The 144,179-nt window shown below is 39.1% G+C and overlaps 4 protein-coding genes and 1 pseudogene across 14 annotated transcripts; 2 read left to right on the plus strand and 3 right to left on the minus strand.

Moving 5' to 3' along the window:
- Positions 1-439: 439 nt before the first annotated feature.
- Positions 440-15,756, plus strand: ZNF233 (zinc finger protein 233). Its single transcript, XM_063658105.1, is given in 7 exon segments — positions 440-747; positions 4,873-4,934; positions 6,738-6,864; positions 7,403-7,498; positions 13,367-14,852; positions 14,854-15,083; positions 15,086-15,756. Coding segments are annotated over 7 exon segments (2,154 nt in total). The 5' UTR covers positions 440-623; the 3' UTR covers positions 15,115-15,756.
- Positions 15,757-26,762: 11,006 nt separating this feature from the next.
- Positions 26,763-65,273, minus strand: ZNF235 (zinc finger protein 235). Of its 5 annotated transcripts, none has more exons than XM_063658095.1 (6): positions 46,768-65,273; positions 45,429-45,926; positions 43,849-43,911; positions 40,140-40,266; positions 39,352-39,435; positions 26,763-29,610 (listed from the first exon to the last, which is right to left on the minus strand). In XM_063658095.1, the coding sequence occupies exons 3-6, from the start codon at positions 43,861-43,863 to the stop codon at positions 27,632-27,634; spliced, it is 2,205 nt and encodes a 734-aa protein (XP_063514165.1). In that variant the 5' UTR covers positions 43,864-43,911; positions 45,429-45,926; positions 46,768-65,273; the 3' UTR covers positions 26,763-27,631. The 5 variants fall into 5 exon arrangements, with proteins under 5 accessions (XP_063514165.1, XP_063514164.1, XP_063514162.1 ...); XM_063658094.1 differs by having other exon boundaries at positions 39,340-39,435; XM_063658092.1 differs by having other exon boundaries at positions 45,159-45,926.
- Positions 37,633-37,941, plus strand: LOC129020283 (NADH dehydrogenase [ubiquinone] 1 alpha subcomplex subunit 3-like; annotated as a pseudogene).
- A 1,456-nt stretch (positions 65,274-66,729) lies between the features above and the next one.
- ZNF112 (zinc finger protein 112) lies at positions 66,730-96,534 on the minus strand. Of its 3 annotated transcripts, none has more exons than XM_063658091.1 (5): positions 96,462-96,534; positions 83,105-83,153; positions 80,302-80,425; positions 76,743-76,838; positions 66,730-70,111 (listed from the first exon to the last, which is right to left on the minus strand). In XM_063658091.1, the coding sequence occupies exons 2-5, from the start codon at positions 83,117-83,119 to the stop codon at positions 67,608-67,610; spliced, it is 2,739 nt and encodes a 912-aa protein (XP_063514161.1). In that variant the 5' UTR covers positions 83,120-83,153; positions 96,462-96,534; the 3' UTR covers positions 66,730-67,607. The 3 variants fall into 3 exon arrangements, with proteins under 3 accessions (XP_063514161.1, XP_054319566.2, XP_054319567.2); XM_054463591.2 differs by having other exon boundaries at positions 80,302-80,428; XM_054463592.2 differs by lacking the exon at positions 83,105-83,153 and having other exon boundaries at positions 80,302-80,428; positions 96,462-96,523.
- Positions 96,535-125,498: 28,964 nt separating this feature from the next.
- Positions 125,499-141,516, minus strand: ZNF285 (zinc finger protein 285). 5 transcript variants are annotated; one of them, XM_054463595.2, is made up of 4 exons: positions 141,466-141,516; positions 137,106-137,163; positions 132,189-132,315; positions 125,499-127,956 (listed from the first exon to the last, which is right to left on the minus strand). In XM_054463595.2, exons 2-4 carry the CDS (start codon positions 137,118-137,120, stop codon positions 126,326-126,328), a joined length of 1,773 nt encoding a protein of 590 aa, XP_054319570.2. In that variant the 5' UTR covers positions 137,121-137,163; positions 141,466-141,516; the 3' UTR covers positions 125,499-126,325. The 5 variants fall into 5 exon arrangements, with proteins under 5 accessions (XP_054319570.2, XP_054319572.2, XP_063514181.1 ...); XM_054463597.2 differs by having other exon boundaries at positions 141,375-141,468; XM_063658111.1 differs by lacking the exon at positions 141,466-141,516 and adding an exon at positions 141,167-141,436.
- Positions 141,517-144,179: the final 2,663 nt, after the last annotated feature.

Here is a 144,179-nt window from a genome sequence, read left to right on the forward strand (position 1 = left end):
AGTACAGAACTGTAAATATTTCTCTTCCTCTTGATTTTTTCTTTTTTTTGAGATGGAGTCTCACTCTGTCGCCTTGGCTGGAGTGCAGTGGCACAATATTGGCTCACTGCAACCTCTGCCTCCCGGGTTCAAGCAATTCTCCTGCCTCAGCCTCTGCAGTAGCTAGGATTACAGGCATGTACCACCACGCCCAGCTAATTTTTGTATTTTTAGTAGAGACGGGGTTTCACCATATTGGCCAGGTTGGTCTCGAACTGCTGACCTAGTGATCTGCCCCCCCCCCCCCCCGGCCTCCCAAAGTGCTGGGATTACAGGCGTGAGCTACTGCACCTGGCCCCTCTTGGCCCCTCTTGGCGGGGCGGGACGGTAGCCTATTTCCGCTCGGGCATTCTGGGAAGTGTAGTGCAGGAGCCCTTGCAACCTTGTGCACTTCCGCTGCAGGAGGGCGAGGCAGCCGTCATCAATCCCCTCTGGGAGGTGAGTCAGCGCGGAACCTCTGCATCTACAGCGAGCTTTCCTGGCCTGGGCGTTGGACTCGCAGGTGCCTGCCTTCGCCCCCAGTGAAGAGAAGTCGCAGAGGGCGGGGACGACGGTTTGCTTGCCCTCTGCTTTTAGGGCGGTGCATGGGTCTCCAAGTTGGGAATGGCTCCTGGTCGCACGTTTGGTTTGAGGGTCTCCCGGGCGCTCAAGTTCCCTCGCCTTCCCCACCTTCCACACGCTCTGCTGCCTTCTGGCGATATAATCATGGTAGTTTCTGAATTTCTCCGTTTCTCCTCTGTAAAGTGAGTTTCATAGTAGTACCTATCTGGTAGCGGTTTCGTGAGATTTACGTAAGATAAATAGATGTAAAAATGCTTAGGACCGATCCTGGCACACACTGAAAAGGTGGCTGGTTGTTGCCAATCTGTTATTTCTTCCTGGAGAGGAGAGGCGTTCAGTCTCTGAAAGCTTCTGTGAGCCCGCAGTGGGTTCTGAGCTCCAGGTGCAGTGCTACTCGCCCTTCTCTGATCCCTGCACCCCACGGGGCTGTTCCTGGGTTCCTAACCTGGGGGAGGGGGGTGTCAATTTTCTCTCCATCTTTTTTATTTTTCCTTCTCTTTTAAGGCATGAGTGTGTCTCACCTCCATGTGGTGCCTGGGGATGTCCACTGTCATTCATCCTGGACCAGAAACACAGTTTAGGTATCTTCCAACCTCCTTTCCTTCCTCAGCCTTGACTAACCGGAGGGCTGCAGAGAGGAGGGTGTTGACCCCCTGGCTCTTGGTAACATTGTCCCAAAGTGAGAGGACTTAATATATGCTATTGCTATTTCTGCTCAGTTGGAGAACAGAGTTCCCTCACTCATTAGCAATATTATTTTTCCTGCTGGGCAAATGCTCAAATATTTATGGAATAAACGGGAGGTTGGATTCGGCATGTGTTCAGGAATGAGTAATAATAATTTGTTAATACGTTGAGTGCCAGGGTCTCTTCTATAGGCTTTATATGCATTAATTAGCTTAATCTTCATAACAACGATAATATTATAATTCCTATTTTACAGATGACAACACTGATAGGTAAAACATTTATCTTCCCAAAGTAAAACAACAGGAAAGAGCCTGAACTGGGAGTTTGAGCTCAGGCTGAGCTCAGGCAGTGTGGGTTCTTGACCTTTGTGCCACTCTCCTTCAGCCCTGAGAAATGTCAGTCCCATGGGGCCGCAGTGACTCACACCTGTAATCCCAACACTTTGGAAGGCTGAGGCAGGAGGGTGGCTTGAGCCCAGGAGTTCAACACCAGCCTGGGCAACATGGTGAGACACTGTCTGTACAAAAAAATTAAAAAATTAGCTGGATGTGGTGGCACACACCTGTGGTCCCAGCTACTTGGGAGGCTGAGGCAGGAGGATCGCTTGAGTCCAGGAGGCAGAGGTTACAGTGAGCTGAGATCATGCCACTGCACTCCAGCCTGGGCAAGAGAGTGAGAGTCTGTCTCAAAAAAATTAAAAATAAAAATAAAAAGAGGAAAAGAAATGGTTTCACAGCATAGGCAATGACTGGGGGATGCTCGAGTCATAATCAAAAAACTTTTTAAAAAAGGATTTGCAGGGAAGAACTCTGAGGAGATGACATTTGAGTAAATACCTGACACTGCTATTAAAATAAATAAATAGATAGGGTTTACATTATCCAGTCTGTGATTGACCCTTTTATGAATGATTTCACTTTTTTTTTTTGAGACTGAGTCTCCCTCTGTCGCCCAGGCTGGACTGCAGTGGCGCGATCTCAACTCACTGCAACCTCCCACTCCCAGGTTCAAGCAATTCTCATGCCTCAGCCTTCCAAGTAGCTGGGATTACAGGTGCCCGCCACCATGCCTGGCTAATTTTTGTATTTTTAGGAGAGATGGGGTTTCACCATGTTGGCCAGGCTGGTCTCGAACTCCTGACCTCAAGTGATCCGCCTGCCTCGACCTCCTAAAGTGCTGGGATTACAGGCGTGAGCCACTGCGCCCGGCCTTATGATTTCACTTTTAAGGATGACCTTGATGTTGTTTGAGCAAAGCAAATGAAATTAAAAACCCAGAAGAAATTGACAGATAAAGTTCATCCTCTCCTCCTCCCAATTAGGAATAGCCTCAGAATTTTGTAGCTCAAAGGAATCTTGGAGATCAATTAGTACAGTCCTTGTCTGACTGCGTGCCATTCTTTGATTCCGTGTGCATCAAATACTCACTATATTCTAGGTGCTTGGGATAAAAAGATGAGTAATTGTTCATTATCTCACAGGCAAAACAGATGCTTGATTTACTAATTATACCCCAAATGCCCCAGCTACTCTGAAGGCTTTCAAGAGGAGGGATTACAAGAGAAGGACAGGGAAGCTGGTCCTCTCTGGAGGCAGAGTGGCAGGAGCAAAGGCACGAGAGGACTTGACAACCTAGGAATGAACAAAGTCTGGAAATTCAGGCCTAGAAAAGTGGCCCTGGTACATATAGTGAGCAGAGCTGAGCCAGGCACCCCAAACCCCATTTGTTTTTTTCTGCTAAATGTTGTGAAATGTCAAGTCTTGCAAAATCCTGTTACTGAGCAGAACAGGAGGGTGCAGGTAAATATAGGACCAGAACAAAGGGAATTGGATGTTAAGAATTGATATCTCTCCCTAGCTTTGAGAAGAGAATACATTGCTCTCGTCCCTACTAGAGTGTTTCTGCCTGAAGTAGGAGGACCCATGAACAGGAGTAGCTATCTGTATTGAATGTTATCTTGTATATACTCACTGAAACCTCTTAATAACCCTACGAGGTAGATACTGTTATTGTCCTCACTTTATGGGTGAGGAAATAGGCACAAAGAGCTAGTAAGTCAGAGGAGTCAATTAGGATATTAGGTTCCTCATCATCTGGCTCCAGTATCTCTCAGCAGATCATTTTCAGCAGTTCATACCCTCCAACTTCCCTTTCTCTGATCTCTAAGACATGATTCCTTCCATGTCTTCATATTTCTGGTTAGAGAAAGAGACACGATTAAGAGACAGGCTCTGGACTCAGCTGGGTTCAGATGCAGTCTCACCTCACCAGCTCTGGGACCTTGGGCAACTTAATCTCAGTAATCCTCAGCTTCCTCATCCATTAAATGGGAACAACAGTCATCATATCATCACTTATTGAGAGCTTATATAATGTGCCGGAGACGGAACCAAGGCTTTTCCCCCCTATTTTAGAAATTGAGTCATAATTCATATACCATATAATTCACCCTTTTAAAGTGTACAATTCGGTGGTATTTAGTGTATCCACAATGTTATGTTGTACAACCATCACCATTTTCTAATTGAAGAACATTTGTATCACCCCCAAAGAAACCTCATATTCCCTAGCCATCACTCTTTACTATCTCCTCTCTCAGCCCCTGGCAACTATTAATTTACTTTTTGTCTCTATGGATTAGCCTAGCCAAGCCTATTTGATTTGCCCATTAATCCCAAAAGCAACTGTAAATTAGGATCTATTATTAGTACTACAGTATTTTTCATTTAAGTGAGACAGATACTGTCAAACTTTTGTTTAAAAAAAAAAAACTAGCAGAGACACATTTTAAATTAGTATTTCCTTACGACAGTGAGCATGGGAAAGGGAGATACACCATTGAGACTCTCCTGGCTACATGAAGAAAATTCTTAAGTATTTATACCTTTTACAAAACTGAATGCTGATATCAATTAAATATTACAGGACAACAAAGTAGTAAGTAATATAGCCAATCAGAATTATAGACTTTTCAGAGGTAAAGGTGAATTTCATAAGATAAAGCATTGTACAGTCTTTGAAATCTGGATGTTATAAAAGACTTTCTTATTGGAAATGATGGCAAAAGACATTTGCAACAACAATTTTATGATGCCTAATATCATCTGCTTTTCTGCAGCTTACAGGGAAATCAGTTATATGAGTTTCCATCTGTTCACACATTTGACCCTTATAATAATCTTGCAAGAAAGCACTATTTTTCTCATTTGCAGGTGACAGATTTGAGGAATGGGGAGGTTAATTAGCTTAAACAGAGTTAGTAGCCATGCCAGGATTTGACCCCAGACCTTGTGACCCCAGAATCCACTTTTGTAGCCAGTACATTCTGCTGCGAGTAGCTGGGATTACAGGTGTGTGCCACCACACCCGGCTAATTTTTGTATTTTTTTGTAGAGATGGGGTTTTGTCATGTTGCTCAGGCTAGTCTTGAACTCCTGAGCTCAAGCAATCTGCCTGCCTCGGCCTCCCAAAGTGCTGGGATTACAGGCATGAGCCACCATGCCCGGCCACCTTTTAAAAATTCACCCAGAACAGCCACGTGGGCTAGGGCCTGTTTCTCATGGCTTCTTTCTCTTTTCCCAGTTCTGCCTTCCCAGGACCCTGCCCTTCCCCAGAAGGAGCAGGAGAAAATGACCAAGTTTCAGGTGAGTTGAGTTTTGCTTTTTATCTCTTAAAATGACATCTCTTTTCCTCAAAGATTAGACGCGTTTTTTTCTCTTCCTTGGGAAAGATAAAGGAGGAAAACAGGTATTTGGGATCTGCTAGTTACTTGATTTTCGATTGGTTCAATTTTTTGTTTATGTCTTTAGCTTTTGTTTTGGTAGTTTTATCATCTTTATTTCACAAGTAGTAGTGCAAACATTCGTAGATATCAAAAAATGGGAGAAAACCTCCACGTTACTACATTGCATACAAATAATCTATTTCCCCCATACTATTTTATATGTATTCACATATTGTATGTCTTATATCTATACTTGTCAGTGTATTTTAAAGAACTACAATCACATTCTATATACAATTTTCTTTTTTCAGTTAATGTTATTAGTAGAGTTTTGTATGATTTAGTGTTCCTTTATGTATTTGTCTTAGAAGGGTTTTCATTTTTTGTCTAATTTTTCAGAGGCTACAAACAAACATACACAATGCTGTGTCTCTAAATAGTATTTCAATTTGCAATACTTTTTCATGGGGCTTTAAAAATGCAATATTTACTTACAAAAATTACATATATCTTAAGTGGTCAGGTCAATAACAGTTTTATATCCCACTTTGACAGTTGTATAATTGCATTAGCCCACCATTCAGAACAAGATATAGAACATTTATATTACCCCAAAAAGGTCCCTCCTGTCTCTTTCAAGTCAGTTCCTTACTCCCCAGAGGCATCCTCTGTTATCCCTTACCCCCTTCTCACCCTTTCCCCCTGAGGCCCTAAAGTCCATTGTGTCATTCTTAGACCTTTGGATCCTCATAGCTTAGCTTCTACTTATGAGAGAGAACATATGATGTTTGGTTTTCCATTCCTGAGTTACTTCACATAGAATAATAGTCTCCAATATCATCCAGCTTGCTGCAAATGCCATTAATTTGTTCCCTTTTACAGCTGAGTAGTATTCCATCATATATATATATATATATACACACCACGGTTTCTTTTGTTTCTTTTTTTTTTTTTTTTTTTTTTGAGACCAAGTCTTGCACTGTTGCCCGGGCTGGAGTGCAATGGCGCAATCCTGGCTCACTGCAACCTCCGCCTCCTGGGTTCAAGCAATTCTCCTGCCTCAGCCTCCCGAGTAGCTGGGATTACAGGCACCTGCCACCATACCCAGCTAATTTTTTGTATTTTTAGTAGAGACGACGTTTCATCATGTTGGCCAGGCTGGTCTTGAACTCCTGACCTCGTGGTTCACCCACCTCGGCCTCCCAAAGTGCTGGAATTACAGGCGTGAGCCACTGCAGCTGACCACACAGTTTCTTTATCTACTCATTGACTGATGGGCATTTGGGTTGGTTCCACATTTTTGCAATTGCAAATTGTGCTACTATAAACGTGCATGTACAAACACCTTTTTCAGTGCTGGGACTAAATTGACCCAACATTTCTAGGACAATTTGGTAGTAATCAGTCAAGTTATAAAATACATATTCCATGTGATTCAAGGTTTACAGTGCTGGGGCATTTACTGTTGGAATACTTACAAATGTCACCAAATTAAATACACAGTGGTTATTTTTTAGTAGCACACACTTTTGATGTGACTGTGGAAAAGTAGTCTATGAGATTGGCATGTGGGATGGAGAAAACGAGGAAGCTACTTAAAGTTGATTCGAGGCCCTCACAATCCAGAACATCTTCCTGCCTGTTCTTTCTACCTGCTCAGTGCTGCCTCTCTCCCAGCAGTTATTGGCCATAAGATTGAGATTACATCTGCTTGATGTTGTAGGAGATGGTGACATTCAAGGATGTGGCTGTGGTCTTCACCAGGGAGGAGGTGGGGTTGCTGGACGTTGCCCAGAGAAAGCTGTACCAAGATGTGATGCTGGAGAACTTCAGGAACCTGCTGTCAGTGGGTGAGCACAGGCACCTTCTGTAACTGAATATCAGTCCTCTGGACTGTCCTGCTTTCAATTATTTAAGACTTAGGATGTTTAAAATGCTTCCCTGAACTTGGGGATGTGAATTTCCTAATTCCCCAGGACATCTTGTCTATACCTTGTCTATTTTTCTCAAATTGCAGTTGTGAAATCTTGGTGGGTTTTGAAATCAGTTGGTGAGTTACATTACTATTGTGTTTAATGAAATGAAGTAGAAATATTATAGCTCCTTGTCAGGAACTGCATTCAGTGTAACAAAAATTGTAAGTAAAAACAGGAAAGATGATGTGATAAAAGTAGATAATGGTTAGGATCAGATTATCTGATCACTTGATTCAGTGATTTACATTTATGTATTTGTGTACCGGATCACAAATTAAAAGGTATTCAGACAATAGCTCATGATCACAATTTTGAAAAATACTACTTAGAGTGCATGAAAATGGTGGTGTTGGAATTAAAGTTTTTGACTATAATGCATTCACTTTATATATATGCCATTTCTTTTTCACAGGCTATCAACCCTTCAAACTAGATGTGGTATTACAGTTGGGAAAAGAAGACAAGCTTTGGATGATGGAGACAGAAATCCAAGGAGATGGGTGTTCAGGTGAGAACCATGCAGCTGTGAGTCTTTGCGGGGTACAGCCTAGTCCTCTCCTCCTCACCACCTCCTCAGCCACCAGCCTGGCCCAAGACCCCAGCATTCATCACCCCAGTTTACTGCAGCAGCTTGTGCATGACCTTCCTCCTTCTACCTCCCTCCAGTCCATTCTCCACATAGCAGCCAGATCATGTAAGTCAGAGCATGTCGCTCCTTGGCTCAAAAGCCTGCTGTGACTTCCCATCTCACTCATTAATTCCAAAATCTGTTTGAGCCTTCAGGGTCCTATGTGACCTGGTCACCCACTCCCTGTGAATTGATTTCCTATCCTTTGCTTTTCACTCAGTTCTTTCCAGCCACACAAGACTGCTGTGTGTTTCTTATACATGCCAAGTGTGCTTTTTTTTTTTTTTTTTTTTTTAAGACGGGTCTCACTCTGTGGCCCAGGCTGAAGTGCAGTGGTGCAATCGTGGTATACTGCAGCCTCAACCTCCTAGGCTCAATCGATCTTCTCACCTCAGCCTCCTGAGTAGCTGGGATGGGACTACAAGGCACATGCCACTATGCTGTACTAATTTTAAAACTATGTATATATACATTTTTTTTTTTTTTTTTGGTAGAGATGAGGTCTCACCATATTACCCAGGTTGGTCTCAAACTCCTGAGCTCAAGCAATCCTCCCACTTCAGCCTCCCAAAGTGTTAGGATTACAGGCATGAGCCACTGTGCCCAGCATACATGTATTTCTTTCTACCTGAAGCCTTTTGCTCTTCTGTCTGCCTGGGATGTTCTTACCTCATACATCCTCTTGGCTCCCAGCCTACTTCCTTTGTGTCTGGTCAGATGTCATCTCATCACAGAAACCTGCTTTTTTTTTTTTTTTTTTTAAATAGACAGGGTCTTGCTCTGTTGCCAGGCTGGAGTGCTGTGGCATGATCTTGGCTCACTGCAGCCTCCGACTTCCTGGAAACCTGCTTTGACTGCCCTGTTTAAAATACCTATCCTTGGCTGGGTGTGATGGCTCATCCCTGTAATCTCAGCACTTTGAGAGGCCAAGGTGGCAGGATCACTTGAGGCCAGGAGTTTAAGACCAGCCTGGACAACATAGTGAGACCCCACCTCTACAAAAAAATTAAAAAAATTAGCTCACAGGGAGCTATAATTGTGCCACTGCACTCTAGCCTGGGCGACAGAGCAAGACCCTGTCTCAAAAATACATACATACATACATACATTTAATTAAATTAAATACCCATCTCTTTATTCTGCCTGACTTTGTGATTAATCATCAATCATCAGCTGACATATTCATGTATTATATTTTGTTTATTTTTTATGGTCTCTTTCCCCATTAGAGTATAACTTCATGAGCGTAAGAATTTTACCTGTTTTCTTTTCATTTTTCTTTTTCTTTTCTTAGAGATGGGGGTCTGGCTTTTTCACCTAGGCTGGAGTGCAGTGATACAATCATAGCTTGCTGCAGCTCAAACTCCTGGGCTAGGACTACAGGAGTGCACTACTGTGCCCAACACTAATTTTACCTGTTTTTAAATTGCTGATCCTTATTGCCTTTAATAGGCTTGGCACATAATACCTGTTCATTTAATATTTGTTGAATGAGTGACTGAATGAGTGAATGAATGGGTTAATGGACCAATGTCGGTAACATCAGTTAATAGACTAATGGATAGGTGTTTCCATTTGAATAGTAGTGAAATGGCTCCCTCACAGATCTCCCTAACCTGTGGTATCTGCGTGACTTTTGGTGAGAGTTGCCTCATCCATACACCCAGTGACAACCTCCCTGTTCTGCTTTCACCGCTCTCCTTCTATTCTTTCTCTTCCTTATTTCATTCCCCCTTTTCTTCACTCTTTCCTTCATTTATCTTTAATTTGAATATACATCATAAATACCTAAAGTATACTAATTAAAGTCATTCCTACTTGATAGAAGCACCAAAACGCAAACCTAAATTAAAAAACAAAAAAGCAAACCAAAAGCCCAGGAGAATCTCTGTGCTTATCTGAGAGAGACAGGCCCTGGATTTTGTAAGTAGCTGGGGTAGTAAAATCTTTCCAATCTTCTTAGCTTTTATTTTCTTGTATCTCCATGCTGCATGAAGGTTTACTGCATTGCAATCAGGAATGTTGGATTTTGACTTCTTTGACTGACTGCCTCATTTTTAAAAATTTTCTTTTTTTGTTTTTGACTGCCTCATTTTTGTGTATAAACCTAAACTTGGGAATTATGATCCCAGTTATTGCCATTGTCCTTTTTTTTTTTTTTCTTAACAGGTAGCTTCCCAACTTCTTCTCTGCCTCCTTGAGCAAATCTTGACTGTTTTTTTTTTTTTTTTTTCTTTTTTTGAGATGGAGTCTCACTCTATCACCAGGCTAGAGTGCAGTGGCACAATCTTGGCTGGCTGCAACCTCTGCCTCTCAGGTTCAAGTGATTCTCCTGCCTCAGCCTCCCGAGTAGCAGGGACTATAGGCGCATGCCACCATACCCAGCTAATTTTTGTATTTTTAGTAGAGATGGGGTTTCACCATGTTGGCCAGGATGGTCTCTATCTCTTGATCTTGTGATCTGCCCACGTTGGCCTCCCAAAGTGCTGGGATTACAGGCATGAGCCACTGCGCCCGGCCACAAATCTTTACTTTTTAAATTTTTGGCCAATTTTTTATTGAAATATATACAGAAAACTGTACAAATTGTAAATGTATAGCTCCCTAAATTTTCAGAAAGTAAAATGGCTTGTTTTACAGTTCTTTTTTATTGAGGTAAAATTTACATGTGCACACCTTAAGTGTGCAGTGTGATGAGTTTTGACAAAAGGATATAACTATGTAACTCACAGCCCTTGGAAAACTGAACAAATCTGACAGCGTATTCTGCCCTCACCTCTCTATATTTTTTGGCAAACATCAGAAATTTTTAGGGTTTCACATTCTGCCTGTCCATCTAGGTACCCAGCTCCGCCTATACAAAATATTCCTGAGGTCTATTTTCACTGGACAGAAGTAGAAATTAAAGGGCATCTTCTCCCTCAAGGATCAATAAAACAAAACCTCACAGAGTATGGTGCTAAGTGGATCTCACTGTCTTCACTTCTCATGGAGAGAGTTCACAGGCAGAGAATAAAGAGGTGTCATTAAAGGACTATTTCAGAACATAGTTACTCTTCTGATGTATGTTCAGCCTAGTTATAATTTTTATGACACCTGTGTTAGTTATCAATTATTTTATAACAAATTACTGTGAAACTTAGCACCTTGGCCAGTTGTGGTGGCTCACGCCTGTAATCCCAGCATTTTGGGAGGCTGAGGCAGGCAGATCACCTGAGGTCAGGAGTTCGAGACCAGCCTGGCCAACATGGTGAAACCCCATCTCTACTAAAAATCAAAAAAAAAAAAAAAAAAAAAAATTAGCTAGGTGTGGTGGCAGGCACCTGTAATCCCAACTACTGGGGAGGCTGAGGCTGGAGAATCACTTGAACCCTGGAGGCAGAGGTTGCATTGAGCTGCTATCATACCATTGCACTCCAGCCTGGGGAACAAGAGCAGAACTTCGTCTCAAAACAAAACAAAAACCTTAGCACCTTAAAACGACGAACATTGGTTTATAGTTTCTATGGGTTAGGCATATGGGAGCAGCTTAGCTTAACCCTGAGTGAGGGTACTCACTCAGGATCTCAAAAAGCTGTTAAAGAGTGACGGAGCTGCCGTCCCTGGAAGGCTTGACTGGGACTGAAGGACCTGCTTCCAAGGTGGGCTCGTTCACATGGCTGTGGCAGAAGGCCTCACTTCCTTGCTAAGTGAACCATTCCCTAGGGCTGCTGAAGTGTCCTCAAAACATGGCAGCTAGTTTCTCCCAGACCCAGTGATTCAGGAGTGTGGAAGATAGAAGCCACAGTGTTTTTATCACCTAGCATCAGAAGTGACAGAGATCAATAGGGACCATCTTGTATTAGCCATCTAGGTTTATCAGAAAATTCAGTCAAACTAAGTGGCAACAATTATCAATGCCTTTACTCCTATAGGGTGTGTCAGCTGTGGGAATAAGTTTTCTAATTCTTTTTCATTTATCATGTTCACTAATTGAATATTATATACTTAGAACCTCATTGAAAAGAAGGAGAATTCTCCCAAATCTAGCTCATCAAATGTATGTTTAAGGACTAAATTAAGGAAATAATGGTACTATCTTATAGGTTTATTCTCAAGACAGAGAAGATATTTTTCTATATTCTCTTCACTTTTGCCAAAGATGTCCCCTCTTTCTCTCTTTGAGAATTCTTGGCATCACTTAATAATCCACTTGTAAATGCTGAAAGGGAAATTCAGGCTTTTCTAACTATTTTTGGGCTTTTTTTTTTTTATCATATACAGATGCAGGTTGTACAATGTAACCATGATTCTGAGGCTCACACATAGCCAGGATTTTGTAGATTTTATACATCTGCCATAGAAAAGAGGAGAGGGTTTTTTTTTTTTTTTTTTTTTTTTTTAAGACGGAGTTTCACTCTGTAGCCCAGGCTTGAGTGCAGTGGCACGATCTCTGCTCATTGCAAGCTCTGCCTCCCGGGTTCACACCATTCTCCTGCCTCAGCCTCCCGAGTAGCTGGGACTACAGGCGCCTGCCACCACGCCTGGCTAATTTTTCGGTATTTTTAGTAGAGATGGGGTTTCACCATGTTAGCCAGGATGGTCTCGATCTCCTGACCTCATGATCTGCCCGCCTTGGCCTCCCAAAGTGCTGGGATTACACAGTGAGCCACTGTGCCCAGCCAAAGAGGAGAGGATTTTTAAGTGATTATTCTTATGGACAAGGAGGTAAAGTTTCTCCTCTATAATGTCTTTCTAGGACATCTTTTTGTTGCTCTGTAGTCTGTGTATTTGACCACATATATAAGTCTTGGTATTGGCCAGGCATGGTGGCTCACATCTGTAATCCCAGCACTTTGGGAGGCCAAGGCAGGCAGATGACTTGAGGTCAGGAGTTCAAGACCAGCCTGGCCAACATGGTGAAACCCTGTCTCTACTAAAAATACAAAAAAATTAATGGGGTGTGGTGGCATGCACTTGTAGTCCCAGCTCCTCCAGAGGCTGAGGCAGGAGAATCACTTGAACCCCACAGGCAGAGATTTCAGTAAGCCGAGATCATGCCACCACACTCCAGCCTGGGCGACAGAGTGAGACTGTCTCAAAAAAAAAAAAAAAAAAAAAAATCCTCTCCTCTTTTCCATGGCAGATGTATAAAATATAGAAAATCCTGGCTATATGTGAGCCTCAGAATCATAGTTACATTGTACAATCTGCAGCCTCAAAAAAAAAAAAAAGTCTTGGTATAGCTCTAAATGAGTCTCAACATTTTGTATATAGAAGCCACCCTTTTTTGTTCCCATAGGCATGAAGAAAAACAATGATAGTCCAGGTGCGGTGGCTCACGCCTGTAATCCCAGCACTTTGGGAGGCCAAGGCGGGCAGATCACGAGGTCAGGAGATTGAGAACATCCTGGCTAACATGGTGAAACCCCGTCTCTACTAAAAATACAAAAAAATGAGCTGGGCATGGTGGCGGGCGCTTGTAGTCCCAGCTACTCAGGAGGCCGAGGCAGGAGAATGGTGTGAACCTGGGAGGTGGAGCTTGCAGTGAGCCGAGATCACACCACTGCGCTCCAGCCTGGGCGACAGAGTGAGACTCCGTCTCAAAAAAAAAAAAAGAGAAAAAAACCAGTAATAAAGTCAAGCTGAACTCTCCACTGGTTTATTAAGGTTTCCCAATGTGGTCAACCTGTGAAATGTTTTTTTTAATTTCTGAACAAATATTCACTTGTCTTCATTTTCATTTCTGAGTTCCCTTTATCATTCCAGGACACAGGAATCAAAATGAGATAAATACCCTTCAAGAAGTAAGATTAAGATTCCTTTCATATGAAGACCTTATATGCTGGCAAATATGGGAACAATTTACAAGTAAATTAACCAGTAATCAAGACTTCATAATAAATCTTCAAGGCAAGAGGTCCAAGTTGCTAAAACAAGGTGATTCCCCCTGTCAGGTGTGGACAGGAGAATCTATTCAGGTGTCTGAAGATGAGAACTATATAATAAAGCTGCAAGGGGAGAGTTTAAATGGCATCAAAAATCAAGAGCTTCCAATGAGGACCACCTGGGATTTCTGGAGGAAAATGTATCTGAGAGAACCACAGAATTATCAGAGTAGGTGTCAGCAAATTGATGTAAAAAATAAGCTCTGTAAATGTGATCATTGTGTTAGGCAAAGAATTGCTCATCAACATGATGATCATGGACTACACAAAAGAGAGAAAGCTTTTAGCCACAATAATTGTGGAAAAGATTGTGTGAAGGAATCATCCCAGCATAGCATAATCCATTCAGGAGAGCAAACCTCTGATGAGAATGGAAAAGGCTTCAGTGTTGGCTGTAATCTTGAACTTCACCAGCAACTACACTTAGGAGACAAGCCTCATGTAAGTGGTGAGTATGGGAAGGGCATAAATTACAGCTCAGGGCTTCCCAGGCATCAATGTGTCCACATAGGAGAGAAATGCTATAGGAATGGTGACAGTGGTGAGGGCTTCAGTCAGGGCTCACATCTGCAACCTCATCAGAGAGTGAGCACAGGAGAGAACCTCTACAGATGTCAGGTATGTGCCCAGAGCTTCAACCAGAACTCCTGTCTTCCCTCTCATGAGCTTACTCACCCAGGAGAGAAGTTGTGTACGTGTGGCAGGTGTGGGAAGGGCTTCCATCATAGCTTAGATTTTGACATTCACTGTGTAGACAGTGCTGGAGAGAGAGCCTGTAAATGTGATGTATATGATAAAGGCTTCAGTCAGACATCACAACTTCAAGCCCATCAGAGAGGTCACTCTAGAGACAAGACATACAAATGGGAAGGAAGTGACAGGATATTTAATAGGAATTCTGGTCTTCACCAGAGAGTTCACACTGGAGAGAAACCATATAAATGTGAGGTATGTGATAAGGGCTTCAGTAAGGCCTCAAATCTTCAAGCCCATCAGAGAATCCACACTGGAGAGAAACCCTACAAATGTGATGTGTGTGATAAGAACTTCAGCCGTAATTCCCACCTTCAGGCCCATCAGAGAGTCCATACAGGAGAGAAACCCTACAAATGTGACACATGTGGGAAGGACTTCAGTCAGATCTCTCATCTTCAGGCCCATCAGAGAGTTCACACAGGAGAGAAGCCATACAAATGTGAGACATGTGGGAAGGGCTTTAGTCAGAGTTCGCATCTCCAAGACCATCAGCGAGTCCATACTGGAGAGAAACCCTACAAATGTGATGTGTGCGGGAAAGGCTTCAGTTGGAGTTCACACAGGAGAGAAACCATACAAATGTGAAGAATGTGGGAAAGGCTTCATCTGGAACTCATATCTTCATGTTCATCAGAGGATCCACACGGGAGAGAAACCCTATAAATGTGGCATGTGTGGTAAGAGCTTCAGTCAGACTTCACATCTTCAAGCCCATCAGAGAGTCCATACTGGAGAGAAACCATACAGATGTTTTGTGTGTGGTAAGGGCTTTAGTAAGAGTTCATGTCTTCAGATTCATCAGAGAGTCCATGATGGTGATCAATCTATTAATGATGAGTGTGATAGAGGTGCTTTTCAAGACCTAGACTTCCCATTTTCCTCAGAAAATCCACACAGCAGAGAATATTTATAAAATGTCATGTTTTAAGAATTCATGAGCTGAGTTTTTATAGTCATCTGAATTCCATTGAAGAAAACCTATTTTTGTATGAATATGACCAGTTTCAAGCAGAGCTCAAAATGTCACAGTTGTCAAGAGAACACACAACAGAGAAACCCTAAAAAGAATGATACAATACATTTCAATCAGAACCTTCACATTCAATAAGCAATATGCAGGAGTGAAGCCTTCAAACTGATAAGTAAGGTCAGAACTTTAGCAAAAGTATAATGAGGGACATGACAAAAATCTGTGTCCACTAGAATCTAAGCTCCATGCAGGAACATTGTTTACTGCTGTATGATCATGACCTTGAACCAGTACCTAACAAATAGTGGCTTCCGTGGAACTGTTTAACTTGATAGGAAAATTCTATCATATATAGGACATATATTTGAATATTTTAGTGAGCTCAGCCCCAATTCGTCGTTGTAATTGTACTGGGAAAAGGATTCTTGCAAGAAGCCTTAAAATGAATTCAAGGAAATGACATTTAATTAAAACACATAAAACCATGCAGTCTACAATTTGAGTAATATTTTTGCAATTGGCTTGTCCTCAGTTCAGCTTCATTTTCCAAGCAGTAATAGGCCAAAGTTTCTATCTGATCATTTAAGACTTTTTCCATATGGTGTACAGTTGTGCTATGTTTCTTTGGTGGGGGCTTGTGCTATCTTTCTTTTTGGGAGCATGTGTGATAGAAACAGACTGAATGAAGAAAAAAATCCCAACTGGTTTTTAGTTCCGTAAAGCTTCATGAGAAAGGTTTTGCAAAAAAGGGGAACATCATATGGCATGCATTTTAGATGTTAAACTAAGCTGTTAAGGACACAGCATTTTGGACAACACCCCATACTTCTCAGACATCATTACACGTTATGCAGTGTGTAATGATCAAATCATAGTAATTGGATGAAGGGTTTACTCAGGTGTATATTTAGTGGAGGTGGGAGAAATTTTCCCACTGTTTTTTTTTTGTCCTGGACCTTACCTTCCAGGACAATGAGTACTTAAGTTCCATGATAGCTCATTTCATGCTACCATCAGAAATACAGGGCCAATAAATGAAAAAATAAATAAAAAAGATAAAAACAAAAAAAGAAATACAGGGCCAATAATGCTCCACCTCGTCACCACCAGATTACTAGGGTGGGTTGCTGGAGCTCATGGTTGTTTAAATCAAGATGTTTTCAATTGTGAGAAATGGAAAATCACACTCCAACTAGCTGGAACAAAATTTATTGGTATGCATAATTAAAAAGAAGAGGCTGGGCATGGTGGCTCACGCCTGTAATCCCAGCACTTTGGGAGGCCGAGGTGGGCAGATCACGAGGTCAGAAGTTTGAGACCAGCCTGGCCAATAGGGTGAAACCCAGTCTCTACTAAAAATACAAAAATTAGTTGGGCGTGGTGGTGGGTGCCTGTAATCCCAGCTACTCAAGAGTCTGAAGCAGGAGAATCGCTTGAACCCGGGAGGTGGAGGTTGCCATGAGCCGAGATGGTGCCATTGCCCTCCAGCCCAGGGGGCCGGTATGAGACTCCATCTCAAACAAAACAAAACAAAAAACAAAAAGAATACAGGTAGGGCAGGACTAGGTCTGGTTGAAACAGGGCTCTGGGTCAATTCTTCTGTGATTCCCTCACCTCTACCCTTCTGGTTGAGTTGATTCCCATATTTGTTCATTCCAACCTACTGAGGAAACTTACTTAAAGAACAGATGCTCAGTTAACATTCTCATATCACACTCCCTTTTCTTTGTACTTCTAAAGCACCTATTTCCTGAACCTCTTTTTGCTCTTAGTCATGTAGAGACTTTTCATTTTCCTAAATATATCATATCTAAACAAATATTCATAGAAGTACTGTGGGTTATGGTTTGCCATTTGAACCATACATCAACCTTCTGGAGAATCTTTTAAAGTATATACATTTTTCCAGAGTAAAATTAATTTTTTTCTAAAAATAAACACTTGAAATAGTTTTTATTAATATATTAATAGTTGTATATATTTATGGGATGCATGTGATATTTTGATTTGTGCACATACAATGTGTAATGATCAAATAATGGTAACTGGGATATCCATCACCTCAAACATTTATCATTTCTTTGTGTTGGGAACATTCTAAATCTTCTAGTTATTTTGAAATATACAATAAATTCTTATTACCTGTAGTTGCCCTACTGTGTTATTGATTAGATAGAATAAATAAGTTCTAGTGTTACTGACACTGTTCTAATCATATTTTTGTACCCATTAACCAGCCTCTCTTCATCCTTCCCTCACCCCTATCCATCCCAACCTCTGATAACCACCATTCTAAATCACTTCCTCCTTGAGATATTTTTAGTTCCCATATAGGAATGAGAATATGCAAAATGTCTTCCTATGCCTGGATGATTCCACTTAACATAATATCCTCTGGTTCCATCCATGTTGCTGCAAATGACAGGAGAAAGAAAATGTGGTATATACACACAACGGAATATTATCCAGCCATTAAAATAATAAAATCCTGTCATTTGCAGCAAGAGATTGTCTGTTTTTTGTTTTTTATTTTTATTTATTTATTTTTTTTGAGAGAGGTCTCAGTCGACCAGGCTGGAGTGCAGTGGCGCAATCCTAGTTCACTGTAGTCCCAACCTGCTGGACTCAAGCAATCCTCCCACCTCAAGCTTCCCGAATACCAGGGACTACAGGCATGCACCAACATGCCCAGCCAATTTTTTGTAAAGACGGTCTCACCATGTTGCCCAGATTCATCTCAAACTCCTGAGCTCAAGCTGTTTTCCTGCCTCGACATCCCAAATTGCTGGGATTACAGGCATGAGCCATTGCGCCTGGCCTGAATAAAGAATTTTATCTATATATACTTGGTCTAAAGAGAAAAAGACCTGCAAACAAATCATGAACACTAGCAAAGTTTGTTATGTGCATTCATGTTATTTGGCAACTCCAAAACTACTTGCCATGTATTGGAGGACTGAACAGATGCATAAACTTACTGATGATGCTGGGGGCCAATTTCTGACTCTTAGAGAAAGAAGTAAATATGGAATGGGAAAATCCCTTAGGAAGAATCCTGCAATACTTATTTAAAATGAGAGGGATCAGTGTTTTACAGATACACACACACACGACTATTATCCCAATAATGATTAGGATGCACAGCACCCAGATCTTGGTTTCTAAGTATCATTCCCCACTAAAAGCAATCACAGCTCTACAGAATCTGTGGCTGAGGCAGGGAATATACAAGATAAACCTAATATCTTATTGTACCAGAAAACAAAGGTTCATATGGATGACAGACAGGTAGAGAGACATGGGGGTAGGGGAAGGAAAAGCTCTTCTAACAAAAAGTAGGATGCCAATTACTAAAAATAGAAGGAATGACAGAGTCAGAAAGTCATTATTTTGCAGTCATCACAGTAATAACTGATTCAGACAAGAATCATCAATGAACACTAAAACTAGTGGGTGAAAGACGAGGTGATAACATAGTCTCAAAGATCTTCCCACAAATTGCTTATTAATTTCAAAGCCAAAATAGCAATTTTTTAGTGGAAAAACCTGGGAGACACCAGTTCATACAAGTTATCAACGCTAACGCCAACAAAACACATCATGTGTTTCCTATTGTGATGCACTGAGAAGTATGCATTAGTCATGCAATACTCAATCTACAAACATTTAACTTGAATCTAATCATGAGGACTCAAACTCAAATTTAGCGTTGTTCTACAAAATAGCTTGTTGTCTTCAAAATGCTCATTTCATGAAAGACAAAAAATGGCTATGGAACTGATCCAGGTTGAAGACTAAAGAAACATGACAATGAAATGCAGGGCATGATACATTTTAGATTGGACCCTGAAATAGAAAATGCTATAAACATTATAGGACAGCTGTGGAATTTAAATAAACTCTGCGGATTAGGAAACATTACTGTTTCTTTTTCTTTTTTTTTTTTTTTTTTGAGATGGAGTCTTGCTCTCTCGCCCAGGCTGGAGTGCAGTGGCATGATCTTGGCTCACTGCAAGCTCTGCCTCCCGGGTTCACGCCACTCTCCTGCCTCAGCCTTCCGAGTAGCTGGGACTACAGGTACCGCCACAGCGCCCGGCTAATTTTTTGTATTTTTAGTAGAGATGGGGTTTCACCGTGGTCTCGATCTCCTGAACTTGTGATCTGCCCACCTCGGCCTCCCAAAGTGCTGGGATTACAGGCGTGAGCCACCACGCCCGGCCAACGTTACTGTTTCAACCTACAATGGTCTTAAAATATGTTTACAGATTATTTTACTACCCCCTTGATTGTAGATAGACTTTTGACTGTCTCAACGAACCGAGGCAGAAGTGATGTTGGAACTTTCAAGGCTAGATTAGAAAAGGCCACAGTATTTGTGCTGGCTTTTATCTGGATACTAGCTTTGAGCCACCACGTAATGTCCAGTTTCTGTGAAGTTGCCATGCTGAAGAGGTCACAGAGAGATAGAAAGACATGCCTGAGAAACCGAAGCTGTGTCATTCTCTCAGTCCAGGCAGTAGATGTGGAAATGAACAGGTCTAACTGCAATCACATTAGAGATCCCAAGAATATGTGGGACTCTTTTGTACTATTCTTGCATCTTTTCTTAATGTTTAGAATTAATTCAAAATAAAAATTTTGGAACTTTAAAAAACATTACAAAAATGTTAAAAATTACTACACTAGCCCCCTTAAAGTAACAAGATCATATGTGTACATACATATATACACACATCACATACACATATATACACACTCATACAAAATTCTGTCTCTGCCCACTTTCCTAAACATATTCTCAGTAACTACCAACGTCAATAATTATAAATTTACCTCTTCTCATTTCACTCTGTATTCCACTGAATGGATAAGTCATCAAATATTTTGTCAATCCAACTGATAAATGCAAAGTTTGCTATTATCAACAATGCAACTGTGAACATCCATTTACATACATCTGTAACTGAGTGTCTCAGCCTTCAAATGCATCTTAAAAGTTTTTTCCCTTTCCTTCCTGATATGGTTTGGCTGTGTCCCCACCCAGATCTTATCTTGAATTCCGATGTGTTGTGGGAGGGACCGGGTGGGAGGTAACTGAATCAAGGGGGCAGGTCTTTCCCATGCTGTTCTCATGATAGTGAATACATCTCACGAGATCTGATGGTTTTAGAAAGGGGAGTTTGGCCAGGTGTGGTGGCTCATGCCTGTAATCCCAGCACTTTGGGAGGCTGTGGCAGGTGGATCATGAGGTCAGGAGCTCAAGACAAGCCTGACTAACATGGTGAAACCCTGTCTCTATTAAAAATACAAAAATTAGCTGGGAGTGGTGGCTCACGCCTGTAATGCTGACTATTTCAGGAGGCTGAGGCAGGAGAATTGCTTGAACTTGGTAGGGGGAGGTTGCAGTGAGTCAAGATCGCACCACTGCATTCCAGCCTGGGTGACAGAGCGAGACTCTGTCTCAAAAAAAAAAAAAAAGAAAAAAAGAAAAGAAAAGAAAAGGCAGGGCGGTGGGGAGTCTTTCTGCACAAGCTCTCTCTTTGCCTGCTGCAATCCGGAGATTCCATCTCAAAAAAAAAAAAAAGAAAAAAAGGGGGGGAGATGGGACTTTTCCTGCATAAGCTCTCTCTTTGCCTGTCATCCATGAAGATGTGACTTGCTCCTCCTTGCCTTCCACCATGATTGTGAGGCCTCCCAGCCATGTCAAACTGTTAGCCCATTAAACCCTTTTTCCTGTATAAATTACCCAATCTGGGGTATGTCTTTATCAGCAGCATGAAAAGAAAGAGACACAGAGACAAAGTATAGAGAAAGAAAAGTGGGCCCAGGGGACCGGCGCTCAGCATACGGAGGACCTGCGCCAGCCCTGGTCTCTTGAGTTCCGTCAGTATTTATTGATCATTATCTCTACCATCTCAGAGAGGGGGATGTGGCAGGACAACAGGGTAATTGTGGGGAGAGGGTCAGCAGGAAAACATGTAAACAAAGGTCTCTGTGTCATAAACAAGGTTAAGAAAAGGTGCTGTGCTTTGATGTGCACGTAAACAAACATCTCGGTACATTAGAGAGCAGTATTGCCGCTAGCATGTCTCACCTCCAGCCTTAAGGCGGTTTTCTCCTATCTCAGTAAATAGAACATACAATCGAGTTTTACACCAAGACATTCTATTGTCCAGGGACGAGCAGGAGACTCTTATCGCAGCTTATCACAGCTGCAAAGAGGCCTTCCTCTTTTACTAATCCTCCTCAGCACAGATCCTTTACGGGTGTCGGGTGTTGGGCTGGGGGATGGTCAGATCTTTCCCTTCCCACAAGGCCATATCTCAGGCTATCACATGGGGAGAAACCTTGGACAACACCTGGTTTTCCTAGGCAGAGGTCCCTGTGGCCTTCTGCAGTGTATTGTGTCCCTGGGTACTTGAGATTAGAGAATGGTGACGACTTTTAACAAGCATACTGCCTTCAAGCACTTTTTTAACAAAGCACATTCTGCATAGCCCTAAATCCATTAAACCTTGAGTCAACACAGCACATGTCTCTGTGAGCACAGGGTTGGGGCTAGGGTTACAGATTAACAGCATCTCAAGGCAGAAGAATTTTTCTTAGTACAGAACAAAATGGAGTCTCTTATGTCTACTTTCTACATAGACACAGTAACAATCTGATCTCTCTTTTCCCCACAGTAAAAGCTATTGGATATTTGTTTGTATATGTGTGTACATATTTAGATATGTTTATGTGATTATATTGTTACATGTATGTAACATGTATTATGTTATGTGTTGGTCTAGCATGATACCAAATGGCCTTGTAAGTAGATAATTATAAATTAAGTACAAATGCTTTTCAAGTTCACACAGATCTTCAGTAAATAAAACTGGTTTTAAAATCATTAGTAAGATAAAAATGTCTTCAGAATTGTCAGCATACATTTTTGTCCAGGCAAATAAGTTTTATAGTTTTATAGTTGCCTTGGCTAAATGTTTTAAGGTGTCACAGTTCGGCACAAAGGTTCTGAGACTATAAACCCAAATGAAAACAGAGTAATCTTTGTGTATTTTTTTTTGAAAAATAAAACTAATTTAAAATTTTTAGTTTAATGAAAACAGCTAAATCTTCTGAGTTATTGGCAAAATGCCCAGTGTTTAAGGTTCTTACTTAGATGTATACCTGATATTCAGACTTTAAAAACGGTTAACAGGGAAATAACTTTAAATAATCACCAGCTTTATGTAGTATCTCAGTTTTCAGTAGTAATCTAGATAAGCTGTTAAAAATGAGAAAATATTGAGTACCTATAAATGAGATAAATGCTTATAGACTTTTTGTGTAATTTAAAACCCTAAAAACTTTAAATTAAATAATACTCATTCACCCTTTCTACTTGCTCATATATTGTGGCATAGAATGGTTGATGGCAGTGTAAATCCACGTAATAGGTCAAGACCTTTATGAATTGAAAATAAAGTGCTACTAAAATTCTACAGAAACCAAGGGCCAGACCAACAGCTAGCCAAAAAGTAGACAGTAACTGATGACGTGCTGCTAACCATCCATTCCATCTGTCAGACTGGCTGGAATCAACCATAGATACATCACACTCGGGTGAAGGGAACTCCTCCTCAACCTGATACCTCAGACAATCAGACTGCTTGGTCATGTAAACCACGAGAGGACCTAAAGCTATTTATTAAAGAAAAATCATACAAATAAGTAACACCCTTCTGTTAACATGAATTGTTAATGAATTGTACAGTCATAACTACATTCTTTATCTTTGCTAAAACTAACCTTTTTGCTGAATGGGCATAGATGGTGACTTACCTCCAAAATAAAAGGCTGTTGGGTCTGCAGGGAGCTACCCCTTTCTTTAATCACAGGCTTGCCATGGTGCATACAAACTACTAACCTGAGCACTTGAGTATTTTTATACTTGGAGTAAAAATATTTACCTGTTTCCCTTCTATGATTAGAGTACCACTTACCATGAGTTCCCTGCCTCTGAGAAAACACAGAAACATATTTTCCTTCTGGTTCATAAACAGGTTAATCCCACCCCCACTACAGGATATGCCATACATGATGGCATATGATGGTTGATGGCAGTGTAAATCCAGGTAATGGGTCAAGACTTCTATGCATTGAAAAACACAGTAACAGTACACCCCACACTATCTCCCACAATATGGGATGATTACCTCTTCAACAATGTGGCCAAACTCTTGGACTGACTAATAACATGTGACTAGGATGGCACAATCAAAATAGCATCCACCTCCGTAACATAGCCTTATCCTTCCCCCTGGGGTTTGCTATGGGTCTGCGGCACTCATGGTTGGCCTTACTGTTGGGGATCAGCCTTAACACCACTTGTAGGGTACCCGAAGTCCAGTGGTGACAAAGGAATGAGAAGAGACAGGTTAAGAGTTCATAAAGGTGGGAGCCAGGGGGCCAGAGCAAATCGGAGGCTGCAAAGGCCCAGAGTTTTGGTCTCTACGCTACTTACTGAATATAATCACTTAGATCTAAGAAGCAGATGTTCAGGGTGAAACAGTGAAAGGGAGGCAGTGCATTATATGCGTGATCTATAGTAGTGGCGGTTTAAGTGCATCTCCTTTGTGCTCAGTGTATCTTTAACTTATCAGAGAGTAGCTGGTGGGAGCAGGCTTAACTAGGAGCTTGCGTATCTGTCTACATTTCAATGCTTTAAAGGAGTGCCTTTTCTCTTGAACACAGTGTTTACAGATAAGAGAGCAGGTCTCGCTCTGAGCATGGGAACATGATGGCAATTAGGAGGCTTTCCTCCTCAGAGGCCTCTTGTGGCTTTCCACAACTTATTGTCTGATATTTTTATGGCCAATTTATGCAGGCACTCCACAAGCCCTTTTCCCAACACTTACAACTGGAATGGCAGATGCACCTGGGGGTGCCCTTCCCTACCAGGATGTATCCTTTCCCATTTAGACTCTCTCCATGCCAACTAGGAAAGTGTAAAGGTGAGACAATCCCATCAAAAATAGGCATCAAGGTGATTGTACCCACTAGTCCTTTTTTTTTTTTTTTTTCCCCAGGCAGTGGCCATAGATGTAAAATTACAAATAAAAGACCTGGTTAAACATATGGCTGCTACTTTTAATAATATCCATCATGTCATTCCCTTTCTCACTGAAAAACCCTCACAAGATTAGACAAGTGGCCCTGCAGAACCATATGGCCTTAGATATCCCAACTGCAGCACAAGGCAGCCCTTGTGCACTGATTAAGACTGAATGTTCTGTCCGGGAGCAGTGGACTACAGTGCCTGCAATCCCAGCACTTTGGGAGGCTGAAAAGGGTAGATCACTTGAGGTCAGGAGTTCGAAACTGGCCTGGCCAACATAGTGAAACCCTCTCTACTAAAAATACAAAACTTAGCTGGGCATGGTGGTGTACACCCGTAATCCCAGCTACTGGGGAGGCTAAGGCATGAGACTTGAACTTGAGAGGCAGAGGTTGCAGTGAGCCAAGATTGTGCCACTGTGCTCCAGCCTGGGTGACACAGCACGATTGTCTCAGGAAAAAAAAAAAAAAAAAGACTAAGTATTGTGAATATATACCACATTATTCTCACAATATGACCTAAGCTATGCATACATTGGACATCCATATTTCTGATACAGATATAGGATCCTCTCCCAGGACCCTTTAACAGTGTGGTCCAGCTGACTTCCTTATAAAAGACTTTCATATACAGTATGGTTGGTATTCTTCTCATTGTCCTCATCAGCTGCTATGGATTTTACTACTGTTATATACTGAGGACAGACTTTCTCAAAAGTTCCTAGGTCCTTGGTCCTCACACTGTAAGGCTCCAGCAAGTTCCTGCTATAGATCTGGGAATGTGGATATATTTCCAACTCCAAGTGAATAGATTCCATTCTGGTACTTCTCAACTATGCCCCCTTTCAGCAGGAAGCAGCCTGATTAACTGCGTTGCCCACTTTCCATAAAAATAGAATTAAGTTTGACAGTGGGGAATTCTTACAGAGTATTCCAGCTTTGAAATGCATTTTAAAACTTTTCTCCCTTTCCTCCCCAATCTCAGAATGTGGCCTTATATGTTAAAACTCTTCATCTCTCCTTTTCACCACGAGGTACTTCATGCACAGTGCTCACTTGGTATAATTGTGCTTGCTTAGAAATTCCAGGGACTAATTTTAAAGCAAAACAGACACAGAGACTAAACAAATCAGCTGCACAATCCTCCCACTTAAGGGCAGTTATGAACAGTTCATCCACCACTCCTGGGCCAAAGTCAAGAAGATGCAAACTGGACCTCCAAATGGGCGACTGCTCAAGATAAACCATCAGAAGAAGACATGCAAGACCTGCACCCAACTGCACCGCTCCCACGTTATTTCCCACACCAAGTTTTCCCTCTTAAACTCCCTCACTCAGCCCAAAAAGTTGGAATGGTCTTTTAAGGTATGAGTCTGGCCATTTCCCAATTGCTAATATTTGATTAGTAAAACTGCTTTCCTTTCACTACATTTTACTTTCCATGTTTTCAGCCTTTGAGTAGCGAGCAGCTGGACTTAAGCTGGTTACACATCCGTAACACAGGATTACATGCCATATAATGAGATAAAGCAAACAAGATTTAGCTATAAGGGATTTTCATTTATGCGTAACTTTGTTTCACTTTTACTTTGGTAAAACTGATGTCACTGTAATTTTTTGAAAAGTTAAAATATCATCCCAACCTTCTATGCCACAGTAAACAATTGTTAGCATATTAATATCCTTCTACTATTTCTATGCATATAATCACACCGTTAGGTGGACATACTTCTATTAATTGGATAATCCCAGGAAGGATCTAACCTAGTTTTCTCATGAATAATATTTTCTCTAGTCATTACAGACCTCTGATCATCTTAATGGCTGTATATTATAAGTATATATCAAGACTTACTCAAATATTTTACCTTTTCCTTTTTGAATTCAGGATAAATATCCTGTGTACAATCTTTCTCGCTTTTGTCACAATCTCCTAAGTGAAATTTCTAGTGCTAGGACTGCCAGGTCAAAGAGTATTTATTGTCCACTAATACCAAGAGCTGTTAAGCATAGAATGCTGTGTAAGTGGTAATCCATCTAAATCATTACATTGAATACAATTTCAAGGTTGGGCACAGAGGTTCACATCTGTAATCTCAACACTTCGGGAAGCCAAAGTGGGAGGAATACTTGAGGCCAGGAGTTTGAGACCAACCTGGGCAACACTGCAAGGCTCTATTAAACAAAATAAATAAACAATAAGATACAATTTCAATAAAGACTCAACAGGTTTCTTGCCCTGCCACTTCCTTTTAAGGGGATAAATGTGACAAATTAATATGCCTGAAATCTGCCAAAGCTCCTTCTAAAGCGGTCTAGATGGAGGAAAGACTACACATAGAAAAGCAACTTGACCTGAACCTGAATGAAAATAATGAAAGGAAACCAGTTATTAACAATTCAAGTTTACTAAGAAACTTTTTGTCATCATTAACTACTTTTAACACTTTCAGAGTTACAGTAAAGCTTAGTGTCCAAAAATTCTAATCATGTAAATTGCAGGGTCACATTAGATAAAAACAGTATTGTTCAGTCTATAAACTAATGACATTAAAAATCATACTGTACACAACTGATGATACGCTGTACAATGAACTAAGGCTGAAGGATGGGAGCCATTCATGTCCTTTTTCCAAATTTGTGTTAGTATGGATGGCAGTATTATATACTTTTCAGTACTTACTGAAACTAACATTATTAAGGCTACTTGCAGGATTCCTTTTGAATATAAATTAATATAAATTTAGAGTAGAAAACAGACTAGAATTTTCAAGTATTTGTCCTAATTATAGGTATTTTCTTCACTTTCTTCAGTAATTGCTGGGCTCTACTATGGGCCAAGCACAATTCTACATGGTAGAGATACAGTGGTGAAAAACACCTCCTTACATAGAGGTTACATTTTAGTTGACATCAATTTTTTCTGTCAATCATACTTTTGTTAAAGGAAGGCCTCTCTCCTGGGCAGACTCTGACAAGACTTTTCTGCTGTGTTACATCTTGAGAACTGGGACACTTGGTACTCTGATACAAACACTGATCATATTTACAGAACAAAGTTTTCTCACATCTGTGAAATATGACGTTTGTAAAGAATTCATGTCCTAACCAAGTCTAAAACAGCATTTGAAAGACTTCTTTCCTGTCAAGATTCTTTGAAGCTTCTAGTTTTAAAGGAACTTTTCACAATCATCAGCATGGACTTCCCAACGGAGACAAAGATGTGAGCTCTAACTGAAGGCTGAACCACACCTCTCATTTCTACAGATTCCCTCCAGTGTGGACTCTCTGATGGTAGACGAGATGTGACCTCTGACTGAAGCCCTTACAACAGACATCACATATGTAAGGCCTCTCTCCAGTGTGGACTCTCTGGTGTGTGTGAAAATGTGAGGCCTGACTGAAGCCCTTCCCACACTGCTGACACGTATAGGGTTTCTCTCCCGTGTGGACCCTCTGATGGGCGCTGAGACCGGCACTCCAACTGAATTCTTTCCCACATTCCTCACATTTAAATGGTTTCTCTCCAGTGTGAATTATCTGATGGACTTGAAGATTTGACCTCTGGCTGAAGGCCTTACCACAAGTGTCACATTTATATGGTTTCTCTCCGGTGTGGACTCTCTGATGGGCTTGAAGGTGTGAGGCCTGACTGAATCGCTTCTGACATGCATCACACTTGAATGGTTTTTCCCCAGTGTGGACGCTCTGATGGGCTTGAAGATTTGAGGCCTGACTGAAACCCTTACCACACTCTTCACATTTGTAGGGTTTCTCTCCCGTGTGGACTCTCTGATGATTGTGAAGATTCAAGCTCCAATTGAAGCGCTTCCCACACACTTCACATTTGTATGGTTTTTCTCCAGTGTGGACTCTCTGATGTGCTTGAAAATATGAACTCTGACTGAAGCCTTTACCACACACGTTGCATCGAAATGGTTTCTCTCCTGTATGGACCCTCTGATGGCTCTGGAAACTTGAGGCTGAACTAAAACCCTTACCACACTCTTCACATTTATATGGCTTTTCTCCTGTGTGGACTCGTTGATGACTATGAAGATTAAAGCTCAAACTAAAGCACTTACCACACTCATCACATTTGTATGGTTTTTCTTCAGTGTGCACTCTCTGATGGGTATGAAGATTTGAGCTACAACTAAAGCGTTTACCACAATCCCCACATTTATATGGTTTCTCTCCAGTGTGAATTCTTTCATGGGCCTGAAGGTGTGATCTCTGAGTGAAGCCCTTCCCACACACCTCACATTTATAAGGTTTCTCTCCAGTGTGAACTCTGCAATGAATGTTAAGATCTGTGCTACGACTGAAGCCCTTCCCACAACTGTCACATCTATAGGGCTTCTCTCCTGTGTGAATAGGCAAATGAGCATAAAGATGTGAGCTCTGATTAAAGCTCTTACCACACTCGTGGCATGTATAGGGTTTCTCCCCTGTGTGGACTCTCTGATGAGTTTGCAGATTTGAGCTCTGACTGAAACCTTTACCACACTCATGACACCAGTAGCGTTTTTTTCCAGTACGAACACTTTGTTGAACAGGAATACCTGAAGTATAACTGGGGTCCTTCTCATGTGTACTACACGCTGGAGACTTCCTTCCCAGGTGTACCTGCTTATGAAGTTCAAGACTGGAGCTATCATTGAAGGCTTCTTCACATTCATTACCCTGGTAGGTTTTCTGTCCTGTGTGAATACTACGCTGGGTAAGAGGTGATACCTTTAGGGTATCTTTACCACAATCACTATTGCTATGAACTTTATCTCTCTTGTGCACTATATTATCATCACGGTGGTGTGAAATACAACTGAAAATGTCAACATATGGAGCAAATATACATAACTTGTTTTTCATCTGAGTCTGCTTACAACTTCTCTGATAATTCTGTGTCTCATTCAGATATATTTTACTCCAAGAATTCAGAACTTTCCCAGTTGGAAATTCTTGATTTTCAATGATACTGGAATAATCCCCTATGTGATTCACTAGACAGTTGTCATCCACAGAAGCTTGAATAGATTCTCCTGCTCCCACTTGACAGGGGGAATCATGGTGCTTGGGGAACTGAGAGCTCTTTCCTTCAATATTTATCATGGAGTCTTGACTTCTGGCTAATTTGCTCGCAATGTGTCTCTTGATTTGCCAGCATGAAAGCTCTCCCAGTGAAAAGCACCTTAATCCTGCTTTGTGAAGAGTTGCCATCTCATTTTGATTCCTGTCTCCTGAAAGGATAGAGAGAATAAGGAATAAAGGACCAAGAGACTGATATTAGCAAAGTAGAGAATTAAGATCTAAGCTCTCATTTTCCCCATGGAAACATTAAAAAAAACAACTAGACTGGCTGAAATAAATTTATAGGAACTCTGAAAAGCAGCTGCAACCAAGAGAACACCAAATTTTTTAAAAAGCCATATTTAAGATAGAAAATTTGAGATCAGCCCAGGGTATGGCTAAGGTATATCTTGGGTCTTTTCTGAGTATGTGTCTTGCTGCCTGTGTGTATTCTCCAGTATACACAACTCCAAAGTGAATGCTTTGTCCAGATGTTTCCAAATTTTACACGTAGTTCCTTCGGTATCAGGCTTTAGTTCATGATGGAAATTTTCAGCTTATCTTTACCATCATGGATTTTCTTGGATTTTATTTGCCTGTCGAAACACAGAACTACAGATCTAAGAATAGGACAGGAGGTAGAAACCAGCCAACTGCAGAACAACAAAATGATATCTCAGTAAGTACTTAGAAAGGAAAAATTGACTTCTTTGCCTATAAGAATGGTAAATTAAAAATCACCTCTTCTTTGGCTACAGCAACTGAATCATAAGTAGCAACTACATAAATCAGGCAAAATATATGCCTCAATTATAGGCTCTCATTATACAACCTGCACATCTAGAAGTGTGCTCAAAATAACTGACAGATAAATCCATATTTATAGCTGGAGATTTCAATACCCCTTTCCGACAGCTAGTAAAGCAAGTAGGAAGATGTGTGGTGGCACTCATGTAACTGAGTCCGTGCTGTGAAAAGGACAGCTGCCCTGGCCCCTTGGGAGTCAGAAGTCACCATGGCAAGGGCTGTGTGAAAGGAGCTAAGTTCCACTGAGACCCAAGCTCCAGTTTTTGAGACGCCAAAAGGAGGGAGCACCAGACTTCCTTCCAACCAGTGGTGCTGGTATCCTCCAAGTTTCTTCCTCCAGGCCGCCTGTGGATATGCCATCCAGAAACCAGTCCAGCCCAGCCAAGATGATGACCTGTCCCCTTGTACGCTGCTCAAAGACTACCAGAACTTTCCCAGAATTGAGAAGGTTGATGATGTTGTGAAAAGACACTTGTCTTTGGAAATGGCCACCAGGAGAAGCCAAAAATTAAGCCAGAATAGTTGACAAAAAAGGACATGGCAAGCCCTGAGGACACCAGCTCCCCAGAGGCTGGAATTACCGACTTGAACATCAAGGCCCACAGTTTTGTTTCGTTTTTTTTTTTTGAAATGGAGTTTTGCTCTGCCATTCAGGCTGGAGTACAGTGGCATGTTCTCGCCTCACTGCAACCCCCGCCTCCTGGGTTCAAGCAATCCTCCCACCTCAGCCTCCCAAAGTGCTGGGATTACAGGCATGAGCCACTGTGCCCGGCCAAGATCCACAGTTACGAAAAACACATGCTGACATATTGAAAGGACAAAGGCCACAAATGCTATCTGCTGATAAGCATCAATCAGAGGAAAAAGATGCTCAAAAACCTCCACAAGACCTATTATGACAACTCTGGGAAGACATGCAGGGAACTGGGGACTGAAGACACCTTTCCCCTCTGAATTACCAAACAGCCCACTAACCGTGGCTTCTGACTAAGAAGGCTCTGTGAATTCAGGTTTTCCAGAATGCGGAAAAGCTGAAGAAACAAAAACGGTCTTAGCTGCAACAGCAGCATCAGCAGTCAGAAAACAAAACAAAACAAAAACAATAAATTATGTTAAAAATAAAGCAAAACACAACAAAAAACAAGTAGGTAATAAGCGAAGATACAGGCTTGAGGCAATACTATCAACCAAATTGACTACTTGGCCTTTACAGGACACTCTATCCAATAAGAGCAGAAAATGTTATTTTCAGGTGCACATGGAACATACTCCAAGATAGATCATATTCTAGGCCATAAAACAAGTTCTAACAGATGCAAAAGGAGTCAAATCATACAAAGGGTATTCTAGCCACAACTGATTTAAATCAGAAATTATGAACAGAAACATCTCTGCAAAATCTTCAAATATTCAGAGAATAAATAACATACTTCTAAATAAACTGTGGATCAAAAATAATTCAAAAGAGACTTTATAAATTGAGTGAAAATAAAAAAACCAACATATCAAAATTTCTACTTAGAGCAAAATTTATAAAGCAGAAATGTGTCAAAGAAACTAAAAACACAAGAACAAATTAAACACAAAGTAAGCATAAATAGAAAACAAGAAAACAGAAATAGCTAGCTCTTTGGAAAGAACAATAAAATTAATAAACTCTAGCATGCATGATAAAAACAGAAAGAAGATACAAATTACAAATATCAGGATGAGAGGTGACATCACTATAGATCCTGTATATATTATTAAAAGGATAAGGGACTTATGAACTTTATGGCAATAAATGCAACATTGCAGATGAACTGGACAAATTTCTTGAAAGACACAAAATAAGTTTACTTGAGAACATACAGATGATCTGAATAGCCCTTATCTACCAAAGAAACAGAATTCATACTTACAAATATTTCCACAAGCAAAAGTTCAGGCTTATAGGGCTTCATCCATGAATTTTACCAAACATATAAGGAAGAAACAATACCAATGCTAGACAAACTCTTCCAGAAAAATGAAAAGGTGTAAATACTTCTCAACACATTTTAGGAAGCCAGCATTATTCTAACACCAAAATAAGACAATGACATTCCAAGAAAAGGCAACTACAGACTAATATTCCTAATGAACATATTTATAAAATTCTTAACAAAATGTGATCAATCAAATCTAACAATGTATAAAAAGGATAAATCATGACAAACTAGTGATTATCTCAAGAATGCAAGGCTGATTTAGTATTCTAAAATTAGACCTAAATGCTTCCCTCAGAAAATCAGGAACAAGGCAAGTATATCCACTCTCGCCACCTTTATTCAACGTTACTGAAGTTCTAGTCAGTGCAGTAAGACAGGAAAAAAACAACATGAAATAAAGATCATAAAGGAAAAAATGAGCCAGATAAATAATTTGAAATACTGATTTTAAGGAAGTTCAATGAGATACAAAAGAAATTTGAAAAGCAATACAAAAAATCAATTCAGGATATGAATGAGAAATTTACCAAAGAGAAAGAGATAGATATCTTTTTTTAAAAAGCCAAACAAATAAAAACTTCTGGAAATGAAAAAATCATTGAATAAATTACAAAATACAGTTGAAAGCTTTTACAATAGACTAGACAAGCAGAAGAAAGAATCTCAGTACTTCAAGACAGGTCTTTTGAATTAATCTAGTCAGACGAAAGTAAAGAAAAAATAATACAGAAGAAAAAACAAAGCTTCTAAGAAGTATGAAACTACATAAAGCAGCCAAACCTATGAATCATAGGTATTCCTGAGGGAGAAGAAAAAGTAAAAGGTTTGGAAACCTAGTTAAGGAAATAATTGAGGAAAACTTCCTTAATCTAGCAAGAGCTTTAGATATCCAGATAAAAGAGACCTAATGAACTCCAGGAAAATACATTGCAAGATGAAACTCACCACAGCATACAGTCATCAGACTAAGGTTTATATGAACGATAAAATCCTAAAATCAGCGAGAGAAAAGTGTTTAGTCACCTATAAAGGAAGCTCCATCACACAATTCAACTTGTAGAAACCTTACAAGCCAGAAGAGATTAGGATTCTATTTTCAAGTTGCTTCAAAAAACAAAAAAATTTGTATCCTACTAGAATAAGCTCTACAAATGAAGGAAAAGTAAGCCTTCTCCAAATAAACAAACACTTAGGGAGTTTGTCACCACTAGACCAGGTCTACAGGGAATGCTCAAGCGAGTTCTAACCATGAAAACAAAAGGTTGATACTTGCCATGATAAAAGACACAAAAGTATAAAACTCACAGGCCTTATAAAATAATTACACAAAGAAAGAAGATAAAGAAATCAAATGGCAACATAACTCATCTTATTGATAAAGACACAGACTGAAGGTAAAGAGGTAGAAAAAGATATTCCATGCAAATGGAAACCAGAAACGAGCAGGAGTAGATATTTTTATATCAGATAAAAAAAGACTTTAAATCAACAGCAGTAAAAAAAGAAGACAAAGTCATTACATAATGATGAAGTGATCAATAAACAAATAAGATATAACAATCCTAAATATATAGACATCAAACATTAGGGCACCCAAATTCATAAAACAAATATTATTAGACCTAAAAAAATACACAGCAATACAATAACAGTGGGGGACCTCAACACCCCACAGACACCACTAGATAGACTGAGACAGAAAATCAACAAAGAAACACTGGACTTAAATTAAATTTTAGGTCAAATGGAGCTAACAGACATTTACAGAACATTCTATCCAACAGCAGAATATACACTCTTCTGATTAGTGCATGGCACATTCTCCAAGATAGAACATATGTTAGGTCACAAAAATTAAATTTTAGGTCAAAATTTAATTTAGGTCAAAAATTTAGGTCAAAAATTAAATTTTAGGTCAAATGGAGCTAACAGACATTTACAGAACATTCTATCCAATAGCAGAATATACACTCTTCTGATTAGTGCATGGAGCATTCTCCAAGATAGAACATACGTTAGGTCACAAAAAAAGTCTCAATACATTTTTAAAAACTGAAATCACACCAAGTATCTTCTCATACCTCAGCAGAATAAAACTAGAAATCAATTCCAAGAATCCTAAACAATCTTTGGGTTAATGACAAAATTAAGACAAATTTTAAAATTTCTTGAAATGAATGAAAATGAAAATACAATATACCAAAACCTCTGGGATAAAGCAAAAGCAGTACTAAGAGGGAAGTTTATGGTGTTAAATGTCTACATTAAAAAAAAAGATAAAATATTAACAACCTATGTCTCACCTCCAGGAACTAGAAAAACAAGAACAATCCAAACCCAAAGTCAGCAGAAGAAAGATATAACAAAGACCACAGCAGAACTAAATAAAATAGAGAACCAAGGAACCATACAAAGGATCAATGAAATGAAAAGCTTGTTTTTATCTTTGAAAAGATAAAACTGATAGACTGCCAGTAAGACTAGCCAAGAAAAGAGAAGATCCAAATAAACATAATCAGAAATGAATAAGGAGACATTACAACTAATACCATAGAAATAAAAAACATGATCAGACACTATTATGAACAATACACTTGAAAACTAGAAATTCTAGAGAAAATGAACTAATTCCTGGAAACATACAACCTCCCAAGATTGAGCCAGGAAGAAACAGAAATCCTGAACAGACCAGTAATGAGCAGTGAGATTGAATCAGCAATGCAAAACCTCCTAAGAACAAAAAAGCCCAGGACCAGACAAATGTACGCTGGAATTCCACAAAAGGTACAAAGAACTGGTACCAATTCTACTAAAACTCTTCCAAAAAATCTAAGCGGAGAGAATCCTCCCTAACTCATTCTACAAAGCCAGTATTGCTCTTATACCGAAGTCAGACAAAGACACAACAAAAAAAGAAAACTACAGCGCAATATCCCTGATGAATGTAGATGCAAAAATCCTCCAAAAACAAACACAAATCCCCCCGCAAAACCCCCCAAACCAAATCTAATAGCACATCAGAAAGATAAGCCACCATGATCGAGTGGGTTTTATTCCAAGGATGCGAGAATGGTTCAACATACACAAACCAATAAATGTGATTCAGCCTATAAACAGAATTAAAAACAAAAACCACATGATCATCTCAACAGATATATAAAAACCATTTGACAACATTCAGCATCATCTCATGATAAAAACCTTCAACAAACTAGGCACAGAAGAAACATACTTCAAAACAATAAAAGCCATATATGAAAACCCATAGGTAACATACTGAATGGGGAAAAGCTGAAAGCATTCCCCCTAAGAACTGGAATAAAACAAGGATTGCCCACTTTCACCACTCCTATTCCACACAGCACTGGAAGTCCTAGCCAAAGTACTCAGGCAAGAGAAAGAGAGAAAACCAATCTAAATTGGAAAAAAGAGTAAGTCATTTAATATCTCTGTTTTCTGACAATCTGATGTCATACCTACAAATCCCTAAAGACTCCTCCAAAAGAATCCTAGATTTGATAAACGACTTCAGTAAAGTTTCAGGATTAAAAAAAGTCAATATACAAAAGTCAGTAGCATTTCTATACAACAATAATGATCAGGCTAAAAAACCAAATCAAGAACACAATCCAATTTATAGTATCTACAAAAAAATTAAAATACCTAGGAATGTATTTAACCAAGGAGGGGAAAGATCTAACCAAGAAAAATTATGAAACAATAATGAAAGAAGTTGCAGATGACATAAAAAAAAAATGGAAAAATATCCCATGCTCATGGATCAGCAGAATCAATATTGTTAAAAAGACCACACTGCCCCAAGCAATCTACAAATACAACGCAATGGCTATCTAAATACTAATGTCATTTTTTACAGAGGAAAAACAATTCTAAAATTCACATGGAACCAAAAAAGAGCCTGAATAGACAAAGCAATCCTAAACAAATAACAAAGCTGGAGGCATTACATTACTTGACTTCAAACTACACTACATGGCTCTAGTAACCAAAACAGCATCGTACTGATATAAAAATAGATACATAGATCAATGGAATAGAAAAGAGAACCCAGAAATAAGTCACATACCTACAGCCAACTGATCTTTGACAAAGTCGAAAAAAACATACACTGGGGAAAGGACATCCTATTGAATAAATGGTGCTATTTAATCTATCTTGAGTTCATTACCTGAGATCTCCTGAGATCCGTAACAGATTCTAATAATAGCCATTCTGACTGGTATAAGATGATATCTCACCATTGTTTTAATTTGCATTTCTAGAAATCACTGGTGATTTCAACCACAGGAGGCAACCTGAAGAAGCTCCAAGTGGTCAAAGTAGAAACAACTTGGTAACAAAATAAACAATGCAATACTGGATTATAACACAAAGTATAAATAAATACATATGAGCCCACACTGATTATAGAATGGATATTAAGTGACAATAACGAGTTACTGTTGTAGATAGACACTGATAAATCTATGGGTGATATGACATTCTCCGGCAAAAAATAAAAGGGAATAGATAAAACAGGAACAGCAGAAAGTTGGTAACTGCTAAGACAGTATGGATATACACAGTCTATAGCATTATTTACTTTTCTATGTTTTTTAAGTTTTCAAAATAAAAAGTTTAAAGTCATAGAAAGGAAAACAAATAGGTCATCCAAATTATGTGTATGTTGGGGGAAGGGTGGAGAAGCAGAAATTATCCATTTAAACTATCAGTCAATTTTCATTAACAGAAAAAGATGTAAAATGAATGTTAAAACTGAACTGAATGGCGGGATTACAAATGGCATCCTACTAAGTCATTTTTATCACATATCTCCCTCAATATGGTGGATTATATGATATCTTAACAAAGGACATAAGCAATTTTAAAATTAATCAATTTTCTATGTTTTATACATTTTTGAAGTACAGGGACCTAACAAATATATACATGTAGACTATGATTATACAGAACACTCCACCAAATAACAGCAGAATACACATTTTTCTAACGTACATACAGAACATTCTCTAGGATACACCATATGTTAAACTACAAAAAAGCCCTAATAAATATAAAAAGATTAAAATCACACAAAGTATCTCTGCTGATCAAAATGAAATGAAACTAGCAATGAATAGCAGAATAAAACCTGAAAATTCCATAAATACGTGAAAATTAAACAATACACATACAACCAATAGATCAAAGAAGAAATCACAGGGGATCAAAGGAGAAACCAGAAAATATCTTGGGATAAATGAAAACAAATCCACTGCAAAAACAGTGCTAAGGGGGAAATCTATAGCTATAAATGCTTACAATGAAAAGGAAAAAGGTCTCAAATCAACATCATAACCTTACACCTTAAGGAACTGAAAAAAATAACAAGCCATCGCCATTACCAACACCAAGATGGCTGCAAGACTTGCTGCCTTCTTCAAGAATGCCTGGGCCAAGCAGCCAGTGCTGGCTGTGTCCTTCACCATTGCAGGCCATGCTGTAATTCTGCCCCCACTCAGCCCCTACACCAAGTATGCCATCATGATCAACCAGGCCACACCCTACAATTACCCAATGCCTGTCTGAGATGATGGGAGCATGCCTTACGTGTCCAGCCACCCCCAGGACTCCTAGGGCCCAAGCCTGGAGTGGCTGAAGAAACTGAGCATCTCCACTGACAGGGAGAAGGACCCTCCCCAGTGGCTCCGAATAAAAATGTGAAAGCCAAAAAACAAAACCAAATTAAATCCAATACTGACAGAAGAAAGGAATCTAACCTTTTTTTTGGGGGACAGAGTTTTGCTTTTGTTGCCCAGGCTGGAGTGCAATAGTGCGATCTCGGCTCACTGCAACCTCTGCCTCCTGGGTTCAAGTGATTCTCCTGCCTCAGCCTCCCGAGTAGCTGGGATTACAGGCATGTGCCACCACGCCCGGCTAATTTTGTATTTTTAGTAGAGATAGAGTTTCTCCATGTTGGTCAGGCTGGTCTCGAACTCCCGACCTCATGTGATCCGCCCATCTTGTCCTCCCAAAGTACTGGGATTACAGGCATGAGCCACCGCGCCCGGCTGGAAGATGGTATTTTAAGAAAGCCTCTCATGAAATGATTTCTGAGCAGAAGCATGAATAAGGAAGAGGGGCTGGGCGCAGTGGCTCACATCTATAATCCCAACATTTTGGGGAGGCTGAGGTGGGCAGATTGCTTGAGTCCAGGAGTTCAAGAGCAGCCTGGGCAACATGGGGAAACCTCGTCTGTACAAAAAATATAAAAATTAGCTGGGTGTGGTGGTGCACACCTGTAGTTCCAGCTACTCAGAAGGCTGAGGTGGGAGGATGGCTTGAGCACAGGAGTGGAGATTGCAGTGAGCCGAGATTGTGTCATTGCACTACAGCCTGGGCAACAGAGTGAGACCCTATCTCAATCAATCAATCAATCAATCAATCAATAAGAGGACAAAGGTTTGAGAAAAAACAGCATTCCAGCCAGAGAATAGAAAGTAAAAGGCTGTGATGCAGATGTCATATTTGAGGAACAAGTGAGGGTGGCAGAGACAAAGGGAGGGGGAAAAACAGAATGGTAAAGCTAGGTGAATAGGTAAACATTATACAGCCTTACAAGCTCCTTAAATTTAACACTGGATTTTACTCGTGAAATGGGAAGCCAGTGGAGGGTCTGAAAGCAGAGAGTGACATGATGTGACAGACGTTTTCATTCTTTTTTTTTTTTTTCTGAGACAGAGTCTCGCTCTAACACCCAGGTTGCAGTGCAGTGGCAGATCTCAGCTCACTGCAACCCACGCCTCCCAGGTTCAAGCAATCCCCCCATCTCAGCCTCCTGAGTAGCTGGGACTACAGGCACACCCACATCTAGCTAATTTTTTTATATTTTGTAGAGACAGGGTTTTGCTATGTTACCCAGGCTGGTCTTGAACTCCTGACCTCAAGTGATCCACCTGTCAGGCCTCCCAAAGTGCTGGGATTAAAGGCTTGAGCCATCGCGCCCAGCCATGACAGATGTTTTTTAAAAAAGTCTCTCAGGTAGCTGGGTGGAGAAGAAATTATCCTGAATAAAGGAAAAATAACAGCTGTTAACTATGATTCCGGCTGCACAGTACTCACCTGAATCCTTACCTCTTTGGGTTTGAAGCTCCTTCATCCAAAGCTTTTCTTCCATCTCCAACTGGGATATCATATCTGGTTTGAAGGACTGATGTCCTATAAAAAGATAGTATTTAAGTGAAAATGTTAAAGGCAAAGAATACTGAAAAAATCTGGTTCCAATCACATGATGTAAGTCTCCTCCCTGCCCCGGCATGCAATGTTTAGGGAACATTTTTTTTTTTATCATGACACATTATAAGAAATACATTTACTATCGCTGGAAATACATTACCCTATGTAAACTACTGAAATAAAAGATTAAAGGACCTATTTCTAATCAATATCTGTTTTCATCACATCCCTTACTTCAAGCAGCGGCAGTTATTGCCACAATGTGCACCATTCTGGCTAAGGGGCTCCGATATTGTTACTTTATTTTATTACAAAAATGCTGATGCAACTTACTAATTTACTGACCCACCAATGGATCATGACCCGCAAGTTTAAAAAAGATATACGAAATAAGGAATCAGGAGGAGCCAAGCTCAACTTTTCTCTTATAGTTCATTTCTAAAAGAAAATCATTTGCCTTGGAACAAAGGTCAGAAATATCTTATCTCTATGCTCTAAAGAGATAGAAAAACTCTAGTCTCTGAGCAGTCCCAAAGCCTTGAACAAGGGGACAGAGGCCAGGGATGCCACTAAACATCCCAAAATACACAGGATAGCCTGATACAACACAGAATTATTTGGCCCAAAACATCAACGGCATGGAGGTTGAGAAACCCCGCTGAATTACAGAGGGTGCCTGTCCTTACCCACTGAAACCAGGTTCCTAAAGTTCTCCAGCATCACATCTCGGTACAGCTTCTTCTGGGCAGAGTCCAGCAGCCCCAGCTCCTCCTCGGTGAAGGCCACAGCCACATCCTTGAATGTCACTGCCTCCTAGAACATGAAGCACACATAACCTCAATCTCATACCCAATGGCCACTGGCACCTAAGCAACTCTTTCTGTAGAGTTACTATTCTTCCCCTTCCACAATCACACCAAAAATGCTAGGGGGAAGAAGGAAAATACCTTGTACATGTAACGTGGTGCCCTTTATATAGTTAAATTCCTAGAACTGTCATTGTTAAATCATGGCATACACACATTTTACCATTTGACTGATAGCACCAAATTTGATAAGAAATTTTGCATTAATTTCTTCCCAACAGTGTTTGATAGTACCTATCTTCTCTCATTGGATAGTACCACTATTTTGTCAATCCAACAGGCCTTCATAAAGCTCTGGGACAAGTATGCAGTTCACTCTCTGGGTTCTCAGGAACATGCTGTCTTGGTCAACTGCAGCAGCATTTAGGGTCAAGGTTAAGAGTACAGGCTCTGGAGTTTGACTGCCTTAGTTCACATTCCAAGGGTCTATCCATTGCTAGTTTTGTGACACTGGTCAAGTCACCTACCTTCTCAATACCTCAATTTCCACATCTGTATAAGAGGACCTATATCGTAGGGTCCTTGAAGGGATTAAATGAGTGAATACATATAAGGAACTTAGGAGTGTGTGTGACATACAGTAAGTACTCAATAAATGTTGATCATTACTCTTATTATCACCACCATCATCTATTTCATCCCTTTCATGGCTGCATGATAGTCCATAAACATGATCTACAATATATTTAACCATTCTAAATAATGCACATTCGATCATTTTAAATTTAAAAGTGACAAACAATGCCACAAAAAAAACATATTTTTACATAGATCTCAGCCAGCTCGTATGGTTATTTCCTTAAGATAAATTCTGGCTGGGCGCAATGGCTCTCACTTCTGTAATCCCAGCACTTTGAGAGGTCGAGGCGGGCGGATCACTTGAGGTCAGGAGTTCAAGACCAGCCCGACCAACACGGTGAAACCCTGTCTCTACTAAAAATACAAAAATTACTTGGGCACAGTGGCACACACCTGTAATCCCAGCTACTCGGGGGGCTGAGGCAGGAGAATCACTTGAACCCAGCAGGCGGAGGTTGCAGTGAGCTGAGATCATGTCACTGCACTCCAGCCTGAATGACAGCGAGACTCCATCTCAAAAAAAAAAAAGGTAAGTTCCAAGAAGTGGTAATTACATTGTAAAAAATATATATATACCTTTGGTTTGCTGGTATAATGTTAATTTTCTCAATTAACTCTTCCTGTAAGAGATTATAAGTATTCCCGATTCTCCATACTCTGGCCAAAACTGGACATTATATTATTTTTTTTTAATCTTGAGTAATTTGGTGAGTGATATAAACAGCTATTTATTTAATTTTTTTAAAGATGATCTGATATTATTTTTCTTCACATATTGCCTTTGCTTAATCCTATTGGGATTTTTCATGTGTCAGTAACATTACTATTAAGAATATTAAGTCATTTTCTAGAATAAATAAATTCCTACCCCTACACCTATTTCCTATTTGTCTCATAAAGTTTGTATGTGGTGTTTTTCTGTATGGAAATTAACATTTTTTATCTGAAGACACTGCACATCCCTGCATTTGTTTTGGCTGGAGTTCTGAACATCTATGTACTAAACAACTCGATGACACATCTGGCAAAGAGCCATGCACTGAGAAAGGGAATCTGGTGAAGAGCAATGTGATTTCTGGAGCCCTTCATCTACCAGGACACGCCAGGGACACATACATGTGTAGCACAGCCTCAGGTCCCTGAATCAGCTGTTTTTTTTTTTTTTTTCTTTTTTGAGACAGTCTCACTCTGTCACTCAGGCTAGAGTATAGTAGTGTGATCTCGGCTCACTGCAACCTCCGCCTCCCAGGTTCAAGCAATTTTCCTGCCTCATCTACATGAGTGGCTGGGCTTACAGGCGTGTGCCACCACGCCCAGCTCATTTTTGTATTTTTAGTAGAGACAGGGTTTCACCATGTTGGCCAGGCTGGTCTCGAACTCCTGACCTCAAGTGATCCACCCACCTCAGCCCCAAAGTGCTGGGATTACAGGTGAGCCACTGTGCCTGGCCTTCACCCAAATGGAACACCTGACTTCTGGCTTAGGCACTGGAAGCTTTAACAACAGCTGGGCATTGAGTGGACTTCAGTAAGTGTCTAAAGGTTCACACCTGTCTCTTTATGTTTAAAATACAGATAAGGCCATCTACATCCTCACAAAGCTGTTCCATGGTGCAAATTCCTGGCGAATCTCCTAGTGCTATAAGACTTTTAAACTAAGTATGTACATCTTTAAAATATAATAACATGTTAATGAATAAAACAGATGCTTAACTATAATACAAGGTTTTACTTAGAATTAAAGAAATCTAGCTCTTGTTTGAAACTAAAATTACTTTCTCTGATTTTGGCATCAGTCAGATACTACTGCACCAAGCTATACTTTATTCTCTCCATAAAATGAGGTACCGCGTATGAGAAAATGAGTCTAAAACTTTAAAGATTAAAAAAATGGTAGAATTCTCAGAATTCCTATCTGGGAAGAGAAGTTATATGGGGAAAAACTGCTATTGTCAATGTCCTTAAAATAGCAAAATTCATAGATTACATAAACATGGAGAACGAGGAAAAATAAAATCAAGTAAATGACGGAAAATGATGTGATCATTAAAGAGTAGGTGGTATAAAATTAAATTTAGAAAATTCGAAATTGTACCTAAAGTATGATTATATATGTGAGTGCAAATGAAAAGGAATGTGGGAAATGATTTGTAAACATATTTGTAATGTGAGAGTTGTTTTCCATTTAAAAAATATATCTGTTAGGCCAAGGCAGGAGGATCGCTTGAGCCCAGTAGTTCAAGACCAGCCTGGGCAACACAGGAACACCCCGTCTCTACTAAAAATTATTAGCCGGTTGTGCTGGTGTGTGCCTGTGGTCCCAGCTACTCAACAGGCTAAGGTGGGAGGATCTTTTGAGCCCAGGAGGCCCAGGCTGCAGTGAGCCACTGCACTCCAGCCTGGGAAACAGGGTGAGACTCTGTCTCTAAATATATATATTTAGAGATTTATATTTACATATATATAAAAATATATACTTATATATGAGTAAATATATACATATATATTTGTATGTATTTATATATAAATACACATTTGTATATATGTATATATTTATATACAAATATATACGCATATATTTATATATAAATAAGTATATATTTGTATATAAATATATGTATATATGTATATAAATATATACGTATACATTTGTATATAAATATATAAGTATACATTTGTATATAAATATATAAGTATATATTTGTATATATTTATAAAATATATAATTATACAGAAATATATAATTATATAGAAATATATTTTAGAAATTAACAGATATATATATATCTGTTAATTTTTATACTATTATTTTGAAATAAAAGGCAACAACCTGGCATACAATCTTCCAAATGCCTTTCGTTCCCTTTTACTCTTCCCAAACAGGAAAAATGTGTCCAGTCTTTGTGAAATGAGATGTCATTTTAAGAAACACAAAGGCAAACCAAACTTACCCGGAACTTGGTCATTTTTCCCCTCCTCCTTCTGGGAAAAGGCAGAGTTCTGGGGGAGTGAACCTGGGGGAGGGAAAGGCATCATGAGATAGGTTAGGGATGCCATTAGTCAACATGGCACTTTTATGTGACACTTCAGAGAAAGGTCCCCCTGTCTCTAGGCAGACAGTTGCACACGGCTTAGTGAGGAGAACGGGAGCTAGCTCCCAGCTACCCCTCGGCCCCCTCAACCAGCTGCTTTTGTTCATGAACATTTCCTATTAACAGACCTAAATCAAATGCAGCTCTCTGTGTACTCCTTCTGAACTTTAGTCTCCAAGGAAATGATTCACAGACAGGCAGGGGAATGTAACAGAGCCAAAATGCCTGGCTTCAAATTTTGGGATTTCTACCTATTTTCTACTGATCAGCAGTATAAACCCTAAGCGAATTATTAATCTCTCTGTGCCTTAATTCAGTCACCTGCGAATGGGGACAATAATAATGCCTGTATTCTCTATTTCCTGCTGCTTCTGACAAGCAAGTGCTATTATGCTTCATGAAACTGCCCTTTAGAGTATGCTTTCTAGAAAATGAATCTTTTAAGAAACTCAGAACTCAAAAATAATTGCTGTGTCCTGTGAGTTACCATTACCCTCAGAAAAGTCTGTAACTGTGATTGGTTGTCTAACATAATTAGTTCCGTTGGTAATGATAGTTAAACTGCCACAGGTTTTTTTTTCCTCCAACAGATGTAATTACTTGCAAATGTTACTAAGCTGGAGGAGCCTCAATAAAGTCTCTTTTTCCACATGCATGAAAGCAATGACTAATAAAAACCTAAAACTCTCTAAGAAATGGTGTTACACTTAAGTTAACCACACGGGATTATTGGTTATAACCACATTATACTGAACATTTATTAGGGCCTCAGGACACCTCTGGCACTCTGCAAATCCGTAATGACGATCGCTTCGCTGAGATAAAACACAGAGGACATTCCCCAGGCTCCGCTGGAACTAATCTCCTGTCTCCTAAACAAGAGGCTAGAAAAGTCCAAGAATCCAGGAACGGCCCCACATCAGGCAAGGATTAGAGAAGGGACAGCGGCTCCGTAGCTGGATCTCCTAGACTCAGAGGAGTTTCCAAACAACAGGCGTCTTTTTTAGTATTATAACAGAATTAACGGTGGCATCCAACATTTTCCTATGCACTGGTTTTAAGCTTATTTCTATAAAATCTCATTTAATTCTCACAAGAACATCACTGGGAACGCACTAACCCTTTACAGGCACGAGGAAACTGAGACAAGGAGAGATTAAGTAACTTGCCCAATATTTTACTGCGAGGAGCAGGCAGGACTGGCTGGTATATGCGTGAGGACGGCTAGGGCAGCAGACCTTCAACCTCGAAGGACGACGCGAGCCAGCCTCCAACGCAAGAGGTTCTGCCGAGGGGACGCAAACTCCCGCAGCCTCCCAACCCCGCCCTCCAGCGCTGGCCGCTGCTTCTCTTCCCCAAGCCAAGGACCGGTTCATCGCTGGCCCCACGCCTAGGCAAAGAGGGCTCGGAGAAGTCCTGGAGACCCGGAGCTGACTCACCTCCCTGGGAGCTATCTCAGATCCGACCTCGCCTTCCTGGAGCGGAAGTGCCTCCGAGTGCCCACGGTTCGTGGACTCCACTTCCCAGAATTCCTAAGCGGAAGCGTCTCAGAGTTCTCTCACTCCTGGACTACAGTTCCCAGAATGCTCCAAGGGCGGTGCTTCCCACCAGCTGGGTTTTGTTTTCACTCAAGCCGGTTGGGTTTGAGCCACTTCTCTGGCGCTACTACTATCAGATTCGTTTTTGTTTTATTCATTTTTAAAAGCTCATGAGAAAATAATTGTAAAATTTTTAAAGTGATGCCATATAAAAGTGAAAAGTGCAGCTTGTATTATGAAAATAAGTTAGAAACCAAAATTTTTAGCAGAAGCAAAGGGTAGGCTAAAAATGGGAAGCGTAAAAGTGACAGGCTGAGCTCCGATGGACGCTGAACGTTAAGGAACACCAGATCTCAAACTTGTGTCAAATGCCGGCTCCCCAAATATCATCAACTCAACCTGTTGATAAGACAAAAAACAGAATTTATTGTTGATTGCAGTAATGGAGAACAACACTTCGACGGAGCGTTGGCATTTCACAGAGCAGGGTGTCAAGGCAAGGATGGAACTGATTGAGAATTGGATGTTTAAGGCGGGTCTTTCAATGCAAGGGATTTTATTAGTATTGCATAATGATCATGATACTATAGTCCAGGATTGGTGGATATAGCAAGGATTTTTGAAGCAAAGAATCTTAAGGTGCAATCTATTGATACTTTCTTTGGAAGAGATTGAAAATTTGATGGGTCTCTGTGGAAGTTCCCATAATGAACAATTAAACAGTTTGCTTGGGCAGGAATCTCCTGGAATAAAGGCCTGCTGAACAAGACAGCTGAACAATCATGTTAGTGCCGCAAGTAATTGTGATGAAACGGGAAAAGTTCACTTGTCCCCCTCCCCGGGCATGTGATGAGGGGGTGGCTCGCTTCTTCGTGCCCAGCTGCTCAAACCTCTAGGGGGAGCATGCACACGGGCAGGTTGTAGGGGTCCAACCCCATGGCAGTGTCTAGGGGTGAATGTTTACAGCTCCTGAAGGCCCAGTGGGCGTGTGTTATAGGGTGTTTTTTTAGTTTAGCCATCTGTAGGAGGCTTGTGTTAGTCAGCGCAATTAGACCCCTGCCTTATCGCAAGCACAAGAGGGCTTTCTGTATCCCAGTGGTTCTTGCCTTGGTGTACCAGAAGAGTCGTATCACACCGCACATAGGCTTGGAGAAAGAGTTAAAGGTTTGGAGAAACCTTGGACAAAAATTTGGAAGTAGCTCTCAGCAGATGGGGGAGCCAGAAGGGAGATGGTTTTCACCTGGAGTCAGCCTCTCGGCGGCCTGGGCGCTCCTCCGACTACCTAGGCCAAACTGCATGGTTCCACCCGTTAATGGCCTGCTGGCCTGCCGGTCTCTTCAGTGTGCTCTTTTGCCGACCTGCTCCCCTCGATGGCCTCTCGATATCCAGCCGTTTGTGTGTCCGCCAATGCTCTCCTCTCAACGTCCAGCAGCTTGTGTTTCTGCCTGCTAAGATCTCGGTTTTTAAAGGCACAGGATGGGGGCGTGGTGGGCCAGGGTGGTCTTGGGAAATGCAATATTTGGGCGCAAAGGCAGGAATGCCTGTCCTCGCCTAGGTCCGTGGCCACAGGCCTGGGGGTAGACCCCTAGTCAGGGACCACACCCTTCTCCTCTCCAGCACTTCCATGGCCCCCTTCCGTATCAGTGAGGGGGAGGGAAAGAGGAATGGAGTTTTAGTCCTTAGTGTCCAAGTTGTGTATATTTAGGGGTTGGTGGCAAGGAGAGAAGGGAGTAAAGTGTTTGACTCCTTTCCCTCCATTATTCCTCAAGGTACCTAAGGGCTTATGACAGTGTTTTGTTTAATGTGCTGTTCGCTCTAATATACTAAGAACCCACAAAAAGGCAATATAAATATTAAGCCAGAGAAATATCTTGAACTTCATTTATTTTAAGTGTGTACTGTTACGGCAAACAAAAGCAGCTCCATTGGCAGGGAATCTAAGACAACGTTGTAATACGGGCATGTGTAAAATCTTGAATTGTTTTCTAATTTGTGTTCGGCTTCAAATATTTTATTACATACTTTGATCCTGATCCTGACATAAATGAAATTAAGTGTCTTATGGTTGAATAAACTAGATGAAACAAAGAAGCCATGATTTTTCTCCTAGGCAGGTATAAACATACAGGTGACCCTTGAACAACACGAGGGTTAGGGGAGCTGACCCCTGGGCAGTTGAAAAATCTACCTGTGAGTTTTGACTCCCCCAAAACTTAACTTACTTAACTACCAATAGCCTGTTGAACAGAAGCCTTACCAATAACATAAACAATTAACATATATTTTGTATGTTATATGTATATATATATGTTTTTTGTTTTTTGTTTTTTGAGACAGAGTCTTGCTCTTGTTGCACAGGCTGGAGTGTAATGGCGCCTCCCAGGTTCAAGCAATTCTCATGCCTCAGCCTCCCAAGTAGCTGGGATTACAGGCATGCACTATCATGCCCAGCTAATTTTGTATTTTTATTTTTATTTTTTTTTTAGAGACAGGGTTTCTCCATGTTGGTCAGGCTGGTCTCGAACTCCCGACCTCAGGTGATCTGCCCGCCTTGGTTGGACTGTATTCTTACAATAAAGCTAGAGAAAATAAAATGTTATTAAGAAAATAATAAGGAAGAGAAAGTATTTTTTGCTATTTATTAAGCAGATCATCACAAAGATCTTCATCCTCATCATCTTCACTGAGTTGAGTAGGCTGAGGAGAACGAGGAAGAGAAGGGGTTGGTCTTGCTGTGTCAGGGATGGCAAAAGCAGAATACAGTGTATGTATAAGTGGACCTGCAGAGTTCAAACCTGTTTTGAAGGTCAAACCTGTTTGAAGGTCAGCTGTAGTTTGTTACATTTTATTATCAAAGTTTTCAAACATATATAGAAGTAGAGAGAATAGTAAAATGAACTCTATATACTCATATCCCAAATTCAATAATTAACACTGTTTAGCCTATTTAATTCATCTATCACTGTTTTTTTCTTTTAGTTACAATTCTAAAGCAAATTCCTGTAATTATGTCTTTTCACCTAAAAATGCTTTGCTAAATATATTTTAAAATAAAAATATTTTCTTTCAAAACCACAATACTACTATCACACTGAACAAAATACCAGTTATTTCTTAATATTTCCTAATACTTGACAACCAAAATGAGTGACTCAGGCATAAGTCTCAATCATTGAGGTTTCCTAAGCCAGCTTTAGGACCTGCCAGGGAAAAACAAAGCCACAGACACATCTGTGACTATCTTTCCAAAGAGGTTTTCAGGAGGTTTAGTATTTATCAATTTCCTTAAAGGGGTGGGGAAGGGATATAGGAAGAGGGGTAGGTATGCAGTTAGGCAAATAGTTACATTCTTGTGAGACTTCAGTTAGTCCCCAATAAATCTACATTTTGACATAAATAAGGTGAATGTCTTAAGAGGAAAGGGGAGTAAAAGTAGAGTCAATTATGTGGATATATGTGGAGGTAGAGGAGAGTAGGTGGAGGAATGAGTCTTGACTTTGTTCTGCACCTGGGAAGATAAACTTGTAATCAACATTATTGTAATCAGCGAGGGTTCTTCTTACTGCCTAGAAAAGCCAATGCGCTGAAAACAGCAGGTTTTGAAGCAAATAAATAGTTTAATAATTGCAGGGCCAGCCAAATAGAAGAATGGGAGATATCTCAAATCTGTTTCCCTGAGAATTCAAAGGCTGGGATTTTTCAAGGATAGTTTGGTGGGCAGGGGCTAGGGAATGCAGAATACTGATTGACTTAGTTGGGAATGAAATCATAAGGGGTCGAAGCTGTCTTTGTGCACTGAGTTAGTTCCAGGGTGGAGGTCAGTTTCTTGGTATGGGATACTGGTCTGGGTGACATCATCTGGTCCATCAGAATGCAGAGTCTGAAAAATACCTCAAGCACCAGTTCTAGGTTTTATAGTAGTGATGTTATCTATAGGAGCAATTAAGGAGGTTACAAATCTTGTGACTTACAGCTTTGTGACTCCTTGTGGACAATTTGTTAGCTTTATGAAGGCAGTTTCAGTCCCCAAGCAAGGAAGGGGTTAGTTCCAGGAGGGGACTTTTATTATCTTTGTGTTAAAGTTAAACTCTAAACTGAATTCTTCCCATAGTTAGCTTGGCCTATGCACAGGAATGAGCAAGTACAGCTTGTGGGGTTAGAACCAAGATGGAGTCACTTGTGTCAGATTTCTTCACTGTCATGATTTTTGCAAAGGCTCTTTCATGATCAGTGTGGAGTTTTAGGAGCTAGACTTAGATTGTAGAACAAAAGCAACAATTGGCATGTGCTTGTTTATGAGAGGTCAGCAAAAAATTTACTTATGAGTAATCTATGGGGAAAGCTCTTCCCAAATACCTGAGGCTTTTCACCTTTCATGGGGATGTGGCTAATGCACAGCTGTTCATTTGGAAGAGGGTATTGCAATGACTGAACTCCAGGGCTTAATCTCCACATTTGCCTAAGTTTGAAGGATCCTGAGATTTTTATTTTCCTTTACATACCCAATCTCTATTAAAATTTTCCTGATTACCTAAAAATATCTCATGACTGGTTTGTCAAATCAATATTCAGCCCATTCATTTTATTTATCTACTTAGGTGTATTTATTATTGAACACTACTACATCATTCCTTTTTTTCAGACCCTGACCTGTTGAAGGAATTAGGTCAGTTGTTATGATATTACACATTCCGGATTTCTCCAACTTTTCTGGCCTCTGTCCCTAGTTCCTGGGAGGTGGCATCTAAACTCTTAAAATATCCTGAATTATAGAAGCTCTTTGTTATTCACGGTGGGCCACTCACACTATACCTGACAGATTGTGCTAAAGAGGTGACACATGATGGGCCTCTGGATAAGTTCTGCTAGTGAGATTACTTCAGATAGGTGCTGGTTATACCAGACAGATAGATCATGTGATTTGAAGTTTAGGACTATGAGCCAAATAACACCAGCCTGTGTAGAGGATGGGGGCTAGACATTGAGTTACATGTCAGTTCTTCAATCAATCATACCTATGTAATACAGCCCCAACAAAATCTATGAACACAAGCTTGGATAAACTTCTATGGTTGGCAAGTATTTTCATACAGCTATGTGCTGGGAGGGTAATGTGTCCTGACTTCAAGAGAAAGAACCATGGAATTTTCATCTGGAACCCTCCCAGACCTTGTCCTATGTGTTTCTACCTTTGGTTGGTTTTGATTTGTATCCTTTTTTCAATAATAAAGCTGTAATTAATAAATATAATTTTTCTGGGTTCTGTGAGTTGTTTCAGCAAATTATTAAACCTGAGAGGTTAGTGATCAGAAGTGTTCAGCTGGTCAGAAGTGAGGGTGGCATGGAAACCCTTGAAGTTGCAGTTTGGAATGAAAAAAGTCTTCTGAGGACTGTGCACTTAAACTGTGAAGTTTGACAAAACACTGAGTAATTAGTTTCAGAAGTAATTACACCACTTAATAATATGGGCTAATACCTTTACGAACCTCAGGGCAGAAAGTATTTTGTTTAGAGATAGGGTCTCATTCTGTTGCCTACCTTGGAGTGCACTGGTGAAATCATCATGGCTCGCTGTAATTTTAAACTCCTGGGCTCAAGTAATTCTCCTGCTTCAGCCTCTTGAGTAGCTAGGACTACTGGCATGTACCACCATGCCTGGATCATTTTTTAATTTTTTTTTTTTTTGTAGAAATGGGGTCTTCCTATGTGGCCTAGGCTGGTCTCTCTCAGCCTCAAGCAATCCTAATCCTCCCACCTCAGCCTTCCAAAAGTGCAGAGGATTACAGGCATGACCACCTTACTTGACCAAAGTTTTCTTAATATGTGCATACCTGGGAGATATTGCAGGTTTGGGTCCAGACCACTGCAATAAAATGAATATCTCAATAAAGTGAGTCATATGAATTTTTTGGTTTCTTATTGCACATAAAAGTTATGTTTATACTATACTGTAAACATACCATTTACCTGTGTAATAGCATTATGTCTAGTGGCTCATGCCTGTAATCCCAGCACTTTGGGAGGCCAAGATGGGCAGATCACAAGGTCAGGAGATAGAGACCATCCTGGCTAACACGGTGAAACCCCTTCTCTACTAAAAATACAAAAAAATTAGCCGGGCGTGGTGGCGGGCACCTGTAGTCCCAGCTACTCGGGAGGCTGAGGCAGGAGAATGGTGTGAACCCGGGAGGCGGAGGTTGCAGTGAGCCAAGATTGTGCCAGCCTGGGCGACAGAGTGAGACTCTGTCTCAAAACAAAAAAAAAAAAAAAAAAAGCAATGTACATACCTTAATTTAAAAATACTTTGTTGATAAAAAATGCTAACAATCATCTGCGCCTTCTGTGAGTTGTATAATCTTTTATCTGGGGGAAGGTCTTCCCTTGATGTTTATGGCTGCCGACTGATCAGGGTGGTAGTTGCTGAAGGCTGGAGTGGCTGTGGAAATTTCTTAAAATAAGACAACAATGAAGTTTGCCCCCCGTGATTGACTCTTCCTTTCATGAAAGATTTCTCTGTAGCATGTGACAGTGTTTGATAGCATTTTACCCACAGTAGAACATCTCTCAAAATTGGAGTCAGTCTTCTCAAACCCTGCCACTGCTTTATCAACTAGGTTTACATCATATTTGAAATCCTTTGTTGTCATTTCAACAGTGCTCACGCATCTTCACTAAAAGCAGATTCCATTTCATGAAACCACTTTCTTTGTTCATCCTTAAGAAACAACTCCTTATCCTTTCAAGTTTTATCATGAAATTGTAGCCATTTTGTCACATCTTCAGGCTCCACTTCAAATTATACTTTTCTTAATATTTCTAATACATTTGCACCACCTGAGTGCTACTGTCCATTTCAGAGTCTACTTCCCAGGGAATGCAACCTGCAACAATGCTTCTCTTTGGGCAGAAGGCTCCTTTCTCTAAAGGCTGCTAATCTTTGGTGCATTACCCAGTCAGTGCATATTTCTCTTGGTACCACGCTTAGCTAAGCTATACTTCTTCCATGTATTCTAGATTGAGAAATTGCATTTTCCACTTCTATGATATCACTGGGTATTTGTTAACTCAATTTCCCCTATTAGTAGTAATGATATTATTAGTATTAATATTTTTAAATTATAAAATCATAATCTACTATTTTCTTTTAAATAATACTAAAGATAACAGCTAAAATCTCCTTCGACCACCACAGCTGCCCAGTACTCTTCTCCATTCCCTGTCTTTAAGGTAGAGACCGTTATCAGTTTAGTATCTATTCTTATGGACTCTTTTTTGTTTGTTTTATTGTATTTTTATTTATTTATTATTATTCTGGACTCTTTTATATGCATTTCAATGTGTAGAATGTGTGTCCTTGTAAGACTTAAAGAACATCATTCATCTTACATGCCACATAATATTTTGCAAATGTGCTTATACAGTTTATATGAAAGACATAGAAATTGTTTTCAATTTTTCCACTATTACAACAAAGCTGCAATAAACATCTCATTCATGCCCTCCTATGAGGTGTGACCATTCTCCATGGGAGGGGCAGAAAGATTGCAATTGCTAGGTCATGTGGTAAGCATATTTAAACATTTGATAGCTACTGCTAATTAATTCCTCAAAGCAATTGCACTAGTTTCCACTCCCACAAGCAGTTTCTGAGAGTAGCAGATTCACCACATTTTCTTGAAAAAATTGAGACAACCTGGCAGGGTGCAGTGGTTCACACCTGTAATCCCAGCACTTTGGGAGGCCGAGGTGGGCAGATCACCTGAGGTCAGAAGTTCGAGACCAGCCTGGCCAACATGGTGAAACCCCATCTGTGCTAAAAATAAAAAAGTTAGCCAGGTGTGGTGGTGCATGACTGTAATCCCAGCTACTAGGGAAGCTGAGACATGAGAATCACTTGTACCTGGGAGGCGGAGATTGCAATGAGCCGAGACCATGCCACTGCACTCCAGCCTGGGCAAGAGAGTGAGACTGTCTCAAAAAAAAAAAAAAAAAGAAAAAAAGAAAAAAAGAAAAAGAAAAAACTTTGACAACCTTAAGTGATAAAAATAGATCTGGTTGTAGTTTTGACTTCCCTAGTTACTAACATGGTTGGGTACCTTTACATATTTTCACTATCAATTTGAACTTTTATTTAAGTGACTTGCCTGTTCATTATGATATTTTTTCTATTATATATATTTTTTATTTTTTGCAATATGTATTGTTGGGGTTTCCTCTCTCTGATTTCTAATCCTTTGGTTTTGTTCATACAGTGAAACATTATTTATGTCACGTACCACTGATAGGGATATTCAGCTGTGTGGGCACTTTTGTTGTCTCCAAGGAGGTAAAATCTTACCATAGTCCTAATTGCAGTATCACATAAAGGGTGTGAACATACACATGTATGGATTCTAATGTTAAGACTCTTGTTATTCTTCAAACCCTTAGATCCCTGTGTTGGGTTGGCTGTTATTAACTTGGCATCACAACAACCCCTTCTAACAACTTGTCTGTATTGAAGAAGAAAAGCAAGCATCTACCCATTTCCCAGGATCTCCCTCCCAAGATGGTTTTACATTACAGACAACAATGGAGGAGACTGTTATATAATATTTAGCATACGGAAGACAATGAGAAGAAAAGATTCAACTTAAAATGGGCAAAGAATTTCAACAGGTAGTCCTCCAAAGAAGTGTCCAGCACACACAAATGGCTAATGTAGGGTCCTCCAGTTACCCTCTCTTTCTGTGTCCTGACCAAAAATCACAGAGTGCCTCGACCACTCTGTGACCCAGCCAGCTGCACACTTTTTCCAGCAGGCTTGAACCCAAACCGGGGCCTTCAACATTCCCAGACATTGATAAAGGCATCTAGGTTGTTGCCCAAAATACTGAAAGAAACTGGCCCTGGCCCTGGACCAAATTCCTTAAGCCCTCATGAAAACTCCATACCCTGACTCCCTCGCTGTGAACATACCTAGGTAGAATGCCCCTTTTCTTTCACTGTCCATCACAAGAATTGCTGCAGCCCTCTTTAAGTTCCACTACTAAATGTTTTGGACTGATCATACTGGCATTAAGTGTTTCTTTCTTTAGAATCCCAACCAGCCCCATCTCAGGATGGTTTGGGGGTACTCCATGGTGGGAACTCCCCCGCCACCGCCTTTGGGGCAATTCCAGCCATGGGTTTGGTGGGATGAACCAGCTAAATAGCACATGAAAACATGCTCAATATAATTTCATTAGGGAAAATGCAAATAAAAATTGCAACGTGATACCACTTCACACCCACTAGAACTCCTGTAATGAAAAAGACAAGAAATAACAAGTGTTAGCAAGGATACAGAGAAACGAACTGTCATACATTGTTGGCTGAAATGTAAAATGGTGCAACTCTTTTGGAAAACAACTTTCTCATATACAATTTTCCATCAATTTTTCCTTTTCTCTCTTCTTGCCTTCCATAGACTTCCACCTTACATCTCTAAACTCTACCCTGCTGTAATTCCCATCTCTCTTTTCAGGATTTTAGGATCAAATCAACCATGCTTTTCTTACATCCCTAAAAGAAATTACATTACCTAGACCCAAATCAGTCTGAAATAGAAGGCACTTGAATTGTTGTTTGGAGAGATCTCAGAGTGGATTCCTATAGTCATACTCTTGCTTTTACTCTCAATAATCATTATTCTTTTTTGGCAGTACTTATGGTAAGACGAGTAACTTTTAATTCTGTTGAAACCTTAACTCTGGGCCTCTATAGGGCATCGTCTTTGCAAACATTTACGGTACACCTGTAATGTATAAAGCACCATATTTACTCTTAAGGAGTTCCCACTCTACTGAGCTACAAATGCTATAGGACTGTGAGGGGAACTAAAAAAGCAAAACAAACCAAATCCAAAATTAGTAAAAAGAAAGAAATAATAAACATCAGAGCAGAAATAAATGAAATTGAAACTATAAAAACAATACAGAAGATAAAATGGAAAGTTTTTTTTTGAAATGACAATGTTCATAAGCCTTTAGCTAGACTAAGAACTGTGAGAAATAAGGACAAAATATTAGCCATATCTAATCTGCTATTAATCCCATCTGTTAATTTCTTTTTTTGAGATGGAGTCTCACTCTGTCACCAGGCTAGAGTGCAGTGGCGTGATCTCAGTTCACTGCAACCTCTGCCTCCCGGGTTCAAGTGATTCTCCTGCCTCAGCCTCCCGAGTAGCTGGGACTACAGGCACACGCCACCACACTCAGCTGATTTTTTTATATTTTTAGTAGAGACGGGGTTTCACCATATTGACCAGGCTGGTCTCAAACTCCTGACCTCGTGATCCACCTGCCTTGGCCTCCTAAAGTGCTAGGATTACAGGGGTGAGCCATTGCGCCTGGCCCCCATCTGTTAAATTCTTAATGTCAGTCATCGTGTTGAGCTTTCTAGGAGTTTACATTTTTATATAACCATTTTTTAAAAATGGATCTTTTAAATGCTACCCTAAGCATAAAATTTTCAAAAACAGAACCAAGTGATTACTTTTAGATTTCATTTATTTTCTTTAATCAGTTGTTTTAAAGTCTGTGCCCGCTAACTCCAATATCTGGATCATCTGGAAGTCTGTTTCAACTATTAGAATATCATGCTTATGTACAGTTTCTTTTGCCTGCAGTCTTAAGGAATCTACTCATTTCCCAAGTTTGAATGTTTATATTGTCTTTTGTTTTTGTTTTGACATTTGGCCAATTTTCTGGCAAGCCCCATTAATTTTTGTTGAATGCCAGGTATTTTGTACAAAAATGGTGTCGACTCTAGATAATGTAATCTTCCTTCAGAGGATCTAAGTTTTTTTCTGGCAGACAGAGGACAGGCATATCACAAACTTTACTCAGATGACGTTGTGATCCACTATTTTTGACTTGGAGAATATGAGGATTTTCATTTTCGGCAGGACAATGAGCCAGTATAGATAAAATTTAAAACACATCTATTCACTCAACAACCATACATTTAAATGTTCTATGGAGATGATGAATATAAAAAGATGAAACTTATTTTTCTCTGTTTTTTATTGCATTGTGGTTTAGAAGAGTGAAAAACAGTAAACAGGCCTTCAATAGTAAGAAATTGGTTGAGTAAAAATAACACATTAATACACAAGAATACTATGCAGGCATTAAAAATTAAGTTGTAGGTCATTTAAATTTTTTTCTCAGTTTATTGTTTTGTTTCTTATTTTTATGATAATTTAATACATTTATATAATTTGTAAAAATCAAATCAGTGTACTTGGAATATCCATCCCCTGAAATATGTGTCCTTTCTTTATGCTAGCACCGTTCTAATTCTTCTCTTCTAGCCATTTTGAAATATACAATAGATTACTGTTAACTATAGTCATCCTACTAATCTACTGCTAGGTCTTATTTCTTCTATCAAACCATATTTTTGCACCCATTAATCAACTTCTCTTCATCCCTCCTCCCTACTAACCTTCCCAGCCTCTGGTAACCAACAATCTACTCTCTATCTTCATGAGATCCACTTTTTTTTAGCTTCCATATATAATTGAGACTATGTTATTTGTCTTTCTGTGTTTGGCCTATTTCATTTAATATAATTACTCCCGGTTCCATCCATGTTGCTGCAAATGATGGTATTTCATTCTCTTTTATGGCTGAAGAATATTCCATTGTGCATATATACAATTCATCCATTAATGGGCACTTAGGTTGATTTCATATTTTGCCTATTGTCCATAGTGCTGCAATAAACATGAGACTGCAGGTGTCTTTTTGACATATTTTCTTTCTTTGAATATATACCCAGTACTGGAATTGCTGGACTGTATGGTAGTTCTATTTTTAGTTTTTAAAGAAACCTCCATACTATTCGCCATAGTGATTGTACCAACTTACATCCCCACCAACAGTGTACAACCATTCCCTTTTTGCCACACTTTCACCATCATCCATTATTGCCTGTATTTTTGATAAAAGTAATTTTGACAGGAGTGAGATGAGATCTCACTGTGGTTTTGATTTGGATTTCCCTGATGATTAGTGATATTGATCATTTTTTTCCTTATACCTGTTGGTCACTTGTACGTCTTCTTTTGAAAATATCTACTCAGATCTTTTGCCCATTAAAAATCTGATTATTTGGCTTTTTTGCTATTGACTTGTTTGAGCTCCTTATGTATTCTGGGTCTTAATCCCTGGTCAGATGGTCAGTTTGAAAATATTTTCTCCCATTCTGTGGGTTGTCTCTTCACTTTTTAAATTGTTTCCCTTGCTCTGCAGAAGATTCTTGGCTTGATGTAATCCAATTTGTTAATTTTTGCTCTCGCTGCCTGTGCTTTTGAGGTCCTACCCAAATCTTTGCCGATATCAATGTTGTGAATCATTTCCCCAATGTTTTCTTTTATTAATAGTAGTTTTATAGTTTTAGGTCTTATGTTTAAGTCTTTAACCAATTTTGATCTGATTTTTGTGAAGGTGAGATAAGGGTCTAGCTTCATTCTTTTGCATATATTCAGTTTCCCCTGCACTATTAATTGAAGAGACTGACCTTTCTTCCATTGTATGTTCTTGATGCCTTTGTCAAAGATGAGTTAACTATAAATGCATGGATTTATACTTGAGCTCTCTATTCTTTTCCATTGGTCTATGTGTCTGTTTTTATGCCAGTACTATGCTGTTTCAGTTGCTATTGTTTTGTAGTATATTTTGAAGTCAGATAGTGTGCTGCCTCCAGCTTTCTTACTTTTGCTCAGAGTTGCCTTTGGCTATATGGCATCTTCTGTGGTTCCATAAGAATGTTAGAATTGTTTTTGTCTACTTCAGTGAAGAATGTCATTAGTATTTTAATTTAATTTAATTTAATTTATTATTATTATTTTTCTTGAGACGGAGTCTTGCTTTGTTGCCCAGGCTAGAGTGCAGTGGCGCGATCTTGGCTCACTGCAAGCTCTGCCTCCCAGGTTCACGCCATTCTCCTGCCTCAGCCTCCCAAGTAGCTGGGACTACAGGTGCCCACCACCACGCCCAGCTAATTTTTTGCATTTTTTAGTAGAGATGGGGTTTCACCGTGTTAGCCAGGATGGTTTCAATCTCCTGACCTCATGATCCGCCCGCCTCAGCCTCCCAAAGTGCTGGGATTACAGGCGTGAGCCACTGTGCCCAGCCTGTCATTAGTATTTTCATAGGAATTTCATTGAATTTGTAAATTGCATTGAGTAATACTGTCATTTTGACAATATTAATTATTCCAATCCATGAGCATGGACTATCTTCCTATTTTTTGTGTCCTTTTCAATTTCTTTCATCACTGTTTTAGAGTTTTCCTTGGATAGTTCTTTCACTACTTTGGTTAAACTCACTCCTAGGTATTGTACATTCTTTGTAGCTATTGTAAATGGGATTGCTTTCTTGATTTCAGATTGTTCACTGTTGGCATATATAAATAATACTGATTTTTTTATGCTTATTTTGTATCCTGCAACATTACTCAATTTTCTTATCAGTTCTAATGGTTTTTTGATAGTCTTTAGTATTTTCTATGTATAATAACATGTCATCTGTGAACAAGACTAATTTGACTTCTTCCTTTCCAATTTGGATGCCCTTTAATTTCTCTGGGAACTGGAGTGCTAAAGTTTTCTCAGTGTTCCTGCTGCCTAATTGTTCTATGCAGGATTTCCAGTACTATATTGAATAAAGGTGGTGAGATTAGGCATCCTTGTCTTTTTCAAGATCTTAGAGGAAAGGCCTTCAATTCTTCCCCATCAGCACAATGTTAGCTGTGGGCTTGTCATATATAACTTTTATTATTCTGAGGTATGTTCCTTCTACACCCAGTTTGATGAGGATTTTTATCATAAAGGGATGTTATACTGAATGTTTATTTTTAGAATCTATCAAAATAATCAGATGGTTTTTGTTCTTGGTTCTGTTAGTGTGACACATCACACCAATTTGCATATACTGGATCATCCTTGCATCCTTGGGATGAATCCCATTTGATCATGGTGAATGATCTTTTTAATATGTTGGTGAATGATCTTTTTAATATGTTGCTGAATTCAGTTTGCTAGTATTTTGTTGAGAATTTTTGCATCTATGTTCACCAGTGATAATGTCCTGCAGTTTTTTTTTCATTGTGTCCTTTTCTGGTTTTGGTATCAGGATACTGTTGGCCCCATAGAATAAATTTGGAATTATTCCCTTCTCTTCAATTTTTGTGAAGAGTTTGAGTAGAATTGGTATTAGTTCTCTAAATGTTTGGTAGAATTTAGCAGTGAAACCATCAGGTCATGAGTTTTTCCTTGATAGGCGACTTTTTATTATGGCTTCAATTTCATTATTTGTTACTGGTTTATTGAGGTTTTCTATTTCTTCATAGTTCAACTGTGGTCGATTGCATGTGTCCAGGAATTTATTCATTTCTTCTAGGTTTTTATTCATTTCTTCTAGGTTTTCCAAAGTGTATCATTGTTCATCACAGTCTCTAATGATTCTTATTTCTAATGATTCTTATTTCCGTGGTCTCAGTTGTTAAGTCTCCTTTTTCATTTCTGATGTTATTTACTTGGATCTTCTTTCTTTCTTGGTTAGTTTAGCCAAAGGTTTGATGATTTCTGTTTATCTTTTTAAAATCCCAACTTTTCTTTCATTTATCTTCTGTATTGTTCTTTCATTCTCAATTTTATTTATTTCTGCTCTGATCTTTCTTTCTTTCCTTCTACTAATTTTGGATTTGGTTTGTTCTTACTTTTTTAGTTCCTTGAGGTGCACCATTAGGTTGTTATTTGAAATCTTTTTACCTTTTTGATATATGTTTATTGCTATAAACCTCTAAGTTTTGCTTTGGCTGTATCCCATAGATTTTGGCATGTTGTATTTCTATTTTCATTGTTTCAAAAATGTTTAAATTTCCTTCTTAATTTCTTCATTTCCCCATTGGTCATTCAGGGGCATGCTGTTTAATTTCCATGTTGTTTGTGAAGCTTCCAATGTCCTTTTTGTTATTGATTTCTAGTTTAATTATACTGTGGTCAGAAAAGATACTGAATATAATCTCTCCTTTTTTTTTTGAATTTGTTGAGATTTGTTTTGTGGCCTAAGATATAGTCTATTCTGGACAATGTTCCATGTACTGATGAAAAGAATATGTATTCTGCAGCAATTGGGTGAAATGATCTGTAAATGTCAGTTATGTCTATTAGGTCTAGTGTGTGACCTAACTTCAATGTTTCTTTGTTGATTTTCTGTCTGGATGATCTGTCCATTGCTGAGAGCGGGATGTCAAAGTCTCCTACTACTATTATTTTGCCATATATCTCTTCTTTTTGATCTATTAATGTTTGCTTTATAAACTTGGGAGTTCTGGTGTTGAATGCATAGATATTTATAATGGTTATATCATCTTGTCGAATTGACCCATTAATCATTTTATAGTGACCTTATTTGTCTTTTTTACATTCTTTGATTTGTAGTCTATACTTGTATCTTATACAAGTATAGCTACTCCTCCTCTTTTTTCGTTGCCTGTTGCATGCTATGTCTTTTTCCACCCCTTCACTTTTAGACTATGTGTGTCTTTACAGGTGAATTGGGTTTTTTGTAGGCAGCATATAGTTGGGTCTTGTTTCTCTATCCATTCAGCCACTTTATGTCTTTTAATCAGAGGATGAGTCAATTTACGTTCAGTGTTATTATTGATTAGTAAGGACTTACTAATGCCATTTGTTGCTTGTTTTCTGGTTGTTTTGTAACTCCTCCCTTTCTTTCTTCCTTTCTTACTGTCTTCTTTTTTTGCTTAAATATTTAAGAGTCTTCATTTTTCTGTCTTCCTTTGTGGTTAAGTGCCAGTATGTTTTAATTTGTTGCTTTTTACTTTTAGTGAATCTATTATAGGTTTTTGTATTGTGGTTCCCATAAAGCTTACAAAATACATTTCATAGACATAACAGGTTATTTTAAAGAGATGAAAACTTATCTTAGATTACAAATAATAGAAACAAAGAAAAATGAAAAGAAGAAACACTTCTATACTTAACTCCCATCCCTCCCACCATTTGATTTTTGGTTGTCTCAATGTACATATTTTTATATTACCTATTTCTTAGCAAATTGCTCTTGCTATTATTCTTTTTGATAGATTTCTTTTGGGCTATATACTAGTTACGAGTGGATTGCACATCACAATTACAATACTATTCTTGGTTTGTCTGTGTACTTAACTTTACCACTGGGTTTTACAGTTTCAAAAACTTTCATTTTGCACATTAGTGGCTTTTTCTTTCACATTGGAAACTCCCTTGAACCTTTCTTAGAAGTCTGTTGTGGTAAATTCTCTCATCTTTTGTTTATCTTGGAAAGACTTTATCTCTCCTTCATATTTGAAGATAACTTTGCTAGATACAGTATTCTTGGATGCGTTTTTTTTTTTTTATTTCAGCACTTTGAAAATGTCTCTCCACTTCCTCCTGGCCTATATGGCTTCTGTTAAGAAGTCTTTTGCCAGATGAATTGGAGCTCCTTTATATGTTATTTGCTTGTTGTTTTTTTGTTTGTTTGTTTGTTTGTTTTTTTGGCTGCTTTTAGAATTCTTTCTCCTTGACCTATGAGAGTTTATTATATGCTTTGGGGTAGTCTTAGTTGGGTCAAATCTGTTTGCTGTTCTATGATTTCCCTGTACCTGGATATTCATCTCTTTCTTAAAATTTGGAAAGTTTTCTGTTATTTTGTTGAATATGCTTTCTACTCCTTGCTCTTGCTCAACTCCCTCCTGAACATCAATATTCTTAGTTTTGGTCATTTGAGGTATTTTCTATCTCTTTCAGGCAATATTTGCTCTTTTTCTTTCTCTGTTCTCTTCTGACTGTGTATTCACAAATAGCCTGTCTTGGAGCTCACTGATTCTTTCTTCTGCTTGATACATTCTGCTGTTGAGAGCCTCTAATGGATATTTCAGTTCAGCAAACATATTTCTCAGTTCCAAGATTTCTGTTTGATTTTAAAAAATTATTTTGTTCTCTGTTCAGGTTCTCTGATACATTTCTGAATTGCTTTTCTGTGTTATCTTGGAGATCACTGAGTTTCCTTAAAACAGCTCTTTTGAAGTCTTGGTCATAGAGTTCACATGTCGTCTTCCTGTTAGGATCAGTCACTGGTTCCTTGCTTTGTCCATTTGTGGGACGCCATGGCTCCCTGTTTGCTGCTGTTGCTTATGGATGTGTGTCTGTCTTTGCATCGAATGATTATACATTCCGCTCTTCTCTGTCTGGCTGGTTTTGTTTTTCATTGGATATGGCTCCCTAGAGATTCTTTATATTTTACCTGTTGATTTTCTTCTTTCCCGCCAGGTTACTGACTCCTTTTTGGTACTAGATGGCATATTAACTCCAGGTTTGCCTCAGTTCTAGTAAATAATCATAGTGCCACCCATCCCAAAAGGGGTAGGTCCCATAGGGGATATCCTAGTTGTAAGAAAGCTGGCTAGTGGTTCATGATTGGGGACCTACAGTATAGTGATGCTGAACAGCCACTCTGATTGTTGTCTCCTTTGGCTGAGTTGCAGAGTAGAGTTTCCATGACGGGCACAGTATTCCCACCTCCCTCCTTTGTCTCTGGCTGTCCTCAGGGATATTTCTCTCTTCAGTTACTCCTGATGCTTTCTGTGGGTTGAGTCAGGGACAAGTCTCCTGCCAGGGAACCCAAGATGGTGAGGAGGCTGGTTGTCCACCTTGATTAACTTTTTCCAGTATAGAAACTGTGAGATGGGAAAATTTTCCACGGTCTTGGCGCCAGGCAGATTAGGGGGAAGGGCACTGTGGATAGGAAAGTCCACTTCTCTTACCATCTGCTCAGTTTTTTTCACTTATTTGTGTCCTCAGGAACTGTCTCCTTCTATTTGAGTCCTGGGATATTGCTGGTGATAATCTTGGTGCTGTATATTTGTCTTTAGTTTTCTATTGAAAGGAGTGAAGCCAGCTTGCTTCTACCTTGCTATTTTTGGAACCAGAATTTAATCTCTACTACGACTTATGAGTTGTACTTTAAAAAATTCTTAAATGGTTACTCTAGGGCTTCAAATATATTCCTATATTTTTTCACAGTCTATCTTCAAATCATATTATGCCAATTCATGTATAGAGTACAACCATATACCTCTAATTTCTGCTAGTATATTTCTAATTTTTGTCTTCCCTGTTTTGCAGTGTTCCCACAAAACATCTTACTTTTATATGTCCTCTAAATTCATAAAACCTCATTCCTAATTTTGCTTTACTGAATTATATTTTGGGTTAATAAAAATAAAAATTATTTTACACTTAAAATGATTGAAATAACTATTTTCATAGTTATGTCTTTTGGTAGATCCAAGTCTATTTCTGGTATGCTAAATATCTCTTACAGTACAGGTCTGCTAACAGTGAATTCTATCAGCTTCTGTTCATCTGAAAATGTCTTTATTTTGCATACCTTCTGAAAGATTTTTTCCACCAGGCTTAGATTTTTGATTGATCATATCTTTTTTATTGTTGTTTCTAAATGTTAAAGATGTAACTCCATTGTCTTTTGCTTGCATGGTTTGTGATGATAAGTCTGATGTTTTTCTCACTCTGCTTCTTATATGTAATGTGTCCCTTTCCTCTGTCTGCCATTAATATTTTCTTTGCACTGTCCATCCATTTTTAGCTATTGGGCAATAATACATCTAGTTTTGTTCTTTTTTAAAAAAATACTGCTTTGGTATTCTGAGGTTCTTGAATCTGGGTGAAGTCTTATTATTTTTGGAAAATTCTCAGCCATTATCTCTTTAAATATATTTTCTTCCCATTCTCTCCCCCAACCCTGGGTTTCCAAGTATGCAAATATTAGATCCTACAATGTTGTCCTATTTGTATTGCTTTCTTCACACTTTTTCTTTTTGTGTTTTAGTTTGCATGATTTCTATTGACCTATATTCAAGTTCTGACACTTTTCTCAACTATGTTGAGCCTACTCATAAGTCCTTCAAAAGCGTTCTGATAAAAGTAAAAGCAGTAGCATAAATTTTCTTTTCCTAGCATTTCCCATTTGACTATTAAATTTTACTGAAATCCCTATCTGCTCATGCATATTATCCGCCCTTTTCACTGGAGTCTTTAGCATATCAATCAGTTTTGTAAAATTCCCTAATAGTCCCAAAATATGGTTATCTATAAATGTGGTTTTATTGATTGGTCTGCTATCTATTGGCAGAAGATTGTTCTCAACTTTTGATCTTGTATTTTTAAAATAAAATGCCAGATAACATATACAAAACACTAAAGACTGAAGAAAACATTATTCTTTTGCCTAAAACTGGGCACACATGTTCTGCTAGGATGTCAGGGTGGAGTGCTGAATTAATCTGGTCAGGAATTAAGCTGGAATTGGGTTTTGTTGTTGCAATATTTATCTTAGTTGTACCACTGGCTTCAAATTTCTCTACTGTTACCTTGTGCTTAGGGTGGGAACTGCAGTGTTAAAGTTTTCTCAATATTCCTGTTGCCCCATCCTCAGCTTTTGGCCATCCCTTTGCACCGGGGCCACAGAAGGATTCTCCATGTTCTTCCCTTTTCTCACAGTAGCCTGCTGTTGCTTCTCACTAGGAATAGGCTAGGGGACCAGCGGTATCCTTGTTGTCTTGGTTAGTCTCAGTTGTTAGTGGGAATCGGAGTGTCAGAGAGTCTATGCATTTTGGGGAGCCAGAACCACACAGGACTAAAATGGTACAGAATATCTCTTCCTTCAGCTGTGAATAAGAAAGCAGGTGATGCTGCTATATTGTGAACAATGTGAAGACAAGAATTCACAAGAAAAGAGAGGTGAGAGAATTAAAGGAAAGCAATATAAAATCCCCCTACCTTACCCAGACCCTAGTCTTACACTATCTGTATCTTTTCATTTATATGAACTAAGAAACAGTTTTGGTTTAGGGAACTCTAAATTTTCTGTTACTTAGAACTAAAAGCATTCCAATTGGAAAAACCACCATGAGCTCTCCCCTGTAAGTGATGATATCAAAGACATGCTTTAGAAGCCCTGGATTTATGATGATACTGTGCAACTTGAACCAGCACCTTGAAAGCCAAGTTATGCCAGTGCTTTGGTCACCATATTCATCCAGCAAGGGGAAATCTGATGGAAAAGCCGTGAGCATCAATTTATAAAACTGGATTGCACTAGGACATCCTAGGCAACATGGATTTTGAGACCTAAGGAAATTTCACAGAAATATAAAGTTACTGGACACCTAATTTATCTGTATTCTCAAAAATCCAGGAAATGTTAAAAATTAACTTCAGGGGGTTTATTCTTTACTGTTGGTCATAATGTCATACAGTGAAATCAAGCAATCATATCATGAGTTCTTAAGTATAAGAGATAATATATCAATAGCTGTTCACTGCTTTGGTATAACTGGTAAATGTCCATTATAAATATTTTTAAATAAAGCACAAAAAAACTAAGCCAAAAAGTTTGCTTTCCAGAGAAAACTACTATAGATATAATAATGAGTAATCTTTCACACATTATCTAAAAGCATATATTTGAACATACATGTACACAGGCTTAAATTAGCTGGCTATTATGAATGTACAGTCCAGGTTTTTACTAAACAATATGCATGATCCATTCTTGTCATTTTAGAGCTAAATCATACTTTCTGTAGATCCATAGTATAGAGCATATAGAAACTTACCCAAATTCATATTGATGGACATTTACTTCCAGCTTAAAACATTACTATCATTGTAAAATCCTTCCTTACTGCTAAAATTGCTTAATTATAAATTACTTTTCTATGATTTCCAGATCAGTATGCACATTTTACATTCCGATATATATGGGGGGCTTGATAAGTATTTTGATATATATAGAACGACAAGCTTGTATTTTTCACTTTCACTAACAAAATGCATCATTCTTGAAGACAGACACTAGCAAATAAATGGCAACCCTATCCTACTAGTCAATACATTGATAAATATGCTTAGAAAAATTCAAGATTTTCCCCCTTTCTTTGTGTGTGAGTGGCAGAAGTATGGGAATGGAAAACTTGACAAAATTAAAATCCTTCAAACTTGACCCTGGTTAAGGAGGTGTGGATTGGACAAAGGCTACAACATTTAGAAATCAGTCAGATCAAATGGACTTTTAGAGAAATATGGAGAATAAAAAAACCCCAAGTATTGTGATTTTGACATTTATTAAAAAGTATTTGTCATCAGTAACCATTTTGGATACTTGCAAATATTACAGTAAAACTCTGCCTTAACTCACAGGGCAGGAGTAGAAAATCAATTATGTAAAATACAGTGTTCCATTTTTGCAACGTTAACCAGAAACATTGTTTATCAGTTTGTACTGATATTTAAAGTGCACACGTGTGTACATATACACACACACAAAGCTAAACTTCAACAGATGGTATAATGTATAGAGACCAAATGTTAAGAAATGCAGCACATCTCTGCTCAAGATGGAACAAAGAATGGGAACTAACCCCAATAGGGTTACAACCAAATTAATGTTATTTCAGATCATCATAATGCTTATTGTCCTACATTTCAAATATTTACTTGAAATGATTTTATTAAGATTACTTGCAGGATTTCTCCTCCAAATACATTTTAAGTTTTAAAAAATGCACTTAAAAATTTCAAACCTTTTACCTTAACATACTTTTAGTCATTTAGCAAAAAATACTGAGCACCTACATTGAGTTATGAAATGTCTTAGTTTTGTAGACTAGCAATGAACAAAGTCCCTTCTCTCACCAAGCTTACATTCTAGAGAACATGGATTTAGGCATGCTCATCACTGTACTTTTATTAAATTCCTGACCATACTCACATTTTATAAGCCTTAGCTCCTGTGCAATGACTGATGTTAAAGTTCTAACAAAATCCCTCGTGAAACCCCTCTCATTAAATGTCTCCGTTGTGTGGTCTCCTGGCCATTATGAATGTTGAAGTTGGGCAGAAACCTTACATTTTAATTTTTAAAAATTCTTATTCTACTGAAAGAACTCTAATGACTGGAAAATTTCAGCTCCCATTTGAGGACTTCAAAACAAAACAGAATCTTCATTTCTGTGTAGATTCTCTGATGAAGGGTAGTCCTTACCATAGTCTTCGCTTTTATAGAATTTATCACTACTATGGACTCTTTGATGAATGAGAAGACCTGAGCTCCAACGGAAACCCTTACCACATGCATCACATTTGTATGGTTTCTCTCCTGTGTGGACTCTCTGGTGAGCTTGAAGATTTGATCTCTGACTGAAGCCCTTTCCACATACCTCACATTTGTATGGTTTCTCCCCAGTGTGGACTCTGTGATGGGCTTGAAGACTTGAATACCCACTGAAACCCTTACCACACTGTTCACATTTATAGGGTCTCCCTTCTGCATGAACCCTTTGGTGTGCTTGAAGGCGTGAACTCTCACTGAAACCCTTTGTACACACCTCACATTTGTATGGTTTCCCTCCTGTGTGAACCCTCCGATGTGCTTCAAGGCGTGAACTCTGACTAAAGCCTTTCCCACACATCTCACACTTATACGGTTTCACTCTAGTGTGGACTCTCTGATGACCTTGAAGATATGCTCTCTGACTGAAGCCCTTTCCACATACCTCACATACATATGGTCTTTCTCCAGAATGGACACTCTGATGACTCTGAAGGTATGATCTCTGACTGAAACTCTTACCACACTCATCACATTGGTATGGCTTCTCTCCCGTGTGGACCCTCTGATGGGCCAAAAGTGTTGAGGCCTTACTGAAGCCTTTGCCACATTCTTCACATTTATAGGGTTTTTCTCCTGTGTGAACCCTCTGATGAATTTGAAGATTAAAGCTCCAACTGAACCCCTTCCCACACTCCTCACATTTGAATGGTTTTTCTCCAGTGTGGACTCTCTGATGGCCTTGAAGGTGTGAACTCCGACTGAAGCCCTTCCCACACTCCTCACACTTGTATGGTTTTTCTCCAGTGTGAACTCTCTGATGGCCTTGAAGGTATGAATTCCGACTGAACCCCTTCCCACATTCCTCACATTTATAAGGTTTTTCTCCAGTGTGGACTCTCTGATGGGCTTGAAGATATGAACTCCGACTGAATCCCTTATCACATTCCTCACATTTATAAGGTTTCTCTCCTGTGTGGACTCTCTGATGAACATTCAGAACTGATCTATGATTGAAACCTTTGCCGCATATATTGCATTTGTATGGCTTCTGTCCAGTGTGGACTCTCTGATGATCTTTAAGTTTTGAGCTCCAGTTGAAGCCATTCCCACACTCCTTACGCGGTTTCTCTCCAATGTGAATTTTTGGATGACCTTGAAGATACAAATTATGGCTGAAGCTGTTACTACACACATAGCGTTTATATGGTTGTTCCTTAGTGTGGACTATCTGAAGGTCCTGAAAATGTGAGGCCAGACTGAAGCCATTACCACACTCCTCAGAATTACAGGAATTCTCTTCCATATGAACCCTATGTTGAATGTCAAGATTTGAACTAGAAATGAAACTCTTTCCATACTCTATATCTGTGTATAGTTTCTCTTCAGTGTGGATTTTTTGATGGACTTGAAGACATGAACTCTGATTAAAGACATTCTCATTTTCCTCATATTCATGGGGTTCATCCCTAGTATGGACCCTAAAAATACTATTAAGGTCTAAGTTATGACTGAAGGCTTTCTCATAAATGTTGCGCCTATAGGACATCTCACCTGTGTGGATAAGTTCATAAGAGTTAAGAGGAGAACAGTGATTGAAGTTCTCACCATATTCACCACATTTGCATCGTTTCTCCTCTGTATGCACTCTCTGATAGGATTTCAGATGTGAATTCTCAATATCATCTTCTCTCTCAATATTTTGATGAATATGAAGAAGTGAACTATAACTACAGCCCTTTCCACATGAACTGTATGTATAGGGCTTCCCTTCCAAGTGGAACTGCTGATGAACTTCAGAGCTGGAGTCATTACCGAAGGCTTTTCTATACCCAGTACATGGATAGGGCTTCTCCTCTGTTTGAATTGAATCCTGATTAAGTAATGATACCTTCATGATATCTTCTCCACAGTCATGGCAGCTGTAGTTTTCTTTTCTGTGTACTTCCAGTTTACCATTGTGATGTAAGAGCCAACTGACACTGTCACACTTACATAAATTATTTTTCGTGGAAATTTGCTGACATCTACACTGATAATTATGTGACTCTTTCAGATACATTTTCCTCCAAGAATGATGTTCCCTCCAAGATGGATACTCTTGACTTTTTATATAATTGGAGCCATTCCCTATATGAGTCAATATATAGTTCTCATCTTCAGAAATCTGAACTGGTATTCCTGCCCAAACCTGGCAGAGGGAATTACCTTGTTCTTCCAACTGAGAATTCTTCCCTTGAAAAACTTTCAGGAAATCTTGACACCTGATTAACCCACCTGCACTTTGTTGCCAGGTCTGACGGGAGGAAAGCTCTCTGGGGGAAAGGTAGCTTACTGTTACTTCCTGAATACTCTCCATCTTTTGTTGATTCTTCCTTCCTATAAGGATAAAGAGAATTCAGACGTGCACGAGTGAATGATTTATTCAAGAGATTTGAAGATTTTACACTTAGGTCATAACATGAAACTTGAATGAACCAGAGGAAAATTCATGCCACTATTTCTAAGAATACTTAGAAAATACCTCTTCTTTGGCTATACCAGTTACAGGTTGAGTATTCTCGATCCAAAAATCTGAAATCTGAAATGCTCCAAAATCCAAAACTTTTTAAATGTTCTACATGATGTTCAAAGGAAATACTCATTGGAGCATTTCAGATTTCTGATTAGGGATGCTCAACTGGTAAGTATAATGCAAATACTCTAAAATCTGAAAATATTTGAAATACAAAACACTTCTGGTCTCAAGCATTTTGGAGAAGGGATATTCAACCTACATACAAATAGCATCTACATAATTCAGGATATCTGATGCCTCAAAATCAGGACTTTGCAGCACGACCTGGACATTGAACATGATGGCTGTGTTCAAAAGGCTTTGTAAAACCATAAACATGGCTGGGCATGGTGGCTGACGCCTGTAACCCTAGCACTTTGGGAGGCCAAGTCGGGTGGATCACCTGAAGTCAGGAGTTTGAGACTAGCCTGGCCAACATGGTGAAACCCCAACTCTACTAAAAGTACAAAAATTAGCCAGGCATGGTGGCACACACCTGTAGTCCCAGTTGCTGAGGAGGCTGAGGCAGGAGAATAACTTGAACCCATGAGGCGGAGGTTGCAGTGAGCTAAGATCATGCCACTGCACTCCAGCCTGGGCAACAGAGATCCTGTCTCAAACGAAACAAAACAAAACAAAACAACACAACCATAAACATGTTATCATGGATTAATCATGGGTTTCCAGGAGATCTGAAGGGGAAAAGAGGATGTTCTTAAATCCGAAAAAATATAGTTGCAAATGGACAAACGCCTTTTGTCCTAATAAGTTTTTCTTTTTTGTCTGGCACATAAACATGAGAGTGTTGTTCATTTGTAAGGGTATTGTGTGCGTTAAATGATATGCTGAAGAAGGTAAACACAGACCTTTACCTTATGTTTGAGGCATCACATATCCTGTCACTAATGAGCTATTTATCCTCATGAGAATAATAAGCTCTTCTAAGTCCCTGTAGGCCATTACAGATTTTAACTCTTTTCAAAAGATATTTCACAATTATCAATGGCCATGGTGTAGGTCAAAATGTGAAAGACTGTGACAGAATTCAACTAAAAAAATCAGAAAAAAATTATGGCACCTGTAGTAGGTGTCCTCTGAGGTGCTCATTAGCCATGAACAAAACTCAATGAATACTGACTTTTGCTTGTGCCATTTTACTGGAAAATTATGTTAATGTTTAGGAAATCTGAGGCACCAGAAAGGGTTGAAGACAGGATATTTGGGTAGAAACAGTTACCTAGTTATTAAAGCTCAGATTATAAGCAGACAGCAGATCTTCATATACTAGTGACAAATATCCTCCCTAAGGACAACTGGTTAAACAGGGTTGAATTGATAACATGCATTCCTCTAACACTTAGAAGTAGATTAAGTCTGTATAATATCCAGAAGAAAAGCAGTAAAAGGGATGTTTTTTCATGAATATTACCCTTAAACATAATTCTGCCTTATTTCTTTGTGTTTGTCTGCCTCTCCACACTGGAATGTATTATCCATGAAAACAAACACTGTTTTGTGCACTGCATTCCTTTCACTGCCAAGTGAACAGTAGTTGCTCAATAAACATTGATGAATAAATCACAGTTTGAGTTGCTCTCACTCATAGAACTAAAAGAGCATGTAATGAAGCTTTTTAAATGGGAAAGGAACTGGTGATGGTGGCAACTTTGCTGGAAAGCTGAAAGGCTATAGGAGAGGTAGGGCGACAATTCAGAGTGATACTGCTGATGAGAAAAGCAAAGGTCACAAGAATCTACTATGGATGAAATAAAAATGTAAGATCAAAAAGACCCATAGGCAGGGCCTGTGGATTGAGTCTTTCTCATTTTTAAAGTAACTTTTTAAATGGTATAACTGTGAGCCAGGCATGGTGGTGCAATCCTGTAGACCCAGCTACTCAGAAAGCTGAGGCAGGAGAAATGCTTGAGCCCAGGCATCTGAGGATGCAGTGACCTATTAATATAATCGCACCTGTGAACAGCCACTGCAACTCCAGCCTGGGCAGCATGGCAAGACTCTGTCTCAAAAAAACCCAAAATAGTGTAATTTTTCTTGAAAAAAATCTTACTCGTAAGCCCTACCCTATCCCAACTTTTAAAAAAGGAAAAAAGAGAAGGCCACACTGATGAATCTGTGTCACTAGGCTCTGGGGCAGCACAATGATTGTGGGATAACACTTCAAGGTATATCAGTAGGTATGCATCTTGGTACTTTAAAAACACATTTACTGATGTCTTTGCCTTCTCAAAAGTGAAGCTTTCAGTTATTATAATGATATTTTATCATATAATGATGAAATGAAGGGATATATTATAGGAGGCATATCAGATAAAGTATATAGCTTATATGTGAGAAGTTTGAGCTTCCAGCTAGGATTAATCATAATCCTTGTAGTTTTGTTTTACTATTATAAAAAACACTCAATGTACATCCATAAAGATACAGTTTAATACGTCTTGTCTTTTGGGACTGATGTAGTGGCTTGAGAACATGAAAGCACCTTGTTAGTCAAAACCCAATTTCTTACAAAGCAACTGTTTCAATGCAAATTAGTACATAATTCATGATATAAAAATCTACCAAATAGATTAAAGTTTCTCTCTGAGCAGTGGGTTTTGCAATGTTAAGGATATAGAGGAAGAAAAAAAATAAAAGGTCATTTCACTTTGTTTCACACTCTTCTAAAAAAGACCACACATGTAACAACATTAATTTCCTTTAGTCAATGGTACAGACCAAAACACCGTATTACTTTATTTAAATATCTCAACATTTAAGTTCTATTTCAATATCAATGGTAGAGTGGTAATAAGAAATTGTGTTAAGTTTATAAATGAACTTTATTTGATGGAGAAAATAAGCATGACAAAAGATGCCAAAGACATCATTTGAGGTAAGAAGGTTGAGAATTTATTACATCTTCATAGCAATCGTGCTTTAGCACTTAGAGTTTGAGAAAGTCAATCATTCAAGCAACCCAAATTGATCAATTCAATAACAAAGGTGCTATATTTGTCATAAAAACAAGTAATTCCTTTGAATTTAATAGTTAGCTATAATGAACTCAGAGAAAAAAAATCTTTGTTTTTGTCTTCTTCTTCTTCTTCTTTAATAAAAGCTAAGCGAGAACATCAGCTCAGGTAACCCAGGCTAAGATCACCTTCCATTCTTACTTTGCTTTTAGATAGAGAAACTAGGGCACTTTTGTGGGCAATACAAGGTATAGTGGTGACAATGTTTTGATCACAAATATTTAAGCTGTTGTGCTAACTCCTTTCTTAACCACTGATACGGTTTCGCTCTGCGTCCCCACCCAAATCTCATGTTGAATTGTAATTCCCAATGTTGGAGTTGAGGCCTGGTAGGAGGTGATTGGATCATGGGGGTGCTTTCTAATGGTTTAGCACCATCCCCCAAGTGCTGTCTCATGATAGAGTTCTCAAGAGATCTGGTTGTTTGAAAGCGTGTAGCACTCCCTGCCATCTTTCTCTTCCTCTTTCTCTGCCATGTAAAACATGCCTCCTTCCCCTTCACCGTCCACCATAATTATAAGTTTCCTGAGGCCTCCCCAGCCATGCTTCCTGTACAGCCTATGGAACCATGAGTCAATTAAACCTCTTTTCTTTATAAATTACCCAGTCTCAGGTAGTTCTTTACAGCAATGGGAGAATGGATGAATTAAGAAAATTGGTACCAGAAAAGTGGGGTATTGCTATAAAGATACCTGAAAATGTGGAAGTCACTTTGGAAATAGGTAATGGGCAGAGGTTGTAATAATTTGGAGGGTTCAGAAGAAGATAGGAAGATGAGGGAAAGTTTGGAACCTCCTAGAGACTTGTTACATGGTTTTGAACAAAATACGGATAGTGATATGGACAGTGGAGTCCAGGCTGAGGTGGTCTCAGATGGAGATGAGGAAGTTATTGGGGACTGGAACTGGTGATATATTTAGATACATTTAGGTTTGTAAATACATTTATACATTTTCCCAACATTGGTGCTATGCTTTAGCAAAGAGACTGGCGGCATTATGCCCCTGCTCCAAAGATCTGTGGAACTTTGAACTTGATAGGGATGATTTAGGTTATCTGGTGGAAGAAATTTCTAAGCAGCAAAGCATTCAAGATGTGGTCTGGCTGCTTCTAACAGCATATGCTCATATTCATGGGCAAAGAGATTATCTGAAACTGGAACTTAATTTAAAAAAGAAGCAGAGCATAAAAATTTGAAAAATTTGCAGCCTGATCATGTGGTAGAAAAGAAAAACCAATTTTCTGGGGAGAAATTCAAGGCTGCAGAAATTTGCCTAAGTAAAGAGGAGCTGAATGTTAATAGCCAAGACAATGGGGAAAATGCCTCCAGGGCATTTCAGAGCCAGTCATGGCAGTCCCTCCTACCACAGGCCTGAAGGCCTAGGAGGGAAAAATAGTTCTGTGGCCCAGGCCCAGGACCCTCCTGTTTTCTACAGCTGAAGGACATGGCACCCTGCATTATAGCTGCTCCAGTTCCAGCCATGGCTAAAAGGGGCCAAGGTATAGCTCAGGCCATTGCTTCAGAGGGTGCAAACCCCAAGCCTTGGCAGCTTCCATGTGCTGTTGGGCCTGTGGGTGTGCAGAAGGCAAGAGCTGAGGCTTCGGAACCTCTGCCCAGATTTCAGAGGATTTATAGAAACACCTGGATGTCCAGGCAGAAGTCTGCTGCAGGGGTGGAGCCCTCATGGAGAACCTCTACTAGGTCAATGGAGGGGGAAACGTGGGTTTGGAGCCCCCAGAGTCTCCACTGAGGCACTGCTTAGTGGAGCTGTGAGAAGAGGGCCACTGTCCTCCAGACCCCAGACCCACCAACAGCTTGCACCATGTGCCTGGAAAAGATGCAGGCACTCAACGCCAGCTCATGAAAATAGCCAAGTGGGCTATACCCTGCAGAGCCACAGAGGCAGTGATGCCCAAGGCCTTAGGAGCTCATCCCTTGCATCATCATGACCTGGATGTGAGACATGGAGTCAAAGGAGATTATTTTGGAACTCTGAGATATAATGACTGGCCCTGCTGGGTTTCACGCCTGTAGCCCCTTTGTTTTGCCTGATTTCTCCCTTGCAGAATGGGGGCACTTACCCAAAGGCTGTACCCCCATTGTATCTTGGAAGTAACTAGCTTGTTTATTAGAATATTATGCATCCATTACAAAAACAAGAGTTATAATCTTAGACTGGGAGGAATTTCCCCAAGGTAACGGCAAAGAAGAAAAATTAGTATATTAAAAATAAGAATGTACATAACACATTTTTACATTAATATGAGGTATATGATCATGTTAGTATAGGTAAAAAAAATTAAGGTATTTTAAAAGGTGACATTATGTTCCAGCTGACAGTATCAGGAAAGTAGACTGGCACAGCATGGCCTCGGCCTGTTTTTGTACAACCCAGGAGCCAAGAATGCTTTCTACATTTTTAAAGTGGTGTAAGAAAAACAAAGACTGTGACAAAAAGCACATGTGGCCAGGAAAATCTGAAGTATTTACTACTGGGACCTTTAGAGAAAAAGTTTAACTCCTACTCTCAAGGGGACCATGTAGGACCCTGAATCTTAACCAAGATGGAAACAAACCATTAGAGAAGTGAGTTAATTTGTTTTGAATTTTCTGTTGACTCTTTCTTCTTATCCAGCAGCCTCCTTAGCTACACAGTTGCGACGGTGGCTTTTGATGTCAGTCTTGAGGACTCAAGAAACTATCAAAATGTTTGGATTCACATAAATGTCCAATTTGAAAATTCTACTTTAAGACTGTGGCTATGTCAAGAGATTGTTGGGTGCGAGAGTATGGGACAGAATGGGAGGATAAGAAGCTGGACATATGAATACAAGGGTGTCTCACTTGAAAATGCTGCATGAGGAAGACCAGTTATAATGTTGGCATTGGTCATTTCTGATACTTTAGCTGATTGGCTATTCTTATCTTTTAGGATTAATGGCTACCCATCTATGAATACCCAAGGACAGCTAAGCAGTTAAAACAGGCATCCATCAGATGAGAAACAGTATTCTAGAATATCCTTCAATTACACAGATTTATTCTACACCTATTAGCTGCCTCAGGGTGAATTGAAGAGAGCAAAGATCATGCATCTATTACCCAATTCATTCAGAGAGAAAAGCAAGTCAAGGAAATTGACACAGAAGCATAATTGAGAGGTCTGAGGGGGCAATCATGGGGCAGTGCCTCTGAAACAGACTGAATGAGCAAAAACAAACAATAGTAGGTGAATATGGAAAGTGAGAAGAGGTTGAGGGGACAGATACCTTAAGACCTAATAGACCACTTTAAGTACTTTAAACTTACTATGTGTGAAATGAGGAGCCACAGGAAAGCTTAAACAGAGAAGTGATGTGTTCTGACTCATGTTCTAGAAGGGGCTCTCTGGCTGCTGTGTTCCTGCAGCACAGTTCTCACCTGAACATCCATCTCTTGGGGTTTCTGTCTCCACCATCAAAAGCTTTTCTTCTCTCTCCAGCTGGGATATTAGGTCTGGCTTGAAGGGCTGATGTGCTGTAAAGAAGGAAAGGAGAGCAAAAGTTTTTAAGTTTGATGACATTCAATTGGTCAAAACTAGACAAAAAGGTATACACAGACAAGTGTGACTCTCTCCCACATCCCTTCCACCCTGTTACCTTCCACTCACTATAAGAAACTAACTTCATGGTTTTCTTTTTTTTTGAAATAGGCTGTCACTCTTCTGCCTGTGCCAGCATGCAGTGGCATGATCATGGCTCACTACAACTGCAGCCTCAACCTCCTGGGCTCAAGCAATCCTCCCACCTGGGCCTCCAGAGTAGCTGGGACCAGGGGTGTGCATCATTATGCCCAGCTAAATTTTTTGTAGAGACAGGGTCTCCCTATGTTGCCCAGGTTGGTCTTGAACTCCCAGGTTCAAGCAATCCTCTTGCCTCGGCCTCCCAAAGTGCTGAGATTACAGATGTGAGCCACCACGCCTGACCATTATTTTGATTAAACCTTCCTTCTTGTGTTTCTTCTTTTAAAAATAAGTATATATATATGTCTGTACCCACACACTGTCTATTTACTTATTTACCTTATTTCTTACATGCATTGTAGTATACTATTAATATTCTTCTGGACATGGCTATTTTTAGGGAAAATCCCTAGAAACGGGTTGCTGGGGAAGGGTAAATACCTAGCTTTGTTAGATATTGTCAACTTCCCCTCCCTAAGGGTTGTATCATTTTGCGTTCTTCCTTTCAATGCATGAATGTTCTTCATTCCCCACAGCTTTGCCAAAAAATGTAGTGTTACGTTTTTGAATTTTTGCCAATTTCATGGGAAGAAATGGCATTTCAGTATAATTGTAATGAACATTTCTTTTGAAATAAACTGAACATCTATTCATATGTATACATATTTATATGTGTGTGTATGTGTGTGTATATACATACACACACATACACAGACACACAGACACACACAGACACCCTAGCTCTATGTCCTGAGACAAAGAAACATAGATACTACAGTGACCATACCTAGCATCCAGACTTTGGCATTAAATACCATTTCCCAGTAAAAAAAAAAAAAAAAGGATAATTCCAGAGCCAAGGCAAAGTAAAGATGAGCACAAAATATTGTGCTCTGCCAATAAAGTAAGAAAGTTCTCAAAAAAAAAATTGGGGACATGTTACAAGGTCACAGGAGCCAGCTTAAAGAGGCCAAACTTGGGACAATTTTAACATCTAAAAAATTACAGTAATAAACTATAAACCTTTAAAAAATTTCACAAATCCCTACAAATAACATTGAATTGATGCTTGAGAAGTGGGGGGCTCTTGTTGACTGCAAGTTTATGCCAGGTGCTGACTGCTAAATGTGAAGGAGGTAAAGTTAGAAAAATCATCATTTTGTAACTGTCATGGTAAGGACCAGATAAGGCAAGATCATCACCAGGTGCTTAATCTACAGGAAAATACTTGTGTTACCCTATGATTACAAATGGGGAAAAAAGCAGTAATTATATAGTGGGGAAACTGCATAACATCGTGACTGGGTAATCAAAGTTAACACCACCTTTGAGGGACAGATGACTTCATGTGCCTCCAGATGTGATTCCCTCAAAAGCGCACACTCTACCTACGTAGTGTTCCTGCTGCATGGATCATCTGAATCTAATTTTGTGGAATCATTAGGAATGTTCTGTTAAAAATAAGGGAAGAGGTGATAGTGTTCTTTAAAAATGTTACTGTCATAAATGAAAAAGAAATGCTGTGGAAATGTTCTAAATTAAAGAAGGCTAAAGAGACAGAACAACTATACTAGACTCTAGATCCTGCTGTGGAGGGAGAAAAATATGCTTTAAAGAATAAAATTAGGCTGGTCGCGGTGACTCATGCCTGTAATCCCAGCACTTTGGGAGGCTGAGGCAGGTGGATCACCTGAGGCCAGTTTGAGACCAGCGTGGCCAACATGGTGAAACCTCATCTCTAATAAAAATATAAAAATTAGCTGGGCGTGGTGGTAGATGCCTGTAATCTCAGGTACAGGTGGCTGAGGCACGAGAATCACTTGAACCTGGGAGGCAGAGGATTCAGTGAGCTGAGATTGTACCACTGCACTCCAGCCTGGGCAACAGAGTGAGACTCTGTCTCAAAAGAAAAAAATATATATAAAATTGGCTTTATGGATAAAATTACAGCATAAATGATAGATAAGATAAAAACATTATATCTGTCCTGAGAATAGGTAAGAGAATATTCCTCTTTTTATAAAACAGACTGTGCAGTAAAGGAAAGAATTAGTCTTGTTTAAAGAGAGATCTGGATTTTGCCTTTGGTTTCTGGAGAAGGTAATTGCTAAGTCCCTGGAATATCCTGCCCGATTAGAGTGTCTTTTGTTTACCCAGAAGCCTTGGGCCACACACCAGATAGTTAAACAATGTGATTTATAGTGGGGGCTTTGAGCCACGTGGTATTAGGTTAACCTCTGGAGAAACTGGAATCTAAGACCAGCCACCCAGGTGGTCAATCATATCTAGGTAACTAAGCTCCAGTAAAAACTCTGGACACCAAGGCTCGAATGAGCCTCTCTGGCTGGCAATGCTCCTTATGTATTGTCACACTTCACTGCTGGGAAGAGTCAGTGCTGTCTACAACTCCACTGAAGATGACAAGTGGAAGCTGACACCTGGAACACTCCTGGACTCTGCCTCCTGGGCCTCTTCCCTAGGCTGACTTTAATCTGATTCCTTTCCCTGTAATGAATCATTAACTGTGAAGACAACTGCTTTCAGTGAGTTCTGTGAGTCCTTCTAGTGAATTATTGAGCCTGAGTGTGGGGCTCAGTACTCTTAGGTCTTGGGGACTCCTAATCTTGCAATTGGTATCAGAGGTGAGAGTGAACCTGGGGACTCCTGAACTCTGCATATACACTGAAGTATTTAGAGAAAAACGGCCATGGTGTATTAACTTACCCTCAAGTGGTTCAGAAAAAGATATTATGACTATATATATTTTTTCATATACATACATAAGTATGTATGGAGAGGGAAAGAACATGACCATAAATGATAGAGCAAATAGGGCAAAATGTTATTAGAGGTGAATCTACGTAGAATCTCAGTGAATCTCTATGGGTGTTCTTGTCCTTTTGTAAGTTTTCTATGAGTTTAAAGTTATTTACAAATATATTGTTTTTTTAAAAAAACCCTCTAAAAAGTCAAGTTCATCAACAATTACTGGTGCCCTGAAAAATAAATTTACCAACCTGGAACAACTTACTAAACTGTTTGATGGCAAATAAATGAAGCAGGACCATATTTACTATTCCAAGGATAGACTGGACAAAACCATCAGAAACATCTTGTCTGTGTTGCACAGGGATTATTAGGACTTTTGGGCACCCAATCTCAGAGAATAATTTCAGGGGCTTCAGAGTTTCTAACAATTGAGCACACAAAGACACCCCAGGAGGCTGCCGTTGAGTAACTAAGGGCACCTATCCTCACCTACTAAGAGCAGGTTCCTGAAGTTCTCCAGCATCACATCTCGGTACAGCTTCCTCTGGACAGAGTCCAGCAGCCCCAGCTCCTCCTCGGTGAAGACCACAGCAACGTCCTTGAACGTCACCATCTCCTACAATGCCAAACACACGCACACTAAATTTACAGAAGAAGGGCAGTGCTGAGAAGGTGTAAAGGATTGGAAGCTGTTCTGGAGTCTGGGCAACTTGAGTCAAATTTACATAGTTCTCTTCTGTTTGCCTTCTGTAATGCTAATACCATTCACCAAAAGGGCTGCAAGAAAAGAAATCCTTGCACTTTGAAATTACTTCCTTTTGTTAGCACTTATAAGAAAGCCTCTGTAATTCTGTTGCACCCTAGGTTACCAATATTTTAAATTGTATTAATAATGTCATTTGCTCCACAAAAGCTTTAGTTCTAACAGTGACTGATGCTACCTGTTTCTCCTCATTTACACACACACACATCATTTATTTAATTTGTCAGATTTACAGGGTATCAGTTATCCTTACTGCTCAAATATGTAGCTCATCCTCTGTGCTCATCTGGAGACTGTTACAGTGATGGGCACAGCTCTGGAGCCTGACTGCCTGTGTCTGGATCTGGGAGCTCTGCCCAATGCTAGCTCTATGATCTTGGACAAGTTTCCTATCTTCTCATTTGTATGGTGAAACTTATACCATAGAGTCCTAGTAATAAAATGAGTGACCACATGTAAAGCACTGAAAAACAGTGCCTGGCACACAGTAAGTACCCAACAAATGTTAGCTACATTATTAATATTTTCATCATATCTTCTATCCCATTTCTGGGCTGCAAAAGTAATTCAGAGAACTAATGGTCTAGAATATAATGATTTGATCCAACTAATGCACACTTAGTTTGAGGTTACCTATACGAACAATGTTGCAAAAACAATCTTTTGCATTGACGTTAGCCTCTGGAATTCTGTTGATTATCTCCTCAAAATAAATACCAAAAAGTAAAAATGGCAATGCTGAAGAATAATGACCTTTAAAGTTCTGAAATCATAATGGCAGGTGTTTTCCCAAAACAGACTTTTGCCTTCCATCTTAGCCTTCTTCCAAGAAAGTATAAATCCTAGTCAACACTGGATATGAAAGCTTTTCAAAAAAATCTTTCATAATCTCACAGGTAAATTTGGGAAGTAAAAACCAGCTATTAAAAAAATTCTCACAAACTTATTAGTAATAAAGTTCATTCTCTTTGCACACATTTGCTGTTCATCTCTATTTCTTGTTTTGTAATAATAATTCATTTGGGGGACACTGAGGTATTTTCTTCCATGGACATTGTAAATATTTTCATTCCACTCTGCTGTCTTGTAACTTTTTGCTGTAGGATAATTTTAAATTTTTAAATGAACAACTGTTCAGTCTCATATTTCTTCTGGCTGCAGTTCTGAGCATAACAACTTCAGCTCTGAATGCAGAACTCAGCTTTGGTTTGCTCTGCTTTTTTGTAAGTCTTTTCACCCAAGTGATATGCCTGAAACTCTTGACCCAGAAGGCAAAGGCTTTAGAGTTGGCCCAATGCTTATCTTCCTGTATGAACATGAACCTCTTATCTTCAAGGTAACAGTGCAAATGACTCTACAGTCCCCCTCCAACAGTCATCTGGGGCCATGAATAGTGTGACAGATGCAAAGTGCCTATATATCCTATGGTATGACTAAAAACTTTAAACTAAGTACCTGTATTACTCTAATAAAATTAATACATGAATAATGAAACACACACAGACATATAAACATATATAGATAAACACATAGCTATAGGTACTAAGAAGAATCTAGCTCTTCTTGTACAAAAACATCTATTTTTCCCCCAACCGTAGCTTCAATATAATCTTGTTAGAAAAAACCACATTTTATGTATTCCACCTGAGACATCACTTTGGAGAAAATATTTTTAGTTTTGAGTCTCTAGAACATTATGGACAAATAATATCAAAATTCCCTCAGACTGGTTTTTGAGTCAAGATTATTTGTAGGAAAACTGATACTGCAATGTAAAACTGCAAGAATCCTCAGGAACTTAAAAGCTTGTGAGTTGGAAATAATTTAAAGAAAAGGGCCGGGCACGGTGGCTCACGCCTGTAATCCCAGCACTTTGGGAGGCTGAGGCGTGTGGATCACGAGGTCAGGAGTTCAGGACCAGCCTGGCCAAGATGGTGAAACCCCGTCTCTACTAAAAATACAAAAAATTAGCTCAGTGTGGTGGCAGGCACCTGTAACCCCCGCTACTCGGGAGGCTGAGGCAGAGAATTGCTGGAATCCAGGAGGTGGAGGGTGACAGAGCAAGACTCCACCTCAAAAAAAAAAAAAAAAAGAAAGAAAAATAAAAATAAAAATAAAAGGGGGAGAGGGATAACAACAGTTTACATCAATAATATTAGATGATAAAAATTAACTGCTAAAAATTAAGCAGATAAAAATTCAAAATTGTTATATATTAATGCAAAAACAGTTACATTAAAAAAAATGACCATGGACAAAAACAGATTCGTAAGTAGGGTAATAAGGTGTAGGATTTTAAAATTTCTATTCTTTTTTGTACTATTATTTATGAAATAAATAATAAAACACATTTACAACTAAAAGGAAATTTTAGAAAAGGACAAAAACAAAAAGCAAGAGCCTGATACATAAATGATACTAAATGTCTGTTGTCATTTTTTACCCTGGGCAAAGAAGGGGGAAAAAGATGTGTCCACTCACTGCAAAATGAGGTCACATGTAAAATGGCAGAAATGAAAACCAGCTCACCTGGAATTTGGTCATTTTTCTCTTTCTTTTTCTAGAGAAAGGTAGAGACCTGAGAAGGCAGAACAGGGTAATACGAAAGAAGCCATGATTAAAAGGGAAATGTATCTTTGTGCAAATTAGAAAAAGGTGTCCCTTCCCCCAGCAGATGTGGCCACACACCTATGTTAAGGGGCACGTAGCATGGGTTGGATTCCAGCTACCACTTGGCTCTCCTGGCAGGGTGCCAGCATGCATGGAGCAACCTGCACAGCTGTACCCAGTAGCCTCACATGCCTTACAGCTCCCAGCCTGCTCATTCTGATTCTGGGAGAGGTGGGAAAGGAGAAGTAGTGGCATGTCATGTACTGGTTAAAAGTGGACTCTGGGGACAAAATGTCTATGTTCAAAACCTGGTGCTACTATATACTTGCTGAGTAACCATGGTTAAATTCATGAACCTTTCTAATGTTTCAGTTCTGTCATCTGCAAAATCCAGACCATACAGTGCCAACAATATATGATTGTTATTAGGATTATCTGTGCGCATAGAGGAAACCTATTATAACTACACCTGGGGTCTCTATTTCCTCGCAACTATAGAGATGCAGATAGCATTCTGCATCACAAAATTGCCCTGGCAAATGTATTTTGTAAGACATTTGGACAGCAGAGGTTACTGCTCTGTCCCTGGAAAGTCACCCTTAACTTCGGAATGTCTGTAGCTCTGGCTTCTTACTTTTATTTGTTGCCACGGTATATACTATATACATCGAGACCACCCTTATGAAAAATACAGTGGCTAGTAAATATTCTTCCTGAGCTCAGGGGAAGTTCAGTGGTACATCCCTCTTCCCACAGGGTACAACAAAAGATTAATGAAACCTGTGAGACTACTACATTTCTCATGTTAAACAAAAATGTGATCCTCTGTCTAGATATGACAAAATCTCATTGGTGATGAGAACACCTAGCCTGCAGGGTTGTTTGTGGGGCTGCGTGTGCTCCTCTGTGAAAAGCAGCTCAGTGCTTGACCCTGGGGAGGACTGGACACCAGGAGTCTAATTTCATGGTTCTTCCTCAAGGTTTGTTACTTTACTTACTGTTCTCAGGCAACTTTAAGGCTATCGGTGGAAGAGAAAGAACTGAAAAAAGTAAAAAAGGAACTGAACATTAACTGTGGGTAAGGCAGAGCCTTCTAGCACCACCTCAAAGAGAGGTGCACTACTCCAGTAGGCACCTGCTCCCTCCTCCTCCACCTGGCCTCTGCTATAGAATCCACAGGATGTAAGCACAACTACCAAGGACAAGTATGAACTTGGCTGCGTAATCAGCAGTAAAACAGCCGAGTTTTCCTTCACTTATCCAATATTTATGGATCGCCTTCTAAAAGGGATACAGTGCCCAGATAGATGCCAGGGTAGAGGGTGCATGGAGTCCTTTGAGAGAGCATGGAAGGGCCCTCAAACCCATACATGATGACAGAGGATGGATGAGGATGGAGAAAATGAGGGCTGATCTTAGTGTTGGAAGGTGACTGACCTATATTTGCCGCTCAAAGAGAAAGGAGTCATCAGACTACTGAAACAGAATGAGAGTTAGTGGGTATCTAGGGCAAGAGAGGAGGTAGAAAATGTGGTGAGAAGACCAACTCATATGCTTTAGAGGAACTCCCTCACTTAATCCCACAACCACCCAAGAAGTTGGGACAATTTGTAACTCTTTTTACAGTTGAGAATACTGAGGCATCAATATTTTAAGCTGCTTTGTCATTTTAGCTAGCAGAATGGCCAGGACTATTAGCCCAGGGTCTGTGTTCTCAATTACTAGGACAGTGGCTCTTAAGCTGCCAGCTCACCGGTATCAATGGGGAGCTTTAAAAAAAACCAATGCCCAGACCCAAGTCCAGGCTCTATAAATGAGGATCTGTGGAAGAAGAGTTTCTACGAAATCCCCCAGATGACTACAGTGTGTAGAGAGGATTGCAAACCACAGACCAGGACACACATAGAGGCAGTTGGCAGGATAAGCCCATGCAATTAACCACTAGGCAATTTGGCCTCTCAAGAAAATTGTCAGAGAACACTCAAGCCAGGAACAGAGAAGGGCCTGGGAGCCAGGCCTCTTGATTCCCAGATCCCCATTTCTCTCTTTTAAAAGATGCTCTTGGAGCTGTCACTAAGAGGAAGGAGCAGTAACATGCGCTGTGGGTGTCTGCAGTCATGCACTCCGTGTGAAGACAGCCTTCCAGTTTAGACCTCTCTGATCACCTTTATCAAGCAGGGGGTCACTAATCAGCCAAGGGACTTCGAGAATTCAAAAGAAAAGGGAATTCCTGTTAAATATGAAATCACACAGTGGTCATCCTATAGACTATCGTTGCTTCTTCATGTTTGATAGAATTAAAGCCTGATTATATTCCTTTCTTGGTTAAAACATGTGCATAGCTGCCTTTGGGATAAAGTCTAGATTCTTAGCAAGCCACACAGGAATCTTTCATGTCTGTCTGCTCATTTTCTCTGCAAATATTCTCTCCTCTTTGATTTCCAGCCGTGTAAATCACTTGATCTCATAAAAAAGTCTCCAGGCCCTTGCATGTGCCACCCTTCCTGCACTCCTTTCTCTTTTCACTTACAGCAGGGGTTGGAAAGCTTTCATAAAAAGGACAGAGAGTGAGTATTTCAGGCTTTGTGGGTCACATGCTGTCTCTGTCCAATATTGTTCTTTCTTTTCACAACCCTTCAAATGTAAAAATCATTCTTAGCTGAAGAAGAGACATACAAAAACAAGCCACAGGCAATTTGCCCACTCCCATCACAGATCCTCTTAGCTTTTAACACTGAGCTTGTACGTGCCCCGCTCTATGATACCTTTAAGAAGGCTTTGCTGAAGCCTTATTAGCTCCTAAAACCCATTTTGCCAGCCTAATGAAAGCAGAATGCTTTGGCCAAGAGCCCAGGCTACAGAATCAAGCTGCCAAGCTTCAATCCTGACTCTACCACTTACTGGCAGCATAAACTGACACACATTAATTAACCTCTCAATGCCTCTGTTCTTCATCTGTAAAATGGAGATAAAAGTTGGGTTGTTATGTTATGTGAGTTCAATGCATCATAATATTAGAAAGTCACTGTGAGTGATAATAAAATCTGATCAATGTTAGCCATTGTTACTACCATCCTCATTATTATCACTATGAAATATATCTAGAAGCTGCTCATTAGCTCTGGTTTGTTTCGACGTATGTTTATTTTAGGTCAGTAATTAACAATAGGTGTACATCACCCTTTCAACATTCTGAAAAATCTATTGGCTTCAGCATCCCACCAAAACTGATCAGAGATAAGGGACAGGGAATATTCACATCTTTTATTCTCCCACATCTATTTTCAGAAAATTTGAATATACTCTCACTGAGTTGAAGGTCCCTATTTCCTGCTGCCTGCTGGAAAGCTGCACCAACCACAGATAGGTACCAAATAATTCCTCTCTGCCAATCCCTATGTTTGGTAATAAACAAATGGAGAATTTGACACAGTTCCCACTGCACAGAAATCTGTAGCCAAGTGGGAAAGACAGATCAGAAATAAGCAGCAAAAGCATCGGCGAGCTCAAAGACAGGTCAACAGAAACAATCAAACCTGAAGCACATGAAAACAGTGTGCATTCTGTTGTTGATAGAGTGCTGTACAAATGTCAATGAGGTCAAGATGTTAATAGTATTATTCAGGTCTTTTGAATCCTTACTGGTTTTCAGTCTTCTTGTTCTACTGATTACTGGTAAAAGAGTGTTGAGATTTCTACATAGAACTGTGGGTTTCTTTATTTTTTCTTTTAATTCTGTCAGTTTTTTTTCATGTAACTGTTGTTTTGTGGGTACACATTTAGGATTGTTATGTCTACTTGGGGAACTGACCCTTGGCATAGTGTCCCTCGGCATCCCTGGCCTTGGTCTGAAGTCTACTTTGATATTAATATAGCCATTCCGTAGTATAGCTCCTTTTCTCTTTTTAACTTTCAAACTATTTATGTCCTTGTATTTAAATGGAGTTCTTTTAGACCGCATATACTTGGTTCTTGCTTTTTATCCAATCTTACAATATATTTTAATTGATGTATTCAGCCCATTAGCATTTCCTATAATTATTGATATAGCTGGATTTCTGTCTACCATTTTGTTATCTTTTTTCCTGTTTGTCCTCCCTGATTTTGTCCCTCTATTACCCCTTTTTCTGCCTTCTTTTGGGTTGATTTTTTTTAACTATTCCATTCATTTTATCTATTAGCTTTTGGCTATACGTCCTTTTTTTTTTTTCCAGTGGTTGCTCTAGGGTTGTAATATACATACCTAATCTTTCACAGTGTATTTAGCATTACTGTTTTACTACTTTTTGTAAAATGCAGATGCCTTACCAGCAAATAGTTCCCTTTATCTCCCCACTTTATTTCATTTGTATATACTACTCTATATAAACAAAAACCTCTAGCCAAGAAAGTTATAATTTTTATTTAAACAGTCATGCATATTTTAAAGAGTAGAAAAACAGTGTTTTATATTTGCCAAAAAACTTACTATTTCTGGTGCTCTTTCATCATTTCTGAAGTTCCTAGTTTCCATTTAATATCATTTCTATTCAGCCTAAAGAACTTCTTTAGTGCTCCTTTTAGCACAGGTGTGGCATTTTTTCCCTTCATTCCTGAGGGACATTTTCACCGGATATAGAATTTTGTACCGACAACTCCTTTAAGAATCTTAAGGATGTTCCAGTGTTTTCTGGCCTCCATGGCTTCCCATGAGAAATCCACATATATCTGAATCATTGTTCTACCAGATATATAATGTGTCATTTTCTCTAGCTGTATTCAAGAATTTTTGTTTATTTTTAATTTTCAGAAGTTTGATTATGGTGTATCCAGAAGTGATTTTCTCTGAGTTTATCGTATTTGGTATTCAATGAGTTTCTGGAATCTGTAAATTTATGTCTCTCACCAAATTTGGGCAATTTTCAGCTAGTACTTCCAAACAAACATTTATCTCCTCTCCTCCTGAGACTCCAAAGACAGGAATATTAGACTTCTGATATTATCCCACAGGTTCCGAAGGCTCTGATCATTTTTTTTTTCAATTTTTTTTCTCTCTGTTGCTCAAATCGCATTTTTATACTAACCTATCTTCAAGTTCACTGATTCTTTTTTCTGTCATCTCCAGTCTGCTATTGAGCCCACTTAATATTTTTTTTTACTTCAGATGTTATCTTTTTCATAAAACAAATCTTAATTTCCTAAGAATTCAAATCAAAGTATTTTCTCTAACTATAATAGATTTAAAGTAGAAATGAACAAGAAAAAAATATCTGGACAATCTCCAAATGTTTGGAAATTAAGCAGCATACTTCTAAGCAACCAATGAAATTAGTCACAAAAGAAATTAGATGCAGTAAAGTGGAAATACTTTTAGAAAATAAATTAGAGCATATTTTAAATGGAATCAAGACTTAAATGCAACATATCAAAATGTAAGAGATGCAGCTAAAGCAGATATTATAGGGAAATGTATAGCAATGATGCATATATTAGAAAAGAGGTCTTAAAGGCAAACAGAATAAAAGCACATAGTAAACCTAAGACAGAAATCAATGAAATTGAAAACACAAAAACACTAGACAAAATCAAGCCTATCAAAATATGGCTGGGCCAAATCCAGCCCACTGCTTGTTTCTGTATAGGATGTAAGCTAAGAATGGTTTTTACTTTTTAATGGTTGAAAAAAATCCTGAAAAGATTACTTTGTGATGTGACAATTACATGAAACTTAAATTTCAGTGTCCATAAAGTTTTACTGTAACACAGCCATGCTCATTTGTTTACCTACGACCTATGGCTGCTTTTGCATTACAGCAGCAGTGCTATGTAGTTACAACAGAGTTCATAGGTGGCACTCTCATTTCTTCATATTGTTGCTAAGCATAATTTAAACCACAGTGACTCAGCATTAGGTTAACTCAATTGGGTTAAAAGCTGTTAATTGAACAGCATTTCAAGTACCACATGTATTGCTGTACCATAACATTTTAATTTTTGTATTACTAATACACTCATCAAGCCAAACACAAGAAAAAAACCCCAGAAAAACAGACTTTGTTACACTTTGAAGGCACAATGGAGGTGAAATATTTTGTGAATGAATTAGATAACAAAGCTTATCATGCTTATTGTGCTTCCTATGCAGTGACAACATATCTATGCTAAAATAATCAAATATATGTCAACAATGCCACACTAAGCACTCATCACAATATTCTCAATTCACAATAAATGGTCAGAAAAATTAGAAAATTTTAAATAAAATGTCTCATCAGAGCAGAATTTCTTCACAAAAAAAAAAAAAATGAAAATGAGGTAGCAACTACAGTACATTTTGATATTCAGATATTCAGCTTCTATTTCTGCCCCAAGCAAGGAAAGTAATTTACCAGTGATGAGTTAATTAAATCATGTTTGATTGTAGAAGGCAAAGAAATGTGTCCAGATAAAATAAATTTGTTTATGATGATTAGACTTTGGGCAAGACCAACTGCTCTAAGAGTTGAGGACAATGGGAACAACATTATGGTCCATTAAAATACAAGGGAAATGATTCTGATAAATTTTATTTGGCTCTTGATTTCACAGATGTTACTAATGTTGCTCAGATGTTGTGTATTCAAGGAATCAATGCCAAGTTTGATTGTTTGAATAATTAGCCTCTAGGAACAGTCTATATGGAACAACCACAGGTGAAAATATTACCAGAGAAGGTACAAATATTAATTCAGTAAACCTGAGGCAGGACACTCTGCTAAGAAGTGTTAAAATTGATAGTGGTAAAAGATATGTTGGAGCAGAAAAAGGCAGAGGTTGGCTTTGTAAAAACATGTATTTAAAGCCTACGGTTACTCATTGTATTATTCATCAGCAGGTACTTTGCAGAAAATATTTTAATCTATCATGTGCTATTGAACCAGTAGCGGCAACAGTGAACTTCATTCAAACTCAAAGATTTAACCATCATCAGTTTCATGAATTTCATGAGAAACAGAAAAATCCTGACTTGCCCTACCACATGAGAGTTCAATGTCTGAGCAGCATTGAAGTTTTATTGTTATTTTTTTTAAATCTCAGGGCTGAGACTGAAATATTTCTGAATAAGAACTTCCCTCAAGCATTACTATTGATATAATACTGAATGGCATTGGAAATTAGCTTTAGCTGCAGACTTGATAATGTTTCTTAATGAATTCAACCTAAAATTAAAAGGCAAAACAGTACTCATTTGTGAAGCTTATAGTGTAGGAAAGTTATTTCAAAGACAATTAATGTCTGAATCACAGGTAATGCTAAGCCACTTTACAAATTTCCAGTGCTGTCAAAAGTTAAAACAAGTAATATCTCAATTCCCACATAAATTTGTAGTATATATGTTATCTGAGCCCAGACTTCAGAATTGTAACAGTGTTTTCAGACCTTGATGCAAGCACAAAGGACCTTTCTGCATTTCAAAGTCCATTTCATTGTACACTGCATAATTCTCCTAACCTTCCATTGAAAGTGATTATTCTGAAATGTAGTGACATACTAAAAGGTAAATATCAAGAGTCTACAAGAATTCTTTAAATGTCTTCTGTATTAGTTTCTATTGCTGCTATAATAAATTACCACAAACTTGGTGGCTTAAAATAATGCAATTTATTGTTTATTAGTTATGGAGATCAGAAGTCTAAAATCAGTTTCCTTGGGTTAAAGTCAAGGTGTCAGCAGGGCTGGTTGCTTCTCATAGGAATCCATTTCCTTGCCTTTTCTAATTTCTAGAGGCTGCTGGAATTCCTTGGCTTATGACTGCAGCACTCCAATTTCTGCTTCTGTTATGTCACTTTCTTCTAACTTTGATCCTTCTGCTTTTCTCTTATAAGAATCCTTGTAATTACACTGGGCCCAACCAGATAATCCAGGATAATCTAAGTATCTTAAAATCCATAAGTTTAATCACACCAGTAAATCTCTCATACCATGTGAAGTAACATTCATAAGCTCTGGGAATTAGGATATGGACATCTTTAGGGAGCCACTATTCAGTTTACCACATCTTTCAATTCATTAATATTCACAATTAAAATCATTTGCTTATGGATTAGTATCAGTATTTGGTAGGACCTATTTGTTTAAAAAATTTCTTTTCAAAGATAAAATACATAAAATCTGATTACAAATCAGCATTAACAGATGAACATTTACAGTCAATTTTGATGACAAGGAATAGCAACCTTGAACTTTAATTAAGTTGTATTCAATCATTATATCTTAAATTTTGTCAATTAAAGTTTCCTCTCATTATATAAATACCTAAATAATAGTACTGATATTTCTAGTTAACTGGAAAAACTAAAATATTTACAATCTGGGCCTAAAAAATAGGTTTGCTGGCTCCTGGACAAAATTAATTCAACCCACAGGGGGTTCTTTGCAAACGTTAGTAAAAATTAAACTCCTGATGAAGAACAAAAGAGAAAAGACACAAATTACCAAAATCAAGAATGAAAAAAGGGATATCACTACAGACTTAACAGGCATTAGAAATATAAATGAATTAACATTAATGAATTCAAAGTGATAGATGAAATGGTTTAATTCCTTGAAAGACACAAAACCAAAATACTGATGTGAGAAATCAAAGAGAAAAATGAAAAAAAATCACTCAAAATTCTACATACTGCACTGATTTGTTCATGTGACGTTATGGAAAAGGCAATGGGGTTGGGGAGTGAACCAGGGGTTTCCTGGGGTTAAGAGTTGGGGAAGAGTTTGACTACAAAAAGGTACCACAAGGGGATGTTTCTGGGCGATGGAACTGTTGTGAATCTTGATTGTGGTGGTGAAGTCTACATGCAATGCAATTGTCAAAACTCAGAAAGGTACACCAAAAAGAATAAATTTCTATTATAAGTAGATAAGTTAAAAAATAAATGTTAAAAAATTAAATAAGGCTGTTCTACAGGTACTTGTCAAACTTTTAAGTGCACAGCAATCACCAGCTCTAGTAAAAGTGAAGCAGAAAAAGCATTTGACAAAATACAACATCCACTCATGACAGAACTTCTGCAGACTAAAAATATAACGAACTTATAAAAATGCTTTCCCCTATGATCAGGAACAAGGCAGAGATGTGTACTCTTGACATACCTATTCAACACTGTACTGGAAATCAGCCAGTGTAGTGAGGCAAGGAAAAGAAATAAAAAGCATACAGATTAGAAAGGAAGAAATAAAACTGACCCTATTAATATACAACATGTGTCTCTATGGAAAATCCCAAGGAATCTACCAAAAAACAAAAATTTCTAGTGAGTATAGCAAAGTCAGAGAATACAAGGTCAATGCACAAAAATCAGGTGTATTTCTATACACTAACAATGTACAACTGGAAACCAAAATTTTAAAACAATATGATTTAAAATAGCTCTAGAAGAATAAATTACATATTATACTTGGGCACATGTCTAAAGAAAACATGTATAGATCTGTATGCAGAAAATCATGAAACACTAATGCAAGAAATTAAAGGACACTTAAATGAACGGACATATTATATTAATGAACTGGAAAACTCAATGTGATAAAGACAGATCTACTGATTTTACATAATGTCAATGAAAATACCAGCTGAATTTTTGGTAGATATAAATAAGCTCATTCCAAAATGCATATGGAAAGGCAAAGGAACCAGAATAGCTAAAAGCAATTTTGGAAAAAAAGAATAAATTTGGAGGAATCAAACTATCCAGTCTTAAGATTTACTATCAAGCTACAGTAAATATGATATATTGGTACTGGTGAAGAGATACACACATAGATCAATCTAGCAGAACATGGTACAGAAATAAACCCAAACAAGTGGTGTTCGGATGGTTGGTCATTCATATGTAAAGAAACAAACCCCAACTTAACCATCACATATTATAAAAAAAGTTAACTCAAAATGGATCACAGATTTAAGTGTAAAACCATAAAACTTCTAGAACAAGAGAAAATCTTCATGACCTGGGGCTAGGCAGACTTCTTAGATATGACATCAAAAGCACAACCCCAAAAAGATAACATTGATAAATTAGATGTCATTAAAATTAGAAATTCTGTTCTGCAAAAGACACTATTAAGAGAATGAAAAGACAAGCTACAGGCTGAGAAGAAATATTTGCAAATCACACATCCAACAAAGGACTTATATCCAGAATATATAAATAGCTCTCAAAAATCAACAACAGGAAAAATATAACCCAATGTAAAACTAGGCAAAGCATGCATACAGACACTTAAGCAAAGAAGACATAAGGATGGCAAAGAAACAACAACAAAAAAAGAAATATCTGCTGAACACCATTAGCCATTAGGGAAATGTAAATTAAAGTCACAATGCTTAGAATGGCTAAAATAAAAAAAAATAAGGAAAATACTAAGTGCTGATGAAGATGTAAATAAACTGGAACTTTCCACATCATTAGTGAGAATGCAAAATGGTACAGATACTACAATTTGGCAGTTTCTTATGAAGTTAAACATACATTTCCCATATGACCCAGTAATCCCACTCCTGGCTTCGTATCCTACAGAAATAAGCACAAAAAAACTGTACATGAATGTTTATATTAGCTCTATTCATAAATGCCAAAAAGTGGAGGAAAAAGTCTATCAACCAGTGAATAGATAAACTGTGATATATCCATAAAGTGGATACTTCTGTTAACCAGAAGTAAACAGAAATGAAGTATTGATACGTATAACAACTTCGATGAATGTCAAGAGCAATTTGCTGAGTAAAAGAATCCGGTCTCAAATGTTACATATAGCATCAGTTCATTTATATGATATTCTCAAAAAGACAAAACTATAGAGTTTTAGTGGTTATGGTAGTTGCCAGTGGTTACAAGTATGGTGAGGGGTAATTATGAGGGAAGACATGAGGGGAGTTTTTGGGGTGATGGAACTGTTCTTTTTCTGACTACGGTAGTCGTTATACAAACTATGCCTGTGTTGTAATAGAATTGTATACCAAAAATAACAAAATAGTCAATTTTACTGTAGAAACATTTTTTAAAAACCTGTTTTAAAAACCTGGAAACACAACCTCAGTTATAAGGCATGGTTTATAAATGTTGTTACCATTTCTAACAATTTGTTTCTTAGGAATTTTTTTTAGATTATCAAAACATAACCAATCATTGCTCTTCAACTCTTCAATACTCTGAAATAGTTGGCGGATTATATAACCTACCAATATTAAGTGAGATTAAGGAATATATCCAGGGGTTATTTCTATTCTATTTTGATACCTAATTCCAATTCTACACTGCAAATCCTTGATGCCAGCTGTTTGTTGAGTAGCTACTCTAACCATAAACCCTTAACAACCTTGTACGATGTGCTGGGCACATGGAGAAACATATGACATGGTCCCAGAAATAGAAGAACTTTCAGTGTATGGATTTAGATAAAGAGAAATAAGAAACAAAGAGCTATAAGACTTAGGCAAGGCAAACTGTATACTGGAACACAAAATTCATCACCATCCTTCCCCAAGGTACAACTCTCTTGCGTCCCCTAGCTTCCTCAAGTAAGGACCATTCTGTAAGCTGCAACGAATGAAAACCTTAGAGTAGCTGCTGGCATTTCCCTTTCAAAGTCTTGGATATAAGCAATTTATGATCATCAATGTTTGACAATTATGACAATCAATCAAACAATATTATACTAAGTCAATGTTAGAGATTTGCTTTAAAATACTGAAACAAAAAAAAAAGGGACAGGGAGTTGATACAAGACTGGCAAATGTTAACAAAGGTTGAAGCTGAGTGATGCTTCCACAGAATTATTTTAGTCATATTACATTTGGCTATGCTTATAAATTTCCATAGTAAAAACTTAAGGGAAAAATAAAAGCTATGAAGCCTATTTGGTTAAACATGGGTAAAAATCCAAAAAGAAGTCTACTGGAAGAGGAAAACATTGAAATATTAATATTGTTACTGTTATATCTTGTGGTTAGCATAATTAAATTTTTTCTTTTACACTTTCTATACTTTCTTAATCTTTTACAATATGCAATAATTTATATAATCAGAATATGAACGATAAATATTTCAAATAAAATTAAATTACAGATAGCTAAAAAAAATCAAAAATTCAAAGCTCATTAACCTCGCTTTCACGGTCCTCTAGAAAAATCCAAATATGTCTTCTGAAGCTGATACTAACACATCAGGAACTAGGGCAATGGATGGAAACTATTCTAATTCAAATCCTAGCTCAGGCTCTTACCACCTGGTTGACCTAAAGATAAACCACCTATGCTCTGTGTCTGTTTGCTTATCTTTAAGATGGGAATGGTGGTACCCAACCCAGCCTCAAAGGGCTCTTGTGAGGATTAAAGATGGTAATTCATATCAAACTCTTAGAATGATCAGCACTAAATGTTTAAATACTATCTTTATTACTCATGCCCAAGTACTCCCTCATCCGTTTCTGCATTTATTGAACAAATATCAGGGCATCTTCGAGCAGAATTTGCCAGTGAATGATGGAAATATCGTCTTCCCTGGAAAGAAAGGATGATAAGTACTACTCAGGTGAGACTCCGCTGCCAAGTGCCAAAGGGTCATTCCCTCCTTCTCCCTGCAGCCTTTTTCAAGAAGTCAAGGCTAAAGAAGGAAAGGAGGATGGGAGAAATCAGAACTCCTGCATGAATTACAATGGACTACCCAGACAGCCCGGAGTGATCTTCTCCTAAAGAAAAATCTCTCGGTGATCAGAAAAGGGCCAGGGATACTCTGCAGCTGGAGCTCTGACCCCATCCTGGGTTCACAGAAGCTTTCAGGGAACTGAGTCCTTCTCAGAAAATTAAAAAGTGCTAATAACAAGAGACCCATCTTCTACCACCTGACAGGCTCTGTTTCAAGTCTTTTTATTTAACTCTCAAAAGAACTCCATTAGATAGATACTAGTACCATTTTAAAGAAAAAGAAACATAGGCAGAGAAATTAAGATACTCGCCTGTTATTATACTGCTAGGAAGTGGCAGAGCTAGCTGATGGTCAGGGGAAAGGGCTGGGGGAGTACAGAACCCAGGAGATCCCCAGTCCCTGCGATGTAGGATCTTGGACCCCCGGCGCTAAGTGGGGATGCGCCAGCTGCCCCACACTGGAGAAGGCTCATTCGAAGATAACACAAATCCCGCCCTTCGCCGCAAGTGGATTATCCTCCCCTAGAGCTACTGCCCGGTTGCTACTGGACCCCAACAAAACGAACATCAGTATGGACGGAAGGAGCAGGACGCAGGGCGGGGAAGGCTCACCTTTCTGGGAGGAACGAAGGCCGCGGCCTAGCGTACCTGAGGCGGAAGTGGCTCTGCCTACCGAGACCTCTTGGACTACGCTTCCCAGAATTCCCGACGGGATCAGGGAGACGGCCTCAGCCTCCTAGAGCGGAAGTTACCGGACTACACGGGGCTCCCAAACTACATTTCCCAGAATTCCTAGAAAAACTCTCCACTTATCTGCCTGCCTAGGACGCAAGTGCTGGGTGCCAAGCTGAGAGCCTGGATCATATTTCACATGTGCCGGTCCCAAAGGAATTCCTTAACTCCCCCTTCCTGGAACCGAAATGCTTCCAAAGACAGAGAGCTCGTATATATATTTCTCTGTTTTCCCCAGCGGATCGTGCATGAAAGGCGCCTTTCCTGGCGCGTGTGTCTCTGATCCTGTGGATCTTCTGGACAATTCCCGGAATTTCTTGTAGGGCAGCACTTCCCCTTAAGTCGTCTCTTTCTCGTTTGGATAGTCAGTTTTTGTATAGTCACTATTCTCTTTTGGTTAGCCGTCTAATTTTATACTGCTAGTCCAGCTCTACTGCCTTCCCCCTAGAGTTTGAATTTATTTTTCTTCAAACGCGACACAAACCTAAATAAACTCAACCAAAGCGGACTTTACCTACCTACCTACCTACTTACCAAGAAAATATCCCATAAAGGAGAGAACAGAGAAGCTTGCAATACAGGAAGAAAAAAAAAAAAGAATTACAGAATGGAAGCGATGTGTGCGCTAAAATTGCAGGTACTTAAAGGAAATTGGGCTGATTTGTACTGGACACCGAATTTAAGGAATACAAAATCTCAACCTTTCTTTGGCTGGATTACCTTTTTATTCCATTTTGGTGTGGATGCCTCTGAAACTGATAGTGCTGCTGCTACCTACCATAATGTGTTGCAAGATCCACAAGAACGTGGATGCCAAGAATCCACAAAAAACAGATGCAACCGTTGTTGAGGCCATAAGCAGAAACAGCAAATGGTTCCCACGTTTCCTCTGCTTTAACTACTGATGATGAAATGCAAGTCATAAGGCAAATAGAAGGGCTGTACTGATACAGACAAAATGTTATTATTATGGGAAGGGATAAGTCACTTGTAAAACCTCCAAATTTTTTTGTTCTTTGAGAAAAATCTATCACCTATTTTCACCCTGCTCTTGATATAGCAAATATTGTAAGTTGTCTTATGGAGGACAGGATGATTCAGGGAGGACGGCGAATGGGTTGACTCAATCCAGAAAAGGAAGAGGAAAATAAAAAGACATAACGACCAATCTGTGAAAACGCTCACAGGGTCAGGAGATGGAAACCATCCTGGCTAACACGGTGAAACCCCGTCTCTACAAAAAATACAAAAAATTAGCCGGGCGTGGTGGCGGGCACCTGTAGTCCCAGCTACTCGGGAGGCTGAGGCAGGAGAATCGCATGAACCCGGGAGGCGGAGCTTGCAGTGAGCCGAGATCACACCACTGCTCTCCAGCCTGGGCTACAAAGCAAGACTCCATCTCGGAAAAAAAAAAAAAAAAAAAAAAAAAAAAAAGACACTATTAAGAGATGAGACTATTTGATTCTTTATTTAACAACTCCTTTCCAAGGAAACGTTTCTGAAAATACATACGGTTTACATATTAAAGAGAATCAATCTGATAATAGGTGATTTTTTTTGATAAAATGAAAGGAAAATTTAAAAATAAAAGGGACAGAATAATACTTTGTGTACTTCCACTTCCAGTAATAATAAAATGAGTGATTTGGAATAAACATCTGGCAGAGGAAAGGTGAGCAAACTTTTTAAATGTCAAAAGGCATCAAAAGACAAGATAATGGAGAAATGGTGGGCCAAAATTCAGAAACAGTTGGGAGAGTCATGCATTTGGGGCTACTTTTCTCCTGGGGATGATGGTCTAGTTTAGGATCTGAAAAGCCTAGAAGCTCTGCAGCACTTTTGACACCTATATGAAGCTGGGGGAACAAAAGATTCTAGCAAAAACTAAAATGCGCATCCTTTCAAGTGCACATAAGATTTGTACAAATGAGTAAAATGATATGGGATTTCAAAATACTGAAATACTAAATATGCTTTCGAATACAATGAAATTTGGCTAGAAATCAATAAAAATACAACTAAATGATTCATGTGTGCATTTAATAAATATTGTCTCATCTCCAAACTCACCATTCTTCACTCTGCTTTATGGGGCTGGAATGGGGGAATCTGCAGCCAATCTTTCCCGACCTCCACACCCCCAATCTGGTTCTGTGTTCGGCAATTATTAGCAGAAGCGTATAGGGGTGGTGGGGGCAGGGAGATATACTATATCCTGTGCCTGCCAGCCAGCAGTACTTTTTCTCGTAGCAACTGCCTAATTTTCAGTTCTAACACTTGAATAACCTATTTCATCATGGCTCTTTATAAACATTATTAAACAACTTCCCAAAGACTGATCCTTAGATGTCTAAGTCCTAAAACTGCAGGGCCCTGCTTCTGAGCTCAGAGACAGCAGAACCAGCTGAACACTGGCCTCTCCTCAGAGGTCTGAGTTTCAGGTGAGCATGACCTTCCTCCAAGCTTCTAAGTTTTAGTAATTCCTGTCTCTTCACTTTGTTTCTTCAGACCTCAGGTGGTTGCTGCTTGCTGCAGTTGCTACTTCCTGCAGTTGCTACTTCCATCATATATTAGAGTTTTTTGACAGAGTCTCACTCTGTTCCCCGGGCTGAAGTGCAGTAGTGCCATCTCAGCTCACTGCAACCTCTGCCTCTCGGCTTCAAGCAATTCTCCTTCCTCAGCCTCCCAAGTAGCTGGGATTACAGGCATGCGCCACCATGCCCAGCTAATTTTTGTATTATCAGTAGAGATGGGGTTTCACCACATTGGCCAGGCTGGTGTTGAACTCCTGACCTCGTGATCCACCGCCTCAGCCTCCCAAAGTGCTGGGATTACAGGCGTGAGCCACTGCATCTGGCCTAGAGTTCTTTTTCTGCTCTTTCAGAAATCTAGCTACCAACTCTACAATATACTAACTTTTCTTTTCAAATAATTGGTAAGGTTTCTATCTTCTCAGTGGACCCTAAATTATAAACTTGTTTAGAAATTAATCAAACCACTTTTAAGTAATCCATAGATGAAAGAGTATGACATTGAAATCTGGTGTCATCAGTGAATTCTACCAAATACTTAAAGAAGAAACCATGTTCATCTCAAAATTATTCCTGAGAATAACAAAATAGGAAACACTTTCCAATTAACTTTATGAGGCCACTATAATAACACTGACAAAATTTGTGAGAGGCTTCATTAGAATAGAAAATGACAGGTCTGGCCGGGTACGGTGGCTCATGCCTGTAATCCCAGCACTTTGTGGGGCTAAGGCGAGCAGATCACGAGATCAGGAGATCCAGACCATTCTGGCTAACCCAGTGAAACCCCGTTTCTACTAAAAATACACACACACACAAAAAAAAAAAAAAAAAAAAAAAAAAAAAAAAGCCGGGCATGGTGGCACGCACCTGTATTCCCAGTTATTTGGGAGGCTGAGGCAGGAGAATCGCTTGAACCTGGGAGGTGGAGACTGCAATGAGATCGTGCCACTGCACTCCAGCCTGGGTGACAGAGGAGACTCCATCTCAAGAAAAAAAAATAAAAAAGAAAAAAAAGGAAGAAAAAGAAAATGACAGGTCTATCTCATCAGAAATATACTTTCAAAAATGCTAAACAAAATGTTGCCAATGATATATAAAAGGGTAACCTAGGTATCAGAAAGAGAAAAAAAGTTTGATTAAATTAATCACTCATTTATCATAAGAAAATTTAGGCAACTAAGCAATAGTAAAGATCTACAAAAATGGCAACAAATATCAAAAGGAATAGTGAAATATTAAAAACATTTCCTCTATGATGGGGAACGAAATAATGATGTCCACCCCAACTATTTCTACTAAATACCACATTTGCTCCTTTATCCTGCAATCTTGCCAACTAATCTAATTAATTTTAATATTTTATGTGTAGATCTTTTGAATTTTATATGCATGCTCATGTTGACTTCAGATCTGCAACAAATGTGGCACAGCAGCACCATGGGAACAGGGCAAATATTCAATACATGTTGCTGTTAAATTGAGTATTGTGAAATAAAACTGAAATTGACCTATACCTCTCACTATATGCAACAATCTAAGGCTGGTGGATTGTAGAGCCCGATTTGAAAAGCATTTCTTATGACACTTAAGTCTACTCAGTGTATAAACCTATAAGAAATGTGTACCAAAATATACATATAAGAATGTTCATAGCAGGATCATTCATCACAATGACATGCTGAGAATACTCCAGATGTCTATCGATGATAGTATGGATAAATATTTTTGTTATTTACACAAGGTAAAAGCAAGGACATTGAACAAACTTTAGCTGTACATGCAATACCATGATGACTCCCATAAATATGTTGAGCAAAATAACTAGACAAACCCAGTAGATGCAGTGTGATTCCACTTGCACGAAGTTCATTAGACATGCAAAATTCATCAGTAGGATGATTTTGGACACTTAAATAGTAAAAATATAAAGAAAAGCAAGGGAATCTTAAAACTTAGGGTAGTGGTTTCTTTTTATGGGGAAGAAAGCATCATGATGCTGTGAGAGTGGGGTGTGTGCAATTCCACCATGCTCCATTTTTGGTTGTGGGTAGTGATTACACAGTTGTTCATTTTATGTTCATACTTTCACATGTATATTTATGATTTGGACACTTTTCTGAATGTGAGTGATATTTCAATCTGTAAAAATCAATGATATATGACCAACAAACTGTGGTACATCAACACAATAGAGTATTATTCAGCCATAAAAAAATGAGATATGAAGTTATGAAAACACATGGAATAACCTTAAATTCATATTGTTAATGGAAAGAAGCCAGTCTGTCAAAGCTACGTACTGTAATTCAACTATATGATAATCTGGAAAAGGCAAAACTAAAGGTCAGTAAAGTGATCAGTGGTTGTTAGAGGTTCAGGGAGATTAATTGGTAGAGCACAGGGTATTTTTAAGCAGTGACACTATTCCGTATGATACGGTATGGTTGATATAGGACGTTATGCTTTGTCAAAACCCATGGAATGTACAACACAAAGAGTAAGCCCTAATGTAAACCACAGACTTTAATAGTAATGTATCGAAATTGGTTCATTAGTTGTAACAAATATGCCACACACATGCAAGAAGCAAACAATAGGAGAAACTGGGCAGGGGAAAGGAGAGTATATGGGAAATATTAATACTTTCTCTGCGATTTTTCTGTAACCCTAAAACTGCTCTTAAAGTCTATTTTAAAAAATCAATAATATGTTTCAAAGGAAACTGAATATATGGCATAGAACTTTTTCAGAACCTAGAGGGAAGGGCTAAAAATAATGAGAAACTCTATAATGAATATTAACATACTGATCAGGTGTATCTTATAAGCTAATGAGAAAAAATGAGGATTAGAGAAGGAAGTAGATTGTAATTAATAAATCATTAAGAAAGAATAAACAGTTTATCCACATGGGCAAAATCACATATTGGAAGGAGGAGAAGAAGATGGAGGAGAAGGGGGAGGAAGGCGAGGGTGTGTAGGAGGAGAAGAAGTAGGAGGAGGAAGAGTAAGAGAAAAAGGAAGAAGAGACTCGTAGAGATGCACTTGCAGACATTGAGAAATTTTTTAATGGCAAGGCTGAAGACTAAAGAATTGAGTCAATTTCAAAGGAATGAAAAAATAAGCTTTGCATTTTAATTATTGTCTGCAACATTAAAAGTAGTAATAAAATATAAAAATAATCTATGGGATTTTGAGATGAAAAGATTGATCCTTCTACGGTCAGAGAATGTTTTGTTCATGTGCACTATTCTTGGCATACAAGATTCAGTTGTGAATCACTTCTAAATTCTTTCTGGAAAATATTCTTCAAGACATATTACGGGCCTTTGACAACAACACAGATAAAGCTTCCACAGACCATCTTCCTCGTTTATTTACATAGAAATGCTGGATAAAATGTGAACATGAAAATATCATTTATTTGAATAGGAGAATGTTTGAGGGCACACATATTAAAAAGAAAAAGAAAGAAACAAACCGGTATTATTTATTTGTTCCATTATATCCCCCACTACCCACTCTCATTTTCTCCCCTGCCGTTATCAGTAGCCAGGTCGATCTGTTTAATGTGTGCCTGTTGTTGGTATGTCTTTTTGGCAAAATGTGTGGAATTTCAGATGCATATATATATCTTGTGTTATAAAACTCTGTTAAAATTTTTCACTCAAAACTGTTTTTCTCAATATTTTACTAAAAAAATTTTTTTTGAGACAGGGTCTTACCTTGTCACCTAGGCTAGAGTGCAGTGGCATGATCACTGTTCACTGCAGCCTTGACCAACTGGGCTCAAGCCATCTTTCCACCTCAGCCTCCAAAGTAGCTGGGACTATCGGTGTACCCAACCACACATGGCTAATTTTTTTGTTGTTTTTGCAAAGATGGGGTCCCACTATGTTGCCCAGGCTGGTCTCAAACTCCTGGCCTCAAGTGATCCTCCCACCTTGGCCTCCTAAAGCGCTGGCATTGTAGGCATGAGCCACTGTGCCTAGCTCTGAAATTTCATAACATAAAGAAGAGTTGGAAGAATTATACAGTAGTCACCCATATATTCTCAGCTTAGATACTAAAATTAGCAACATTTATGTCTTAGCCATCTATCTAGCTATCTTACTTATTACTTATCCATCAGAACATTAACACTAACCCACAAATTCCCTCATGACACTTCGCAGTCTCTAACCCCTTCCCCCAGTGGCAACCACTGTTCTACTTTTTTACCATAAATTTTACTAATTTTAGAATATGAAATATATGGAACCATACGGTAAGAACTCTTCTGTATTACAATTCTTTGAGTATAGTGTTTTTCAGATCCATCCATGTTGATGCACATATTAGTCATTTGATCCTTTTTATTACTGAGTGATGTTCTATTGTATGAATACATGTCTTTGGAAACTTGCTTACATTTTAATTGTTTAAATATTTTTATGAATAAAGATCCTGCAGCATACTTATAAAAGTCTTTTTGTGGGCATATGCTTTCTTTTCTCTGGAATAAATATCTATGATTAGAATTGCTTGATGTGTTTAACTGCTTAAGAAACCACCAGATCATCTCCCAAAAGATTAATTTTACACTGTCTCCCAAAATATATGCAATTTCTGATTGTTTTGAATCCTAATAAGCATTTGCTGTTATTAGTATTTTTTTTTTTGAGGTGGAGTTTCACTCTTGTCATGCAGGCTGGAGTGCAGTGGCATAATCTTGGCTCACTGCAACCTCTGCCTCTTGGGTTCAAGCGATCCTCCTGCCTCAGCCTCCCGAGTAGCTGGGATTACAGGCACCTGCCACCATGCCTGGCTAATTTTTGTATTTTTAGTAGAGACGGGGTTTCTCCATGTTGGCCAGGCTGGTCTCGAACTTCTGACCTTGGATGATCTGCCCACCTCGGCCTCCCAAAGTACTGGGATTACAGGTGTGAGCCACCGTGGTTGGCCTCTTATCAGTATTTTTAATATCTGCCATTCTGGTGATCTTGTAGTTGTGTCTCTCTGCAGTTTTCATTTGCTTTTTCCTAATGACCAATAATGTCACACTTCTCCATGGGCTATATTAACAATTTGTATGTCTTCCTTTGTAAAGTAACAGTTCAAATTTTGCCCATTATAATTGAGATGTTTGGCTCTTTAATATTGTATTGTACAAGTCTTTATATATTCTGGGCGTCAGTCAGTCTGAAATTTGGGCAGAGTTTAATGTAGAATAAGGAGCAATTCTTTGCTTGACATCTTTTTCCCTGGATTTCTTCCCTCACTTTCCAAGTCCTGTGGTCACCTCAGTCTCTGTCATCTAGATCTTCAAGCCAGTGGATACTACAGAAGCATCCACAGATTCAATGAAACAGGGATCAAAAATATTCAGAAAAAAAACCAATACAAATTAGCAACACAACAATAAAAATAACACAAATAAAAAACCCAATACAGTATAACAACTATTTACATGGCATTTTTATTGTATAGGGATGGAAATAATTTGAATTATACAGGGTGATATGAAAAGGTTAGATGAGAATACTATGGCCATTTTACATAACAGACTTGAGCATCCCCGGATTTTGATTTCCATAAGGGTCCCTGAACCAATTCCCCACGGATAACAAGGGACTACTGTATTCAGGATTTTTTCACCTAGTGCATGAAGGATATTCATCTGTAGTTTTCTTTCCTTATAATTTCTTTGTCTTGTTTGGTATTATCAGATTAATGCTGGCCTCATGAGACAAGCTGGGGGTGGGTGGGTGTTCCCTTCTCTTTTCGTTTCTGGGTTTATTTAAAATTCACATCTTTACTCTCTAAATGTTTAGTAGAATCCACCAATGAATTAATCTCAATATTGGTTTTTTAATTGTTGTTGTTGGAAGGCTTTATCTATTAAATCAGTTTTGAAATATACATCAGGCCAGGCAGGTGCAGTGTCTCAAGCCTGTAATCCCAGCACTTTGGGAGGCCAAGGTGGGCAGAGCGCTTGAGCCCAGGAGTTCAAGACCAGCCCAGGCAACTTGGTAAAAACCTACCTCTACAAAAGATACAGAAAATTAGCTGCGCATTGTGGTGTGAACCTCTAGTTCCAGCTACTCAGGAGGCTGAGGTGGGGTGGGAGGATCAACTGAACCTGGGAGTTCAAGGCTGCAGTGAGCCGTGATCATGCCTCTACACTCCAGCCTGTGTGACAGAGCAAGACCCTCTCTCAAAAAAATTATATATATATAGGTGTGTGTGTGTGTGTGTGTAAAAATTGTATACACACACACATACATACACGCAACTATCTAGGTTATCTGTTCTTTTTGAGTGAGCTTTGGTAGTTTGTGCCTTTCAAGTAATATTCCATGTCATGTAAATTGATGAATTTATGGACAAAGAGTTGTTTGTAATGTTCCCTTATAATCCTTTTAATATCCGCAAAATCTGTAATAACGTTCCCTCCCTCCTGATTTTTGTTTTCTTCTTTTTCTCCATTGCTGAGTCAGTTGAAAGGTTTATAAACTATATTGATCTTCTCAAAGAATAAGGTTATGATTTTATTGATTTTTAAAGATTGTTTTTCTGTTTCCAATTTCATTGACTTATGTAGCTGCCACAAAACTTCACTCTATCCTCTCCAGGACCCAGCTGGGCTCAAGAATTAAATTAACATAACACAGATTAACAGGAGAACAGCATGCAAATTTATTTAATACAAGTTTTACATGTGCCCAGAGCCTTCATTACAAAATGAAGCTCCAAAGAAACAGTCAGTTACGTATACACTGTAGTGAACAAAGAATAGTAAGTTGTTAAGAAGCAATTAGGCCAGGCCTGGTGGCTCACACTTGTAATCCCAGCACTTTGGGAGACAGAGGCAGGAGGATAGTTTGTAGCCAGGAGTTTGAGACCATCCTGGGCAACACAGTAAGACTGCATCTCTACAAAATAAAAATAAATTTAAAATTTTTTCTTTTTTAAAAAAGAAGCAACTAAATCACACGGAGAGGCTTGAAAGATGTTATTTTAAGGTGGTCTGTACAGAATTCTTTTGGGCTTGACTTCTCATTTTGAGGAAAAGTATATTGCTCCTTTTTTTCCAGTATAACGAGGGGATCTTCTTTCCTCCTTCCCACCCTCCCTCCTTCCTTCCTACCTTTTCCCACAGATGTGCTAGCAGAATGTGCTAATTAGTAAATATCTTCTGCCGTGAGAAGAGAGATGACACGGCAAGAAGAAGGATGCTAAGTCATACTCAGTTAAGGTTCTGCTGCTAGGAGCCAAAGAGTCATTCTTTCCTCATTCCTGTGACCATCTGCGAGAAATCAGAACTGTGTCTCCCTCCTGCACGAATCACAGAGGACATCCCCATACAATAGCCTGGAATGATTCCCGCCCCACTCCCCCGACCCCCACTTTTTAAAAAAGGGAATCCAGGAATCGTCCTGCTTCCTGTAGGGATCAGAAAGAAGGGGCAAAATAGCACTGCAGGTGGAACTCTGATTTCTTCCCAGGCTCATAGAAGCTTTCAGGTAACTGGGGCTTCTCGGGAAATTAAAAAAAAAAATTAATAAAATGAACCACACTTACCACCTTTTACTTGTGACTATCTCATTTAATTCTCCACTCAACTGCATCACGTTGGTACTACTATACCCCTCATGTTACATAAAAGGAATGCTAAGCACATACAGTTTGAATTACTTCCCAATTTCACACCCCTATAAGGTGGCAGAACTGCTTGGTCAGTCCTGGAGTAGGAACAGAGCGCACAAAATACAAGAGATCCTCAACCCGCCAAGACCAAATGCTGCAAACTCGACAAAGGCTCACTCACCTGGGCCCCAACCCCATCTTCCACTGCTAGCCGCGGATGCTCTTCTTGAAAACAAGGAGGGCCGCCGCCAGGCTAAACAAAACATTGCTGTCTCAGGCCTCACTCAACTTCCTAAAAGGAATGATGACCTCACTTTCATGGAGCGGAAGTGACTGTAGTTACCCACAATTCCTGGATTATAACCCCAGAATTCCCAGTGAGATAATCGTCACAGCCACGCCCTCCTGTAGCGGAAGCCCGGCCGCCTACACAGAGCTCCAGGGTTACTGCTCCCAGAATCCTCTCAAAGAACTGGCAATGTCGTTGCCTTTCTCTGGCGGAAGGCTGGCTACTACCCTTTGAATTTGGAATGTATGTCACACAATTCTAGAGCAGAATGCAAACTCAGCACTGTCCTATTTGAACCAAAATGTCTCCAAAAACAGGATTCTAATTTATACTTAATATTTCCCCCAGAAGCCCAATCATTAAAGCCACCTTTCCTGGAACAGAAGTGTTTTTGACCCCGTGAATCCTTTGGACAAGTTTCCAGAATCCTCTTCAGGTAGCGCTTCTCACCGGCGTTTCCCTTTTTATTCTGGATAACTAGGTTTAGTCTGAATCATTCCATCTCACCGGTCAAGCTCAGCCTTCTTTTTCCTTATTCTCATTTTTTTTCTTTCACATGTGACAAAACAAATGTATTTGAACGCCTCTCCCACCCTGTCCCCCACCCAAATCCCTTTAGTAGAGAACACAGTTTGAAATGAAAAGGAGGCATAAATTATAAAGGGGAAGATATGTGTGAGCTAAAAATGCAGAACTTAGAAACTGGGCACAAATGTAAGGCACACAAGATCTCAAACCTACTTTGACTGGATTTTCTACTTTATTCCATGTGTGTTGAATGCATCTAGAACTCTTGGCAGTGTTATCTGATATTAGCTATTCATTCCATGATAGAAGAACCCACAAGGTCATGCAAAGTTTATTAAAGTATAAAGCAGAAGCAGCAAAAGCTTTTGGGTGTTCCTTGACTTTAATTGCTCATTGTAAAAGGTGGCTCATGATGCGAATGAAAGGAGGTGTGTTCATGTGGAGGAATTATTATAATATGAAAAGAGATAAATGTATAAAAATTTGAAATATCTTTTTGTTCAAGTTCAAGCATCACATCACATCACCCACTTCCAACATATTCTTATTATCATAAATACAATAATAACTGAAGAATATGAAAACCAGTGAGACCATATTTCATTCAAGTGAGTCGATTGAGAGTTGGACACAAATCTAGAAAATCCAACAAATAAAAATATACGAAGGTTCTGCTTACTACTTTTCTTCTGGACAAGAACTAAACATTTTCATACCTTTATATTATGAAAAATTTCAAACATTGATAGACGTAAAGAGTGAAGTATTCCATCGCCTCATCACCCAGATTCAGCAATTTTCAACATGTGCCACACTTCCTTTATCTATCAATATTGTCTTTCTGCCCTTTTTGTTACTGTAATTTTAAAACAAAATCATGACACTGTATTATTTTCCTCCTAAACACTCCCATGCATACTTCAAAGAATTACATTTTCTAATATAACAAAAATACAACTATCACACTGAAGAAAGTTAATAATTCCTTAATATTATTTTATACCCTACAAAACAAAACTTCAAAATTTCCAGCCATCTCAAAAATGTCCATTCTTTGCATGTGAATGTTGCGTCTCTTGAGTCTCTTTCAATCTGGAAGAGTGTCCCCCCTTTGATCCACTTTAAATTCATGCTTTTGGTCTATAGAAGACATCAGGTCAGTTGTCAAGTAAGATGCCCCACGTTCTGGATTTTTAAAAATGTTTCATTATGCTGTCAGTTAACATTTTCTTGAATATCTTCTGTGGCTCTGGTAAACTACAATTTAGATTTAGAGATAAGATGAGATAAAGGTTCATCGTTTTCGGCAAGAATACTTCTCCATAGGTAGGTTTATTTTGGCCTTGTTCAGTGGCATCACCTTCTCCTTAGTGCAGATCACAGCACATTCTTGAATATTACTGTTTCCTACAGCACCTAAGATACTACACCTCAATCATGCACACAAATGTCCATTAGAAGAAGAACAAGGTTCAAAGAGTTTGACGGAAAGGGTGAAGATTTTAGGAATCCGAATTTTTTCTCTTTCAATTGCTAATCTCATCCTATTAAGCATCCATAGTCTTGCAAAGTGTGAAAGAAAAATAAATCTTGGGACCCCCAAATCACTAAGCCAGAGGGAAAAGTCAAGCTGGGAACTGTCAGGTAAACCTCCCATTTTATTACTTAATAAGATAGCTATAAAGAAGAAAAAGCTACATACCTCCTTCACAATTTGTCCACAAGGACATTCTTTGTGGGCCTGCACATCTTTATCCAAAAGCATTCCTGTTGAATTTCACCCTGATAATGTAAGTTGATAGCTTATCTTCATAGGTGTGGGACAAAGGACAGACAGAACTCAAAGTCATTCCTCTGTTCACCTGAAACAAATGCATATCTGATTGCTTCCTCTTCCCTATGGTTTATGTAATAATGCAGATTCACTAAGCAACATTAAGACCTAAGTCACTATTCGTCTACCCACCTCTCACGTGTGAGTTTTGTATTCAGTAAAAGGCTAATCAGAGCCTCAAAATAATGCCACTGTTTGTCTCTTATCTACCTATGATGTAGAAGCTCCCACTCCCATTGGAGATTGTCCTGCCTTTCTGGACTTAAGCAATGTATAACTTACACATACTGTTTGATGCCTGATTTCTCCCTAAAATGTATAAAATCAAGCTGTGCCCTGACCACTTTGGGCACATCTCATCAGGACCTCCTAAGGCTGTGTCACAGGTGCGTACTTAACCTTGGCAAACTAAATGTTCTAAATTGATTGAGACCTGTCTCACATACTTTTGGGTTCACAAAAGTATGCTTTAGTGAACACCCATGTCCATTTGTTCTTGATCTTTAAATGAGTGTTACTATAATATAAATTCCTTGAAAGGGGACCCTTGAATCCAAGAGTATGCACAGTGCATAGAGTCATATTACCAACCCTATCCCAAAACAAGTGATCTGATTGACTGAGCCAATAGTATTTGGGAGCCTTTTCCCCCAAAATAGATGCCATGAATTGAAATATCCCCTTTCATGGCATGTTTAAAATACTTCTACCATTGCACACACTGACTTATCAAAGTTATCTGATCTCTGATCTCTGTACCTCTAAAGCAATGCTTCCCAGCCAAGGTCACATACACTGAGAAAGTGTCTCACAAATAACTTTTAAGTGATAACTGATACCAAATCTGATGTTATTGAAAAACAAAAACAGAGGCAAGTCAATATTCCTCACATAATAGCATCACTGGTGCCTGAACTGAAGTTTGCTGTCTAGAGTAGGAGACCAAAAGATTATTTTAAAGCTGCTGGGCCAGGTAATATACTTAATCTGTAGCCTTTGGGACATATGCTATTGACTGGCTCGCAGAGCATCCATTCATAATCCCTTTGACCCTGCATGTCTCTTCTATAAAATCATGGGGGAAAATCAAAATACTTTCTTAATGTTCCTTAAGACTACAGTTGTCATGGGACAATATTTTGAACAATTAGATGTAAGTGTAAGTCTTCTGTTTATACTAGAAAGAAGAGAAAAGATTTGGTTGGTATTGAGGATATGAGATGAATAAGGGATATTGAAAATGCAGTAGGATCAATGAATTGTAGAAATTGATGAAGTCAATATCACAGTAAACCATAGGAAGATCTGGCAAGAGAATATGTAGAGCAGAGTGTAATGCCTTAAATGGAGACTATGGAGGGATTACAGCTATTGCTAATTTAAGGCCTATAGTATGACCATGGAAATGAGTATCCCAAGTAGGATAGACAAAAAAGACGACCAGAGGCATGGAAGTCAGTATATATTTCTTAAATTGTAAAACATTTCATATATACATAAAACTATGAGAATAATTTTTAAACACATCCCAGATGCCCAGGTTTAACAAGTGCATATTCACTCACTAGAATATAACACAATCATTAAAGATGAACTTTATGAAGAATGTGGGGAACAGCAAAATTAACTTATGGTATATTACTAACTGAAATACTAATTTAAAATTTACACATTATTTAATAAAAAGCAAATAGCTACATAAGTATAAAATAAACCAAAATGAAAATGTTTACATGAGGGTGGTGCTAGTAGGATTATAGTAAGTCTTAACTTAGTTCTGAACTTACTTGTAATGAGGTCCTGCCACTGAAAAAAAAAAAAATAAAGTTCCAGACACTTTTAAAAAGTCATATTTATTGAAGTGCAATGTACATACATTATAAAGTCTACTATTTTTAAGCGTATAGTTCAATGAGTTTTAACAAATATGTACAGACATGTAACTACCAACACAATCAAGTTACAGAATATTTCCAACGCCTCAAAAACTTTCCTAGGAAGCAGCAATGCTGATTGATGGGTCCAACAGAAGGGCTACGGGAGTACAAGACCCAAGAAACCATCAAACCCAATGATGTAAGACCCTGCCTCATTCCCCAATCTGGGACTCAGGAACCTCCCCTAACACTAGAAAGCTCTACTGAGTCGAGGGAAACACAAACACTTCCAACCCTAATCCTCCACCGGCTGCCAGTTTTCCTCCTCAAGACAGAGGGCCTTGACCATCTTTGGTCCCTCACCCAGGCTGAGGCGGCGCAGAAGTGTCACTAGGGCTCAAGTCTCGCATGCAGCATGATGGCTGCAACTTTCCCTGGAGCGGAAGTTCCTGCGACTCACTTCCTAGAGTCTGGAGTCTCACGAGAGGGCCAAACCCTGTACTCCCGAAGAGGAAGTGTTGTCGACTATATGAATCGTCTGACCCACACTTCCCAGAGTGTTTAAGTGGAACGACGACCACGACTCCACCAGCCTGGGAGAAAATACTTCCGACTACAGTTCCCAGAATCCCCAGCACGGTAGGGCTTCCGCCTTCCTACAGCTCATTCTGTTGGTTAAGTGCATTCAAACTGAAGGTCACTTCTGTAGCGCGTTTAGCGCTTGGGTTTTTTATTTTTGTGATTTTTTTTCTCAAGAAAAAATGAGAATGTGGAAATATAAAGAAAATATGACTATTTGGGTATAAAAAGCGAAGGTTTTAGTATGAAAAGAAACACACTTTAGCGGAAAAGTGGTGAGTATGAGAAAAAACAAGATTCTAAAAGGGAGTTGGGCTGTCCACTGGACATAACCTTAAGGAATATGGAATCTCAGACGTGGTTTAACTCCGTTGCCTCTTTATATGTGCCTGTAGTCATCTAGACCTCTGCTTATGCTATCTGGCATGGACAATTTATTTCAAGATGCCAAGAATCCACAAGGAATTCCAAGCACAAATCAGTCTTGAAAGCAAGCACAGAAAGAGCAAGTTGTATCTGAAAAATGAAGGAAGCTGTACTGTCAGGAAATTCAGAAAATATGATATGGAAAACGGCTCTTTCTTGAAATTTTTTGAGTTCAAATCAGGCTTGGAATTGGCTATTCCTCTGTTGCCCGTTGACCTCACATATTTAACATGAATGTATCTTTTCTACAAATCAGTTTAAGCCATGTGAATTTATGGTTATTCAGGAAGAGGTGGGTAGGTTGAGATGGGAGATGGACTCCGGATAACTATAATAAGTCAAACTACAGGAAGTATGTACTTACCACTTTCCTTCTGGGCAGGAAAAAAATTTTTTAATGAAACTTTCAATATTAACACAAAAAGGCGGAGCTCTTGCAGTGAGCCGAGATAGCGCCGCTGCACTCCAGCCTGGGCGACAGAGGAGACTCCGTCTCAAAAAAAAAAAAAAAAAAAGAAAGAAACAGAAAAAAAAGAAAATGATAACATGAAACACCAAATGCACCTACCCTAAATTCAACACTTCCCAGCATTTTGCCATACAGGCAATATCTATGACTATTGAATTTTGTTACTGAAATATTTTAAAGCAGCTCCCTGGCCTTATCCCTTCCCAATACTATCTGTATCACTTAAAAATAATGATGTTTTAACATAACCACAAAATCGTTACCTTAGAAATAAAATTAACAATTCTTAGTATTATCTAATATGCATCCCAATTTGAATCCTGTTTTTTTGGGGAAAAAATGCTTTTACAGCTGTTTATTCCAGTCATTATCTGAACACTTTGATCCATTGTATTTGATTGTTATCTCACCAGAAAGTCATTTACTCTAAAACTATGCCCCCACCCCGCCCCTCCCACACACAGCACCACCACCACCATTTTTTATTTCCTTGAACTGCTGGGGAAATAAAAATGTCAAATTAGGTATCTAAACTCTGGATTTGTCTAAAGGCTTCCCCATATTTTCTCCTCTGCTGTTTTACATGTTCTGTAAAGTAGAAATTTGATGTAAAGGCTAGATTAAATACAAGTTATTGGTTTTTGCAATACTTCATAGAAGGGACTGGAAATATTTGAAACAGAAACCATATTCTCTTCAGCTAAAGTCAATGCAAATCCTCAGCAAGTTTCCCTCTGAAGAGAAAGACAAAAATAAATAACAGCAAATATGCAAAAAGAGACAGAGATTAAAATATAGAAACCATCATAACAAATCAGATTCTAGACTGAGTACAATGGCTCATACCTGTAATCTCCAGCACTTTGGGAGGCTGATGTGGGAGGAATGCTTGAGTCAAGGAGTTTGAGACCAGCCTGGGCAATATTGTGAGACCTTGTCTCTGCAAAAAAATCCATTAAGGTAAGCTAGTGGTCTCAAAAGTGGTCTCAAAAGCTAGTGGTCTCAAAAGTGGTCTCAAAATCCATTAAGGTTTTGAGACCACTTTTATCTCAAAAAAAGTTTGAGGTGGAATTTGCCAATTCCTTAAGGTAAAAACCTGAGAAGTTGATAGTTGGAGTCTAGGACCTGCCAAAGGTGGGGTGGATAACCATGGTTTAAAAAATTACTTGGGGCACAGTGGCTCATGCCTGTAATCCCAGCACTTTGGGAGGCCAAGGTGGGCAGATCATGAGGTCAGGAGATTGAGACCATGCTGGCTAACACAGTGAAACCCTGTCTCTACTAAAAATACAAAAATTAGCAGGGTGTGGTGGCGCACACCTGTAGTCCCAGCTACTCAGGAGGCTGAGGCAGGAGAATCACTTCAGCCTGGGAAGCAGAGGTTGCAGTGAGCCGAGATCGTACCACTGCACTCCAGCCTAGGCTACAGAGGGAGACTCTGTCTCAAAAAAAAAAAAAAAAAAAATTCACTTGGGTTTTGTGTATGGAACACCAAAGGGCTGCATCCTAGAAGTAAAGTTGAATGGGAAGTAGGCCCAACCTGGCAGTTATTCAAACCCAAATCCAAGTCAACTCAATCCCTGACCCTGTATTGCTTGTAAATCTGGCAAAAATAAATAAAATCCTCTATAGAGATCCTAAGCATCCAATTATTTTTTAAACTTTTTATTTTAAAATAATCACAGATTCATATGAAATTGCAAAGATAGTAGAAAGAGGTCCCATGTACCCTTCACCCAGTTTCACCCAATGACTATACTGTCCTTAATTAAAATACAATGTCAAAACCAGGGAATTATATTGATACCATGAATATGTGTAGTTGTATGTTATCACTTGTAGATTGATATAGCTACTACCACAATCAAGATAAATAACTATTCCACCACTGCAAAGCCCCCCTTCTTGCTACATCTTGATAGTCACACCCAGTCCCCTCCCTTCCACCATTCCTGATATCTAGAAACAACTAATCTGGTTTCCATCTCTATAATTTGGTCATTTCAAGAATGTTATACAACTAGAACCATAAAATAGATTCACATTTTTCATTTAGCATAATTATCTTAAGATCCATCTAAGTTGTGTGTGTATCAATAGTCCATTCCTTTTTATTGCTGCGTAGTATTCCATGGTATGGATGTACCACGATTTGTTTAAAATTTACCTATTAGGGAACATTTTGGTTGTTTCCACTTTTTTTGCCATTATTAATAAAGCTACTATGAACATTCATGTACAGGTTTGTGTGCATTTGTTTGTGTATGTAAGTTTTCATTTCTCTGGAGAATATGTCCAGGAGTGAAGTTATGGGGTTGTATGGTAAGGATACGTTTAATTTTTTAAGGAACTGCCAAACTATTTTCTGGAGTGTCTCTACTACTTTACATTCCCAACAGAAATTTATGAGACTTCCAGTCTCTTTACATCCTTGCCAGAGTTTGACATTGTTGCTATTTTTTATTTTAGCTGTTCTAATAGATGTGTAGTGATATTTCATTGTGGTCTTGATTTATATTTCCCTAATGACTAATGATGTTGATTATCTTTGCATGTGCTTCTTTGTCATATGTATATCTTTTTCAGTGAAGTGTTTGTTTAAATCTTTTAGCTTAAAAAATTGGATTGTTTTCTTATTGAGTTTTGAGAGTTCTTTATATGTTCTCTATACAAGACTTTTGCATATACATGATTTGCAAATAGTCTATCACTCCCTAGCTGGTCTTTTCATATCTGTGTAAGAGTTATGATTTTATTTTTTGGAAATTATTTTTTTAACAGTTTTGGGGGTCCCACAGAGATGCCAAATAGATTCATGTAACAAATCCAGGTAATGTTTGTCACCAGAAAATTACACTTCAGTGATGGTCTTAAGCCCAGTTGCATTGTTTCTTGGCTCCCAGAGGTAAATACAAAGTGGCAATAGAAATTTGCTGATCCTCTGTTTTTCTCATTTTAATTTTCTTCTAATTTTGTGTTTCATTTTTGTTTTGTTTTGTGTTCACTTATGGCTGATAAATTTTCACCATCACTGGCAACAATAATTGGGAATTTTTTATGATCTTGTTTTTAAAGTGACTATCAGTGCTGCTCCCAATGTTCTCAAGTTTTTAAGAAACTGTCCTTGTCAAAAGGCTTATAGTCTTAGACAAATTTATATGGATACATTTCTTCAGCTGCTGCAAAATATGATTCAACTAACTCATCATCAGTAAATAACTTTTCTTGCTTGACTAACAGATTAGCCACTCTAAAACTTACTTTGGTTATAGCCTCATTTTCATTTGTTATTTTTTAAAAGTAATTCTGCTTTGATAAGATATTCCATTTTGGCCATAATTATCTGTGATTTGGAAATATTGGGAAAAGTTTTTAATCTGGCAGTATTAATGTTATTATTTTTCTTCTTGTACAGCTATCTGTCACTGCATAACAAACACAACGTCAGCCGTCTGATTCTATAATAAAATAATCTACACTTTACTATACCTTAAAAGCATAACATTCAAAATTTGATTTTCTCTTGTTGTTTTGACATGATGGATATGCAAAATAAATAAAATATCATAGTAGAGTGATACATATGGCACTCAAAAATCTGTTAACTTGTAATAACTGTGTTACTGAGGTTTATGATACACTGAGTAGCACTATGAAGTGATGAGAGCATTATATATAGTCTCTATCATAAGTACTCAACTGTACCAATATAACATGAAAACAGCCATAGACAATATGTAAACAAATAAGCATGACTCTGTTTCAACCAAAATTTATGAATGCTGAAATTTGAATTTTACATACTTATCATATGTCATAAAATATTCTTCTTTTGATTTTTTTGACTATTTAAAAATGTAGGCTGGGTGTGGTGGCTCACACCTGTAATCCCAGCACTTTGGGAGGCTGAGGAGGGCAGAATGCTTGAGCTCAGGAGTTTGAGACCAGCCTGAGCAACATGGTAAAACCCCATCTCTACAAAAATGCAAAAATTAGCTGGACATGGTGGTGCATGCTTATAGTCCCAGCTACTCAGGAAGTTAAGGTAAGAGGATTCTTTGATCCCAGGAGGTTGACGCTGCAGTTAGCCAAGATAATGGCACTGCACTCCAGCCTGGGCGATGGAGTGAGACCCTGTCTCAATAAAAAATGTAAAAGCCATTATTACTTCATGGGGCATACAAAAACAGTCAATACACCATATTTAGCCATTAGGCCAGAATTTCCCAGCGACTGGCTTACTCTATCTTACCCAGAACCAGAATTCCAAATTGATCTATAAAGTCAACACAATATCAATCAAATTTACAGCAGGCTTTTTGCAGAAACTAATATTAAGATTTACATTGAAATGCAAAAAACGACTAACTAAAAAAACTAGAATAGTCAAAATTGTTTTGAAAAGGAAGAACATCATTATAGGAATAACAGTGTCAGATTTTAAAACTTACTCTAAAGCTCCAGTAGTCAAGACATAGTAATGGCTTAACAATATTTATATAAATCAATGGAACAGAGTGATTCCAGAAAATAGAGCCAAGTATATATGATCAGTTTATTTTCAGTGCAGCCACAGAGATAATTCAATGGGGGAAAGTTGTTTAAAAAAATAGCAGTAGAACAACTGGACATCTATTTGAAAATTATGAACCTCAACGCTTACCTCACGTCATACACAAAAAGAACTCAAAATAGGTAACAGACCTAAATGAAAAGCTAAAACTACAAATGTTATACAAGAAAACATAGGAGAAAATTTTCAAAACCTTGGGATAGGCAAAAAAAGATTTCAAAGGTAGGCCAAAAAGAGCACAAAATCTAATTTAAAAAGATAAACCAGAACTTCATCAAATTAACTTACTCTCTTAAAGACATCATTAACAAAATGAAGAGGCAAGCCAAGACTAGGAAAAAATATTCATAATGTATCTATCTGAGAAAGGATTGGTATCTAGGCTATATTAATAAATCTTACAACGCATCATTTTTTTGGCTGCATAGTATTCCATGGTGTATATTTGCCACATTTTCTTAATCCAGTCTATCGTTGGACATTTGGGTTGGTTCCAAGTCTTTGCTATTGTGAATAGTGCTGCGATAAACATACGTGTGCTTGTGTCTTTATAGCAGCATGATTTATAATCCGTTGGGTATATACCCAGTGGCCATAAAAAATGATGAGTTCATGTCCTTTGTAGGGACATGGATGAAGCTGGAAACCATCATTCTCAGCAAACTATCACAAGGACAAAAAACCAAACACCGCATGTTCTCACTCATAGGTGGGAATTGAACAATGAGAACACATGGACACAGGAAGGGGAACATCACACACCGGGGCCCGTTGTGGTGTGGGGGGAGGGATAGCATTTGGAGATATACCTAATGTTAAATGACGAGTTACTGGGTGCAGCACACCAACATGGCACATGTATGCATATGTAACTAACCTGCAGGCTGTGCAAATGTACCCTAAAACTTAAAGTATAATTTAAAAAATAAAGAAATCTTACAACTCAACAGTAAGGAAACAAACCAACAAAAAACAAGCAAAACTTTCAAAAGTTATTTTCCAAAGAAGATATAAAATGACCAATCAGCACATGATAAAATGACTGATAACCACCTCATTACTTATCAGGGAAATGCTAATTAAACCACAATGAGATAACACTACAAATAATCCCAATGACTAAAAATCCCAAGTGTTGGTTAGCATGTAGAACAAGTGATCTTGCATTCACTGCTAATGGAAGTATAAAGTGGTATAGTCATTTTTAGAAATGGTAAAGTTAAACATACACTTAGCATATTCACTATTACTTGCCTTATACCAAAAGTATAATTCTTAAAGCTGTGAGATAGTGGTTTGAGAATAAACAAAAATGGGCTGGGTATGGTGGTGGCTTACGCCTGTAATCCCAGCACTTTGGGAGGCCGAGGTGGGTGGATCATGAGGTCAGGAGACCATCTTGGCCAACATGGAAACCCCATCTCTGCTAAAAATACAAAAATTAGCTGGGCATGGTGGCGGGCGCCTGTAATCCCAGCTACTCAGGAGGCTGAGGCAGGAGAATCACTTGAACCCGGGAGGCGGAGGTTGCAGTGAGCCAAGATCGTGCCACTGCATTCCAGCCTGGTGACAGAGCAAGACTCTATCTCAAAAAAAAAAAAAAAAAAAGGTCAGAGATTTCAGTAATAAACATAAAAGATAGGAGACTCCAGGAATGGATATACCTAGTGTAGTATAAAGGTGACCTTTAAGATCAGTAAATAAAAAAGGGACTCATCAATAAATGTTGAAAGCCTTGACCATCCAATCGGAAAAAATTAAAATTAGATTTGTGCCTGACACCATTTAAAACATATTCTTCATGTTTTGAAAATAATTAGTGCCTGGGAGTATGGGAAAGTTTTCTTTTAAAAAATCATTATACAAAAATTTCATAAACACATTGAAATTTTAACCACATAAATTTTTTTAGTTAAGTTGCCCAGGCTAGAGTGCAGTGGCTATTCACAGGCATGATTGTAGCACCCAGTAGCCTCAAACTCCTGCCCTCAAGTGATCCTTCTGCCTCCCCAGTAGCTGGGACTACAGGTATGTTACAGGTATGTGCCACCACACACAGCCCAACCACATAAAGATTTTACGTGAACAAGAAGTACGTCATTCTTTATGTCAATAGACAAGGACAGGCAATTCTTCATAAAGATAACATACACTTAGCAATTCCACTCCTAGGTATTTACCCAAGAGAAATCAAAGCATATGTCTGCAAAAAGGCTAATACAAGAATATTCTTAGTAGCTTTATTCAAAATTTCCAAAACCTGGAAACAAATGTTCACCAACATGAGAATGGGCAAACTGTGGTAATTTCCTGATTACTCTGAACATAAAAAGAAGACTGATAAGCATAATAATATAAATGAACTTAAAAACATTATGTTAAATGGTGGCAGCTTCTATAGAAAACAGAATGGCAGATCCTGAAAAAATTGAAAATACAATTACCATATGATCCAGCAATTCCACTTCTGGGTATGTGTCCAAAAGAATTGAAAGCAAGGTCCTGAAGAGATATTTGTACTCCTGTGTTCATAACAGCATTATTCACAACAGCCAAAAAGTGGAAGAAACCCAAGTGTACAAAGGAAGAAAATTCTGACACATTCGACAACACAATAAACCTTAAGGACATTATGGTAAGTTAAATAAGCCAGTCACAAAAAGACAAATACTGGGCTGGTCATGGTGGCTCACGCCTGTAATCCCAGCACTTTGGGGGGTCAAGGCGGGCGGATCACAAGGTCAGGAGATCGAGACCATCCTGGCTAACATGGTGAAACCCCATCTCTACTAAAAATACAAAAAATTAGCTGGGTGTGGCAGGCACCTGTAGTCCCAGCTACTCAGGAGGCTGAGGCAGGAGGATGGCATAAACCCTGGAGGCAGAGCTTGCAGTAAGCCAAGATCGCACCACCGCACTCCAGCCTGGGTGACAGAGCGAGACTCTGTCTCAAAAAAAAGACTAATAGTGTATGATTCCATTTATGTGACTCAGAGAAGTCAAATGCATAGAGACACAAAGTATAGTGGTTGCCAGTGGCAGGGAGGAGGGGAAAATTGAGGGTTGCTGTTGAATGAGATAGAGTTTTAGTTTTCCAAGATAAAATGAGTTTTGGAGATTGGTTTTACAACAATGTAAATGTACTTAACGCTACTGAGCTATACACTTAAAAATGGTTAAGATGGTAAATTTTATGTTATGTATATTTCACCAGAAAAAAAATTGTAAAAAGCCGAAAGCATTCCAGGTAGCTCTAGTTTGCCTGTAAGATTAAGAGACATTTATTTCCATCAAAAACCAAGGATCTGAAAGTAACCAATTTACAAGCTCACAACTTAGCCTGACAGTCTAACTGATGCTGGCACAAGACAAGAGACTCCTGGCTCTGAGACAAAGGACTTTATTAGTCACAACCACAGCAGTAGCCAGAGTGTCATCCTTTGCAATGGTTTTTGGCACTCTAATCCCATAGAGTGACATGGAAGGCCAGGTGCTGCTTGCATACCTAGTGGGCTGCGTTGTAGGAATAGAACCCTAAGCTTAGGAAACCTGAATCTTTTATGATAGGCAGTGGGAACAAAACCACTGCCCTTCACCCCAGAGGGAGATACTGTCTTCACTGGAGTGGGCCATAAACAAATCTACTGCTCCAGAGGGAGACACTATATTTTTGTTCCCTAACATGCACCTTTGAAAAGACAGTGGGGAACAAAGGTGACCAGTGTCTCTACTCAAAGACGTGCAGAAAAAGAGAAGTAGATATTTAAGTAACCATAATGTCTGCAGAAAAATAAAAGAAAAAAATAAGAGAAGTAGATACAGAGAATGAGTGGGTAATGAGGAATAATAACTAATATTACATTCTACTTCAAAGCCAATTGACTTCAGAAGAAAAAGGCCAATTCTGGGGTTACATCTCCTTTGTGAGTGGTATGCTAATAAATGTTTAATAAATGGCTCTCCAGAAAGAAACATATGTACATTATGTAAGTTTACTATAAATTTTACTAATATAGAATGTTTTTAGAACACAATTTATAAACAATAATAAAATATGCAATACTCTTTATTTATTATAAATTACAAATTTAGAAAACCATGTTGAATGAAAAAAAGCCAAACGCAAGAGTATATTACAGTATGATTTCATTTATATAAAGTTCAAGTATAGGCAAAACCAACCTATGGTGATACAAACCAAAACAGTGATTATATCCTTTTTTGGAAAGAAATGAAGGGAAAGGGGCACAAGGGAACTTTTTGGGGTAAAGAAAATGTTTAACATCTTGAATGGGCATTATTTACAAGGATATATACATTTGTTAAAACTTAAATGTAGTTAAATTCTGCACTTTATGTAAATTATACCTGAAAAAAAAAGACAAGACAGATCAGACACCTTCGGTAGCTGTTATTATGCTTCTATGGGCAGTCTAGTGGAGGCATAGCCACTGGTCCCAGTCTGCCAGCTGCATGCTATTTGTATTTATTGCCTGTAGTTGTATGAGGAACTAGTGTTAAGTAGCCAGTGAACCCAGCATCAGTTGTTAAAATGACTGTTATTTCTCCAACATATTTCAAGGCTGATAAACTAACTCACTGTATACATGTGGATCTGTTTTTGGACTCCCAATTCTTTTCCATTGATCTATTTTTTCTCTCCTGAGCGAATACTACACTGTATTAATTATAGAAAATTTATAATAAATGTTGATCTCTGGTAGTGTAAGTCCACCAGTGTTGCTCTTCATCAAGTTTTATCATCACACATAAGGGACTTTTTTTTTTTTTTTTTTTTTTTTTTTTTTTGAGACAGAGTCTCGCACTGTCGCCTGGGCTGGAGTGCAGTGGTGTGATCTCGGCTCATTGCAACCTCCACCTCCTGGGCTCAAGCGATTCTCCTGCCTCAGCCTCCTGAGTAGCTGGGATTACAGGTGCCTGCCATTATGCCCAGCTAATTTTTTGTATTTTTAGTAGAGAGGGAGTTTCACTATGTTGGCCAGGCTGGTCTCAAACTCCTGATCTCGTGATTCACCCATCTTGGCCTCCCAAAGTGCTTGGATTAGGACTAAGTTTTATAGGGAAAACATATAAGCTAAGGGTCTGGAAGAGAAGGCACAGGACCACAATTTCTCATACCACTTGAAGAAGCACCAGGGCCTGGGTGAAGCAGGAGATAGACCACACCTCACCACTATGTTTTTATCCTTCTTAAAGAGCAATTGTGAAGGCATCCATGTTGGTGAGGGAACAAATTGACTATGCAGGTAATCTGGACTACTTAACTAAAGCAGACAATCTGGCTTTAGTTGTCAGATCAAGTGACTAATTGATCTGACAAATTGACTAAAGCAGACAATCTGGCTTTAGTTGTCAAGAGCTTCACAGAAGTTGCGTGAGAAAGCCAGGTTCTAACACCTCCCATTAGAAAGGGAAAGCCACTGGGAAGTTGAGCTCATGTAAAGCCCTTCCCACTGAAGAGTGTGGGAGTCTGAGGCCCCAGATAGCTCCTCACCTAGGCATCCCAAAGGGAACTCCCAGAATTACCTTTGGACAATTCTGGTCATTGCACACAATTGTTATTATGAATGAAACATTTTGGCTACATTTTATAAAAGACTCTTACATAGTAATGCTATTAATTTTCATGTGCCAATTTCGTGTGAAACCAATTTGTTGACCTGATAATTTTAAAACAGCCTTCAATTGGTCAAATTTTACAGGCGGATTTAAATTTTATAAGTAAATAACATTATTCTCTAGCATAAAAATAGTACCTTCCTTTTCCTTCCAATGATTATGTCTCAACATTTTTTATCTTGTCTTAATCCCACCCCATGAATCTGGGCCAGTGTTGTGACTTGCTTTAACCATTAGAATGTGGTGAAAGTATCATTGAGCCTGTTCCCTGATGAGGCCTTAAGAGATCACAGCTTTTGCTCTTGAAACCCTGGTACTATGGGACCAACCCTCGATTGGTCCTCTGGAGGATGAGAGACCATGATGACAGAGAGAACTTCGTTGTCTCATCTATGACCATCATAAAACAGCCAGGCCCAGATAAGCCATCAGCTGAATGCAGATGCATGTACAAAGCCCAGTTAAGATAATCTAGCATGTCCCACACCAGAACTGCCCAGCTAAGGCCAACTGAACTTGCCAACTCACACATCATGAGCTAAATAAATTTGTATTTAGAGCTACTCAGTTCTTGTGTGTGTTATGAGGCAGAAGCTGATAAGCATATTTAGGATAAATTATACATGAGCAGAGTCTGTTACGCTTTTATCAAATCATTGGATTTGACGTGCTCAAATTTATTTAGGATCTCTGCATCTACATTTGTAAATGAGATTGGCTCCTACTGATTGGGAGCTATACTAATTTCTGCTTTTTCCATGCTGCTTTGCTACAAAAGTAAACAATTTTATGAAGTAGGGAGACATTCCTGTTAACATCATATATTTAAAAAGCTTAATGTGATATGCAAGGGCTGCTCCTGGCCAAACTGGAGGATTGCCTGGGACACCTCCACCAAGGCTGAGGGCTGATTCTGTCATGAAGGAATGTTGCACCTATTCTGAACCCCAAAAGCTTCCTGGGATAATGTGCATCCTGGATTTTTTCTCTAATCTACTGTTTGCAAGTAGGAGGACTGTAGTATGTGGTGGACATGGACAATAATATGTGGACATTTTTATAGGTCTAGATCATTGTTGATGGGGCCATGTTATTCCATTATATGGGATGCCCTAATTTACTTAATCTCTTATACATGAAGCTTCAGGTTGTTTACAGTCTTCTTATTGCAAAATTCTTAGAACATATTTCTTTCTGAAACCATATTTTCCCACTCATATAATTACATCCTAAAAATACATTCTGAGAAGCAGGATCATTGGCTCAAAGACAATGCACATTGTACATCTGATACATATAGACAAGATCCTCTCCAGCAACTTTATACCTGTTTTTTCCCCCACCAACTTATGTAAGAACACTCATTTCCTCATTTCTACTGACACAGAATTTTAAAAATATTTCACTATTATCCACCTGATCAGTAAGAAAATGACACTTCAGGGATGGTTTTATTTGCACTTGAATGGCTGTTCTGTTTACAAACTATAAGTAGCAGGAAAATGTAATGCAAGGAAAACTAGGAATAAATCATGATCCAAATGAAGAAATCTATAAGTCAATTAAAACAAAAAAGGACTTTTTTTTGAAGAAAAAAAAAAAGACATTTTGGGATGAGTGCAGTGGCCCAAACCTGTAATCCCTGCACTTTGGGAAGCTGAGGTAGGAGGATCGCTTGAAACAAGAAGTTTGAGACTAACCTCGGCAACAAAGCAAGATCCCATCTCTACAAGTAAATTTTTTAAAGAAAACATTAGCTGAACACAGTGGTGTATGTCTGTAGTCCCAGCTACTCAGGAGGCTGAGGCAGGAGGATCACTTGAGCCCAGGAGTTCAAGGCTTCAGCGAGCCATGATCAGGCCACTGCACTCCAGCCACCTGGGTGACACAGCAAGATCCTGTTTCAAAAAAAAAAAGCAAAGAGATCTCTCTCAAATTCATCTATTATCCCCACTTAAATGACAAATTTGGGGGGAAACTGACAGAAAGAGCACCCTTTAAAAACCCATTATTATACAGGTCTGCTGAGAAGAAGACTGCATCAGTCTGCAATGAACACTGTTGGTTTTTTACATGTTGTTGCTCACTTTAGTAAATGTTGGTTTTATTCAATTAATTTTATTAAGACTAACCACAGAACACCTATTGTAGTTAATTTTTAATCATATTTAAGGTGTGAGCTGACAAACCTATTCAGCATCCCACATTATAGAGTTTCTCTATTATATGAGATTTCTTACGTCTGTGGGTTATACTTTTCAGTAAAGTTTTACCACAGCTATATCATCTGGAATATTTCTCTTTGGTGTACACACCAATGAATGAAGGTTATCACTGAAGAAGTCCCATCCATACCATTTTAGATGGTTGCACTGCCACATCAAGCCTTAAAGATTTAAAAGTTTTGAACTGTGAATTATAATGTTACTTCTGTATGTGGACTACAATGACAATGAAACATATTGCTATAAAATCCCCCCATGCTAGTCAGGATAGCCTAGGCAATGCTTCAGTAACAAATAAACCACCAAAAATCTCAGTGGTGAGGCACAATGAATTTTTATTTCTTACTCTAAAAAGAAATCCAACACAGATGAGATAGTGACCTTCTATCAACCCAGTCTGGAATAAGCAGCCTCCAAGGTCACCTCGGCAGGGATAGAGAAGCCTGAGGATGTTTGTAAAGGCTAGACCTGAAAGTGGCTTATATCACTTTTGCTCACACTCCATTGGCTAGCACTCAATCACATGGGCACACTCTTAACTGCAAGGGTTACTGGGAAATAGCCTTCTTATTTGCAAGGAAATGGAACCAGTGTGATAAACACAGCACTGCCTCTGCCACACCCTTCAAATGCCTCTTCTATGGAGCTTCTTGCCTGTATAGAGAATCTCATGGAAAACCTGGGTACTAATGTTCTTTCATAGTAAGAGCATGGGTTTCATTTCTGAGCACACTTTTGAATGTTCTTCATACAGAGAGTATTTTTCTATTGGAGACTAAAAAAAAATCTAAAGACGTTGCCTGAACTGAAGACCTTACCATAATCATCCCAATTAGAATTTCCTTCCTGGACACACCCTTTAATGGAAATTTGACCTCTAACTACAACCACTACCACAAACCACCCATTTGTCAAGAGTAACCTACTTTGCCACTGTAGCATACAGCAGTTGATGGGAGTTTCACAGAAGTTCTTGAAATCCACAATCCTTGCCTGGCACACTCTAGTGCTGCAGGCTGACGTTATCGATGGCAGTGTGCCTGTCTTTTGCTCCCCCAGCCCTCCCACAGGCTGAGTAAGCCTCTATCATCTGGAATACAGTGTGGCTCCTGTTTTACTAATTTAACCCTGACTTACTACGTTTATAATGTTTCTCTCTGCTCATGTAGTCTTTGATGAGTCAGAAGGTCCTTGCCACGCTCACAATGTGTGTACTGTGTCTCATCTATATGCACTCTCTGATGGGCAAGGAGGTAAGAATTACGACTGAAGCCCTTACCACATGCCTTACACTTATAGGGCCTCTCTCCTGTGTGGACTCTGAGATGAACATGAAGATCTGAATTCCGACTGAAGCCTTTACCACACTCATCACATTTATATGGTTTCTCTCTGGTGTGATCTCTTTGATGTAAGTGAAAATAAGAACTGTAACTAAAGCACTTTCCACACACTTCGCATTTATATGGTTTTTCTCCAGTGTGAACTCTCTGATGAGTGTGAAGAACAGAGCTATACGCAAAATCCTTTCCACACACATTGCATTTGTATGGTTTCTCCCCTGTGTGGACTCTCTGGTGAATGTGAAGGTGTGTACTTTGGCTGAAGCCCTTTCCACACTCACCACACCTATAAGGTTTCTCCCCTGTGTGAAACCTCCAGTGGACTTGAAGAACAGAGCTTGAACTAAAGCACTTGCCACACTCACTGCATTTGTAGGGCTTCTCTCCAGTGTGGACTCTCTGATGGACAAGAAGGTTGGAGCTCTGATCAAAGCCCTTCCCACACTCTTCACATTTATAGGGCTTTTTCCCTGTGTGTACTCCCTGATGAATACAAAGAAGTGACCTAAATCCAAACCCCTTCCCACATATGTTGCATTTGTAGGGCATCGCCCCTGTGTGGACTCGATGATGGTTGTGAAGGGAAGAGTTGCGCCTGAAGCCCTTGCCACATTCTTTACATTTGTAGGGTTTGTCTCCTGAGGGGACTTTCTGATATCTGGGAAGGTCTGAGCTCTGTTTGCAGCCCGTAGGCCATTCGTGGAATTCATAGGGAGTCTCGCCTGCGTGGGTTTTACAATGAATGATAAGATCTTGGCTCTGACTAAAGTTCTTTCCATACTGGTCACATTTATAAGATTTTTCTCCTAGGTGAGTGCTGTGATGGAAATGAGGATCTGTATCATCTGCAAAGGCCATCCCACAGTTATTACATGTGAAAGGCTGTGGTAATACATGGGCCACATTATGTTGTTCAACTGTTGATTTCATACCCAAGTTTTTCCCACAGTTGGGGTGTCTACCAGGGTCCTCTCCTTTACATTCTTGGGACACATGATGATCACATGAGGTCCAATTGAGGCTGTCATCATGCCGAGCAGGTCTGTACAATTTCTCTTCCATGTAAATTCCCTTATATCTTCCCTGAGAGTTCTGGGGCTCGGTCATTATGTTGGCTTTCCTCCACAATTCTGGGGTAAGAACCTGTGTCAGGCTTTGCCATGCTGTGGTATCTTGATTTTTGATAATGGCATTTACTACATAGTTTTCGTTTTCAGAAATCTGAAGAGACATGCCTGCCCACTCTTCACTGAGGGAAACATCTTCTAAATGTGGGGAACACTGTTCTTGAAGGTTCATGATATAATCCTGACTCACAGTTAAATCCTGGATCCTTTGTTTCCAAATCTGCCAGCAATGAAGCAGTTCTTGAGAAAGGTAACTTAACCCCTTTGCCTGAAGATTCAAAATGTTGTTTTTAATCCCGTCTTCTAGGAAAAGAAAGAGAATTTGGCTAAGAGAACAAATCAATCATCTGTCCAGAGGTTTTGAGAAAATGAAATATGATGGGATGGGAAGTTGTCCCTGGCTTCTACTGACATGTGAAACAATTAGAGCCACGTAATTCTAACCTGTGAACTGCCAATTAGAAATCAAGTGTTGTAGGGAAATTAAGAGAAATCTTGGCCAGGTGCAGTGGCTCATACCTGTAATAGCAACACTTTGAGAGGCTGAGGTGGGAGGATCACTCAAGCTCAGGAGATCAAGACCAGGCTGGGCAATATGGTGAGATCCCATCTCTACAAAAAATTAAAAATTGGCTCAGTTTTGCCTATGATCCCAGCTACTTGGAAATCTGAGGTTGGAGGATTTCTTAATGCTGGGAGACAGAGGCTTCAATGAACCAAGATTGTGCCACTGCACTCCAGCCTAGGTGACAGAGCAAGACCTTTCCACCCCTATACTGCAAAAAGGAATAAAAGGAAATCTTAGGAAAAATTTATGAAGGAAGAAATTCACCTCCCTGCTATAAGAGTAGTCGATAAAAAGCCTTTAATAATCTTGCTACAAAAGGTATGGGAAAGGCTCCCATTTTATGTAGTGTATGTGTGTATATAAATAATACATATTGATGGAGTGTTTTTTATATGTTGGGCAGAGTAAGGGACACAAAGGGTCACAAGAGGTTTCAGAAACAAGCAACAAGTCCTATCTTCTGATAACTTCCCTTCCTTCACATCACTGTCATATGGAGGACTATCGTGTATGTTTGTGTACCACCTGCACAACTGTACATGGTGAGCCTTAAGGGGATGGGGATAAAAAGGCAACGGGGATTGAAATGGGGTAAACATTGTGAAATATGGTCCCGGCGTTGTGCGGGGATGCATATGTAAACCTCTGAGACAAGCTTTAAGAGACATCCTTTTTATTTTCCCCGAGGTTCTTTGTCTTCATGAAAAGACAGAGACCACTCAGTTGTCTCTGGACTGTTGTCTCTATCTGTTATTCCTACAACTGATTGTAGGAAATGGATCCTACAATCCATTTCCTTAGGTTCTGCCCTTTTAAGTTATCGCAGAATCTCAAACAGCCATGACTATGAGAATGGGGAACAGATACTGTGGCACTGTCAATGGCCTGGCACCCAGGGAAGCAAGACTGTGGTATATTAAAAAAAGGGGGCTGAGGCAGAAGAGGGAAGAGGATGATCATATTCTTGGGATCCTAAGATGGGTTTCAAAATGGCATGAATATCATGGTCAAGTCCCACTGGATACTGCTTCTGGCTCAAGGTCTTTTCTGCATTGTTTTATTGAAAGTGACTTTAGTTTATAAGATAGTATCAGGGAAAGGGAGACCATGAGCTGCCCTGAATAGGGTTTAAGCAGTGGTTTCCCAATTTTCTTATTGTAACCCACAGTAAAATCAGCATTGTGACTCAGTAGGAATAGGCACGAACATCAACACAGACTGCTCACTAAAACAGAAGTTTTATCAGCTGATACTTACATACGATGTGCAATGCACTTTGATAAATTCTTTTGTATTCTGTTCTATTAATCTATTTTGCTTTTTAAAAACTGCTAGTTATGACACAGTAGTTTGAGTTCAGGTATCACCAAGAGGGTTTTATCCTGCAGTTTGAGAAACAACTGCAGAGATATGCAGATTCATGCAAAAGGTCCTGTGTCTACAGTTTACACTTTGGTTTCACGAGGTTATTTATTAAAAACACAGGACCTAGGACCAGATTAGGAGGGTTCAAATCCTAGTTCTTCTTAGAAGCTGTGTGATCGTGGGCAAGTTATTAATTCTATGACTCAGTTGTTTCATCCATTGATATGGTTTGGCTGTGTCCCTACCGAACTCTCTTCTTGAATTGTAACTCCCATAATTCCCATGTGTTGTGTCCCATAATTCCCACATGTCAGAGCACCCACACACAGTGCCTACCAGGGCACTGCCTAGTGGAGCTGTGAGAAGAGGGCCACTGTCCTTCAGACCCCAGAATGCTAGATTCACTGACAGCTTGCACTGTGTGCCTGGAAAAGCCACAAACACTCAACACCAGCCCATGAAAGCAGCCAGAAGGGAGGCTATACTCTGCAGAGCCACAGGGGCGGAGCTGCCCAAGACCATGGAAACCCACCTCTTACATCAGCGTGATCAGGATGCAAGACATAGAGTCAAAAGAGATCACTTTTGAGCTTTAAGATTTGACTGCCCTGTTGGATTTCAGACTTGCATGGGGCATGTAGCCCCTTTGTTTTGACCAATTTCTCCCATTTGGAACAGCTGTATTTACACAATGCCTGTACCTGCACTGTATCTAGGAAGTAAATAACTTGTTTTTGATTTTACAGGCTCATAGACGGAAGAGACTTGGTTTGTCTCAGATGAGACAATGGACTGTGGACTTTCGAGTTAATGCTGAAATGAGTTAAGACTTTGTGGGACAGTTGGGAGGCATGACCGGCTTTTAAATGTAAGGACATAAGATTGGGAGGGGCCAGGGGTGGGATAATATGGTTTGGCTGTGTCCCCACCGAAATCTCATCTTGAATTGTAACTCCCACAATTCCCATGTGTCATGGGTAGGGGGTGATTGAATTATGGGGGCGGGTCTTTCCTGTGTTTTCTCATGATAGTGAATGAGTCTCATAAGATCTGATGGTTTTAAAAAGGGGAGTTTCCGGCTGGGCGTGGTGGCTCACATCTGTAATCTCAGCACTTTGGGAGGCTGAGGCAGGTGGATCACAAGGTCAAGAGATTGAGACCATCTCGGCCAACATGGTGAAACCCTGTCTCTACTAAAAATACAAAAATTAGCTGGGTGTGGTGGCGCATGCCTGTAGTCCCAGCTACTCGGGAGGCTGAGGCAGGAGAATTGCTTGAACTCAGGAAGTGGAGGTTGCAGTGAGCCAAGATAGCACCACTGCACTCCAGCCTGGCTACAGAGCCAGACTCCATCTCAAAAAAAAAAAAAAAAAAAAAAAAAAAAAAAAAAAAAAAGGGATTTCCCTGCAAAAGCTCTCTTCTCTTGTCTGCCACCATGTGAGACATGCCTTTCACCTTCCACCATGATTGTGAGGCCTCCCCAGGTACGTGGAACTGTAAGTCCAGTACACCTCTATCTTTTGTAAATTGCCCAGTCTTGGGTATGTCTTTATCAGCAGTGTTAAACAGAGTAATACATCCATAAAAGGGGGATAATAACAGTAACTATCTGTATTAGTCCATTCTCACGTTGCTAATAAAGACATACCCAAGACTGGGTAATTTATAAAGGAAAGAGGTTTAATTGACTCATAGTTCCATGTGGCTGGGGAGGCCTCACAATCATGGCAGAAGGTGAAGGAAGAGCAAAGGGACATCCTACATGGTGGCAGGCAAGGAGAAAGCCTGTGCAGCCTTTCTTAGCCTGTGCAGGAGAACACCCATTTATAAAACCATCAGATCTCATGAGACTTATTCACTCTCATGAGAACAGCACGAGAAAGACCCCTGCCCCATGATTCAGTTACCTCCTACCAGGCCCCTCCCACAACATGTGGGAATTATAGGAGCTACAATTCAAGATGAGACTTGGGTAGGGAAATAGCCAAACCAAATCTCTATCTCATAAACTAAACTTAGGTAACACATAACTGTATATGAACCTCTGAGAAATGAAAAGGAGGTTAGATATTTATCAAAAAGTAATCAAATAAGCCAACACTTAGATTACACTTACTACATACCAGTAAGTGTTGGCTATTGTAACTGCCAACCAAACCAAAGTTCTCCCTTGGTTCCTTTAACACTGGTTTATCCAAAACATTGGATAAACATTGATTTTTCTCCAGAAGTAACCAATAGATCAAGGCCCTTGGTGATGTGTGAATTTTTTAAGTCTCATTCTGAGAAATATGAGGAAAGAATGAGAGCCTAAATGTGTGAGTAGGGGAGGGAGGGGTTACTACCTGCATTGAATGCCCACAGGCCAGGGATATGAGATTTGGGGAGAGCTCCCTCACAAACCCATCACAAGGGGCCAGATCCTCTCATATTGATCTGTAAAAGCTCATTAACTGTAGGGTTCTAACCTGCACATGCATCTCTTAGGAGTTTTCTTTCCAGTGGCCAAAGTTTCTCTTTGTGATCTAACTGGAATATTCTATCTGGTTTGAAATGATGATTTGAGGAAACAGGTCCAGTGGTCTGATGCTCAGTTACTCACTCACTGAGATGAGGTTCCTGAAGTTTTCCAGCATCACATCTTGGTACAGGTTTATCTGGGCTTTATCCAATAGTGCCAGCTCTTCGTTGGTGAAGACAACAGCCACGTCCTTGAATGTCACCCTTTCCTAAAACATCAACCACATGCCATGTCAATCATCCACACAAATGACTGGTCTTAGTCTGTTTGGGCTGCCTTAATAAAATACCACAGTCTGATTAGATTAAACAAAATAAACTTATTTCTTACGGTCCTGGAGGTTGGAAAGTCTAAGATCAAGTACCACCAAGATAGGTTTCATTCAGGTTTCTTCTCTTGGCTTGTAGACAGCTGTGCTCTCACTGTGTCCTGACATTGCAGAGGGAGAATGAGAGCAAGCTCTGTTGAGGCTATCATAAGGACACTAATCCTATTGGATCAGATATTCCCAAAGGACAATATTAATCAAATTATAAAATATGGCCCAGGAAATAGGCACAGATGAATCTATACTAAGGTGTTGTGCCGATACACAAGTCTAGTAGCGTTCCATGAGTTCATTTCTCATCACACACCAAGATTTGGTATTTTCACTTTTTCATGGCAGATTAATCTATTTGTATAATGTTAAAAGGAACTAAGAAGACAGGGTAACTAAAAGCATTGGCTCCTAGATTCAAAAAACACAAAAGAGAAAAGAGAGGTTATTAGGATAATTAAGAACACTTGGATATCAACTAGGTAATAAAAAATAGTGGTATCAATGTGAAATTTCTTGAGTATGTTAGCAGTAATGTGGAAATATAAGAAGATGCTCTTATTCTTAGGAGATACAAGCTAAAATATTTAGGGATGAATTATAGTAATGCCTGCAATTTATCCACAACTGGGTCAATCAAATAAAATATAGATATGTGTGTGTATATATGTATATTATACATATGTTTGTGGGTGATTGTTAACAATTAGTGAATCTAGGTGAAGATTACACATTCTATTCTTTCATTTTCTTGATAAATTGAAATTTCTCAAAATAAAAGGATGCAGGTAATCATCTGGTAATAATAACCATCTCCTCATGTGTCTTTTGGCTGCATAAATGTCTTCTTTGGAGAAGTGTCTGTTCATATCCTTCACCCACTTTTTGATGGGGTTGTTTGTTTTTTTCTTGTAAATTTGTTTGAGTTCATTGCAGATTCTGGATATTAGCCCTTTGTCAGATGAGTAGATTGCAAACATTTTCTCCCATTCTGTAGGTTGCCTGTTCACTCTGATGGTAGTTTCTTTTGCTGTGCAGAAGCTCTTTAGTTTAATTAGATCCCATTTGTCAATTTTGGCTTTTGTTGCATCATCACTGGCCATCACAGAAATGCAAATCAAAACCACAATGAGATACCATCTCACACCAGTTAGAATGGCAATCATTAAAAAGTCAGGAAACAACAGGTGCTGGAGAGGATGTGGAAAAATAGGAACACTTATACACTGTTGGTGGGACTGTAAACTAGTTCAACCCTTGTGGAAGTCAGTGTGGCGATTCCTCAGGGATCTAGAACTAGAAATACCATTTGACCCAGCAATCCCATTACTGGGTATATACCCAAAGGATTATAAATCATATTGCTATAAAGACACATGCACATGTATGTTTATTGCAGCACTATTCACAATAGCAAAGACTTGGAACCAAGCCAAATGTCCAACAACGATAGACTGGATTAAGAAAATGTGGCATATATACACCATGGAATACTATGCAGCCATAAAAAATGATGAGTTCATGTCCTTTGTAGGGACATGGATGAAACTGGAAACCATCATTCTCAGCAAACTATTGAAAGGACAAAAAACCAAACACTGCATGTTCTCACTCATAGGTGGGAATTGAACAATGAGAACACATGGACACAGGAAGGAGAACATCACACACTGGGCCCTGTTGTGGGGTGGGGGGAGAGGGGAGGGATAGCATTATGAGATATACCTAATGTTAAATGACGAGTTAATGGGTGCAGCACACCAACATGGCACATGTATACATATGTAACTAACCTGCAGGTTGTGCCCATGTACCCTAAAACTTAAAGTATAATAATAAAAAAAAGAAGTACTGAAATAACCTATTGGGTATTATGCTGATTACCTGGGTGACAAAATTTTACACTAAAACCCCACAACACACAATTTACCCACGTAACAAACCTGCACATGTATCCCTTTAATCTAAAATAAAAGTTGGAAAGAAGAAAAGAAAATTAAAAATAAAAATTAAAAAAAAAAACATTTCCTCATCCAGAAACCAATTTTTACATAAAATATTTCTATGGCTGCATATATCACACTGCTCAGAGTTAAGTATTTATAGATATGTTCTCTCAATTGACTCTGCATCTGTAAATAAAGCAGAAGTTTCAAACGAAAGTTGTAAGCAGTTACAAAGGACTTCACAAGAATATGTTACTAACAATTGTCCAATTACCAAAATCTGACAATGATTAAAAACAAAATCTAGGGGAGTCAGCATGGTTGTCCTAATAGCACCACTCTCTCAGTAACACTACTGTATGCCTTCTTCTGTGGGAGGCAACAAAATTGAATTGGAGATAATCCTTCAGGAAATACAGATACACTGAAGCCTACTTGGGGTGTTCCAATGTAGGAAGAAGGGGTTAGGAATAGAGGTTAACCCAGCCTACTCCCCATTCTCCCTTCTCTGCCTCAACTATAGAGCCTGGGAAAACAAAACACTCATTTCTCCACCACCCTTGTAGCTGGATGGATCCCTTGTAGGAATCCTACGCAGCGATTGTCATAGGATGCCGATACAAGGACAGCCCCAAAATATTAAGAAACCAAATTTATAAACGAATAAACACATGCAAAAATCTTTAAATCTTTTCCTCTATGAAGTATTCTCGTATAACCATCTATGAAGTATTCTTGTAAAACCTTGAACCTGAATCTACTCCAGCATCTGGTGCTTCCACTTAAGAGAAATACTGTGCATAGAGTAACACATTGAAAGACACCAAAAGGAAGCAAACAAATGCATTCCAAATGTAGGAAACAACACAGGACACCAAACTTGGTTTCTACAACAAGTCAATAGCAGGAGAGAATAAAGTAGAGGGGCAGATTTCTCTAGATTAAAAGAGATTATGAGATACAACAACCAACTATCTGATAGTATAGACGTTGTTAAGATCCCGTTTGAATAAACCAACTGTTAAAAAATTTTTTGAGATAATCAGGGAAATTTGATTATTGTCTGGGTATTAGATAATACCAAATAATTATTGATTATCTCATTAGTCCATTTTTAAGGAAATATATACTGAAATACATAGAGAATGTGGTAAGTTAGATTGTTGTTTAGAAATATCCTCTTCCATGCTCACCAATCCCATTAAAGGACCGGAGTGTGTTTCCTTACCCCTTTAGTTTTGACTTGGCAATGTAACCTGCTCTGGCTACCAAAATGAAGCAGAAGTGATAATGTGCCAGTTCTAAGCCTGGGCCTTGACAGATTTCACTTGTCCACTTGCTCTCTTGTGCCTCTGTCTTCACTATGAGGACACACCCAAGCTAACCAAAACCAGCAGAGTGCTACCAAATATTCATGGCATTGGCTTTAGGTCCAGGCCATAACCATTGAGGACACTGTTACAGGAGGCTGGAAAAATGGTGACCTGGGTGATGCAGTGGTGAATATTTGGTAAACTGTTGCTGTAATTTAGAAGATAGAAAATGTACCCAATGAATTTTGGACTTGGGAAAGATGGTTTCCAGGCAGAAGGATAAAAGTGTGAGCTCATTCATTTTAGTTGCATATATAATAAGGTACTATACAAAAGTGATGTGCTCAGAGAAAAACCAATACAGTGTAAAATAACATGCCCCTTTAAAATACTTTGGGAAAGAAAAAACTGAAAAAGAGATTAAGCAAATCTCTTTGGTGAAAAGTTAATTGTTGAAACTGCATGATGGGTACTGCAAATGGAGGATCATAATACCATTTGCTCTTTTTGTGTATTTTCATAATTAATTTTTTTCATGATTAAAAGAAAATCCTTCTGCCACACTGTGATGGTCTTTCTAATGTGGCAACTTGGCTAAGCTACAGTCCTCAGTTATTGAATCAAACACTAATCTAGGTATGGCTATGAAGATAATTTGTAGATGTGATTAAAGTCCGTAATCAGTTGACTTTAAGGGAGATTATTCTAACTAATCTGAGTATGTCTGATTCAATAAACTGAAAGGTCTTATGAGCAGAGCTGAGGCTTCCCTGGGAGGGGGAGAAATTCCACCCACAGACAGTAGCTTCAGTCTGTGCCCAAGAGTTCCGGCCCACCCTTCCTGAGGGGCTGCCCTGTGGATTTTGGTCTTGCCTAGTTAGCCCCCATAATCATATAAGTCAATTCCTTATGATAAATCTCTTAATATATATCTCTTACTGGTTCTGCCTTGCTAGTTGAACTCTGACCAATACATACTCATTCAAATCTTGCTACTTATTGAACGAGACCAGTCACATTTAGAGTATGGTCATGTATATGCTGCCCATGCACTCAGATGCTGCGGCAACACCAAACGGCTATAAAAGTTTCTGAACTTACTCTTGATTCTTTTTCCCTCATGGGGCAGTGATAAGCAGTTCATGGACTGGTACTGGTACATGAACTACACTTAGAGTAGCACCAAAGTAGACATCTTGAAATCTGTGAGTTTGTTTCTTCACTTCTATAAAGGGAATCAAACCACCTGCCTCACAAAGTCATTATGAGCAAGATAAAGTACCTAATACATAGTAGTCACTCAAAAAATGCTGACCTCCTTTCAGTCACTCAAAAAATGCTGACCTCCTTTTAGAAAACAGAAGTGTCTGGTTCCTCAGAATGAACAGCATATTTAAGGACAAAGAAACCCTTAACTTACCTGGAACTTAATCATGCCGTCTTCCTTTTGGAAAGCGCAGGATTCTGGAAAAGCAGAACTGCAAAGAAGAAAGAATCCATGAGATCATGGGTTCAACAAGTTGTGAATGAACATTGGTTCCTTCCTTATCTGTACAAGTTTCTCACAATTTCTCCTCTGTCTAGATGTCGTCTCTTCTCGCTCTGAACAGACTGAACTCCCACCTCCTCAAGACTTCCCTAGATTTGTCCCCAGTCCCTCAATCTCAGACCACTGTGTAACTCCTATCTCTCTCCTGAAGCTTTTGGGTCAAAACTTGCACATTCTTTTCCTTTTCTGAGACTTGTGAATGAACTGACATAATCTACATCTGAATTATGCTGGAAGAGGCTCCAGAATTGCTGAGTAAGGGAGCAATCTCAGGGCTGGGCACAGTGGCTCACACCTGTAATCCCAGCACTCTGGGAACCCGAGACGGGTGGATCACTTGAGGCCAGGAGTTCGATACCAGCCTGGCCAACATGGTGAAACCCTGTCTCTACTACAAATACAAAATTAGCTGGGCGTGGTGGTGGGGCGCCTGTAATCCCAGCTACTCAGGAGGCTGAGGCAGGACAATCACTTGAACCTGGGAGGCAGAGGCTGCAGTGAGCTGTGATTGCACCACTGCACTCCAGCCTGGGCAACAGAGACAGACTTTGTCACAAAAGAAAAAAAAAAAACAGAGGAAAAAAAAAGAGTGCAATCTCAGGATGACAGGGACCTTCTGCTATTTCTACTTTCACATGCCAGACTTGATCTTGTATGGCCAGGCCTGTGGTCTAAGAACTTGCGGTTAGACAAGATATACAAATTAAATCCCAATTTTTATTATTATGTTAATCAATAATACAGATTTTTAAACATGTACACCTTGACTCTTGTCTTCCTAAACTCTCTCTCCAGCACCCATTCTATCCCCTGCTTTTGCAAATATTGATGACACACCTATGACATATAAGACACATCCTCTGCTCTGGAAATGCTCACGGTATACTGAACTATACATGTTCTCAGACTGCAGGTAGACCAAAGTAGGTAGACAGAGGCCTTCTAAGCTTGCCACTTCATACACACTAAAGCCCCTTCCTGTTCTGCTTATATCAGTGGATTCCCTTGCCAGTTAGCTTCCAGCTGGGTTCAGCCAACAGGGAAAGCCAGCAAGAGATCCAGGGAAGGGACAAGAGTGAAGTCAGAATATTTATTCCCCCAGGTTTTTCCCTAGAGGTTGCTGTGGAATGGCTATGTTCCATATCCATTGACCAAAGGTCATGACCTCCATCAGGCAGCTGTCATCCCATAAATCTTTCTTCAGGTTTTAGCGACTGCCTCCTTCCTTAGCCCTTCAGTCCTAAAGTCAGTAAGTTACCCTGCTATCACTACCTCTGAAATATTGCAATATCCTTTGTTGATTACCACAGCCTGCCTACAACTTTATAGACTGTCCCTTTATTAAGCTCTTCTCAAATTACCCAATTTGAGTGTTCTGTTTATTTTTTATTGGGATTCCATCTGATAAACCCTGTAAACACAACTGCCTCTGGCCTTTGTGGAGAAACTTATTGTATAAAATTGCCACTTTAAGCACTGTGGAAACACCGAAGATTAAAAAATAAAAGCCCAGAGCCGCATTTATGCCTTCTCAGATAGTGCTTCTCACACTATCTGTGATAAAGCACTAGTTTTTAAATTATTACTGTTACTTTCAGTCTGTCACAGACTGACATTTTGGTAAGATACAGTAAAAAGAAATTACTGGAAAAAGGAAATTAAGAAGGTATGCAAATTAAAGCCCAATTGTTATTATTATGTTAATCAATAAGACAAAATTTTAAATATCTACACTCAAGTTCTCAAATTATCTGGTCACAGACCAATATCATTTATTGGCACTGGTCTGTGGGCTACCCTTTGAATTGCAGCTCACAGGGTTATAGAATCAGGTTAATAGAATATGAAATGTCTTTTTGGTAAGTCCTTGGACTCTTTTTCTCTCCTTTCCTACCTTTAAGAGACATCATTAATCACTTCTTATTTTGAGCTCCAACAAAGGCCAAAATAAGGAGTGTTCAACTCATTAGTACAGCATGAATTACATCATTTTACAATAGTTAAAACCTACCAAGAAAACACTCCTCCTTTCCCCTGTCAAAAAACTACAAATCCTAAAAATAAAAAATAAAAAAAAAATAACCAAGCTGTAGTCTTTTATCCACTGTACTCCCTAAGGACCTTATCATTTAACAAGCACTCAATCAATGTTTCTTAATATTAACAAATTCACAAATAGAATTGGCTTGGATATTATACATTAGACGCATATGCAAAGACATAAACTCACCCTCTACTTCCAGTACCTGTTCTCACTTAAGAGCCAATAATGGGACAGGTTTATTTTGAAGCACACATCACACATGCACTCACACATATATGGTTGGGGGTTTGGTTTCCTGAATTTCTGGCTTCAGACACTACCTGCCTGTATCAATTCAGGGCCGTGGCAGGAACCAGATGGCACATTCAAATTTGAGGGGAGTTTAATAAACAGACGGCTTACAATGGTGTTGGCTCGGGGTAAGGAAATCACACTGGATAAGGCTCTATCCTGGGAAGTGACAGGGAGGTGCCATTATAATATCTGGGCCTTAAGAGGTAAGGGGAGGGAGCAGTCCCTGGAGCCTGGAACTGAGAGGACTGTGTGGCCAGGGCCACCCAAACCATGACCTGTTGTTTAGAAGGGCAGCTAATCTGTGACAATCCTGCAGAGAGAGAACTGGGGGACAAGATACTCCAACTCACACTTCTTCCTCTCTCCAAACTTTCCTGTTGAGACATCCCATTGGCCAAAGACAAGCAAGGCCAGAAGGCAATGGCGGCCTTTCAGGGCAGACAGCAGGGTGGAAAAGGTGGGGAGCCAAAGGCATGGGACACATGGCACCTCAAGACTCTTGTTTTATCCCTATCTGCCAAAGTCCACACAGCTCTCTCACACAAATGCCTTTCTCATCCCTCACCCTGACAACTACTCTGATCTGAGGAATGCATCAGGAATGAGACCAGATGCCCATATCAACCTCTTCAGGGAATGAAGACCTAGAGGAAAAGTGCAGCTGAATCTGGAACTGCAATTGCCTAGAAACACGACCAGAAATGTAATAAATGCTGCTATTACACCTAAAATAATTAACACTAAATCTCTAACTTTATCAAATATACAGAGAGTTTTCAAACTTCAAATTTGTTGAGTGTAATTTAACAACTTATATTTGCTCATGTGCTTTATAATACTCAAAGTCCCTACTCCCTGGCTCACAGCGTGTGAGGTGAGAATGGAGTTAATAATTTGGGGCAGTTCTTTTCTTTTCTTTTTTTTTTTTTGAGACAGAGTCTCGCTCTGTCGCCCAGGCTGGAGTGCAGTGGCGCGATCTCAGCTCACTGCAAGCTCCGCCTCCCGGGTTCACGCCATTCTCCTGCCTCAGCCTCCCAAGTAGCTGGGACTACAGGCACCTGCCACCACGCCTGGCTAATTTTTTGTAATTGTTTTTTGTAGTAGAGACAGGGTTTCACCGTGTTAGCCAGGATGGTCTCGATTTCCTGACCTCGTGATCCGCCCACTTTGGCCTCCCAAAGTGCTGGGATTACAGGCATGAGGCACCGCGCCAGGCCTGGGACAGTTCTTTTCAAAATGTATTCGGTGACATTAAACTCCAGAGTTATTACAGTATTACAGTCTGAGTTGTTTCTTTATTGCCAGAAACCAGAACCTCTGCCTTGAAGTCAGAAATGCCCCAATGGAGACACAGCTGCCAAAATCCAGAGTTGAGACCCAAGACAACTCCCCATCCAAGAACCTAGGGGTGCTGAGCCAGAATCGCCCCCACCAAACTGAGCGAGAACAGCCCAAGCCATCCTCTATATCCAGAGACAAGCTGCTTAAGCAAATCCCTCATCCCATTCAGGGGTGCACAGCCCCAGCCATTACTTCCAAACCCTGAGCCAGCGCCCCTCTGCCCTCATTCAGAGATGCACATCCCAAGACTGACCCTAAGCTTCGACCCGAGGAGGCACAGCGCAAGTCGCTGTCACGAAACATGAAGATGCACTGTTTTGTCAAACCCAGGGCTGCTCCCCAAACCGAGCCCACGCTCTTCCCATCCTATCCCGGGTAGGTCGGGCCGCTGAACTTCCCTAGCCTACCCCACCTACGAGGCCTTATCATTGGTCACCAGTCCCCTCTTCCACTCCTCCTACTTCAGTCCACAGGGACGGGTCACAGCTGCACATCCTACACCCCTACTCCTGGGTACGCCTCCAAGAGGGGCGCGGTCCAGACGGGACTCACCCCAGCGTCCCAAACAAAGTCGCCCGCAGCGTGCGTCCGGTACCACGGCGCATGCACAAGGAGGACTATGGCCTACAATCCCCAGAAAGCCCCGCGCGCAGCATTGGCCATTCGCAAGGCTACCCTGGTGAAGGTAGCCTTTGACTTCCGTGCATTTGGAAGTCCTTTGACTTCCGTGCATTCGTCTAAAATAACGATAATCATAATAACGATAAAATAATGAAATGTTAAATAAATCCCTATCAACGATGAAAAGAAGAAGTTTCAATATTTTACTACTTGGAAATGGGCACTTTACCATTTTAGTGAAGACTTTTATAGGTTCTTATTTTGTAGTCATGTCTTTTAACGTTAAAACCACGAAATTTTCAATTAAAATTCACTTAAATATTTCCCTCCCCGCCCCCCACCATGTTTTGTTTCTGTTGATGAAGACTCTGGATAATCTACCCTTGCGATATAACACAGCCCAGTAATTTGTTTCCTAGTCTCAGAAGCAGCAGAAGGAATTAACAACTATTGTCTGAATCCTTAATAGGAGAATTGCAGGAATAGTGAGAGTGTCCTAAAAGAGACACATCACAACATAACAAGAAAACGCTGGAAGTTTTCAGATTCTTTTTGAAAATTTGCCCTTGTTGAGACTTAGGCTTTATTTTACTTCATGTTATTGCATTTAAGATTTAAGATTTCTATTAAAGAAAAATTTGGGTACCCTAATGGGGTAAGAAAATTGAATAAGAATTCCATTAGAGGCCCACAGTTTTAGCCTGGAGGAAAGCCCTGATAACGCGTGAGAACAATCTGTCTCCTAGGAATGGTCGCCTGGTCCTCCTGGCAGAGGCTCTGTTTGGAATATCTGGCTGGCATTCCCTTTTCCATGCACCCTCAAGCTGTAGGGGTCATGAGGCGGTTCCAGTCCTAGACTAGACAGAGAAGTGAAGACCCCCACCTCTAGGCAATGGGCAGGAAATGGTTGAATACTATCCAACTATAGCTTGACATTGCAACTTAGGGCACATAAAGGGACAGTGAAATTATTTTGGCTTATCTCTGTCTTTTGATGTTTACATGTTTGATGTTCTTATATATTGCTGTAAGTTGAAGGATTACTTGATTTAATTTGACATACTTGAATTTTAAAAAACGAGTTCAGGAACATTTTTATTTTTGACGTAATACAAGGTTAATTTTTGTGACATCTGTGTCTATTGGAAAACAATGTGTGTTCTCTATCAGATGGATATGCATACATTTATATTTTCACCAGACTTGCTAACTGTGCTATTTAAATTTCCTACATGCTTATTTGGGCTTACTTAGATTTTTTCATTATGCATCTGTCAATGATTGAAAAGTGTACGTCAAAAAGTTTCCCAGACTGGGCGTGGTGGCTCAAGCCTGTGATCCCAGTACTTTGGGAGGCCGAGGTGGGCAGATCATGCGGTGAGGAGTTCAAGACCAGCCTGGCCAAGATAGTGAAACCCCGTCGCTAGTAAAAATACAAAACTTAGCCAGGCATGGTGGCAAGCACATGTAGTCCTAGCTACTTGGGAGGCTGAGGCAAGAGAATCGCTTGAACCCAGGAGGTGGAGGTTGCAGTGAGCCGAGATTGTGCCACTGCACTCCAGCCTGGGCGACAGAGCGAGACTCTGTCTCAAAAAAAAAAAAAAAAAAAAAGAAAGAAAAAAGTAAAAGAAAAAAAACCCTATAATGGTAAATTTGTCGTTTTCCCCTCTATAGCATTTGCTTTATTTATTTATTTATTTATTTATTTCCTTTTTTTTTTTTTTTTTTTGAGACTGAGTCTAGCTTTGTTGCCCAGGCTGGAGTGCAGTGGCGCCATCTCAACTCACTACAAGATCTGCCTCCCAGGTTCAGGACATTCTCCTCCTTCAGCCTCCTGAGTAGCTGGGACTACAGTTGCCTGCCACCAGGCCTGGCTAACTTTCGTATTTTTAGTAGAGACAGGGTTTCACCGTGTTAGCCAGGATGGTCTCCATCTCCTGATCTTGTGATCTGCCCGCCTCGGCCTCCCAAAGTGCTGGGATTACAGGTGTGAGCCACCGCGCCCAGCCTGCTTCATTTTTCAAAAGTCGTGTTACTAGGTATACAAATGGCTTTACTTTTTAAAAGTCGTGTTGTTAGTTATGGAAGTGGTGTGTTCCTTATCTGAAATACTTGGGACCAGAGTGTTTCAGATATTTTATTTTTTTCAGATTTTGCAATATTTGCATATACATAATGAGATATCTTGAGGATGAGACCCAAGTCTAAATGCAAAATTCATTTGTGTTTCATATACACCTTATACACATAGCCTGAAATTAATTTTATAGAATTATTTTGAATAATTTTGTTCACAAGGTTTGTATACAATGTTCGTGTGCATTGAACCGTCAGAAGCAAAGATTGCCTTCGTCAGATGACCAAAGAAAAATCAATTAATGAAAAGAAGAGAAAGAAAGTAAATATTTCAGGTGTGGAATTTTCCACTTGTGGTGTCATGTTCCCATTCCAAAAGTTTTAGATTGTGGAACATTTTGAATTTTAAAATTTAGTGATGCTGACCCTGTGTAAGTTTCGTAATGGTCATATCTTCTTGATGGACCAAAAATTTCATTAACATTTTAAGTATTTTATATTTTCACCTTGAGTTTACTTTTCAGTGAAGACTGTACCTGCTTTCTTTTCATTAGATTTCATCTAGTATT

This window comes from Pongo pygmaeus, chromosome 20 (genome assembly GCF_028885625.2).
Source record: "Pongo pygmaeus isolate AG05252 chromosome 20, NHGRI_mPonPyg2-v2.0_pri, whole genome shotgun sequence".
Taxonomy (NCBI): Eukaryota; Metazoa; Chordata; class Mammalia; order Primates; family Hominidae; genus Pongo; species Pongo pygmaeus.

What these genes read in the sequence shown, in the direction of transcription:
- ZNF235 (XM_063658096.1), bottom strand. Translation starts at nt 45,365, where the DNA reads ATGAACCGGTCCTTGGCTTGGGGAAGAGAAGCAGCGGCCAGCGCTGGA. An exon ending in TCCTCGCAGTAAAATATTGG is followed by an intron (nt 43,912 to 45,158) that starts GCAAGTTACTTA and finishes TCCCTCCCCCAG; the next exon opens with GTTCACTCCCCCAGAACTCT. An exon ending in CCAAAGAGGTAAGGATTCAG is followed by an intron (nt 29,611 to 39,339) that starts GTGAGTACTGTG and finishes CTATCCTTTCAG; the next exon opens with GAGACAGGAATCAAAATGAG.
- ZNF112 (XM_054463591.2), bottom strand. An exon ending in CAGGAACCTGCTCTTAGTAG is followed by an intron (nt 76,839 to 80,301) that starts GTGAGGATAGGT and finishes CCTTCTTTACAG; the next exon opens with CACATCAGCCCTTCAAGCCA. An exon ending in CCCAAGAGATGGATGTTCAG is followed by an intron (nt 70,112 to 76,742) that starts GTGAGAACTGTG and finishes TTATCCTTATAG; the next exon opens with GAAGGAAGAATCAACAAAAG.
- ZNF285 (XM_063658111.1), bottom strand. Translation starts at nt 141,216, where the DNA reads ATGTTTCGTGACAGCGACTTGCGCTGTGCCTCCTCGGGTCGAAGCTTA. An exon ending in TCCTCGGGTCGAAGCTTAGG is followed by an intron (nt 137,164 to 141,166) that starts GTCAGTCTTGGG and finishes TCTTCTTTGCAG; the next exon opens with TTCTGCTTTTCCAGAATCCT. An exon ending in CAGGAACCTCATCTCAGTGA is followed by an intron (nt 127,957 to 132,188) that starts GTGAGTAACTGA and finishes TTCTTTTCCTAG; the next exon opens with AAGACGGGATTAAAAACAAC.